This window comes from Tursiops truncatus, chromosome 1 (assembly GCF_011762595.2).
Source record: "Tursiops truncatus isolate mTurTru1 chromosome 1, mTurTru1.mat.Y, whole genome shotgun sequence".
Lineage (NCBI taxonomy): Eukaryota > Metazoa > Chordata > Mammalia > Artiodactyla > Delphinidae > Tursiops > Tursiops truncatus.
The window spans coordinates 57,866,628-58,010,806 of record NC_047034.1 but is presented as its reverse complement, the minus strand read 5'-3'; the positions used below and the strand labels follow the sequence as shown (position 1 = coordinate 58,010,806).

Genomic DNA, 144,179 nt, shown 5'->3' with positions numbered 1-144,179 from the left:
TTTCTCCCATTTACTGTCTCTAGTACAGAGTAACTGACAAAAGGCCAAAGGCAAAGACGACAAATATTTTGCCAGATCACCAGCCTCTTAATTTTGGAGAGTTGACTGAAAACAAAGTGTTTCTTTTGGGAGGAAAAAATATTCTCTTTAGAAATTAAAGAGAAATGCAAAGTATAGTTAGATAACTAAAAAAAAGTTCTGATCTATTTTCTTTTAATATTGCTTTTCTTGGTGCAAAAACAAAGTTGCTTATTGAGCCAAAAAGTGATACCAAAAAAAAAAATCCAAAAATGAGTCTTCAGCAATACTGTTGCTGGAAATGTTCCCTGGGCCTTTGCACAGGCAACCATGGTGAAGAAAGTGGCCATCATTGGAGCTGGCATCAGTGGCTTGGCCTCCATCAGGAGCTGCCTAGAAGAGGGGCTGGAGCCCACCTGCTTTGAGAAGGGCGAAGACGTCGGGGGCCTGTGGAAATTCTCGGTGAGTGGGATGCCACTGCAATAGACTGGGGAGTGAAATGGGAAGTGTGAGAGCACATTGCTTGAACACAGCTTTCCAAACAAGCTGTCGTGGCAGTTACACTCACTCTATGAAACACAACATCAGAAGCAGGTTGGAAAGTAAGTCCCTTACTTACTTCAAAAGTAAATGAGGTAGTGGGCTGGTTACTCTCTGTGTACAGAGCTCAACTCCAATAAATCATTAATAAGTGAGCCACTTGGGGATAAAATACATGGTCAAATATTGGTTAGGTTTATGTAATGGAATTACATGAGTTATTCATTTAAAAAGCAACAGCTCTTTCCATTCTTTTGTTGGGGTTCTGGAACATCCTCTCAGTGATTCAGACCACAGATTTTAAGATTTCAGGTGCTGACTTTGGTCTTGCCAAAAACGCATAATTCATGAGATAGCTACGAGAGGAACCAAGAATAGGACACACTGATTTGAAGTTCTTCAACGACTTTTTACTTCTATGCATTTATATGAAGGACTCCGTCAGCAGACATGCTTGTAAGCTGACGTTAGATCACTTCCTGCGTTGTCTGACAAGCATATCATAGGGTGTGCGGGCTGCCTTGTGCCCCCAACTCCCTCAGTGTCTCCAACCTTAGGAATGCTGTCTGGCTAAGCCTACTCCTGTTTTCTTCTTCTTCTTCTGATAAACCATTAACACGTACGCAAACATAGGAAGATCATTAACCCTTTTTAAGCCACCATTTCCTTCTCAAATGCAAAATTAGTATTAAACTTTATAACTTAATAAAAGGTTGTATTTAAGGAGACAGTGTTTGTGACAGCTCTTTAAATATTATAAAGATACGAGAATTATTCTTATTAATGTAGATATTTTCTAGGTTGTAAAGAACTCTTCAAACTATGCAGTATCTTTTATAACATTGTGGAGCCCAGCGTGTCACTGGAATGTGCTGACAGATCTTCAGATTAGCACACTGATGAATCTTAGGGCTATTTTATTGAGCACTTTCTAAATGCCAAACACCTTTCCCATTTAATTCAGTCTTTATAATAATCCTATAAGCTAGGTATGAGTTTTTCCCTTTTACAAATGAATCTGAAGCTTAAAAAGAAAAGAAAAAATGATAAATGGCTGGTAAATGGTAAAGACAAGACCCCAATTCAATCTGACTTGTCTCTCCAGCCTGAATTCTTAACCTCTTTTTAAACTACTGGGTGACATTTCAACAAGTGGCTTATTGAGCAGGCAAGTCTTCTACACAGTGATCTTAACCAAATCCTCATATTCAAACTTACTTTGCGGACTTCCCTGATGGCTCAGTGGTTAAGAATCTACCTGCCAATGCAGGGGACACAGGTTCCAGCCCTGGTCCGGGAAGATCCCACATGCCGCAGAACAACAAAGCCCATGTGCCACAACTACTGAGCCTGCGCTCTAGAGCCTGCGAGCCACAACTACTGAGCCCATGTGCCACAACTACTGAAGTCCGTGCGTCTAGAGCCCGTGCTCCGCAACAAGAGAAGCCACTGCAATGAGAAGCCTGCGCACCGAAACAAAGAGTAGCCCCCACTTGCTGCAAGTAGAGAAAGCCCATGTGCAACAACGAAGACCCAACACAGCCAAAAATAAATAAATATAAATAAATAAATAAAAACTTCCTTTGCAAAGCATTGCTGAAGAAAGACACTGCTGATATAGCTTTTGAGAGCAGCTGCCTCTCTTGTTATTCAAGGAAGACTTTAAAAATTTGAACCTAGCATCACAGAGTGATAAAACTACGCAGCTGCAAATATGTGCTACTCTTCAAGAAAAAGAAAATTTACCCCAGAGGCTGGAACCTCAAACACAGAAGCTGAAGCCTTGAGACACAAATGCTTATTACCAGGTCTTGAAACCTAATGAAACTTGCCCTGCTGGATTCCAAAATTGCTTGGGACTGGTGACTCCTTTTTTCCTTCCATTTTCTTCATTTTGGAATGGGAACATTTGTAACTCGTACCCTGTGCCTGTCCCATCACTGTATTTTAGAGGAAGACAACATGTTTCCTTGTTTGGCAGGTCCAGAAATGGAGAATTTTATCCCAGGGTGAATCATACTCAATCTCATTCATACCTGATTTAGATGATGAGATTTAGGACTTTTAAGCTGATGATATATAAGTGAGATCTGGGACTTGATTTGATGCTGCAGTGGATTGAGACTGTGGGGATGTTGGGCTGAAGTGAATGTATTTGGCATGTGGGATAAATGTGAATCCTTAGGGGCCTGACAGTGGACTGTGGTAGGCTTTTCAAACAATGGCGCCCTCAAAGATATCAGGTCCTGATTCTAGCACCTGTAAATGTTCCTAATAAAGACAAAGGATATTTACAGACATGACTAAATTAAGAATTTTGAGATGATGAGATTATCCTGGATCATCTGGGTGGGCCCAAGATGCCATAACATAAACCCCTAAAATAGAGAGGCAGAGAGAGATTTGACACACAAAGATAGAAAAGAAAGTGCGACCTCATCAGAAAGAGAGATTTGAAGATGCTATGTTGTGACCTTGAAGATGGAGAAAGGGGACATTAGCCAAGGAATACAGGTGGCCTCAAGATGCTAAAAGAGCCGAGGAACGCTGGCATCCACCAGAAGCTGGAAGAGACAATGATTCTCCCCTAGAGCCTCTGGAATGAACATGGTCCTGCCAGCACTTTGATTTAGGCCCAGTGATACTGGTTTCCAACTCCTGGTCTCTGGGATCATGAGGGAATAAATTCCTGTTGTTTCAAGCTGTCAAGTTTGTGGTAATTTATTACAATAGCCTCACGAAGCTAATAGAAACTAATATACTTGGTTATTCGGAGTTTCCAAACTATTTCACCTCTGTGAGAGGACTTAAAGATTGCAAATGATGTTGTGACTTGCAGTGTTTCTCAAATACCTCTAGGAGTCTGTAGCAGTATACCTAGAATTCACGTCATGGGATTATATTATAAAATCAGGTTAAATTTTGTATTTTCATTATCTTTAGTTTCTAAAGATAGCACTTTACATTCTCTCAACTTTTTTTTCTTTCAGAGAGATCCAAATATTAGCTATGTGTAAAAAGGGTAAAGTGCAGATAATTCACACTTTTGTAGCTGTTTCCTATAGCACTTTCCTATAGCCCTTCTACTTCTTTCTTCTAACCCCGATCTAAAGGCAAGATGATGTATTTCCCTCACCTGCTCTGATCGCTGAGAAGATAAAGTACGTTGTGACTAGGATGCAGGTATAGGGGAAAGGTCTTTCCTTCTCAGGAGTCCCCCAAACAATATGTGAGTAAACTGGATTTTGGCCTGAAGTGTCATGAATAAAGTCTGTTTTTTTCTGGGCATACAACCCATTGTTCACTTCCCCTGACTTTTTTCTAGCCTATGTATCTATTTGATCTTTAATATTTAGTCTCTCCTTGTGTTAATTATAATCACTATCAAGCTTCCTAAACTCACCCAAAGCTATGAATTCCTCCACCTCTGCATCCCAAATGCACACTAGCAGAGTCAACAACCCAAGGGAGCAGCGGAAAACTCACGCCATATTTCAAGATCACATTGCTTTCTGACGCAAACTTGGCAATTAATCTACCACTGAATTACTTGTCAAGAACAAGGCCACAGCCACATTGGCTTTTGATGTGATTGGAATATTCTAGTATTATACTAAAAATTTATATTCTACGGGCCTGAAAACTTTGAGTTATATGAGCCCTAATTCTAAATTTCTAGTGCTCAGTGCTTTTCATTATGAACTGGCAACTCTACATAGAGATCTACAGTTTGATCTTTCATCAGAGGGAAAATCATTTCAGATAGAAAACAATGTTAATTTTTTTAAGGAAAGAAATGTTTTTCTTTGGAGCCCCTTTTGGGTATTTTTTTTTTAACTTTATTTATTTATTATTTTTGGCAGCGTCGGGTCTTCGTCGCAGTGCGTGGGCTTCTCATTGTGGTGGCTTCTCTTGTTGTGGAGCACAGGATTTAGGCACATGGGTTTCAGTAGTTGTGGCATGCAGGCTCAGTAGTTGTGGCTCGTGGGCTCTAGAGCGCAGGCTCAGTAGTTGCGGCGCATGGGCTTATTTGCTCCACGGCACGTGGGATCTTCCCGAACCAGGGCTCAAACCCATGTCCCCTGCATTAGCAGGCAGATTCTTAACCACTGTGCCACCGGGGAAGCCCCTATTTTGGGGGTTTTTTTTTTTGTTTGTTTGTTTGTTTGTTTGCTTTTTGTTTTTTTTTAATTGGCTCTTTAAATTTGAAAGTGCAATCTGAAGAATTAGACTAATGTTTACTTTGTTATTTTATTTTTTAAGGATCATAGTTTTGGTCAAATAGTAGCTTAACAACTATTGCATCTTGCACTTTGGTCTGTCACTAGTTGATATACAACACTATAAAAAAATGAAATATGCCTTATTTTCAAGTGCCCATGGAACATTTCTAAAACTGACTCAACCAAAAAGCCTCAAAATTTTTGAAAAAATGTATAAATAAAATGAAATTCTCTGTTGCCAATACAATAAAATAGAAATGTATACCAAAATGATGGAAAATACTGCCTCCAGGAAATTTTTAAGTTCTCTCTTAAAGATCTATTGATTAATGTTCTTTTAGAAGTTCGAGCCAATTCAATAAGACAAGCGATTGATAATAAAAAAGAGAAACTGGAAAGGAGGAAAAATTATCAGTTACTGTCCATCTGATTTTATACCATGAAGGACATCAATTGGAAAATGGCTGCAAAAAATAAGATAATACAATGAGGTTGGAATTACCAGACAAAAATCAATAGTTTATACATGTTTTAGAGTTAGCAAACTGGCTCTTTTTATACTAAAGCTGTTCTGTTTTATTTGATCTATACATTTTTTAAATTTTTTGATCCATTATTTTAAAATCATGATATTTCACATAAAGATCTAGGGATATATCTTCTTTTGAAAAATTAGAAAATCAGGCAACACTGTATCTCCTCTTACTCTAATACCTGGCCTCTTTTAGGCTAAATTTGAATTCTCTGTTCCACCATATTCATTTTTGACCCATTTCTTGTAACTTCCTCTGTATTTACAGAATTTTTTTGATTGGTGCTATGTACAAACAACAATCCCTTAGAATATTTCAAACAAAAGACACACCCATTTACAAGATTTTCCATCTTCTCTTGTTCATATAGTTATACCATTCGTTTTGTTTAAGTAAACCTTCATGCTTATATTATTATAACCATGTAAATACTGTTCATTGCTATATTTTCTTTCTTAAATAACTTTTTGTTTTCACTGGAGCTAATAACTGCCTTGTGTCCTTTGTTGGTTTAATTTTATAAATGCTATCTCTAATTCAAACCCCAGGCCATCCCACAGAATTCTCTCAGCATGTTTAAACACACAAGGTGTTTCACCAGCTTAATTCTTCTCTCAACTATCTCTTAAAGATACTCTTTCAGATTGTCTTCCTTCTTTTCCCTAGGCTAGCTACACTGCTTTACCCTGGGTAACCCTATTTTCTGGAAACCTTATCTTTCTACTATTTTGTTTATTCTCTCATTTTAGTAGACTATATGAGAGTACATCCTCGGTAGTTTTCTGAAAAATTATATATGTGAAGTAAAAGACTGTAGACTTTGAATGTCTTAGAGTATCATTATTTGATCCAGATTCCCAGTTGATTAGATCTAGTCTTAGCTTTCACCTTTCTTTGGTCTGTTAAGTCAGTTATCACTCATGCATCTATGTTCTACTTTCAAAATATTGTTGTTATTTCTTGTTTGCTTTTACTTTTTTTCTTTTTTTTCCTTGTAGGTTCATACCTCTGATACCTTTACAGTAATTTTAGTGGAAAAAGAGTTAAATGCATCTACATAATCTTTCATGTTTAATCAGAAGTCTGGATTACTTAAGTAATCAAAAATAAATAAATAAAGCTACTTCCATAAATAACCAAGGTTTGGTTCTTTGTTGAACACTTGCCCCACAAAAAATTTATATTTGAAAATGCAATTTATGACTCTATAGTCATTCTCTTATGAACTTCTTATATCATCAACTTAAAAGAATCAGTCTATAAACATGGGCTCTGAGATACACTATAATACCAAATAGGAACAGTAAGATGTTCATGACATATTTTTTTGTTTTTTTTTTTTCTTTTTTAAGCAAGTCACACATGATGTGGTTAGTTGATGCTGCAACTCCTCTCTCATTAATCATGGCCTTTTCGGAATCCAAGAAAAACTGAAGACCAATCAGCTCAGCATTGCTAGGGGGATTTACTGAATATTATCCTGAAGCAACCAAAGTTGCAAAAGCACCTCAAACCTGTCTCAAAGGTTTGCATCATTTTTATTATATGAAACTCCTCCCTTGTTGTTACATTACATAATTTTCCCTGACTTTGGCTTGCTCCAAAACCTTACCTTTGGCCTTGTATTAGTTTTCTATTTCTGCGTAGCAAATTACTGCAAACTTTAGCAGCTCAGAACAACACTTACTTATTACTCTCAGGTGTACAGCATAGTTCAGCTAGGTTCTTTGCTTAGAGTTTCACGAGGTCAAAAATAAGCTGCTAGCTGGGCAGGGCCCTTATCTGGAGGCACAAGGGAAGAATCTGCACCCAAGTTCATATAGGGTGGTGACTGAATTCGGTTCCTTGCTGTGGTAAGATTAAGGTCTTTGTTACCTTGCTGGCTGTAAGTTGGGATTCCTCTCAGCTCCTAAAGGCTGCTAGTATTCCTTGGCATATGGCACCCTCCATCTTCAATGCCAAGAACAACAAGCTGAATCCTCCTCATACCTTGAGTGATATGATATTTACAGGTTTCACCCAGACTCAGAGGGCAAATGACTGTACAAGGCTGAGGAGCACTAAGGGTCACTCTTAAAATTCTGTCTACCAAATGCCTCATGCTGTAAGTTGAGGGAAAGTCATGAAGCATGTCAGCGAACCCTAAAACTCTCACTCTGTCCTGGGAGATCCTCTCCCATTTTCTCCTATGAGTTCTTGATATGTTGCAATGTTTCGTCAGTAAGTAATACTAGACTACTAAGTGTTCAGGTCACTCGTTTATGTCTAGCATAAATAGGACACAGACAAATGTCCAGAATTACATAGAGAGAAGCATAAAAGCATTCTAAGACACAAGGAGTACCCCCAGTTGGCACAGCTTAATCTCTAGGTCTCTTTTGGATCAATGCTCAGTCTTTCAGGTCCCCTCCTTGCCCCTCAGCTCTTTCCAAAATTGTATCTGGGCTTATGGAGAAGGAGAACTTAAATGACCTTGGGGTAAAGGGAAGCCAAAGTTTCCCAGATTCAAACACAGGTCTTGGGACTGTCCTCTGGCCGCTCTGGTCTCCTGATGTTTCTATTCTATTTGGTTACCATTCACACTCATCCTTCAAGAGGATAAGACAGCAGTTGATGAACCTGGAGACTGTCCTCTCTTAACTTAAACAGGAGCCACTGAATCTGCTTGCTGAATAGACCTCACTTGCCAGGTCCAGTTTTCTCACTGAGTCCCTGACTCAAGTGGTCCACTCTGCATCTCTCCTAAAATGTCGCTTAGCTTCCTCCATGGCAACTCTCTGGTAAACTGCGTACTAAGATTCTCAGATCATTTCTGCATCCCTGTTGGGAGCAAGCAGGAACTCCTATGTTTTGTTCAAACTGAATGGGTTCAAGAGAACTAAACTAAACTGAAGTTCTACCTCTTCCTAATCATTGCTACTTGACTTTCCTGTGTCAACCTCCCTCTACCCAGGCTGGTTCAGGGGGAGGTTTTGATATGTATTCTGATATCTTACCAGAATTTCAAATGTGAAAAACAAAAGCCCCTCTTCCCTCAGTGTTCCCCTCAATGTTAATTTCAGAATTCCAGAATAAAGCTTAGAACTTAAGTAATCCACCATTACCCCTTTTTCTGCCTCTATTCCCCTTTCTCCTTACCCAGTTCCTTTAAACCAATGTTTTTCAAACTGGAGACTATGACTCATTAGTGTGTTAGGATATAAATTAATGAATCAATCTGCATGTTTAAATGAAATGTATAGAACGTATGTGTGCAACTCAACTTGTTGAAAATGATTTATTTCATAAAACTTTTGTCCCCACTGTGTGTGTGTTTGTGTGTGTGCACGCACTGGGTTGCAATATAAAATGTATTACTAACTATAGGGTATGGGCAAAAACATTTGAAAAACACTGTTCTAAACATAACCAAACTTCTCTCTGCCCTAGGTACATAAGAAAATATCATGATCTAATCCACCAGAACTACCTCATGACATGCTAAAGGAAATTTTTTTCATTGTGGTAAATAAACCACAATAAAGATTTGCTGTTTAACCATTTTAAAGTGCATATAGTTCTGTGGCATTAAGTTAATTCACATTACTGTGCAATCATACCACCATCCCTCTCCAGAACATTTTTAATCTTCCCAAAGTAAAATAGTACAGAAATTAAACAATAACTCTCGATTCCCTCCTCTCCCTGGTCCCAGGCAACCACTGCTCTTTCAGTCTCTATAAATGTGATCACTCAGGGTACCTCCGCTAAGTGGAATTATACAGTATTTATCTTCTTGTGACTGGCTTATTTCATTTAGCATATATCCTCAAAGTCAATGCCTATCACAGCATATGTCAGAATTTCCTTTCTTTTTAAGGCTGAATAATACTCCATTGTATGTATATATCACATTTTGTTTGTCCATGCTTATGTGTTGACACACTGAAATCATGCATGGGTGAATTTTGGAAAATATCTATTACTGTATTTAATGGCTAAAAGGAATAAAATTATTCCAGTTACATGTTCTTTAAAGGACATGATGAAATTCAGAATTTGTTTCCCTTAGAAAAGCAAAGATGTTAAGCAAGATATATTTTTCCACATTCTAAGTTCCTTTGATTATCATCAAATTGTTTAAGTGAAGTTAATTTATGCCTCATCTTATTTCACTTACTTGTGGGTAAAGGCCGACTGAAAATGAGTGCTAATTATTTGGAACTGGCCCTGACTGTGATAAGTATACTCATTCACAAACTCTCTTCCATTTAAAACCATACTTTCACAGGACCATGCCGAGGAAGGCAGGGCCAGCATTTATCGGTCAGTCTTTACCAACTCTTCCAAAGAGATGACATGTTTTCCGGACTTCCCTTTTCCTGATGACTTTCCCAACTTTATGCATAACAGTAAGCTCCAGGAATACATCACTGCGTTTGCCAAAGAAAAGAACCTCCTGAGATACATTCAACTTAAGGTAAGATGTTATCAAGAAATTAATTCGGGGCATTGCTGTGAGGAATTTTCTTTTTATTAGTAGATTCCCATTAGTTCTTTCAGTGTCTCTTTCTTACTTGTCAACGTTTTTAACAATGTGGCTTCTCTGACCCTAGATTTAGAGAATACACATTCTTCTCAAGAATACGTAGGAAATTTACAAAACTTGACCACATTCCATTAACTTAAGAACTCTTTTTTCCTAAACAATTTATGGGTCAAAAAAGAAAATGCAATGGAAATTTTAAAATATTTAGAGCTGAACCATAATTTAAATTCTACATATCAGTATTTGTGGGAAGCAGAGAGAGCAAAACGTTCATGAAAATTATAAGCTTAAATGCTTATATTAGAAAATAAGCTGGGGCTGGGTCTGCTTTCTCCTTTTAGGCTCTGAAACTCCCCCTCCATCCAGTCTAATTTCTCCGCTGGTGAGGAGCCTTCCCAAGGTGTGGGAACCTTTCCTCCTTCACAGCTCCCTCCCCGGGCTGCAGGCACGATCCTGATTCCTAAGGTTTTTCACGTAATCCTTACACACACTAAAATTTGAGAAGAACTTATGCTCTGAATACAGACAACATCTTTCATTTTAAGACAATAATGTTAAAAATAAAGTGGCTAATGAAATACGTTAGGAAATGTTGTTACTACAAAAATTATTGGCCACCAGATTATTTACTTCATGTGCTACATGCCTCTTGTAAACTATGATTCAATTCACTGTCATAGCTCCGAAAGGAATCACTCTTCTACTGCAGAAAATACTGGTCATACACAAGGAACCATGTGGGGATAAAAAACATATAGACCATTTAATGTTTTGAATTATTTTGAAGGAATTTTGAATTTGTAATATGTACCTTCATAATGAATTAAGTATTTTTCCTAAGACATTATTAAAGATTTTTTTCATCCTGTTTGATCAAGTTGGTGCCAAACCTACCTGTTAGCATAGAAAAAAAGAAGGCTATCTTTCTGTGTTTCTCTTAGACACTTGTATCCAGTGTAAATAAACGTCCTGATTTCTCAGTCACTGGCCAATGGGACGTTATCACTGAAAAGGATGGTAAAAAAGAATCAGCTGTCTTTGATGCTGTAATGATTTGTTCTGGACATCATGTGTACCCCAACCTACCAAAAGAGTCCTTTCAAGGTAAGGCCAAAATTTAGGGTGCCACCTACAAATCTGACATGAATGAATGACCTTGATAATGTCTTTCTTACATATATAAAAGTACAATTTATAAAAGTACACATTAAATTAAAATATGCTTCCACTGTATCTAACATACCTGGTGTGCTAAAATTCCAGATTACTGCAACTATATTCACCCACAAGATCTGTTACAGCAGTTTTTTAAATGGAAATCAAATGATTCATATGTTTCCCACTTTTCACTCAGGTCTACAACTTTTTAAAGGCAAATGCTTCCACAGCTGGGACTATAAAGAACCAGGAATATTCAAGGGGAAGCGAGTCCTGGTGATTGGCCTGGGGAATTCGGGCTGTGATATTGCCTCAGAACTCAGCCACACAGCCGAACAGGTACGCCTCCCAGATACTAAGGGAGTTCTTTAAAGGGACAGACACACCATTTGAAAGGTGTGATAACGAAACGGGAGAAGAGCAGGGTGCTTGATCGGAAGACTAAGCAGTGTTTCATATAGCTCAACTTCCCTGGTAACTTGTGAAATTTTAAATAGCTTGTATGGCAAAGGCAGAACATCAGCAAGGAGAGATGTTGCCATTCAACAATCTTCTTCTTTGGGACATTTAGTGTCTAACATGTGTCCAGTAAATTCCTCCGAAACTAATGGGATCATTTTGGGATCATCAGATAAGCACTAGAAGAAATATGACTAGAATGCAGTTATTCGTCATCAACACCAGAGAAGATTTGATTAAGATACGAAAATTTGCCTGGAGGAGTATAACAGAGTGTTGACCCTAAGATGTCGATTATAAGGCAGGGAGTTTATTTGGGAGAGCTCTCTGGATGAATACCTCTGAGGGAAGGGAAAGAAGTTTTCCTTTACTTACTCTGAAGCTAGGCTAGTCCTTTAGAATTGTCTCTAGTTGAAGTGAGAGGCTGGGCCTTTATATCCTTCCATTAACCAGTCACTGAATGCAGGGAATCCAAAAAGAGTATAAGTTACCAAACTAACTGCCAAAGAGGGTTGACAGCTGAGGGCTGCCTTCTGGCAACACTCCCAGAAGCTGCTATAATAACTCCATTCCTAAAGGCAGATCTGGGGGATATATCACAGTATCCAGTACAAACGGTCACCACTTTAATGGTTGAAATGGTGTTTTTTAAGGTCATCGTCAGCTCCAGAAGTGGCTCCTGGGTGATGAGCCGGGTCTGGCATGGTGGCTATCCATGGGACATGATGTTTATCACTCGATTTGAAACCTTCCTCAACAACAACTTACCAACAGTCATCTCTGACTGGTGGTACGTCAAGCAAATGAATGCAAGATTCAAGCATGAGAACTATGGCTTGATGCCTTTAAATGGGTAAAGTAGACTTAAACATGATATGCCTGCTAATTTTTATTTCAGTGTCAACAACCCTAATGTGTGTTGTAACCCCCAAACAAATCAAAGTGAAGTAATCACCTCTCACTTTTCAGAGGATAAAGAATTGCAAAAGTTAGGGGTATTTTCCTATTCACAATCCTCCTTACCAGATTTGCACAGCTGCGAAGTTATATAATATCAATACCTCAGGAATTAGTCCCTAGAGTTATGATAATAGTAGTCAACATGTTTTAAGCCCTTAATACATGTCAGAGTCTCTGACACGCATTACCTCCCTTTATTCTCACAACAACTATGAGGATGGCTCTGTTATAATCTTCATTTCAGAGATGAGAAAACTGTGGTTCAATGTAGTTAACTTTACCAAAGCCTCACAGCCAGGAAGTTAAAGCCATGTCCAGATTTGCTGACTCTAGAGTCCCTCACTCTTAGCCACCTTGCTCTACTGCCTCTTTCTTAATGACAAAGTTAAGCAAAGCAGAACTTTCCCTGTGCTTCGCTCTCAACACCTGCCCCTTGATGGAGCCCTCGCACTGAACTATGGCCACAATGTTTACATCTTCAGTCTCCTCCTCACTCTCTCCTATAACATCCCCCAAGCCAGTCACATGATAAGAAATTACTTTGATGTGGGTGAAAAACCCAAGTTATAAGCTGTTTACATCAAAGTTAATTCATTAATTCAACAAATATTTATTAAGCATTTATTATGTGCCAGGACCTGTGTTAAATCCTGTGGATATAGCAGTGAACAAACACATAAAATCCCTGTCCCACATTCTAGTAGTGGGAAACAGACAATAAACAAATAGCAGAAAATCATACGATGACATGTATCAGGGAGGAAAAACAAAGCAAGCAAGGGTAACAGGGAGTGCCATCAGGACAATTTTAAACACTCCGTAGGGGAGGTCTCACTGAGAAAACTTTTAAGCAAATTCCTGAAAGAGATGAGAAAATAAGCCATGAGGATATCTGGAGAAGAGTATTCTGAACAATGGGAACAGCTAGGACATCACCTCTTCAGGGGTATGACTGGTATGTTCAACAAACTACAATGAGCTTCTCTTCCTGGAGAAGAGAGCTCAGCAGAGTAGCAGGAAATGAAACCAGAGACATCAAAATAGCCAGTTGATGTTGGGTCCTGTAGGCCACTGTAAGGAGTCTGGCCTTTACTCTGCAATTGCAGTGGGAAGCAATTGCAGGCATCTGAGTAAACTGAAGACAAGATCTAAGTTAATTTGAAGAGATCACTTTGGCTTTTATGGTCATCACTCATTATAGATGGGTGGGTCAAGGAAGGAAATGGAAACACTGGGTAAGAGGCTATTGTCAAAGAGTGTTATTCCTATGTTTTCCTCTAAGAGTTTACATTCTCTGATATAAATCACAACAAGATCTTTTTTGACCCACCTCCTAGAGAAATGGAAATAAAAACAAAAATAAACAAATGGGACCTAATGAAACTTAAAAGCTTTTGCACAGCCAAGGAAACTATAAACAAGATGAAAAGACAACCTTCAGAATGTGAGAAAATATTTGCAAATGAATCAATGGACAAAGGATTAATCTCCAAAATATATAAACAGTTCACGCAGCTCAGTATTAAAAAAGCAAACAACCCAATCAAAAAATAGGCAGAAGACCTAAATAGTCGTTTCTCCAAAGAAGACATACAGATGGCCAAGAGACACATGAAAAGCTGCTCAACATCACTAATTATTAGACAAATGCAAATCAAAACTACAATGAGGTATTACCTCACACCAGTTATAATTGGCATCATCAGAAAATCTACAAACAACAAATGCTGGAGAGGGTGTGGAGAAAAGGGAACCCTCTTACACTGTTGGTGGGAATGTAAATTGATACAGCCACTATGGAGAACAGTATGGAGGTTCCTTAAAAAACTAAAAATAGAACTACCATATGATCCAGCAATCCCACTACCTGGGCATATACCCAGAGAAAACCATAATTCAAGAAGACACATGCATCCCAATGTTCGTTGCAGCACTATTTACAATAGCCAGGTCATGGAAGCAACCTAAATGCCCATCAACAGGCAAATGGATAAAGAAGATGTGGTATATATATACAATGGAATATTACTCAGCCATAAAAAGGAAGGAAACTGGGTCATTTGTAGAGACGTGGATGGACCTAGAGACTGTCATACAGAGTGAAAGTCAGAAAAGAGAAAAACAAATATCGTATATGAACGCATATATGTGGAATCTAGAAAAATGGTACAGATGAACCGGTTTGCAAGGCAGAAATAGAGACACAGATGTAGAGAACAAATGTATGGAAGCAGGGGCGGTGGTGGTGGTGGTGGAAAGAATTGGGAGATTGGGATTGACATGTATACACTAATATGTATAAAACAGATAACTAATAAGAACCTGCTGTATAAAAAAAATATATTTAAAAAAAGAGGCTATTGTCAAACATCCAGATGAGAGGGGTAGGTGGCTTGAACTAGGATCGTCAGTGTTCAGAAGTGGTCAGATTTTGGATACAGTTTGAAGGTAAACCCAAACAGCATTTTCTATTAGATTGAATAACAGATGTGAAAGCAAAAAAGGGGTCAAGGATGTCTTCCAGACTTTTGATCTGAGCAAGAGGGCAAGGATAGAGGTGACATCTATTGAGACGTGGAAAACCATGGGAGGAGCGGAAATTTAGTTTTAAACGTATAAAAGTTGGAATGTCTATTCGACATTCGCACAGAAAAATGTGGAAACGCAGTGGGATACACAAGACAGAAGATACACTCAAACCGTAAGTTTAAAATGTGAACTGAAACAACAACAACAAAAATGTGGACTGGTCAGAATACAGATAGTACTTAAAGAAATGAAAACTAGATGACGTCTCTTGAAGAATGAATGGAGATGGAGAAAACAAAAGGTATGAGGGCTGAGTCCTGGGGCACATCATCATTTAGAGGTCAGGAAGAGGAGAAGAATTCAGCAGGAGACACTGAGAAAGAATAGCGAGGTAGGTAGAAAGGAATCAAGAGTGAGTGATGACCTGAAAGCAAAATAAAGACCGTGTTTCATGGAGGAGGACACCATCAAGCGTGTCAAATGCTGCTAATAAGTTGAGTAAAGTGAGGAGTAAGAGTAGACCATGGGATCTGGCAGCTTGAAGGTCCTGGTGGCCTTGACAAAAGAAGTTTCAACACGGCAGTGGGTTTAAGATAAATGGCAGGTAATTCGAGCAGTTGAATCCAGCCTTTTTCCAATCGGCATTCCAACCAATCTCATTGTCTGGCTCAGTTTCCTCCCCAGTGGAGTCTACCTATGGCTCTCTCACAGCTCTCACTGTCCTATAAGAACAAAGTCTTTTCCTTCAACACTATTCAGTTCACCCCTAACTTCAGATTTATGTGCACTCACTAGAGATGTTACTGAATAAAAAGTAATCAGAAGTTCTCTCTTTCCAGATTTCCAGTGGCCTCTTCCTGCTCCTGGTCTTATTTAAATTCCTAGATGCTCCCTCCCTCACCTGACTTGTGCCTTTGTCTGCACGGGGCTCACACTTCACATTTTATGATAGAACCTGACTGCAGTCTTCCCACCTTTAGCTTCCTTCCACCTATCTGATCTTCTTTACATCACGATGACCACTTTGGAGTATGCTATGTTAAGAATAATGTCTAACATTTCGAGCACTATGTATGTGCTACAAACTATGCCAAATTCTTTATATTACTTAGGTCTCCCAATGACCTGTGGTAGGTATAACTTTATTGCCACTCCAGATGAGAAAGATGAGGCAAGAGAAATTAAGAAAACTTAATTTGATCAAGGTTCACAGTTGATAAGTAGCAAAGAAAAAAATTTAAAGACCCAGGTACTCTGACTTTAAGAGTTTTTCCTGATATAGGTTTTAACAGGGGGAAGGGCCTGAGTGCTTATTCTGGGATTTAGAGAGAGCTCTGTGGAAGAGAAGAGAAAGATCACAGGAAATAGAGAAGGGATCAGCAAAAAAACAATTTCTCTTACTCCACAATGTTGCCTTACATCAGTTTTGTTCTTCAACCATATTGGTGACACTCCATGGCACATTAAAAAATCTTGAGTCGTTTTCTCCTTCCTTACTAATTAACTATTAACAATCATTAATTAATTATTATGGACCAATAAAAGAAACAGGAAATGTTACTGTTCTAATGGTCATCTCTGTTTTCCATACAGCACCCTGAGGAAAGAGCCCGTGTTCAATGATGAGCTCCCGGCTCGCATTCTATGTGGCACTGTGACCGTTAAGCCAAATGTGAAGGAGTTTACAGAGACTTCGGCCATTTTTGAGGATGGGACAGTGTTTGAGGCCATTGACTGTGTCATCTTTGCAACAGGCTATAGTTACGCCTACCCCTTCCTTGATGACTCCATCATTAAGAGCAGAGACAACGAGGTCACCTTATTTAAAGGCATATTCCCACCTTCACTGGAGAAGCCAACCATGGCAGTGATTGGCCTTGTCCAGTCCCTTGGAGCTGTCATCCCCACAACTGACCTGCAGTCTCGCTGGGCAGTACGAGTAATAAAGGGTAAGTAGACAAAGAAGCTCATTGATGGGAAAGATGGAAGCCAATGAGAATGGCTTTGAGTCTTTGTGAAAACAATAATCCTAATAACAAGGGACAAATCCTAGGTCCCATCCAGTTTCCAGAATCTATAATTCTACATTTTTTAGTATTATATTTTATAAACAATTAAAAACATATTACATTGAATTGTCATAAACAATAGTACAAGGTATTATTCAAGGAGTAGTTTGTGATTAATAACTCCTTAGAACTGTTAATTACCCAAGACCTTTCATTAAACTTGAGAACACCAGAGACTCTCATCTTAAATGCATGACAACTTTATAAAATTAAGATTTCAAAACTCAATAGAATGACATTTCTTGAAAGGTTAATAAAAGATGTTTCAAAGTCAATATCCAGCCAACTTTAAACATCCACAGTCATGAAAAAAAAATATCATTGCTAGAGAGGAAGTGGATTTCCTGCTCTATTTTCTTCCCTGCCATGGATCATTAGAAGCAGAAAGCACTTGGTGTGGTAGACAGTCTCTAAGGAATACTAAATCCCTGTATTTTAAAAAGAAAAAGGAAACAACAAACTTGACTGGGGTCAAGCAAAGAAGGCAGGCAGCATCATCCAGCCCTAGGCACTGGGATCAGATTCACACTAAGCTTTAAATGCAGTTGTGGGCCAATTCAGACAATAAGACCAAACAGGGCCATGGTTAAAGAACAAATAGAGATGTCAAAGCTTAGTGTGCAAAGTCTAGTTGGTCTTAAAGGTATGAAAACTATGGATAAGGAATCTTAGCTGGTCTGCTTCCTTTGAAGCCACATCTAAGGCTTCCAGTCCTACCTGACTTGCTGGGGTTTAAATGTTCTTTTATACTGGTGGTTGGAACCTGCAACTACATAGCCTGCATCATCGCCCACCACCAGGCTACTATCCACATCATTACAGTCCTTTATATCAGTGATCTCTCTGAATCTCCTTCCCTCCCCAGTCCCCAAGCAGAGATGTGTTGCAGGATGATGTTACTCCAGTGAGGCAGCAGCCAGGAAGGTGAGGGCATGAAATTCTACTTGGAAAGAGCTAGGCTCAGGGTCCAGGTTCAAAGAGACTGGCATTAAAATGTGGGACACTTACTCTCTGTGTGGACAAGAGTTGTAACCTGGGCTCTGAAGAAAGGAGACAAGGCAGATACCCAATCAACAGAGAACTGATGCACAAGGCAAAGACTCAGTCTTGAGGGAAATGGAAGATAAGGCAAACAATCCAATTTGGGGGAACCAGGGTACCAGGACAGAGGGGTCAGCTACAAGCAGCCCAATGGCAATAGCTGGTGGGCTATAGAATATAGCCTCTTCTCCATCTCTCCTCCTGCCCAAGGACAGAATGAGTTCCAAGGTTTGAAACAAGGCCATGTCTACAGACTGTTCACATGACCCTGTCTATAAGGATTTCAGGAATAGGGAGTTAGGCAAGTCATTGTATGTCTTGAGCAATCAGAGCTAGGCTGGGAATTCTGGTTCCAGGTGATCGCAGAATTGCCAAAGAAACCACATTAATTTGAAGCATCTGGGTACAAAAGTTTGGGTCTAGATTTCAGAGAATTCTGTAAATTGATGCCAGAAAGAGTCTGAAATCTTGGGGCAGCCCCAACTCAGATTTGGTCTCCTGGGACTTCCCTATATCCTTGGTGACTTATGGACAGTACATATCCTCAGTCTCATTCAGGAGCTACTGGCTTTTCAGAAAGAACCCTGCGGCTTCACTAAATTCTCTATCTTATCTGCTGGAAATTCCCTTTCCTGGCAAAGCAAGATAACTTCCTATGAAGATTTTTTTTCTTAAATCTTAAAAAAGAGATGCCTATTTACCTTTGGCTATAATTTATTAGATAACATACTTAAAAATAAAGCTGAGAGATTAGAATATATAATCTAATATTTTGAAACTGATTTTTTAAATCCGATAACTGATTTAAGTGCAAAGATACAAAGATAAAAGATTATTTGGGTAATGGCTTTTAATTATTGTGATGAGTATCATCACTGAGAAGATTGGGAATGACCTGTATGTTTGTCTCAAATTTTTATTTTACTAGACAGTGACAAAAAATTTGGAAATACTAATGTGATTCATAACTCACTATTAAAAAGGAAATATTGCAAGCTGGTCCTGTGCCAGACTTATTTAACTACTATCATGTCTTTCCCTTTTTATAGGAACTTGCACTTTGCCTTCTGTCAAGGACATGATGAATGACATTGATGAAAAAATGGGGAAAAAGCTCAAATGGTAAGAGCAGCTATTGTAAAGGGATGTAGAATTTTCATAGAAAAAGCAGAATTTGTGAATACTTGGGACTGTTTTAGTTTTAAATGGCCCTGAGTGAGTCATTACGTTGACAGCTATGAGCTAAATTTAGCCATTCAACAAATATTTATATCCACGATCTATTTTGCACCTGATACCCCACTAAATCCTGTTTTAACCCTCCATAGCTCCTGCAATATGTCATAGAAAGGAAACCCAGAAAGATTAGAAGTTAGAGGAGTTTGGGAACATGTGGATGTGGACTTCAATTTTCTAGCCCATAAATCCTCTAAGATGTAAAGGATGCCTTCCAACAGATGGCTCTAATAAAATGAGAACTAGTCAGAAGAACCGGGCTCCAGTCCTACCTCTGTCACTAATTAGCTCAGTGGCCAGGAAGTAATAACCTCACTTGAGCAAGAGACAATTTACCTACTTGTAAATGTGAATAAAAATGCCTTTCTCAGCTGCCTTGCCGTGTTGTGGAATGTCCAAATGAGATCAGTATGAAAGTCCTTTAGTAACAACTACAAAGTACAGGATAATGAGCAATAGTCCCCTTACCAACACAAAGGATAGATGCTGATTCCCATGGATAAAAAGGTGTGAGGCATTTTCCCTGTTGTTCCTATACAAAGCGTGGATGACCACAGTCTTGTTTCCTCTCCCGCCCCTAGGTTTGGCAAAAGCAATACCATACAGACGGATTATATCGTTTATATGGATGAACTTGCCTCCTTAATTGGGGCAAAGCCCAACATCCCATGGCTGTTTCTCACAGATCCAAAGTTGGCCTTGGAGGTTTACTTTGGCCCTTGCAGCTCGTATCAGTTTAGGCTGGTGGGCCCGGGGAAGTGGCCAGGAGCCAGAAATGCCATCCTGACCCAGTGGGACCGGACGTTGAAACCCACGACGACAAGAATTGTTGGGAGTCCTCTGAAGCCTTGCTTATTTTGCAGTTGGTTCAGGCCCGTTCTTATTTCTGTTCTGTCAATTGCTGCTTTCCTTGTGTTGTTCTAATCATCATTCCATCTAGGATTCTGAAAGTTACTAACACTACCTGGGAAGAAACTTTGCTATTTAAAAATTAGGAATTGCACACCTCCTACTTTCCTATTTAGCAGGCGTTAGTCAGTAAGACAGTACTATTTCTAGGCCTTTAAATGAGCCCCTGTAAGAATCATGTCATGATCTAAAGAACATTAATCAATTCTCTTCAGGTTCCACTAACATTTCATAATTCCATGACATTTCCATAACATTTCATAATTAGATATATCCTCTTTATCTCTAACCTAAGTCATCTCCTGAAACATTTGACATGATTCCTTTTCTCCTTAAACAATGTTTGAAATATGTATTTCAAATCTAAACAAAGAACAGATTAAGCAGAGTAGCTGCAATATGATAGTCCCAGCCTACTTCTACAAACTATTTGCAGGGAGAATTTGGCTATTATATTCTATTTCTGTCCTCCAGGCGATTCCTCCTGTCCCCTGGCCAAGAAACATAGCATGGAGACCCCATTTATAATGAAAGTTAGCAAGAAGTAACTCATTTTATTTAGATTCTCAATAAGGAACCAACTTTCCAACATGTAGCAGCAAAATAATGACAATAACAATAATAATGAGTAGAGCACCAAATATACCTTTTAACTGAATGGACGGTCTTTTAAAAAATTAAATATTTAGCCAAAGCTATGACCCAAGCCTAATAAAACCTGATACAGATCATATAAAATTATATACCCTTATAGAATGGGGTGCCAGAATAAATCAAAAATTTTATTTTTTAAAGTATTATTACATGTTACAGTTAAATTTTTTTTTTTTTTTTTTTTTTTTTTGGCGATACACGGGCCTCTTACTGTTGTGGCCTCTCCCATTGCGGAGCAACAGGCTCCGGACGCGCAGGCTCAGCGGCCATGGCTCGTGGGCACAGCCGCTCTGCGGCATGTGGGATCTTCCTGGACCGGGGCACGAACCCGCGTCCCCTGCATCGGCAGGAGGACTCTCAACCACTGCACCACCAGGGAAGCCCTACAGTTAAATTTTGATAGCTAAAGATTTTCAAGTTTGACATTATGGAGCAGATAAAATAATCTGTCAGCATCACCAGCCACCAGAGGGCTCTGCATGTTGTTGAACTCCATATTTCTTACTACACCTTCATTTCTTTTTTTTTTTTTTCCAAACAGACTTTATTAAAAAAAAAAAAAATCTTGTGCTATACTTGGTTATAAAGGGACAGTCACAAATTTGGGGGGAAATACCATTTTATCTTTCTTATTCATTATTCCTTTCTTTATTATGCTTCTTTAGACGAAATACTCCTTACAAAATCCTGGAATCCATATTCCTTATGAAATACTCCTTACAAAATTTCTAACTGAAGCCATTAGAGCAACAAGAGAAGGAGGAGATCACATTTTTCTCTAACACTTTCACCTTTTCTTTTTTTTTAAATTCTCTTGATATTTTAATCTTTGGAGCTAAGATTTATTATGGATGTTGTTGCAGACAACTTTAAATCGTTCCCTTTTCCTAATTGTTTAAGGTAGCAAAATAATATTCTGCTTTTAAGGTCTTCTCACAGATGTGAAGTATTCCCAAATATTCCCAAGTGAAACAGAACTTTTCTTGAAACCCTGTGGCCCACATGGAATCAAGTAAACAAATTAAATACAGCACATAAAATTTATTTTGTTTCATGTTATAAATGCTAGTATGCAAAATAAATTGAAGATTAAAATTGATATGATAGTTTCTTTTATTCTTCCTCATATGATTCTTTAAGTTTTTATAAACATTAATTGGCTCATTAATAGTTTTCCTAAACTATTGTAGCCAACATACTCTCTTAATAGTCCTATTAACATCTATCTATTCCCATACTAAACTGAACTATTATCAATGTCTTAATTACTTTGGTACATAACAGTAATTCTCAATCATTCAATTCCACAAGTTACGCTGATAAGACTAAATATGTGTGTGTGTGTGTGTGTGTGTGTGTGTGTGTGTGTGTATTTCAACTGACACACAATTTGAACATATGAAGCACAAAAGATTTTTTTCACTCCCAGTTTCATCTAGAAATTCTTACCAGTTCTTAAAAGTGCATAGTCAGATATTAAAAATAAAAGCAAATAAAATTTTTTTTGTACAGCTGTCATAGCTATGCTGATTAGATATGAAGCTGACCTGCAGGATCACAGGATTATTGGCCACACCCACTTTCCGCAACGGGAGGAAAGACCTTGAAATGGATTTCAGCAATTCAGCCATTCAGAGGTTTCCAGCTTCTGAAGCCAAGTAGCAGTTTTGAGCCAAATACTGAGACCAAAGTCAGTCTTCAGTGTATTTACCTACCAATCTTCTTCACTTCCTCTTTTCCTTCCTGTCTTCTTCCTCTTTATCTTCCTCTTCTTTCTTCTCTGTTACTATTCTTACTTCTTTTTTTCTTTCTCTAACTTCTTCATCTTCCCTCTTCCCCTTCCTTCTTCCTTTTTCCTTTTCCTTCAGCAGAAATGATTGGAGGCAGGAGTATTCACTTTGAAGGACCCTTGGATCTTCTGGGATGGTGTCCCACATGCTAACCCCAAACTGTCTTCCAAGAAGTGAGCATGCTCCCCTAGACACAACCATGCTACATGCTGTGATGAAGATGCTGAGTTAGATATGGTCCCTGTCTTCAGTCAGGTATAGTCTGGTATGTAACAGAGAACTGAAAAAAACAAAAAATCTAACTTTGCCTTGAGCAAGCAAAAACTTCTAATTTTTTGTAGAAATCCAGCCTCTGTGTTCTCAGTTGCCCAAGATTTTCAGAAATTGCTAGCATCTGCTATGTTAGAGTTTAATTAAAGTACTGAAGCTTAATTAATATTCAGAATAACCCTTTAACACAGGTCTTATCACCAGGGCTTCTCAGAAGTCAAGAGAAGCCTGAGACTTTTTTCTATCAGAACAATTTTTTAAATGAAGAAATGTCAAAAATATTATAAAAACTGTAATTTATTTTAAAAGTTTATATAGAACTAAAACTTTAAAGCAAAAGATATGACACAATATTACATATATATTCAGAAGCTAGTTATAGGTTTTATTACAAAAATAGGAATTCATAATACCCTAGCTGTACCCTAAGACACAGCTGCAAATTCAATGTTTTAAGATAGAAAACGTCTTTCAGTTCTATCATTGTGAATCTCATTTGGAGACAACATCAAAAGAATAAATGTGAGGTCCTTTATGAATATGAGTCTTCGGCCAAGTGGTCTCTCTGATGGCCCTTCTGATCAAGATCTTAGAAGTCAATAGTCCTCAACACAATCCAATGCAATGTCCCCCTTTTAACAGTAAGTATTTTACAATGCTCTATTTACAGTCCTGAAGTGAAATTTATAGACAATATAACCTACATACACATATAAAAAATATATCTTAACCACTGTAGCCCCATTGTAATGTTTAGGACCTCTTTGGGTTTTTTACCTACAAATACACAACCACTGGGTTTCAAAAGTTGCTTGAAATATTGGACAAATCATTGTATAGGACTTTACAGGGTATCTAATGTCTAGTACTCCCCAATCATGCAACAACAGAAACTGCCCCTGCAAATTTCAAAAATGTCCTAAATGGAGTGAAATCACCCCTAATAAGAATCATTATAAAATGGTTGAAAAATCTGAGTCTTAGAGATTATAATCCAGGATTACACACTCATCCAGAAAGGGCACAGTTCAAATCCAAAGCCACATCTCATGACATCTAATCCAGTACATTTTTTTCAGACTGTCACAACTGCTCCTAATTTGGAATGGATTTCAAGGTGACATCTGACCTTATTGTGTCTGTCCAAGATCTGTTGATCTTTGAGACCCAGAAATCATGCATCACATAGTTTCCTTCAGTACAAATAATATACAAATCATAGTCCAATTTACCAACATTGATAAATGATATTAGTTCTGTATAACAAGCTCTTTGTGTTGACATCCAAAAGTGATGAGGAATGGTTCTAAATTCCTTTATTTGAACCATTTGTATAACCACTTCTAAATTTTCTAGGTTTACATATACCACTGCCTACTTGATATATTTTCTTGCATGTGGATAGGCATCTCAAACATGTAGTTTTAACTACTAAATTTCACTCTTCATTTTCCCCACCAACAACACACCCATGTATACCCCAAATTGTTTCTTCCTCAGCCTTACTCATCCTGGTAATAAGATGTCTAAATATTGAGTTTCTCAAGCCAAAAACCCAGGCATGATCCTTGATTCCTTTCTTTGTCTCAGGTATTAGTTTGCTAGGGCTGCCTAACATTTCAATTTCTATGTAGCAGCAAAGGTGATCTTTCTCAAACACAAATAGAATCTTGTCACCCCCAAGATTAAATCCCTACAATGGTGAGCCATTGCAATTAGAAGAAAATTAAAGTCCCATCATGACCTACAAGATCCTGCTCTACCTTCAACCCCATCTGATACATTTTTCCACCCTTCTGTATTCCCACCAGACTGGCTTTCTTTCAGACTAAATTCATTCCCAACTGAGAACAGTTACATTTGCTGTCGCTCTGCTTGAAATGCTTTATCTCAAGATCTCTGCATACTGACATTTTCTTATGGTATTCAGATCTCAATTGACATAGGACAATCTCAGGAAAAAAAAAAAAAAACGCCTTTCCTGGCCACCCAATTTACATCAGCATAACCCTCTTTCAAACCATCCTGTTTTATTTCCTCCTTGACGCTTCTTTTTTCTGAAATCATCTTATTCATTTTTTTTTTACTTGTTTCTTATCTATCTTCCTCTTTCTCACTCCCAGCTAAAATATGAACATAAATCCCGCCTGTTTTATTCTCCACTGTATCCTCAGTGCCTTCACTGTGTCTGGTACTCGTGGATACTCTATAAATATTTATTAAATTAGTAAATACATTTGCATGTGTATTCACTACACTTCATAAAAACATGCATTTTAATACATTCTTAATATATATTTATTCAGTAAAATTCTTTAACATGTTCCCTTCAAAGTCATTTTTATTCTGTAAAATAAATAGTATTGTTCATTACTCTCAAGTTGTGATATATTCATTATATAAAATGATACATCCATTGGCATTTGGGTAGTGCAATAAAAATTTACTTTTATAAGTCTTAAATAAGTATTATAGTTACCTTTTATCAAGATGACTAGTATCAAAATTAACCTATCATAACAAATCATATCAATATTAAATGTTAAACTAAATAATATTAAATTAAGAAATATTATGTTTTTTAAGCAATTCTTTCTAATATCCAATCTATTGTTCTTGAAAAGAGGTTTAAAATAGGCCAGGTGATAGATCAGGTTAAGTCAAATTTGTACTCTGTATTTGATACATTCACATTTATAGAAGCAAATGGGAATACTTGAAGGACAAAGGAATCAGATTCTTAAAAACAAACCAGGATATTATTTATTTTGAAGCTGACTATTTGGGGGTTAATAGTCAACTAATGAAAAGAAACCCATGTTACTAATTCATGAGGCTAATCAACTTGCTGCATAAACTCCAGAGGTACATGGTTGCCCTTGTTCATTATTATTACCATTCCTATCCAGATAGCATTACCTTGTATTTTTAGGGCATCACAGTGGTCTCCAAGTGCATTCAGATTTACTTTTATCATCCTCTTTTCATGAACAGCATGTAAGCTTACCAGGACATTCTCCATGCCTATATTGCAGATGGGGAAATAAACATGCAAAGAGGTAGCGGTAGAGCCAGGGGTCTTCCAATCCCCTGGCAGGGTGCAGGTTAATTCTGTGACAAAGCACAAGAGGAAAGCAACTAGAATCTAGAAACCCAGTTCTCAGTTGACTGCTTTCTTGGGTTAAGAGAACACCATTTAACAAAGAAAGTTCTGAGTACCCTTTCTAATCTTGAGATGGTACCTACATTGCTCAAACCTTTTCTTATAGGCTTTTTTGTACCTACTGTATTCACAACTGCTTTTCACAAGTCTCAGCTACCAGGCTTAGCTATGGAGGAAGGCCTGAAAATATACAGCTTACAAACTTAGAAACACAAGTTGGTCAGAATAATTGTCCATTTCTTCTTGCCAGAAGGATTAGTTGTAATACTATACCCCACATGGAAATGTATAGCCTCCTGCTTGTGGTGTAACTGTGTGGATATCTGGCAAATAGAGATTTCAACTCAAGAGAGAAAGTCCAAGGCACTCCCTGACATTGGGGAAAACTGTGGAGGCAATGAGGTTTGCTTTGAAGTACCAGGTTTTCCTTTCTGCTTTTGTGCTCCTTGGAATATTTGCCATGTTATTCAAATACCCACTGCTTTCATATTTCTCCTACTTTCACAGTAATCTCAATAAAGAATCTGTAATTCACTCTCATTAAGGATTACTGGAACCAGCTGAAAATATCACCTCTATTGGGGTGTACATTTCAACACCTCATTTAGATGAGTGGTACTTTAATTCTTGATGTATGGGACGCTAGGACCTCAACTGCAGGCTGGTGTGGAAGGCAACAAAGCCCAAAATCATGTAGGCTACAGGCTTGTGCAATTTACCTGCTCATCCTAGGGCTAGCACCACAGATATGTGGCCAGAGGTAAAAATTCCAGAGTCCAACTTGCCTTAACTAGCTGTTGATATCCAAGAGGAGGACAAGTTGGTGATTTCTTGGTCATAGCAATAATGAAGACAAGGCAGTGAATTTCTAGGTGGTAGCAATAGTCAAAGTCTTACAGATGGTTCCAAAGGACACTGTGATTCTATAGTGTCCACCTATTCAAGTAAGACTTGAGCCAGAAGCAGATGACATGAAAAGATCCAGCTCCTAAATGGAAAGGAGGGAATATTTCTAAGAACCAGACAGGCTATCAGAGGCCCAATAAAGTGGCCTGGAGATCAGAATAGGGCTTCACTTTTGATTTTAAAAACAAAGAGAAAAAGTCCAGTCATACAGAAAGAGTATGTTATTCCAGGGTTCTCAAGAAGCATATGCCAAGACAGGACTAAATGAACACGGATTTTATCAAGAGAAAACTGTGAAAGATAACAGGGAAGAAACTGGAAGACAGGGAGAGCTGTCACACAGGGAAGCAAGTCTGGGCCAAGCAAAGGAAAGAGGGGAAGAGGGTTGGGTGAAGCATCCTAGGCCGTAGATTAGCCTAAGAAAAGTTTGGCAAGGCCAGGCCATAGGACAATTACAGATTCAAAGTTGGGTATCAGAGGAGCCCTGTGTCTACAAGGAATGGACTTGCTGAGTATCCCTGCCACACTCAGTCATTGGCTGGGAGCAGCCCAATAAATATGGCCTCAGTTCCAAGGCAGCAAGCAGTGATCAGCTTGAGTCCTTGATCAGTTATGCTTCCTATAGTTGGAGATCTGTTCATTCTTGTGTCTGCCAGAAGGTGTCAGCCCTGTAGGATTTACAGAAGGTCTTGGTGAGGGACCAGGTAAAGACTTTACCAATATTAGTAAACCAAGACTCATTCTAGACCCTGCAGGTGGCCATGCGCACCTTCCACCTTGGAAGTGAATTGGCCCAGGGATTGGGGGCAGCAAAACCAACAGACTGAAAATTCTCTGTGTAGGTAAACAGGTGCCTCTGTGTAAAGGCGCAACTGGCAATTATTAATCCTCTTTTCCTAAGCTTATGTAAATTGAGGAAAGGCTGACCCAGACCCAGAGACTTCAAATAAGAAAATTATAACTTGAAATTTTTCCAGCAAGATAATGGTAAACTCTTATCTAAACTTCACTGTGTCACTTACATCCTTCCAACACTAATCCTGTCCAGTGTTTTATGTGGTTCTGCCAACCTCTCCTCTTTTTTTTAATTTATTTATTTTATTTATTTATTTTTGGCTGTGTTGGGTCTTCATTGCTGCGTGCAGGCTTTCTCTAGTTGTGGCGAGTGGGGTCTACTTTTCGTTGCGGTGCACGAGCCTCTCATTGTGGTGGCTTCTCTTGTTGCGGAACACAAGCTCTAGGTGCACGGGCTTTAGAGCACAGGCTCAGTAGTTGTGGCACACAGGCTTAGTTGCTCTGCGGCATGTGGGATCTTCCCAGACCAGGGCTTGAATCCGTGTCCACTGCATTGGCAGGCAGATTCTCAACCACTGCACCACCAGGGAAGCCCATCCCCAACCTCTTCTTAATCAGTAGTCTTCTGGAAGAACACTAAATACTATTAGTTGCAACTAATACTAAAACTAATACTACTAGTTGCCCCAACTAATAGTGGAAGCAAAATAATCTGCTTATTTCTCAGACTGTTACTCTACTGTAAATAGTATTCCAATGCCAGTGTTTTCAACTCCAAAATAATTATATTTTCTAGTCCAAAGGTTTTAATAAAAATGATAATAGTAAGGAACAAATAGAATTTATGCTTTCCACCAATAATTATTGAGTACTTATAATGTGCAAGGGCTATACTAAGCCCTGGGGACTCAACAGTAAATTAGATAGAAATTATCTTTACTCTTAAGAAGATTACATTCTACTGGAGGAAAACAGTCAATAAACAAATATACAAAGTAATAAAAATAAAATATCTTGTATCTATATGAGATGATGGATGTTAACTAAACTTATTGTGATAATCATTTCACAATATTTGTAAGTCAAATCATTATGCTGTACATCTTAAACTTATATAGTACTGTATGTCAATTATATCCCAATAAGACTAGGAAGAAATCCAAAACAAATTTCATGTCATAGAATAATAGAAAATAGAGAATAAAGGCCTAAAATGTCATCTAGTCCAGTCCTCTAGCTTCAGACCAAAGTGACCCCCAAATTATGGAAGGTTGGTGGTTACCAACCCCAACCCCATTTGAATCCTAGGTGTGTCTTTTTCTTAGCTACTGCAACTATATTCTTCAAGCATATCCGCCCAAGACCTGATGGATTTCTAGTCAATTCTTTGGTACTCTAAAGTCCCAGTTTCCCCAGTAATATCTCTGTGGAGATTCATTCCAGTGTGGAAACTCAGCTGCAAATACATCTATTTTCTCCCAGTAGAATCACAGTCTGACTCAACAGAATGCACCTTTTTGGGCATCTTCACTGCTTATTCCCACCCCACGTTTGCCTTTACCTACTCATTTTCTCATTTACTCCCTCTCTTATATTCGCCCCTCCCCCTCACCTTGCGCGGACTCACATTCACGCCACCAGTTACATAGACTCAAAATTTCACCTCATTTTCCTCTTCTTCCTAGAATCCCCATCTGCAGTGTAAGAATAGATCTTATAAAGTCCACCTTCTATGTGTCTTTTACCTGCCCCCACCTTTTTAATTGTATCTTTATTGTGGAGCACTTGTAGGCTCACAGCAAAATGGAGAAAAATGCACAGAAATTTCCGATATATTCCCTATCCCCACACATGCATAACCTTCCCATTATCAACATCCCTGACCAGAGTGGTACATTTATTACAATCGATGGACCTACACTGACATATCATCACCCAAGATCCATAATTTACATTATGGTTAATTCTTGGTATTGTACATTCTGTGAGTTTGGGCAAGTGTATAATGACTTGTATCCACCATTATAGTATCATACAGAATAGTTTCACTGCCCTAAAATTCCTCTGTGCTCTGCCTATTCCTCCCACTCTTCCTGTAACCCTTAGCAACCACTGATCTTTTTACTGTCTACATAGTTTTGCCTTTTCCAGAGTGTCATACAGTTGGAATCTTATAGTATGGAACCTTTTCGGACTGGCTTCTTTCATTAAGATTCCTCCACGTCTTTTCATAGCTTGACAGCTCATTTCTTTTGAGCACTGAATAATATTCCATTATCTGGATGTACCATTGTTTATTTATACATTCACCTACTGAAGAACATCTTGGTTGCCTCCAAATTGGGGCAATTATGAATAAAGCTGCTATAAACATCCATTTGCATGTTTATGTGTGGACGTAAGTTTTCAATTCCTTTGGGTAAATACCAAGAAGCACGACTGCTGGATCGTATGTTAAGTATGTTTAGCTTTGGCAGAAACTGCCAAATTGTCTTCCAAAGTAGGTACACCATTTTGCATTCCTCTCCTCACCTTTTAACTCCTACTGCCAACAAGCTAGATCCAACTACTGTTATTTCCTAAACTATTGAAATGGACCTCTAACTGGCCAGCTAGACTAGTTTCCCTGTCACAGTATATACCCTGTACACCACTGCCAGGTTACCTTTCTGGGATGAGCCCCTAAACACATTACTCCTACTCAAAATCCTTCACCACTTCTTCCTTCCTCCATTTTAATCACATGCAGGGTGCCTCCCAATATAGCTCAACCTGCTTTCTTAGTCTTACTTGCAACCACGTTCCAAATTAACTAGATTATTTACAGTTTGATCTCTGAATAGATCCATCTTGATGCCTATAGCTATAGTTATTTTCCTGCTTGGAGTCTAAGCATCTTTCAAACCCGTCTTAAATCTAAACTCTTTCCTCCTGGGTCAGACTTTGTACCTGTTGAGGTTAACTCTGATTATGTGTCTAATGGCAACAAAGAAAGGGTAGATTGGGGTAGAGAATAGAGAATAGTCATCCTGTTGCAAAGTTATTACAGCATCTTTAAGCATCCTCATATATGGGAGGTAGGCTGCTTCCACCATAAGAGAGGCTTAGAGTGACTCAAAAGTTCAAGATTCTCAGGTTTATTGAAAGACTTGATGAGGCTGGGGATTCCACTTATGTTATAATTCTGAAGGCTGCAAAAGTTAAATTTGTTCTGAATTTCAACAAAGTTAGCCCCGAAGAATAAGAGATCCTTTTAAGGTCACCACAGAAGCTCTGCCTCTCTGACCATGCATTGAGCTGAGAGTCTAAAGACCGGAGCCTGTCATTTTCTTTCTTAAGCACTTCAGTGTGCTCAGAGTAGCCATCCCTCCCCGTGACCTTTCAGTCATCTTTGTTGCCACACAGGTAAGTGCCACAGCCACTTGTTCCTCCAAGGCACTTGCTTTAGTACGTACTTCCCCACAATCAAACATAGGTGATAATATGGTTAGTTGTGATACCACCATTTTCCATGGATCACTGCATCCCAATTCACAATTGTCAAGGGGCTCAGCACTGCATTCAAGTTCAGGGAGATGACCAAACCAACTCCCAAATCTCATTTTTGAGTGTCCATTTCCTTGGACCATTCCTGGCACCAACTTTTGTATCAGTCAGTATCCAGTCAGAAAATAGAAACATCACCACTTATTTTAACATAAAGAATATAATATTAAAAATTGTTGGTGAGGGCTTCCCTGGCGGTGCAGTGGTTGAGAGTCCGCCTGCCGATGCAGGGGATGCGGGTTCGTGTCCCAGTCCGGGAAGATCCCACATGCCGCGGAGCAGCTGGGCCCGTGAGCCATGGCCGCTGGGCCTGCGCGTCCGGAGCCTGTGCTCCGCAAACGGGAGAGGCCACAACAGTGAGACGCCCGCGTGCCGCCAAAAAAAAAAAAAAAAAAAAAAATGTTGGTGAGGTATCAGAAACCCTAAAGGACAAAAAGAGAACACAGAATATCATAGAGGTAGCAACTGCCGAAGAAGCTACCACCTCCAGGCCTGAAGAGACAAAGGGGAGAGGCTGGGATTATTGGAATTGAGAAGCTTAGAGGGAACTTGCAGAGCTGAGATGGTACCTCTGAGGAGGCTGCCAGCTGGCTGGCGTTGGTCTCTTTGAAGCAGCATAAATAAATTGGTTCTAGGAGTGTTAGAACAACTGTAACCCGGACCTAGCTATGGCACCAGCATTGCTGCCAGGGGGAAGACATAATGCTGCAGCAGTGCTGACAGGAACAGGAAGCAAACAGAAAGGAGCAAGCCCCTTCTTTTCCAGGTTCTAGACCCCCCCCCAAACAAGGAGCCAGCTGGCAAAGGAGAATGATGTTTGCAGAGTCCCAGGCCCGGCTTCATACAGCAGAGCATGAAAGAACAGGTTTGAGGAAAAGACAACCTACTGAATGGGAAAAAATGTTTGCAAATGATATGACTAGTAGGGGATTAATAGCCAACATATATAAACAGTTCATACAACTCAACATCAAAAAAACAAACAACCTGATTAAAAAATGGGCAGAAGAACTGAACAGACATTTTTCCAAAGGGGAAATGCAGATGGCCAACAGACACATGAAAAGATTCTCAACATTGCTAATCATCAGGGAAATGCAAATCAAAACCACAATGAGATATCACCTCACATCTGTCAGAATGGCTATCATCAAAAAGAACACAAATAGCAAATGTTGACGGGGATACAGAGAAAAGGGAATCCTCACACACTGTTGGTGGGAATGTACATTGTTGCAACCACTGTGAAAAACAGTATGGAGGCTTCTCAAAAAACTAAAAATAGAACTACCATATGACCTAGCAATTCCACTCCTGGATATATAGCCCAAAAAAACAAAAACACTAATTCAAAAAGATACATGCACCCCAATATTCACAGCCAAATTATTTACAATTGCCAAGACATGGAAGCAACCTAAATGTCCATCAACAGATGAATGGATAAAGAAGCTGTGATACATATATAATGGAATACTACTCAGCATAAAAAAGGACAAAATTTTACCATTTGCAGCAACATGGATAGAGGACATTATGCTAAGTGAAACAAGTCATACAGAGAAAGATAATTACTGTATGATATCGCTTATATGTGGAATCTAAAAAGTATAACTACTAGTGAATATAACATAAAAGAAGCAGACTCACAGATATAGGGAATAAACTAGTGGTTACCAGTGAGGGGGAGGGGCAATATAGTGGTGGGGGAGTGAGAGGTACAGACTATTGCATGTAAGATAGGCTCAAGGATGTATTGTACAACATGGGGAATATAGCCAATATTTTTTAATAACTGTAAATGGAAAGTAACATTTAAAAGTTGTACAAAAATTTTAAAAAATAAAATTTTTTTAAAAGAACCTGTTTGAGGTCAAGAGAAAATAATAATCAATCAGCCAGCCTTCTTTAAACCCATCTCAAATACCACTTCCCTCATAAAGGCTCTCTTAATTTACCCCTATATAAATGTGTGTTCTCTCTCATTTGAATCCATATAGTAACTTGGTTTCCTTTTGGTGTCACTTATATTTTTCCCTGCACTAGAGTTATGCCTGCACTTGTCTTAATCTCTCCCCTCTCCACCGTCCTTCTCCTCCATACACAAACACACACATGTTAGAGATCTGTGAATGTTGGAACAATAACCATTTCTCTCCACATCCCCTGTGACTTCTCAATAACTAGCTGTGTTTACTCACTGCTGAATCCCCAGTGCCTACAACTGGACCTGGCACATAGTAGGTATACATATTTTAATGAAAGACTAAGTAAGTTAGTAAATGAATTTAACTGAACTGAATATCAGTCTAGGCAAATCAGGCTTGGATAACACTAGGGGCTTTTGAATATAGGAACACCTTGGTTAAACGGTATGTCACTTGAGGAAATAAAAGAAAATGTCTTCTTTGTGGAGTGATTGGCCTAATTTCAAACTTAGGAAACTTCTCAGCTTCTAATTCACTGCATTCCCCCACTTCTCCCCCTGACCATATCAGAAGGGAGATGTACGCCAAAATCTCATGGACTTAAGTGGATCCAAATCCCGAAGCCAATTTCATATAACAAAATAAATAGAGAGAATGTATTTTGCAACCAGTACAAAAAACAAACAAACAAACGCATCTGGCATAGACTTGTCTGAAAAGTTAAGCATAGGATATTACATTCAAAACCAATTCAAAACCAAAGAAGAACAGCTCCAAGCATTCCTGTGGAAGAGATGAAGTCTGTTCCAAATCCCATGATACCAAAGAGTACTTCTGGCAGATGAATTTAATCACTGTTCTGTGTTACTAATAAGAACACACTTAGAAAGGGGTCATCAAGTTAAATCAACATTTACTTATAGATCTCCTACTGAATACCCAACCCTCTACTGGGTGTTGAGGAAAATAAAATTTAAAGTACACATGATGGTCCATGATAGGAAATATGAAATCTGTCTAACAGAGATAAGAATTAACACTCATGAGACAATGAGCTTCGGGCTTCCCTGCTGGTGCAGTGGTTGAGAGTCCGCCTGCCGATGCAGGGGACATGGGTTTGTGCCCTGGTCCGGGAAGATCCCACATGCCGCGGAGCGGCTGGGCCCGTGAGCCATGGCCGCTGAGCCTGCACGTCCAGAGCCTGGGCTCCACAACGGGAGAGGCCACAACAGTGAGAGGCCCGCGTACCACAATAAAAAGAAGAAAAAATAAATAAATAAATAAAATAAAATAAAATACAGAAACCACAACGAAAAAAAACTAAAAAATTTAATTTCATGACCCCCCCCAAAAAAAAGAAAGATTATAGAACTTTACAACAAGACAGCCCTTGGTGACTGTGAACTAAATAAACAAGTGCCTTGAGATTTAGATGAGGCTGGACTACTAGAATATTAGCAAGTCAAAAGAAACTTCCTACAGGGATAGCACTTAGCTGAGACTTGAAAGATGTTCTCAGACAAGAAAAGTAGAGAACCATTATGTGACACAACTCCAGAGAGTGGCATTCTCAACAGTGCAGAACACAACAGTGTGCCAGTATCAGGTGGGAAAAAGGGGTTGCTGGTCACCCTTCTAGATAGGGGTGACCAGCAATCCATGAAAGGCACAGACGAAGGCAACGAACATGGTGTATCCAGGAATCTGTGAGTCAACCAGTGCAGCCAGATCAGAACATTTATTTGAAGAAGCATTAGATGATAGATCAATAAGATGCAAAGTCAGACTCTGGGTTATCCACAAGAGGGGAATGTCTCTTTTCCATAAAGTCACTGTGCATAAGCAGAATTATACTCAAAAACCCTGTGGGGATGTAAACATATACAAATATTCTAAACTTTAGCCCTCTCCATACACCCCACCCCTTCCTTATTTTCTAAGAAAAGTTGCTTGGTACGCTGCATGATCAGAGAGGAATTTTTGAAAAATGTGTTACATAAGCTTTCATCTTGCAAGTCCTGTTAGGCAGAAGGTAATCCAGAAGAGAGAAACCTGATAATTCTGAACTCTTCACAGTGTGCTTTTTCTGTAAAATGAAAACCAAATGGAGTTTAAATACTAGCACGCTGAATGTGAGCATGTCTTAGGTTTAATGTACTCCAATATAGGACCTCATGACCTCTGAAGATTTTATTGTTGCTGTAATAAGAGGTTGCTCAACAAGCCATGTACAATAGGTCAGTATCACTTGGATTGCAAAGGGGAAAATAATAGAACCAGAACTATCTGCTTTTGTTTCACTCATTCATTCATTTATTCATTCAGAAAATAAATATTTGAGTTCATTATGCATAGGGTACTATGTTAGGCATAGCTGCATATAAGAAGTACAGCAGGCAGACAGTATTCTAAAAGCAGAGAGAAAAGAAGTATTAGAATAATCATAATATAAATGAATAGGACAGAGTATGATTAGGGCAGTAAAGACAATTAGAGCTTGATGGAATGACTTCCAATTGGTGGGAGGGAAGACAAGCAAAGACATGAGAAGGGAGACAGCTTTTAAGCTGGACATTGAGGGTATATCTAGACAAGCAAAAATAGGACTTGATAAGCAGAGATGGAATATCAAAGACCACCAAGGCAGACTGCTAAAATGCATGCACAATAGTCTTGAATTAGCCTCTGACCTTGCCCTCAAGTGCCTTATGTTCTAGTGGGGATGATGGGAGATGGACACAGTTATAACCCAAGACAGACAGTGATAATGTGCCCCAGAGCTGCTTGGCATCTAGGTCTAGGACAAGCTCTCTCATCCAGAGGCAGAGTCTGAGCTTAATTTCCTCCTTACTGGCTCAAACCACCCACATATTGAAATAATGAAAATGTGAGCTCTCTGGAGCAATTGTCTGTTGTTATATAATACTTCTGTTTTCCTTTGTTTGGAGAACATCCTTTTAGGGAAAATTCCAAGGAGCTGTAGGGCACGTACTCTTCTCTCCTCATGTTACAATTGGCTGGAGTCCAGGAACAAAGAGCAGGGATTCATTAAGGATGGAAATATTGTGAGGTCTTATCACCTTTGTTTCCCGGAGCAGAATCTTCCATGTTTTTTAACCAGTCTGCAACCTGCAGCTCAGCCCTCCTTTCAGTGGGCAGCTGAGAAAGCTCCTTCTCACAACCATCAACAGAAGTTACCAGCTACGCGTGAACGGTACAGACTCAAACATGAGAACCTTCCAAGCGTGAGCCTTCACCCTTTTTCTGACCTTAGCAGAAATTTGCAAGTGAGGTTTTAAAAAATTTTAAATCTCTGAGCTTCGCCATTATGAGAAATACAGCAACCATGAGTAGAGGATGCTTTTGTCATGTAAGAGGAAACAGTGAGGCCTGAGGCAGCCCATCAGAGACACAAATCCTTTCATTTGGGGTTGTTGGGCTGGAGGGAAATAGATGTCTTGAATCCAGGAGCAATATAACATTCCATACTTTTCCTTCATTTCATGAAAGTTCCTTCAGAATATGGGGAAAGAGAGGCTGCCAGCTTTTAGATGTACTTTCAAGGCAGCACATTGTGTGAATTTTTATCCTGTTCTTGAAACAGAGAGGAAATGTTTATTTTGAAGTTAGACTTCAACTGCTCCTCAAAAGAAACCACTTTTCAGTTACACAGAGGTTTTGGGGTTCTTTTTAGCATCTTTATTGGAGTATAATTGCTTTACAGTGGTGTGTTAGTTTCTGCTGTATCACAAAGTGAATCAGCTATACATATACATATATCCCCATATCCCCTCCGTCCCACCCTCCCTATCCCACCCCTCTAGGTGGTCACAAAGCACCAAGCTGATCTCCCTGTGCTATGCAGCTGCTTCCCACTAGCTATCTATTGTACATTTGTCCATGCCACTCTTTCACTTCATCCCAGCTTACCCTTCCCCCTCCCTGTGTTCTCAAGTCTATTCTCTACATCTGCGACTGTATTCCTGTCCTGCCCCTAGGTTCTTAAGAATTTTTTTTTTTTTTTAGATTCCATATATGTGCGTTAGCATACCGTATTTGTTTTCCTCTTTCTGACTTACTTTGCTCTCTATGACAGACTCTAGGTCCATCCACCTCACTACAAATAACTCAATTTCATTTCTTTTTATGGCTAATATTCCATTGTACATACATACCAAACCTTCTTTATCCATTCATCTGTCGATGGACATTTAGACTGTGTCCATGTCTTGGCTATTGTAAATAGCACTACAATGAACACTGGGGTGCATGTATCTTTTCAAATTAGCATTTTCATCTTTTCTGGATATATGCCCAGGAGTGGGATTGCTGGATCATATGGTAACTCTGTTTTTAGTTTTTTAAGGAAACTCCATACTGTTTTCCAGAGTGGCTGTACCAATTTATACTCCCAGCAACAGTATAGAAGGATTCCCTTTTCTCCACACCCTCTCCAGCATTTACTATTTATAGAATTTTTTATTGAAGTATAGTTGATTTACAATGTTTCAGGTATACAGCAAAGTGATTCAGTTAAATATATACATATTCTTTTTCAGATTCTTTTATATTATAGGTTATTACAAAATACTGAATATAGTTCCCTGTGCTACACAGTAGGTCTTTATTGTTTATCTATTTTATATATAGTAATATGTATCTGTTAGTCCCAAATTATTATTTGTAGACTTTTTGATGATGGCCATTCTGACTGGTATGAGGGGGTACCTCACTGTAGTTTTGATTTGCATTTCTCTAATAATTAGCAATGCTGAACATCTTTTCATGTGCTTGTTCGCCATCTGTATGTCAGACAGATATTCCTAAGGATTGTTACTAGCAACAGGAAAGGACTTTCCCAAAAGAAGAAAGTTTAGTTGTCTTCATGGTGACGATTAACTGCTTACCCTGAAATCTGTTCAGTGCTATGGACTGTTGCAAATATTTTTTGGAAATGAGGTACTTTAGAGCAAGGGCCTTTTTCTCGTTTCTCCATAGCACCCGGAGGAAAGAGCCTGTGTTCAATGACGAACCACCATCCCACATGCTATGTGGCACTGTGTCCATCAAGCCCAGTGTGAAGGAGTTCACAGAGACCTCAGCCATGTTTGAGGATGGGACAATGTTTGAGGGCATTGACGTTGTCATCTTTGCAACAGGTTATGGGTATGCCTACCCCTTCCTTGATGACTCCATCATCAAAAGCAGAAACAATGAGGTCACCTTGTTTAAAGGCATCTTCCCCTTGCTGATGGAGAAGCCAACCTTGGCTGTGATTGACCTTGTCCGGTCCCTTGGGTCTGCCATCCCTACAGCTGACCTGCAGACCCACTGGACAGTTAAAGTGTTTGCAAGTAAGTGGACCATTCTGTCTTTCATTCATTTAGTCAACAAATATTTACTGAGCACATACTATACACCAAGCACTGTGCTAGGTGCTAGGGATATAAAGGGAATAAGATAGACATGATGCTTGACCTCACAGAGCTTAAAATAAGGTGAGGGGAATGCTGCAATAGGGAAAGTTCTACAGTGTTCTGGTGAGGGGAGTTGGGTAGTGAGTTATTCCACAAAAACGGAACAGCATGAGGAAAGACATAAAGGTAAAGTACAGCATGGAGTGTGTGAGGAACCAGAAATATTTTGGTGTAAGGAAATATAAAGCAGAGGCAGGCAGCAGCAAGAAACAGAGGAAGGAATCAGAGCATGGAGGGCCTTATAACCTGTGTTAAAGAGCTTAGACTTTTCATAGGGGAATTGGTAGGACTTTGCAAGGCTATAAAAGCAAGAGAAGGACAGCAGTGGATCACTGCAATGTCAAGGTACATTGCAAAGGTTGAAAGGACCCTGGTGGGTGTCAGGACATGCTGGAGGCATTACCGATGTCAACTGTGTCAGAATAACAGTGTTGGGCCACTTCTACTCTGTTGATAACCTTCTCCCCCTTCCTCCCCCTGGACCCCATGGGTTTTAGGGACTACAAGTATGTTTGTGTGAGCAAATCAAGGATATGAGGAGAAAGGCAATATCTCAAATATCAATTTAATTTACTCCAATCATATTGATCACCACTATTATTGAAAGTATCCTTTTACTCAAGGGTTTGAGAATCTTGGCCAATATAGGTGTACCTTACCTAACATACCATCCATAAAAACTTAGACTACAAGTAATGAAGAAAAAGTTAAAATCATAGAGTATATGTGTATGTTTTCTTAAAATGTTGTGCATAAGTAAGCTTCTATTTCAAATGTACCATGAAAGATTGTTATTTTAAAAAACCCATTATGCTTTGTTGTAGAGCAGAAACTAACACACCATTGTAAAGTAATTATACCCCAATAAAGATGTTAAAAAATAAATAAATAAATAAAAAACCCATTATGAAATCTTTTGTAAGGGTGCTCACTTATAAAATGATTCTATTGTCTTTTTCTCTTGAAAAGCAAAACAGTGCCAAGCATCTGAGGTTTTATGGAAAAATCAGACATAGTTCATAAACCCAAGAAATGTACATAAAACAATGGGCATCATTTACTCATCCAGCCAATATTTATTGAGCACCTGCTATGTGCCAGGTTCTGTCTTGGCACTCAAGATACAACATCAAACAAAATGACCAAAATTCTGGTCCCTTACTTTCTAGCAGGGGCACAGCAAGTATCTGACCACAGGATACCAGCAGGCTGAGGTGAGATGCTAATAATGACTGGGAAGTATTCATGGGAATGCCATAACTTCTCCTGCCATTATTACAAAGGCAAATGAGCTACAGTTAGCAATTAAAAGAGGCCTCCACTAATATAGTGAAATTTATTAAAAAAATAAAAATTTTCTGCTGCCCCTTAAAACATCTTCCTTGGCTGCAGGCTGATGCTGGAAAACCCAGGTTTCCTTCCATTGTCCAATTTTAATTGCCATAGACCTTAGATTGAATTATTTTACCAGACTATTTCTTGAGAGAATTCTTAGTAAGAGGATGCAGAAAGAAATGATGAAACTGATAAGGTATTATATGCATGAGGCATGTTGAGGATTGACCCTCCATAATGTCATCAGAAATGTAAGATAGGATGACTTGAAGCTAAAAATTTTTCCACTGTCACTATTTCATTGTAGGCCAGCTTTGCCATTCCCAGAGCAGGTTCATTGGCTTCTCAGATCTTTGTTTCCGTGAATTGTTATTCTGCTAAACATACTAAAGAAAGCTCCTCTTGATACAAAATCTTTTAGGAACATAGTTCATAAACACTGAATGAAATTAATCATGTATAATTACATATTTCTGATTTCTTTGTCTTTTTCAATATTTCTGTCTTCATTTGTTTTTTAGACTCATGCACCCTGCCAACTACAAATGAAATGATGGATGATATTAATGAGAAAATGGGGAAGAAACTCAAATGGTAAGAGATGGTACTTGCTAATAAACAAATCCTAAAATTTGCCTATATGTGTAGGAAAACATTAATAGATTCTATAATCTTGTCACTAGTCAAAGTTCACATTTTTTAAACACTTGCTATAATCAAGCAGTATTCGATGGGCAAATAATTGTCATTGCACTTCTCCTGTGTAACTCTAGAGCACAGGTTCTCAGATGGGTGATTTTGTCCCCCAGGGGATATTTGGCAAAATCTGGCAACATTTTTGGTCATTGCAAGTGAAGAGGGCATGCTACTAGCATCTAATGGGTCGAAACCAGGGATGCTGCTAAATATCCTACAGTGCAGAGAACAGTCCACCTAAACAAAGAATTATCCATCTCAAAATGCCAATAGTGCTGAGGATGAGAAATGACTGACTCTTTCCCCAACAGCTCCTTTCCCACCAGCCATGCGTCTGTCAGCAAACTAGCTAGCTGGAAGCTGAGCAGTGGCAGTGATGTACCAAGAAAACCAAATGAAGAATTAAATTGAGTTCACCTGCCCTTGTATTTTCTACTTATTACCCTTTATGTTAGAGGCCAATAGGAATAATGAGGAGGAAAAAGAGCAGCCTCAATGTCAATCTTATTGCTTAAATAAGGGTTTCTAAAAGCAAATGAGATCACACTCCAACTAAACGTATGAAACAATTTATATTAGTAAATTGCAACAGTATTAAAACTATACATAAACCCAATTTTAAACACATTGATATAAAAATCTAACATTAGGGGAGATCCTAAGCAATGTCATATAAAGAATAATCATGTATCAAAGAGTAAACTAAGTTAATCAGTCACCTTGAGACCCTAGGGTCAGTTCACTCAGGCTTCATGGCTAGAGACAAAAGTCCAAAATGACATCACGCTTGAATAGAGGTTAGGAAGGAGAGGGAAAAAAACAGCTCACTTACAGTCAAAGAACAAATGATAAATTCTATGTTGTGGAAAAAGGGAGGAGTGGGGGTATTACTGGAGGTGCTGACTAAAATATTACTTTTCTGAGAGTAAAAAGTAAGAAATTTGTGCTTCTGTTTACAACTGTGGCACTCATTCCAATGTGTTCTTTTCTTTCCCCAGGTTTGGCCAGAGCCAGACTTTGTAGACAGATTACATCACATACATGGATGAGTTGGGCTCCTTCATAGGGGCCAAGCCTAACATACCATGGCTCTTCCTGACTGATCCCCAGCTGGCCCTGAAGGTGCACTTTCGTCCTTGTAGCCCATACCAGCTTCGACTGATGGGACCAGGAAAGTGGGATGGAGCCAGAAATGCCATCCTGACCCAATGGGACAGGACAGTAAAGCCAACCAGAACAAGAGTTGTCAGTGAATCTAAGAGACCCCAACCGTTTTACAATTTGCTTAAAACACTTTTATTCCCAGTGCTTCGTTTGGCTGTTTTACTTGCATTTTATTAATGGGAAAGTTCTTTGGGTTTCAGAGTTCAGCCCAGAAGTTCAATTGCAAATATGCATATACAGATATTAAATTTCATAGCTGCTCTTTCCCTTCCTGCAGACTTAAAATGAATCCTAGCCCATTTGACTAAAGTCTAAATAAAATGGATAATAGCATCTCTCTTTAGATAAGAATCTAAATTGGCAAGTTTGGAGATACTCAAGATAAGGTAAAAGATGGGGCGATAAATGGGAGTGAGCACAGATTTGCTGGCTGAACAAAGTTTAATCAACTTTTTAACGTGTGTTTTGTCATGGGGAGAATTTACATCACAACAATGTTGAGTCTTCTAACCCATGACACAGTATAGTTCTCCATTTATTTTGATCTCCTTTCTCTCAGTAGTGTTTTGTAGTTTTTAGTGTCTTACCCATCTTATGTCAGATTTGTCCTAAGTATTAGATATTTTTGAATATTATAAATAGTAGTTTAATTTTGTTTAATTTCTTATTGTTTATTGCTAACAAGTGCACTTATTTGTTCTAGGAACTTTATGTAGATTCCATATTTTCTATATAGACAATCATGTTGTCTGAAAATACAGTTTACTTCTCCCATTAAATTTGAATGTATGATATTTCTTTTTCTTGCCTTATTGCACTGGCTAGAAACTCCAGTATTTTGGATAGAAATGGGGAGATCAGACATCTCTTCCTGATCTTAGGATTAAGGCATTCAGTCTTTTACCATTAAGTATATTAGCTCTAGATTTTTCATAAATTCCCTTCATTAAGTTGAATAACATTCCTTCTATTCCTAGTTTGCTGACAATTTTCATCAGAATGGATGTTGTCTTTTTTCAGCTGTTTTCTGCATCTATTGAGATGATCTTATGTTTAATTTTTAGTTTATAAATATGGTGAATTCCACTGACTATTAAACCAATCTTGCTTTCCTGAAATAAAACCCACTTGATCATGATATATTATCCATTTTTTATGCAGTAGAATTATATTTGGTAACATTTGTGAGGGATATTAATCTGTCTTTAATTTTTATAATATTTTTGTCTGGTTTTGGTAACAGTGTAAGGATGGCCTCATAGAATGGGTTGGGGAGTATTCTGTCCTCTTTAATTTTCTGGCAGAGTTGTATATAATTGGAATTACTGCTTTCTTAAATATTTGATAGAATTCACCAGTGAAGCCATGTTTAACCTGAAGTTCTTTGTAGGAAAAATTTTAAACTACAAATTTGTGTTCTTTAATAGATGTAGTGTTACTCAGGTTATGTGTTTCTTCTTGAGAGAGCTTTGGCAGTATATGTATTTCAAGCAATTTGTTCATTTTATCTAAGGTAATTCAATAGCTACAAGACAGTCTTTTCAACAAATGGTACTGGAACAATTGGATATTTACACGATATGAAAAAATAGTGATGTGGAAACTGATACAGACACTTGAAGAGAACAAGAAAAGTGATATTTTGAGTGGAGATGTCTATGTTTCAGGAACATGTTTCAGGGTGTAAGAGTCTCCTCCCCATCCAGACCCAGTACTGGAGGGTTGTTTTCCCCAACCAAGATTCTGGTGGAAATGTGGCTAAGTGTAGTGTTGACTCTTCAGACTTAGAATATTTAAGCCGACTGGAAATTTAGTTGGTAAATTGGAGTCGTTGGTATCTTATTCAATCAAAAGGACAAGATTAATTTTCATCAACCTAAATTTGATGGAATGCTACTTACAACCTCTATGTACTTTGTCCTGTGTAGTAAATAGACATAAGCATGTATCTTCCCAACAGCTTTACCAGTTATGCAAAATAAGGTGTGAACAAAGGAACACTGAGGAGCAACAGAGGTCTAGAGAACAAGGTAACTCAAGGGCATTTTATTCTTCTGACTGGGTACTTAGCTGGATTGCCAGTGAAATTTGTGTTTGTGTGTATGTAAATGTGTATATGTAGGCGCGTGGATATGTTTGTGACTGAATCCAGTGTAAGGACTATAGCAGGCAAGCTCATTAACAAATTGAATAAACAAAACCATTTTTATCAGTTCATTAGCAATGATAATCACTGATTTTTTACAACAGATAGGGAGAAAGGCTAACAGTTAAGAGACTGCTTGGTTTTGTGTCATCAGATACAAAACAAACTATTTTTTAATGTTCTCCTTACCCCTAAAATTCTAGCATAAAGTAATAAACTAAATTGAGATAATATATTTAGTGCTTCAATCACAGGAACTTTTTAATGTTGATTCTCTTTCATGTTTGAGAGTACTTCATTAATATTTATGGCATTTCCTCTAACCATCATCATCACCTTGCCCTATTTTACAATGAGGCTGTAAAAACTTTGAGGTAACATGGGGATTGAGGGCAGAACTAAGGAGTTAAGCCTCTTGCTCCCTATTTCAGAGTTCATTCCAAGAGCTATTTGACTAGTTCCTATCATGTTGTCTAAATAGCACATGAGGGCATTGAGAACAAAAAGGACATACTTATATCACCACCCATGTAATATTCTTCATATATGGTAGTACTCTTCAGGAATATGATTAAATGCATTGTGTACATTTTATATATATACATGTATATACATATATGTGTGTGTTTGTTTATACAATACATGTGTACATGTTTGTATCTATAAGCACATATGTATACATATATATACATGTATGTATAGGTGTATGTATAAATATGGCACAATGCATTTAATCAGATTTCTGAAGAATATATGAATATTATGAGAATATATTATACTGTGTGTTTACATATATATTACATAGTAAAAATGTGATCAAGATTAAAAAGGCAATGTGAAGGAAGTAGTGTAGGAAACAGAAATATTTCCTGGGCATCTCTAGAAAAGCTTCCCAAAGGAGGTGCCATTTGATCTGGACTATGAATAATATGCAGGAGAAGATGGAAAAGAGTATTGTAATAAGAAAGAATGGAATCACTGAAGCCATGAATAAAACAAATTCAAGTTAAGTGATAGGAGTAAAGGGTATTAAAAGGCAAGTGATAGAAAATAAGGATGAACAGGAAGGTAGGGCCAAATTAGATACAGTCTTACATTTTGTGCTAAGGAGTTTAGACTTTATGACACTGAAGAGTAGCACATTATGCCACCACAAAATATGCCACTATGGCATAAGGATTATCTTGAGAAGAAGCCAATTGAGAATCAGACACAAGAAAAGCTCTCTACCCTCCTCCTATTTGCCTAAAAGCAGTACATAAATTCACAAAGCCCTCATCCTCTCTCTACCAGGAAGAACAAATGTTAATACCTGGAGACAACTTTAGACCCTATCAGCCTGGAAAAGGCACCAGAGGAATCTACATAACAAACTTTACTAAATAGTGTTTTACCTTCACCCTTGGAAGCATAAATCTGCTTTATTTTGTCCTGTCCTTTCTCCACAAATTTATTATTCTTTGTTGAAAATGCTATATAAACTGGAATTCCACCCCACCTTGGGGAGTTACTCATTTTTCTCTGGGCATTTCCCATGTACACATGAGGTATACATGTTAATAAACTTCTGTTTTTTTCTCTTGTTAATCTGTGTTTTATTACAAGGGTCTTAGCCAGGAACTCAGAAGGATAGAGGGAAAATTAATTTTCCTCCCCTATAATGTCTACTGCAGAGAGCCAATAGAGGAAAAGGCAGATGATACGATCTGAATTTTTTGAGATATTAGGAGGTCAAAATTAACCTCAATTTATTTATTTTTCATGCGTACATTATATCTCTACTTCTGTATACCCTACAGCGTGCCCACCACCGAAAATTGCGTTTCCATGCGTCACCATACAGTTGGTCCCTTTTACCCATTTTGTCCTCCCCTCGCATTCCTCCCCCTCTGATAACCACTGCTCTGTTCTCTGTATCTACATGGTTGGGGGGTTTTTGTTTGGTTTGTTCACTTATTTTGCTATATTTCACATATGAGTGAAATCCTAATCCTGTCTGACTTATTTCACTTAGCATAACACCTTCAAGATCAATCTGTATTGTCACAAATGGCAAGATTTCATCTTTTTATGGCTGAGTAGTATTACATTATATATATATATATACCACATCTTCTTTATCCATCCATCCATTGATGGCCACTTAAGTTGTTTCCATATCTTGGCTATTGCAAATAATGCTGCAATGAATATAGGGGTGGATATATCTTTTCAATTAGTGCTTTTCTATAGTCTTTGGATAAATACCCAAAAGTGGGATACTTGGATCATATGATAGTTCTGTTCTACATACTGTCTGTCAGAGTGGCTGCACCAATTTCCATTCCCACCAACAGTGTATGATTGTTCCCTTTTCTCTAACCCTTGTTATTTCTTGTCTTTTTGATAATAGCCAATCTAACAAGCATGAATATCTCACTGTGCTTTTGATTTGCATTTCCCTAATAATTAGTAATCTTGAACATGTTTTCACATGCCTGTTGACCATCTGTATGTCTTATTTGGAAAAATGCCTCTTCAGCTCCTCTGCCCATTTTTTCTTTTTTTAGGTCTAACATTTAATTAGTTAGTTAGTTAGTTAGTTATTTTAAACATCTTTATTGGAGTATAATTGCTTTACAATGGTGTGTTAGTTTCTGCTGTTTAACAAAGTGAATTAGCTATACATATACATATATCCCCATATCTCTTCCCTCTTGCATCTCCCTCCCTCCCACCCTTCCTATCCCACCCCTCTAGGTGGTCACAAAGCACCGAGCTGATCTCCCTGTGCTATGCGGTTGCTTCCCACTAGCTATCGGTTTTACATTTGTTAGTGTATATATGTCCATGCCACTCTCTCACTTTGTCCCAGCTTACCCTTCCCCCTCCCCATGTCCTCAAGTCCATTCTCTAGTAGGTCTTCGTCTTTATTCCCATCCTCCCCCTAGGTCCCTCATGACCTTTTTTTTTTTTTTAGATTCCATATATATGTGTTAGCATACGGTATTTGTTTTTCTCTTTCTGACTTAATTCACTCTGTATGACAGACTCTGAAACTTAAATGCTTTTGCACAGCAAAGGAAACCATAAACAAGATGAAAAGACAACCCTCAGAATGGGAGAAAATGTTTGCAAATGAAGTAACTGGTACAGGATTAATCTCCAAAATTTACCAGCAGCTCATGCAGCTCAATATCAAAAACACAAACAACCCAATCCAAAAACGGGCAGAAGACCTAAATAGACATTTCTCCAAAGAAGATATATAGATTGCCAACAAACACATGAAAGAATGCTCAACATCATTAATCATTAGAGAAATGCAAATCAAAACTACAATGAGATATCATCTCACACCAGTCAGAATGGCCATCAGCAAAAAATCTACAATAAGTGCTGGAGAGAGTGTGGAGAAAAGGGAACCCTTTTGCACTGTTGGTGGAAATGTAAATTAATACAGCCACTATGGAGAATAATATGGAGGTTCCTTAAAAAACTAAAAATAGAACTACCATACACCCAGCAATCCCATGACTGGGCATATACCCTGAGAAAACCATAATTCAAAAAGAGTCATGTACCACAATGTTCATTGCAGCTCTATTTACAATAGCCAGGACATGGAAGTGACCTAAGTGTCTATTGACAGATGAATGGATACAGAAGATGTGGCATATATACACAATGGAATATTACTCTGCCCATTTTTTAATTGCATTCTTTGTTTGTTTGTTGTTGAATTGTATGAGTTCTTTATATATTATATATATGACAAAGATATAACTCCTTATCAGATATGTTATTAACAAATATCTTCTCCCATTCAGTAGGTTGTCTTTTCACTTTATTAATGGTTTCCTTTGCTGTGCAGAAGCTTTTTAGCTTGATATAATCCCATTTGTTTGTTTTTGCTTTTGTTTCCCTTGCCTGAAGAGACATATCTAGAAAGATATTGCTAAGACCAATGTCAAAGAGTGTACTGCCTATGTTTTCTTCTAAGAGTTTTATGGTTTCAATGACCTGAATTTTTTAGGAAAAGAACATTGGCAGTAGTATGGAGGATGTCCTCACCAAAGAAAATATTGGTAGGAAGGCTCATAGTTAGGAGTCTGTTCAGTTGTCCAAACCAAAGATGGTAATCCCCTAACCTAATACGATGCAGTGGTGGTGATATTGGAGATGAGAGGCTAAATTCAAAGTGGAACTGTTGGAATTAGTGTCTACCTATATGTGTTGAGTAAATGGAAAGCTAGAGTCAGAGATGACATTACAATTTCCATTGGGAACCTAAGGGATATTAACTCTTCCACTTAAACTAAAAAATCCCAAAGGAGCAGATATGGATTAGAAAACAGTGATGATAAGCTAGGGTGAGCTAAATTTGAAATGCTTGTGAAAATGTCCCAGAGGCAATTGGAAGTATGGATCTACAAGGCAAAAGTAAGAGGTTTAAGATTAGCACAGATATGTATACGTATAGCTGATTCACTTTGCTGTACAGTAGAAACTAACGCAACATTGTAAAGCAACTATACTTCAATTAAAAAAAAAAAATTAGCATGGGTAAAAATAGTTGTTGAAGCCAAAGACATGAGTGAAATCAGCCAGGGAAAACATGTAGAATCAAAAGAAAATAAGAAGACAGCCCTAGTTGGCAAAGTAAAAGAAGGAAACTAGAAAGAAATAATTAGAAAGACAGGAGTGGAAACCAGGAACGAATAACATGCTGAAATACAAAGAAAGGAGTTTTGAGATGTTTGTAAACCCAACAAATTGCTCATTAATGTGACAATTCCAAAATCAATCTGAAATAATTCATAAAAAAGAGTAGTCTAGAAAATTTTGATGAAGACAAATCTGGGAAGGAAATTGCTCTGTCAGGTGTTTAAATATAGTATAAAGATACAATATTATATTATTATTTCAAATGAATACACAGATTAATGGATCAGAAAAAATGGACCAGGAAAACATGAATTCTCAGGAGAAAATATTTGTTGGCTACAGCAAGTCTACCTCAAAGTGCCAAGTCCAGACTGGTTTTCAGGCTTATTTTCCTGAATCCCTCAGGGAATAAGATTTATTTTCCAAGGTTTATTAAAGCTCAGGTTGTCACCTCTCCTCCCATGTCTAATTGGCTCTGTAGCTACAAAATGGTAGACCAAGGGACTGAGATCTTAATCACAAGACTCAGATCCAAGACATGGAATTCATGAATATTTCCAACTCCTTGGTGTCCATTCTACAAGTTGAGGCAGAACTGTGTCCTGTTTCAGCAGGATGTAGCCAGAACAGTCAGCACCCCATTCCCTCAAAGACTGAGTGAAGGTTGAAACAGGAGTGGGGACTGAAACCAACTCCCCCTAAAACCTAGCTCCTCTGCTGAGTTTATGATTAACCTCCCTATTCAAAACTTTATCCCCTTTCTTGTCCTGTTACCCAAAAACTGGATTTGCCTCTGGGTGGGTGTCGAACCAAAAGACACAACCATGCCAAAGGTCAGGAGAAGGAATGACTTATTATTACTTACAGCAAGTAAGGAAAACACCAGGGATCTTTCCCAAAGCAGTGTCTCCTCAAACAGCAAAATTGGGGAAGTTTTAAGCTAAGGGTACATGCATATTCATGAAGGGGTTTGAGTAGGGGAGAATTCAGCATAGAATTGGGGAAAAGGCGGAGAGAGTCCAAGCTTTAGTTGACTGAAGTCAGGAGGGTCAACATCATCATTCCATCCTCCACCTGAGTGGGAGCCTTAGTTCCTACAGTACTGAAAGACTGATCAGATTGTCATGAATATCCTTTGAGGAGGAACTAGGACTCTGTTTTACTGCTGAACTATTGTTTCTTGCCTGCTTTTCCTTTGCTCTGCATTCCCTTACTTCCCTTAAGATCATTAAATACTGAGATCTGTTCAAGGGTAAGCATTGTAGCCAGGCTTAGATAACAAAATGTCTTAGGCCAAAATGGCTTCTCTATGTCAAGAAAGCCATTCCTGGTTCTCTTTCTCTGGGGACCCCCTAACCTATCTGCTTACAGTCCCACACCTGTTAATCCTCAAGATTGAAGAGTATCAAAGAAAAGGGGGCATTGAAAGAGCAGGACCCTATGGGGCCCTCATGGTTACAAAATCCTTTGTTTCCCCCATTTCCTGTTTATAGGAAAAACGTTTCAGCCTCCTAAACCATCTCTGAGTTCCAAAAGGCAGATTCAAACTGTCCAATTAGGGAGGTGAGGTGGAGGATGGTAACTTCAGGCTAAACACAAGATTCCTGGAACACCACCCTGTTACCTCACCACCAATCAATCAGAAGAAAGTCATACATCATGCAGCCATCACCCCAAATATTGCCTTTAAAAACTCTTCCCCAAAAACCATCTGGAAATACAAGTCTTTTGAGCATGAACCACCTATTCTCCTTGCTTGACCCTTGCAATAAAACTTCCTCTGCTTCAAACCCCACTTCTGTTTGTTTGGCCCCACTCTGCATTGGGCACATAAGCTTGGGTTTGACAACAAGTCCAACAAGGAGATATAATAACTGTAAATATATATGCACCCAAGATAAGAGCACATAAACACATAAAGCATATATTAACAAACATAAAGGGGAAAATTGACAGCAACACAATAACAGTTGTGGACTTTAACACCTCACTTACATCAATGGGCAGATCATCCAGACAGAAAATCAGTAAGGAATCACTGGCCTGAAATGACGCATAAACCATACAGAGTTAATACATATATGTAGAACGCTGATCCAAAAGCAATAGAATACACATTCTTTTGAAGCACACATTAAACATTCTCTGGGACAGATCACTTGTTAAGCCACAAAACAAGTCTCAAGAAATTTAAGAAGACTGAAACAATATCAAGCATGTTTTCCAACTACACCAGTATGAAATTAGTAATCAACTACAAGAAAAAAACTGCAAAAACCACAAACACACAGAGGTTCAACAATATGCTACTACACAATCAATGAGTCACTGAGGAAATCAAAGAGGAGATCAAAAAATAGCTGAAGACAAATAAAAAAGAAAATACAACAATCCAAAATCTATGTGATGCAGCAAAAACAGTTCTAAGAGGAAAGTTTATAGTGATACAAGTCTGCCTCAGGAAACAAGAAACATCTCAAATAAACACTCTAACCTTACACCTAAAGGAAATAGAAAAAGAAGAACAAACAAAACACAAAGTTAGTATAATAGAAGGAAGGAAATGATAAAGAGCAGATCAGAAATAAATGAAATAGAGACTAAAAAAACAATTTAAAAGATCAGTGAAACTAAGAGTTGGTTCTTTGAAAAGATAAACAAAATTGATAAAACTTTAGCCAGATTCATCAAGAAAAAAAGAGAGAGGGCCCAAATTAAAAAAATGAAAGAGGAGGAGTTACAACTGACACCACAGAAATACAAAAGATCCTTAAGAGAACACTACAAACAATTTAGGCCAATAAAATGGACAACTTAGAAGAAATGAATAAATTCCTAGAAATGTTCAATCTCCCAAGACTAAATCTGGAAGAAATAGAAGATATAAACAGACCAGTAGCCAGTCTTAAAATTGAATCAGTAATTTAAAAATTCCCAACAAACAACAGCCCAGGACCAGGTGGCTTCAGCTGAATTCTACCAAACATTTCAATAAGAGTTAACAACCGAATTCCCTGGTGGTCCAGTGGTTAGGATGGTTAGGACTCGGTACTTTCACTGCCGTGGCCCGGGTTCAATCCCTGATTGGGGAACTGAGATTTCACAAGCTGTATGGCATGGCAAATAAATAAATAAATATAATGAGTTAACACTGATCCTTCTCAATAATTCCAAATTCCAATAAACTGAAGAGGAAAAAATGCAGGCCCAGCACAATCAGATTCTCTAAAATTTTTAGAAAACTTTGTATTGATATCTGTATCTGTTATTTTCTGGATTTTTAATGTTCAGCAACTTTTTTTTTTAAGATTTTTAAGCCTTGGACAGGTCAGATAAAACTTGAGTGAGCACAGTTTTCAGGGACTTCCAGTTTAAGATCTCTTTCTTGCCTTCCTTGAAACAATGGATATTGTCTTCATATAATCACCATTTTAAAGTTCAAAAGGATTTTACAGATCTCCTAATTCAACCCTCGATAGATGTTTGTGTTTTCTCCACAACACCCAGTCTCCTCTTTCACACCTATTTAGACATATAGTTCATTTGTTACCCTCTGGAGCAGACTTCAGATCACTGCCTCTGGCATATATCCAGTGTGACCACTATTCACTCACAGTGGTGGATACTAGCCCTGTGATAAGTCTGTAAGTGCCAGACTCAAATGCAGGAGTCATGTTCTACTTGCTCAACAACCAAAAATGAAGCACTGAATTCATTCCAAACTATGGTTTTAATAACTTAATTGAATATTGAAAAAGGCAGGACTACTTCCCATAATCTGTCCTATACAAATGTTTGTATAAATGCCCAAAGATGGATGAACAAGGACATTCAATGCAGCTTTGTTTATAATCATGAAAAACTAGAAACCACTCAAATACCCACCACAGTGTAAAATAATGTACTGTAAAACATATGAAATCAACTGACATGGAACTCTCTGCAAAACATATTGCTTAATGAAAAGAGCTAGGAACAAAATAATACATGCAATATTTTCTCATTTATGTAAATGCACATGTATATATGTATGTGTTTTCAATGAGAATATGTTCGTATACGGCTTTTATAAAATTTTTTAAGAGGTATCATTTAGCCTAGAAAGCACCTACAAGATGTCTGGTTAACCTCATGAAGACAAGAGGAAATGAAAGATTTTGTACATATGAATTCCAGCCTCAACTGCAAATTAATCTTCCTGCTTTCTCAGTGACACTGCTTTCTCTTTTGTGTCATAATACCATTCCCTGTGTTCAGATGACTGAGTTTTATCCATTATATAACAATGTTTATTGTAATTCTACCTGAGAGGGCTGTAATTAGTGAATTTTGTACTCACTATTGGAATGCACTTCATTGAAGTAAACAGTCATAGATGGGTTAACAAAAGGTTAGGCAAGACTGGGGACAAACTCACAATGCCCAGCCTATGGATAAATACTCTGGGGTCAGAGGATCCCAGGCCAATAGCAGTACACTTTGCCCTGTAAATAAGAAAGAGGTAAGAAAAATGACATTGTTAAAGTCTCCAGGTAACTGATATAAATGATGCTTCATAATAAATCATCCAGACAAATGGTGAGAGCTGAAAAACAACAGGTGTTGATAATGCCCTGGTACTCCAATCCATCCTCCACACTGCAACAAGTATGGCATGGCGAGCCCATCCTCAAAACCCTTCCAAAGTTTCCCATCACATTTTGGGTAATATCCAAGGTTGATAACATACAAGATCCATTATCTGGCCCTAGTCTACCTTGTTCTTACTTCTCCCTGCTTCCCTTGTTATACTCTGGTGATATTGGACTGGTCATATTTCCTAAACTCATGCCATAATAACTCTCACGCCTTTACCTCAGTTCATGCTGTTCCCCTTGCTACCCTCCATGACCCCACACTCATCTCCACCACTGCCCCCTTGGATAGCTCCTGCTCTTTTGTTATTTATTCTTTCTCCATAGTGGCTGTTCCTGCAGGCCATTGTCCTGACCCTTCTTTTGCCCCCAGTTGGCTCTTAGACTTACCTCTCCTCATAAAAATTCTTCTTTCAGTTAAAAAAAAGAAATCTGACAAATTAACTTACACTCAGTTTTCAATGACTGACCATCTGCTAACATTGTTGAGCCCTTCCAGAGAAGGCTGCCAGATTTAGCAAATAAAAATACAGAACACCCCGTTAATTTTAAATTTCAGGTAAACAACAAATAATGTTTTACTGTAAGGGCAGCCTATGCACTATTTGTATTTTACCTAGAAACACTAACCCCAGGGTATCTGAATTTTATCAATTTAGCAACTACTTGGTAAGGTGCTATGCTTATGCTGCGGGAAGCAAACAGAAGTATCAAAGGCTTCCTCTGAATGAAATGGATAAAGACCCAAGAGTGGGACTTCAAGCATCAATCAGCAGATAGAGAGGCACTTAGCTGACCAGAGCCTTCCCACCACTCCTGAATCAAGTCCTGAGAGAAGGGCTGTCTCCTAACTCCAACCTTAGAGTGTTCACATGCTCATTCTTCTGTGAGTTTTCTCCCAACTCTGGTCTTATACCTCCAAGTCTATCTTTAACCCTCACTCTAGCTATTGCTCAGGCCCAGATATTCTGCTACCTCTTAGACATCCTAGCACCACTTCTAAAACTGATTCCAAATAGGCTACACCAGGAAGGCTCTTGTTCCTAATATATGATGGTCTACAAGGCTCAAAATCTTACAAATAATCTTTATTGTCTCTCTCTCCTTTGCTATTTATAGCTAGTAAGTCATCAGGTCCTGAAAATAGAGCCATCCCTGGGAATAGAAAAGGTAAAACCCAACATATCCACATTCTTCCTGTACTCCTCCCTCTACACACACACAAATTGGATTGTGGAGTACACTGTCCTTAAAGTAAATAAATTAATCCTGTTGGCAACCTCTGTTCTTGTTTTCACTATTCCCTTAGATAAATCAAATTCTATGAAATGTTAGCAAACAATTCATATATTTCTGTGGGAAGACAAAGGATACATCTGACACCATAAGGCAAAACTTAATTGAAAAAATCCTTATCAGACGTCTCTGATTTCTCTCAAAGTTTCTCTTTGATATCATGTCATCCCCACAATCTTCTCAACCCTTTCTCCCTACTGCTGCTCCATCCTCCAGTTCCAAATGAACTGCCTCCTCTATCTTCTCCCCACTAATCTTCCACTCCTTTCTTATTACAACAATTCCATTCTCTCTGGCTTCTCCAATCACCTCAGTCAACAAAGGATCCTCCTTTGAAAATGTTGAGAATTATCCATATCAACTACATTTCTGCTTTTTCCCATGTGTCATAATTGTTTGTCCAGTCACAGAAAAATCAAGGCCAGCCTTGAAAGCTTAAAGAAGACACAAAGAAGCATCCTACACTAGAGGAATAGCATAGAAAGAAGAAAAATGGTAGTGACTTTGCTTTGTCGGGAGTTTAGAGCCAAGACTATGATTATGGATTTTGTTCTAAAATTGGGGGATTTTCTCCACATCTCTTTCTGACTAACAGGTTTGTGCATTTTTTAAAATACTGGCTGTGACAGAGTTCGGTGTTGATTACATTCATCATTTCATTCATATATATTGCAATTTTTTGTTTTGTACATTTGTTACACACAACAAAATGTAACTGGTCTAAAATATTTATAACATACACTAAGACTCAAAAATTTTTTAAATGGGAAACCAAATGAGGTTTTAAGCAGAGAAGTAGCATAAATTAAATTAACAATATAAAGAAATTTATCTGGCTTCAGGGTGGAAAATGTAAGTGGGCAAGGGTAGAAACAAGAAGACTGGTTAGAAGCCCACTGTAATAATCCAGGATTTATTTCAATAATTCAGAAGATGTGATAATTTCAATAATGATGTGGCTAAAGTACCCCTTTATTTAATCTACGAAAGGGAAGTTTCATGAACAGTTAATACTATAAACAAAATTGTAAGAGAAAACTTAAACTATTACAGAGTACAAAATATTTTAAATACATTGGAAGCTATCATGTCCTCATGACTAATGTGCTAGTTTTAAATGATTATTTATTTTTGAAAGTATGTTCCTGAAAGACTTTGACTGGGCAACAATTTGTGCAGTAGTTCAAGTATGTGCAATATTTGGCAAATACTATGTACTCAATAAATATTTACTACATAAATACACATATTCATTATCTCTTTAAAAATATCCCCTTGAACTGCTGAACAATCATCAATAGGAAGACACTGGAACTAACCAAAAATATACCTCACATCCAAAGACAAAGGTGAAGCCACAATGAGATGGTAGGAGAGGCACAATCACAATAAAATCAAATCCCGTAACTGCTGGGTGGATGACTCACAAACTGGAGAACACTTATACCACAGGAGTCCACCCACTGGAGTGAAGGTTCTGAGCCCCCACATCAGGCTTCCCAACCTGGGGGTCCAGCAACGGAAAGAGGTATTCCCAGAGAATCAGACTTTGAAGGCTAGTGAGACTTGATTGCAGGAGTTTGACAGGACTATGGGAAACAGAGACTCCACTCTTGGAGGGAACACACACAAACTAGGGTGTGCACCAGGACACTAGCTCCTTCCAGGGGGAAGGAGCAGTGACCCCACAGGAGACTGAACCAGACCTACCTGCTAGTGTTGGAGGGTCTCCTGCAGAGGTGGAGGGTGGCTGTGGCTCATAGTGGGGACAAGGGCACTGGCAGCAGAAGTTCTGGGAAGTTCTCCTTGGCAAGAGCCTTCCCAGAGTCTGCCATTAGTCCCACCAAAGAACCTGTAGGCTTCAGTGCTGGGTCTCCTCAGGCAAACAACCAACAAGGAGGGAACTCAGTCCCAACCATCAGCAGACAACTGGATTAAAGTTTTACTGAGCTCTGCCCACCAGAGCAACACCCAGGTCAATCCACCACCAGTCCCTCCCATCAGGAAGCTTGCACAAGCCTCTTAGACAGCTTAACAGAGGGCAGACAGCAGAAGCAAGAACTACCATCCTGCAGCCAGTGGAACGAAAACCACATTCACAGAAAGATAGACAAAATGAAAAGGCAGAAGACTGTGTACCAGATGAAGGAACAAGATAAAACTCCCAAAAGACAAATAAATGAAGTGGAGACTGGCAACCTTCCAGAGAAAGAACTCAGAATAATGATAGTGAAGATGATCCAGGACCTCAGGAAAAGAATGGATGCAAAGATTGAGAAGATGCAAGAGATGTTTAACAAAGACCTAGAAGAATTAAAGAACCTAGAAGACTTAAAGAACAAACTAACAGAGATGAACAATACAATAACTGAAATGAAAACTACACTAGGAGGAATCAATAGCAGAATAACTGAGGCAGAAGAACAGATCAGTGACCTGGAAGACAGAATGGTGGAATTAACCACTGCAGAACAGAATAAAGAGAAAAGAATGAAAAGAAAAGAAGACAGCCTAAGAGACCTCTGGGACAACATTAAATGCACCAACATACGCATTATACCAGTCCCAGAAAGAGAAGAGAGAAAGGAACGACCAGAGAAAATATTTGAAGGGATTATAGTCAAAAACTTCCCTAACATGGGAAACGAAATAACCACCCAAGTCCAGGAAGTGCAGAGAGTCCCAGGCAGGATAAACCCAAGGAGAAACACGCCAAGACACATAGTAATCAAATTGACAAAAATTAAAGACTAAGAAAAATTACTAAAAGCAACAAGGGAAAAACAACAAATAACATACAATGGAACTCCCATAAGGTTAACAGCTGATTTCTCAGCAGAAACTCTACAAGCCAGAAGGGAATGGCACAATATATTAAAAGTGATGAAAGAGACGAACCTACAACCAAGATTATTCTACCTGGCAAGGATCTCATTCAGACTTCACAGAGAAATCAAAGTTTTACAGACAAGCAAAAGCTAAGTGAATTCAGCACCACCAAACCAGCTCTACCAAAGATAGTAAAGGAGTTTCTCTAAGTGGGAAACACAAGAGAAGAAAACGACCTACAAAAACAAATCCAAAACAATTAAGAAAATGGTAATAGGAAATACATATGGATAATTCCCTTAAAGGTGACTGGAGTAAATGCTCCAACCAAAAGACACAGGCTTGTTAAATGAATACAAAAACAAGACCCATATATATGCTGTCTAAAAGAGACCCACTTCAGACCTAGAGACACTTACAGACTGAAAGGGAGGAGATGGATAAAAGATATTCCATGTAAATGGAAATCAAAAGAAAGCTGGAGTAGCAATTCTCATATCAGACAAAATAGACTTTAAAGACTATTGCAAGAGACAAAGAAGGACACTACATAATGATCAAGGGATCAATCCAAGAAGAAGATATAACAATTGTAAATATTTATGCACCCAACATAGGAGCACCTCAATACATAAGGTAAATGCTAACAGCCTTAAAAGGGGAAAACGACAGTAACACAATCATAGTAGGGGACTTTAACACCCAATATTCACCAATGGACAGATCATCCAAAATGAAAATAAATAAGGAAACACAAGCTTTAAATGATACATTAAACAAAATGGACTTAATTGATATTTATAGGATATTCCATCCAAAAACAACAGAATACACTTCCTTCTCAAGTGTTCATGGAATATTCTCCAAGACAGATCATATCTTGGGTCGTAAATCAAGCCTTGGTAAATCTGAAATTTGAAATCGTATCAACTATCTTTTCTGACCACAACACTATGAGATTAGATATCAATTACAGGAAATATCTGTAAAAAAATACAAACACATGGAGGCTAAACAATACACTGTTAAATTACCAAGGGGTCACTGAAGAAATCAAAGATGAAATAAAAAAAAATACCTACAAACAAATGACAATGAAAACATGATTATCCAAAACCCATGGGAGGCAGCAAAAGCAGTTCTAGGAGAGAAGTTTATAGCAGTACAATCCAACCTCAAGAAACAAGAACTGTCTCCAATAAACAACCTAACCTTACACCTAAAGCAATTAGAGAAAGAAGAACAAAAAACCCCCAAAGTTAGCAGAAGGAAAGAAATCATAAAGACCAGATCAAAAATAAACAAAAAAGAAATGAAGGAAACAATGGCAAAGATCAATAAAACTAAAAGCTGGTTCTTTGAGAAGATAAACAAAATTGATAAACCATTACCCAGACTCATCAGGAGAAAACGGGAGAAGATTCAAATCAATACAATTAGAAATGAAAAAGAAGAACTAACAACTGATACTGCAGAAATACAAAGGATCATGAGAGATTACTACAATCAACTATATGCCAATAAAATGGACAACCTGGAAGAAATGGACAATTTCTTAGAAATGCACAACCTTCCAAGACTGAATGAGGAAGAAATAGAAAGTATAAACAGACCAATCACAAGCACTGAAATTCAGACTGAGATTAAAAATCTTCCAACAAATAAAAGCCCAGGACCAGAAGGTTTCACAGGCAAATTCAAAGAAACATTTAGAGAAGAGCTAACACCTATTCTTTTCAAACTCTTCCAAATATAGCAGAGGGACGAACACTTCCAAACTCATTCTACAAGGCCACCATCACCCTGATACCAAAACCAGACAAAGATGTCACAAAAAAAGAAAACTACAGGCCAATATCACTGACGAACATACATGCAAAAATCCTTAACAAAATACTAGCAAACAGAATCCAACAACACATTAAAAGGATCATAAACGATGATCAACTGGGGTTTATCCCAGGAATGCAAGGATTCTTCAACACACAAAAATCAATCAATGTGATAAACCATATTAACAAACTGAAGGAGAAAAACCATATGATCATCTCAATAGATACAGCTTTTGACAAAATTCAACACCCATTTATGATAAAAACCCTCCAGAAAGTATGCATAGAGGGATGTTTCCTCAACATAATAAAGGCCATATATGACAAGCCCACAGCCAACATCGGTCTCAATGGTGAAAAACTGAAACCATTTCCACTAAGATCAGGAAGAAGACAAGGTTTCCCACTCTTACTCTCTTATTCAGCATAGTTTTGGAAGTTTTAGCCACAGCAATCAGAGAAGAAAAAGAAGTAAAAGGAATCTAAATTAGAAAAGAAGAAGTAAAAGTGTGACTGTTTTCAGATGACATGATACTATACATAGAGAATCCTAAAGATGCTACCAGAAAACTACAAGACCTAATCAATGAATTTGGCAAAGTAGCAGCATACAAAATTAATGCACAGGAATCTCTTGCATTCCTATACACTAATGATGAAAAATCTGCAAGAGAAATTAAGGAAACACTCCCATTTACCACTGCAACAAAAAGAATAAAATACCTAGGAATATACCTACCTAGGGAGACAAAAAGACCTGTATGTAGAAAACTATAAGACACTGATGAAAGAAATTAAAGATGATACAGACAGATGGAGAGATATGCCATGTTCTTGGATTGGAAGAATCAGCATTGTGAAAATGACTATAGTACCCAAAACAATCTACAGATTCAATGCAATCCCTATCAAACTACCAATGGTATTTTTCACAGAACTAGAATAAAAAATTTCACAATTTGTATGGAAACACCAAAGATCCTGAATAGCCAAAGTAGTCTTGAGAAAGAAAAATGGAGCTGGAGGAATGAGGCCCCCTGACTTCAGACTATACTACAAAGCTACAGTAGTCAAGGCAGTATGGTACTGGCACAAAAACAGAAAGATAGATCAATGGAACAAGTTAGAAAACCCAGAGATAAGCCCACGCACATATGTTCACCTTACCTTTCATAAAGGAGGCAAGAATATACAATGGAGAAAAGACAGCCTCTTCAATAAGTGGTGCTGGGAAAACTGGACAGCTACACATAAAAGAATGAAATTAGAACACTCCCTAACACCATACACAAAAATAAGCTCAAAATGGATTAAAGACCTAAACGGAAGTCCAGACACTATAAAACTGTTAGAGGAAAACATAGGCAGAACACTCCATGACATAAATCACAGCAAGATCCTTTTTGACCCACCTCCTAGAGAAATGGAAATAAAACCAAAAATAAACAAATGGAACCTAATGAAACTTCAAAGCTTTTGCACAGCAAAGGAAACCATAAACAAGACCAAAAGACAACCCTCAGAATGGGAGAAAATATTTGCAAATGAAGCAACTGACAAAGGATTAATCCCAAAATATACAAGCAGCTCATGCAGCTCAATATCAAAAAAATAAACAACCCAATCCAAAAATGCACAGAAGACCTAAATAGACATTATTCCAAAGAAGATATACAGATGGCAACAAACACAGGAAAGGATGCTCAACATCACTAATTATTAGAGAAATGCAAATCAAAACTACAATGAGTTATCACCTCACACCAGTCAGAATGGCTATCATCAAAAAATCTACAAACAATACATGCTGGAGAGGGTGAGTAGAAAAGGGAACCCTCTTGCACTGTTGGTGGAAATGTAAATTGATTCAGCCGCTATGGAGAACAGTATGGAGGTTCCTTAAAAAACTAAAAATAGAACTACCATATGACCCAGCAATCCCACTACTGGGCATATTCCCTTAGAAAACCATAATTCAAAAAGCGTCATGTAGCACAATGTTCATTGCAGCTCTATTTACAATAGCCAGGACACTGAAGCAACCTAAGTGTCCATTGACAGATGAATGCATAAAGAAGATGTGGCACATATATTCAATGGAATATTACTCAGCCATAAAAGAAATGAAATTGAGTTATTTTTAGTGAGGTGGATGGACCTAGAGACTGTCATACAGAATGAAGTAAGTCAGAAAGAGAAAAACAAATACCATATGCTAACACATATATATGGAATCTAAGAAAAAAAAAAAGAAAAAAATGCTTCTGAAGAACCTAGGGGCAGGAGACAGGAATAAAGACCCAGACGCAGAGAATGGACTTGAGGACAGGGGGAGGAGGAACGGTAAGCTGGGATGAAGTGAGAGAGTGGCATGGACATATATACACTAACAAATATAAAATAGATAGCTAGTGGGAAGCAGCCACATAGCACAGGGAGATTAGCTAGGTGCTTTGTGTCCACCTAGAGGGGTGGGATAAGGAGGGTAGGGGGGAGATGCAAGAGGGAAGAGATAAGGGGATACATGTATATGTATAGCTGTTTCACTTTGTTATAAAGCAGAAACTAGCACGCCATTGTAAAGCAATTATACGCCAATAAAGATGTTAAAAAAAACCTAATATTAAAAATAATAATATAAATAAACAAGAAATAATGGCTGAAAACTATCCTAACCTGGGGAAGGATACAGACTTCTGTCAGAATGTTTATCATTAAACACACACAGACACAGACACACACGCACACACACGCACAAATAACAAATGTTAGCAAGGATGTGGAGAAAAGGGAACCCTCGTACACTGTTAGAGGGAATGTAAATTGGTGCAGCCACTATGAAAAACAGTAGGAATGTTTCTCAAGAAACTAAAACTAGAACTACCATATAACCCAGCAATTCCATTCCCGGATATTTATCTGAAAAAAATCAAAAACACTAATTCAATAAAGATACATGCACCCCAATGTTCATAGCAGCATTATTTACAATTGCCAAGATATGGAAGCAACCTAAGTATCCACCAACAGATGAATGGATAAAAAAGAAGTGGTATATGTATACAATGGAATACTATTCAGCCATAAAAATAGAATGAAGTTTTGCCATTTGCAAAAATATGGATGACTTGGCGAGTATTGTGCTAAGTGAAATTAGTCAGAGAGAGAAAAACAAATACTGTATTATATCACTTATACATGGAATCTAAAAAACAAAACAAACTAGTGGATATAACAAAAAAGAAATAAGACTCACAGATTTAGAGAACAAACTAGTGGTTACCAGTTCTCTAGCACCCCCTAGTGGCCGCTTTGGAACATGGGAAGGGTGGATAATTAACATATATTTTAGCACTTTCTCCAGCAATGGGAAGCACTTGCCATGCTTCATCTCATTTTTCTTCACAATAATTCTAGGACGTAGGTGTTATGATTATCCTCACTTACATATGAAGACAAAACTAACGTTTGGGATAAACAACTTGCACAAGGGAACATAGGTAGTGGAAAAAGAATAAAAGTGAAGGTCTGTAGGATTCCTGAGCCCTCACAATTAATAACCTTACTGAGGTACTGAGAGAGGAAAGCATGTTCTTCCTTCAGCCTCTAACCTGCTCTGCCTCCTTTACTGTTCCTGATACCTATGCTCATACAGAACTTACCGATATACATTGTTTTTTCTTTCCTTTTTACATTTGAATATAAATATGTCTTTATCCAAGCTACATATATTCAATTATTTTAATTACTCCTCGTGTAATAGTCTCTAAACGTCTCTTCATCTTGGTTTCCTTCCTCTAGATTCAATCTAAAATATCACTTTCTCTCTTAAAATGTGACTCCCCCAAGATCCAATGTTCCAAGCCAGTTTATCTCCACAACATATACTTTTTTCAGAACCAAAGAGGTGTTTAGCAGTGCTTTAGACAATGGAGAGTGAATCAGACATAATCACTGCTCTCAAAAACTTTATAATCAATTCGTTTGACACATTCCCACTATAGCTTATGCTTCCCTTGGTTTGAATGCTACACCTCTACTAAAACAGTTTACTGTTGCACCAGCTTTTTCAGAATCCGCAAAATTAAAGCTATCATTTATATAATTATTTTCATATGAATTATCTCATTCTATACTCACAATACTCTCCTACATTAGTTATTATTAATTCCAACTGAAAAGTGAGAAAGCCAAGGGTAAGTGGTTTGCCTATAGTGACTAATAAGTGGTAGATGGTAGGTCTTAGAACCAGCCAAAATAGTGAGATTAAACTTATGTTGGTTTACCATCACGCTTTGTCTCACATAATTCTAATGATTTATACTAAGCTTGGGATCATTTAAAACCCCTCGGTGTTTTTCATTTGAATCACTGATGACTTGGGTCACTATCTTTTTGAAACTAATTCTTTAATCCTATTTGTAGGAATTCACATTTGTGCATGTTAAACATTATTTAGTTGGTTTTATCTTTAGTCAAAGAGTGTTTATTTGAAGTTTCAATCTTCTGTCAAGTTTGCTATGTAAAAGAATATTAGAACTTCCCTACACCATATACAAAAACTCAAAATGGATGTAAGACCTGAAACCATAAAAGTCCTAGAAAAAGAACATAAGGCAGAACACTCTTTGACATGAATCACAGCAATATTTTTTTTGGATCTGCCCCCTAAAGCAAAAGAAACAAAAGCAAAAATAAACAAATGGGATCTAATAAAATGTAAAAGCTTTTGCACAGCAAAGGAAACCATCAACAAAACAAAAAGACACCTACTGAATGGGAGAAAATACTTGCAAATGATATGACTGATAAGGGATTAATATCCAAAATATATAAACAGCTCATACAACTCAATAAAACCCAATTAAAAAATGGGCAGAAGACCTGAATAAATATTTTTCCAAAGGAGACACACAGATGGTCAACAGGCACATGAAAAGATGCTTAACACTGCTCATCTACAGAGAAGTGCAAATTAAAACCACAGTGAGATATTACCTCACACCAGTCAGAATGGCTATTATCAAAAAGAACACAAATAACAAATGTTGGCAAGGATGCGGAAAAAAGGGATCCCTTGTATAGTGCTGGTGGGAATGTATACTAGTACAGTCACTGTGGAAAACAGTATGGAGGTTCCTCAAAAAATTAAAAATAAAACTACCATATGACTGAGCAATTACACTCCTGGGTATATATTCAAAAAAGCCAAAACCACTAATTCAAAAAGATACATGTACCCCAATGTCTATAGCAGCATTATTTACAATAGCCAAAATATGGAAGCAACCAAAGTGCCCATCAAGAGATGAATGGATAAAGATGCAGTATATATATATATAATGGAATACTATTTGGCCATTAAAAAGAATGAAATTCTGGCATTTGCAACAACCTGGATGGACGTGGGTAGTATTATGCTTAGTGAAATAAATCAGAGAAAGACAAATACTCTGTTATCACTTATATGTGGATTCTGAAAAATAAAACAGACAAATGTATATAACAAAACAGAAACAGACTCACAGATGTAGAGAACAAACTAGTTGTTACCAGTGGGGAGAGGAAGCAGGGAAGGACAGGATACGGGTATGGGACTAAGAGACACAAACTACCATGTATAAAGTAAATAAGCAACAGGATATACTGTACAGAACAGGGAAACATAGCCATTATTTTGTAATAACTTTAAATGGAGTATAATCTATAAAAATATTCAATCACTATGTGGTACACCAGAAAGTAATATAATATTGCAAATCAACTATACTTCATTTTAAGCGTTTATTTGAAGTTTCAATCCTGTGTCACGTTTCTATGCCTCCATGCTTTGGGTATATACAAATTTGATCACCTGTATTTGTCTCCATCAAAGTCATTGATTTAAATGTTGATAATAGAAAGATAAGACTGTGAAGCAGACACATGGGATATCACCAAATAGAATTTCCCATATGGTGCCATTTCCACACTGACTTAACATATAGTTCATCTATTTTTTTCTATGCCTCACAGCCTTTCTTCTGTTTCAACTGGCATGTTCAGTTTAACATCATATAGAACTAGCTTAGAACAAAGAGCCATTTCCTTCCCGGAAAAGATAACCACCTTACCCTTGTTTTACTTTCAGAAGTTCCCTTAGATAAATTTATCCGAAGAATCTATCACAGCATAATTCAATATAAGTTTTTGTACACTGCTACCCATTTAACAGAGCTAAATTTAACATGTTAGATATTTATAACTCTCCAGACAATCAAATATAAAATACCATGGTTCTTAAGCCTCTTCTCCAGCTGTTTAAGATATACTTTGGTCAGTTTTCCCTAGTATTTTTAAAGATGTAATGTTTGCATGAACGCAATAAAGTTTACAGCATAATATTAGCAAAATCATAACATTTTCATGCATAAAACAAAACAAAGTTTATAGCATACTATCAGCAAAACCATTTACTTATTCCCATTACACTATTAAACGTCCATTTTAGTATCATTAAGTCCTGTTTGCAATGAGGGAAAAAAGCTTCCGATTAACATTACTTCTTTCACTCATTCAACAAACATATTACCTGATTGCATACTACGCACCAGGCATGTACTAGGTACTAAAAAGACCCAAATGCACCATCCCTGCCGTCAAAGGGCTCATTTTTCAGTGGGGTGTCGGTGGGGGGCTGGTGGGGTGGAACTAAAGCAAATCTACAGAGTGCAATTGTATAAGGGCTGATACACTAAATGTTATGGAAAGCACGGAATCCCACTCAGCAGAGAATAGGGCAAGCTTCCTAAAGGATGTGATGCTTTTATTTGTCTTGACAATGTTCAGAGATCAGGTACATGAATATAGAGAAAGTGTTCTAGGCAGAGCAAATGGTATGTGCAAAGGTATGGAAGCTTGTGAAACCTGATACACTTACAGAATAGAAAGTCGTGTGATGTGGCTGGAAAGAAGGATGAAAGTGGCTGAGTGATAACTGATGAGGCTGGAGAGAATAGCCAGGGTCTCATTGTAAGGACCTTGTGTCCCATGCCAACGAGTGTACTGTTTACCCTGAAGTCAGTGAAGAAAGTGGGCAATATCTGAGTCAGGGAGTTTAATTAGGAGGCTCTGTCAGTGATCAAGGCCAGAGATCAGGGAAGTACCAGCCTAATGGAGAGATGGCAGAATGCAGTGATGCTCTAATAAAGATGGTGTTTTCCAATGTTCACTATGCATAAGAATCAGCTGGGCAGCACTTGTAAAATACAGATGTCTGGGCCCAAACCAGACCTACTCACACTTTATATTTTTCAAATCTCCCCTGAATTCTTCTAATGCAACTAGTCCATGGACTAGCATGTGGGAATGACAATTTTGCCTCTAACTGTAGGACAAGGAAGTAAAAAGAGTTTCAGTTACTCTTATTACAAACAATGGAGCAGATAGTTATAAAGTCCACCTGAAAGAGTGAAAATATGGAATGATAGAATATTTTCAAAGAAATAAATTTTATTTCCAAACTGGTTAGAGTAACTAGCCATGAGAACAAACTATTGATTGGTAGAGGTCAATATAATTATGTTTCATAATGAAAAAGACTAGTTTATAAGATTTTGTATTTACATTTATAATAAGTGAATATACTTTTGCTTTGTAAGTTGCTCCCTCTAGTAGATTAAATATTAGCCTTATAGTCTTTCTTAAACTTAATTTAGTTTTTACAGCTTTTTATTTTTATAGCGTCAAAGATAAACTTCAGTCCAGCCTATAATCAAAAGATCATAAATTCCAAATCAGTACTGTCTAAACTAACTTGGTTTTGCTATATAGTCTTCTGACCTTCAGAAAAATTTATATTAAGAAAATGCTTATCATATGACCATTTATCTTAAACAAGCAAATTGTAGCAAATTCTATTTGCTAGGAAATTCAGGCTATTTATCTGTATTTGTGCTTAACTGTCATTTTTAGGCAGTGCTTGTATTTTAAGTAAATATGAGTTAAATTTATTTGTTTTGAAAACTGTCTCCTGTCCTTGACTTGGTTGAGCAAAGCCTCTCATCTTATTCTGTCTCCACTTTCCATCTTCAAAGTCCAAATTGATTTTAATTCAATATAACAGTAAGCTCCATAAAGATAGAAGCTGTGTGTCCTGGTTACATCTTATCCCTAACTCCAAGCTCAGGGCCTGAACAGGAGATATAGTTGATATACATTTGTTTATTAATAAGAATCATCTTCCCTTTATAACCCTGGGCAAACTCAATTTTACCCAGATTTGTCTAAACATATAGACATCTACTTCAGCCAACACAGGAAGAAGCACACATGAGCACAAAGTTTTTTTTTTTCACAGCTATATACCAATCAACCCAATGATAAAGATTATTACTTGATCTTCAGAAAAAGAATTGTGATGTCATCATCAATTGTGTCAAATTACACAAGTAAAATCCCCAAAGGAAAGCCTTGCCCTGGCTCTGAAATTACCGTAGGGGCTGAGATATCAAACCAGTTCTCTCCACTCGAAATCCCCTTAAGATTGACCTGACAGAGGAGCCAACCACATTTTAAAGCCAATTTAAAGCACTTGAAAAAACTAACATGTTGGCTCTCGTGTAACAGTCGATCTTAGTTTAGCTGTTTTAAAACGATGACAGGTTTAGTAAGACTAACTCTAGTGACCGGTAATAATGGCAACAGAGGCAAACATGGATGGAGCAGTTATTTAGGGTCAGGCATTGTGCTAAGCACTTTAATCTCATCAAAGCCTCATAATGATTGTTTAATGTTGGAACAACTGAAGAACCCCATTTTACAGGAGAAAATGAGGATTCTCCCTTACATAACTTGCATAGGTTCTGTGCAAGTGCTATACCATTTTATATAATAGACTTGAGCATCCATGCATGTGGGTATCCACAAGGGGTCCTGGAACTAACCCCCTGTGAATATTAAGGGACAACCGTATTATGCAATTTGAAGCTAGTGTTTGAAAATAAAAATACCATGATTTTATTCATCCAGAGTTCAGATCACTGTATCCTTGTGTATGAGACAGACAGCACTTCAGGTTCGAATACAAACTCCCTTTGCCTTCGAATATGTACATACAGTTAATAATAACACCACACCAAATTAATCACCCAGAAAGCTGGCGTACCCTAATCTAAGTTTTACCGAGCCACTTAAAACTGTAACAAAGTTATCATCTAAGCCTTGATTCTGGACTAGGAAGGTTAAACACTTTGCTCATGGAAAAAAGGCATCTGACTCCTGGCCTACGGTAGACACGAGGGAATGAATGGATGAATGAATGAGGAAGAAAGAGAGAGTGTGAAATGTATGAGGAAGGATCTTTACGAACTTGGACTTTTTATTGCTCTTAAATGGCATGATCTGAGAGTAAGCATCATCTCAGCTGTGGTAACTCATGTTAGTACGGATAATCTCTGAAATTTGGACACAGTGAAGCCCAATACATATAAAGAGCTTTGTTGATAACAGAGGCAAGATTCCACAGTTTAATCTTTTTTAACTCTTTGAAACTGAGTACAGCCTCTGGTAAAGGAAATATCAGAAAACTCAGATGTGATAGTGAGTGTGCTTATATCACTTCCTTTGGTGTCAGAGCAGCGGCCTGGTTGCCTTTCTCCTACTGTGGTGAACCGTGAGGTGTAACTGACAGCTCTGCTGAAGCGTACCGCTTCCTCAGTAACAATAAACAATACTCGAGCACCTAGCACCTCCCTAGTTTACAGATGAGAGGACTGAAGCTCAGGGGTACTGACGGGTCCAGGCTCACACAGTCTGCAAGAGATGAACTCAAACCTGTGTCTTACTTCAAAGACCAGGCTCCTTCTGCTAGTCCAGGCTGCCTCGTTCAAGTGTTGCAAAAATGTAAGGAGTCTTGATCTAAAGATTTGGCAGGAAAGTAATGATTTTCTGTGAATAATGATGAGAAAGCAACATATACAACTGATTTATTGCAGTGGTGGGATTAGAGTTGAATATTTACTATCCTTTACTTACTACTCTGTGAAAGAGGCCATAATGCCATTTATATAAGATTAAGGAACTTATTTCAGTTAATTTATGAGTTCCTACAGCCTTTCCATTTCTTTATATCCTACCCCAGTACTGAGTCATAACAGCAACTACTGTGTGCCTGGAGTATGCCTAGTCTCTGCATATGCAGAAGCATCTATTGAGGAGTTCTTGGGCGACATTATGTAGATTTCTTATAAAACTTTCTTTGATAACATGCTGATTTCACAGACACTGAATCACCATACTTGGCTCTTGTATGATTTAACATTAAATCATTACGCAGAGCACTTTCGCAGAGGGAATTATAAACTCAACCACGGCATATGCTGCCTCCTGATTTACCAAAGCATACTCGATAACATTTAGAATCAAGTTTAAGATTTGATTGGCATTAATACTACTTACCTGTGTCACTTGAGGAAGGTTGATTCACATAAAGCATAAAATAAAGGCAGGGGAGGATTCAAATTAAGATGCAAAAACTTCCTACCCCCAAAAGTACTCATTTTAATTGAAATTCTCCATTGTAGTCTCTGACCAGTGTCCCAGGGTGTATTGGTTCCTAACGAGGTGGAGGATGGGTACGGCCTCCCCAGGGGGAATTTCAGAAGAGGGCTGGTTGTCACAATGATTGACATTAAACAGGTAGAGATCTGGGATGCTAAATATCCTGCAATGTGTCAGAAGAAGGACTGCCCCCACTCCCGATCCCACCAATGGCAATAGCCCCTCCAGTGAGCAACACTGGAAGGCCCCAGCCAGGTCATATCACATAGGATGATGAAGCACATATGCTGCACCTCATCAGGCAGACATTTGAGTCACACTACAGCAATGAAAGAGGTTCATGTCACGCAGGGGTTAGATTTGGAAGAAGAGTAGGAAACCAAGGGATTTTTTTTTTAATACAAGATTATCGCTCTTTTATTTCAATAGGAAAATAATGAAGATGGCCTAGCGAGTATCTATCAATCTGCCATCACCAACACCAGCAAAGAAATGTCCTGTTTCAGTGACCTTCCAATGCCTTAAGATTTTCCAAACTTCCTGCACAATTCTAAATTCCTGGAATACTTCAGGATTTTTGTCAAAAAGTTTGATCTACTAAAATATATTCAGTTCCAGGTATTGTATTTTGGGGAAAGAATGGTTTTCTCTACATTAGCTCACATTTAAATAGAGAAGTTACTCTGATAATGAAAGAAATTGGGAATAAAACAAAACATTCTAATTCAATTATTTTCTGAAAAACAACAGCACAGTAGAAAACCCAAAAAGTAGTGTCATTACCGCTGATATTATAGATTATACACATTAACAGAAGAAAAAAATCTGTTAAAATTAATGACTTGAATGATTATATTGATGGTGAAACTGCATTTAATACCTATAACCACTGAGGACTCCTAGCCTCATTTCCTTTGAAAGGATATATGAAAAAAAATACCACATTGTTATTTCATTTTCTTACCGTCTCCATAAAAATGAAATTTCTTAAAAAAATGTACTAAATAAGCTCACAGCTCTCCATTCATCTCAGAAGCCTGTAGAAACCATTTTGGCTAATTTTTTGATGCATTCTTTAGCAACAAAAGAATAACCAGACCATTTTGAAATACAATTATAACTACCTTTCCTGTGTTTCCTTGAAAACAAATAATGAGATAAAAAAACAATATTCTCATTAAACATCCTGAATTTTTATCAGTAACATACACTCTGAAAACTAGTAAGTGTGCCTAGGAAATAAAATTTAAATTATAGCCTTGAATAAATAACTGTTAGTGGAACTTATTTTTTTTAACACAGCTCATTTTCTCAGTAACTTTAGTTTTGTTCCAGATTTGTAGCACATTAGTTTGTAATCATTGATTTGATAGACATCAATATATGTAAATACCATTAAAATATCACATTCTATCTAATGTAGTTTTTCCCCAGCTTCCGTTTCTCTTGTTTATGATTTTACTGAGGTTGTTTTCTGGAGGTTGGAGAGGGCTTAGGAAAACTCACTTCTGTTTATTGGCCTCTGAGTTAGTACAGCCAAAAGATGATGGAACTAACTCAAACTATAAAAGGAGGTGTCCTCACTGAGTTCTGTATTAATATGGTGACCTCCCAGGAGGGGAAAACCACCAGGTTGCCTGAGGAGGGGTGAACTGGCTCAGGTCAGTCACATTTCTAGTAACTTCCTCAGTGATACTGAAGGTTGGTCCTCAAACCACATTTTAAATAGCAAGAATCCACAGTACTTTAGAGAATATACTACCCGGAACTTCAAATCTGAATCTTTCAACTGAAAATGCCCAGACATTTTATAGCCTTTTCATAAGCTTTATACTAATAGTCCATATACATTTTTTAATTGGAACAGCTTCAAACATTGCCAACCCAGCATTTTGAAAAATATATGAAAATTTGAAATGCATGTATAAGGGACTCAAACACTTGCCAACAAGAGGAGAAGCATGCCATTCCTCTAGAAGCGAGAAAAGCTTTGTTTCCTGCTTCTTAAATACAGCAGACACACATTTATGTACACTTTTAGAAATTCATAAACCTCCAGAGAGCAAAATGGTATTCTAAAAAATCATGAACTGATAAATTATTTCATCCAAATGAGATCATGAAGTGTATTGCTAGCATGATGTTTTAAAAATAATAAATATGAACTTACCATTCATGGAGTGATGTCACTGTGCCAGGCGCTATGCAAACTGCTTCACATGGAATATCTTCTCTAATAGAGAGTCTACACGGAGGTCAACACTTTTAAAGCTTCTTGATAAATACTGATTGTGTAATCACCTGAATGATGAACATGTATTTTGTATCTTGCCCAGACACTGTCTTGCTTTCTCTGGGTCTCTCTCAAGTCCTTATTCAGTCCTTAACACTGGTAACCGCTGCTGAGTCAGGCTCCTCGCACAACGCACATCCTTGGTTGCACCTGCCGAGGAAGAAGCAGCAGGGCGCACTTAGCAGTCTTTGCCTTAAGTGGCTTGAAATGGATTCAGACGGGACCTAAATGGAATCAGACATTGCACTCTACCCATCTCCACTCCCAGGGCACTGGACAAGGCCCCTGTTATGCCAGAGTAATGCTCAATGATGCCTTCTCTGTGTTCGGTTCAAGACAACCGTCCTCAGTGTGAAAAAACGCCCGGATTTCTCAACCACTGGCCAATGGGTGGTTGTTACCGAGAGCAACGGCAAGGAGCAAAGTGCTGTCTTTGACACAGTCATGGTCTGCAGTGGTCATCACATACTCCCTCACCTCCCACTGGAGTCATTTCCAGGTGAGGCCTGTGGGGATCCCCAGCTTTTGGGAGTAGGTGTCCAGGTACTTTATATTCAGGTTGGATTGTCAGGCAAAATTACCTAGCTACTGCAACAAGGCATAATATTAAGATCAGGATAGAGCTAGAAAGATGAGAGACTCCAAACACCATCTCTGATTCTGTTGAGCTCTTTGAGTCTTCATTATCAGCCAGCCTCCCTCAAAGTCACTAAATATTACTCAGTATTTCAGAGAATTCTCACCCAAATTGGTTCTCTGTTGGAGAGGTCCTTTCAGCCATGTGCTCACCTTGTCCTTTTTCTATCCTGCCAAACACCTGCGACTTTGCTACATCTTTGGAGACTTCCGCAGAGCCATGCCCACAGCCAGGGTTACTGGGGAGAGTTTCTGGAAATAAGTGCTGCTACAGGGCAGTGATGTTTCAGGGAGCACAGGGGAAGATGGTACCTCCCAGGCCCTTCCCTCAGAGAGTGTATCTCCTTCCCACGGCCTTCACGAAAACATCTGATACGATGGTTCAGTCCAAACCCCACATTATTCAAACCACCTGAGGAGCTTTTAAAGTTCTAACGACCTTCAAAGATTCAATTGGTCTAGGGTAGGCCTCAGTCAATTAAGGGCTACTCAGGTGATTTCAATATTCAGCTGGGATTGAGGCTTACTGACCTAATGCAGTGGCAATCTCAATCAGAATCACCTGGAGGGCTTTTAAAACCACAACTTGCTAGTCTCCACCCCTAGCATTTCCAACTCTTTAGGTCTAGTATGAGGCTGAGAATTTGCCTAACAAGTTCCCAGGTGATGCTGAAACTTCTGGCCAAGGGACCACACTTTGAGAACTAATGATCTAAAGGCTCTTTCAAGCAACCCACCATCAAACACAAATACTTTAACAAAGTCATGTTTCCTGGGAAAAGACAAAGAGATGCTTATCTTCAAAAAGGCTTGTCCAGTAAGTTGCTGATTGACGGCAAAGTGGAAACTATCCTTCACCTTATAATGTGCCTTGTTTTTAGCTTATTTTGGTTTTTGTTTGCTTTTGCAAAATAAGAATGATGAATGTTATTCTAATTATTACACAACTGCGATAATAGTACTTCATAATATGCTTAAGAAACATTTAAAAGAATATATGCTAGGGCTTCCCTGGTGGCGCAGTGGTTGAGAGTCCGCCTGCCGATGCACGGGACACAGCTTCGTGCCCCGGTCCGGGAAGATCCCACATGCCGCAGAGCAGCTGGGCCCGTGAGCCATGGCCGCTGAGCCTGCGCGTCCGGAGCCTGTGCTCCGCAATGGGAGAGGCCACAACAATGAGAGGCCCGCATACGGCAAAAAAAAAAAAAAAAAAAAAGAATATATGCTATGTGATAATAAAATATCATTGTACAGTCCAAAATAGGATAATGGGTAGCTGGAAACAAACACCTGACTCTGCTCTATTTATCAAAACCAATAGTTTTGGGACGAAGGGAAGATGGTGGAGGAGTAAGCCGCGGGGATCACCTTCCTCCCCACAGATACACCAGAAATACATCTACACGTGGAACAACTCCTACAGAACACCTACTGAACGCTGGCAGAAGACCTCAGACCTCCCAAAAGGCAAGAAACTCCCCACGTACCTGGGTGGGACAAAAGAACAAAGAATAAACAGAGACAAAAGAATAGGGACGGGACCTGCACGTCTGGGAGGGAGCTGTGGAGGAGTAACGGTTTCCACACACTAGGAAGCCCTTTCACGGTTGGAGACTGCGGGTGGCGGAGGGGGGAAGCTTCGGAGCCGCGGAGGAGAGCGCAGCAACAGGGGTGCGGAGGGAAAAGCGGAGAGATTCCCGCACAGAGGATCGGTGCCGAGCGGCACTCACCAGACCGAGAGGCTTGTCTGCTCACTCACCGGGCGGGCGGGGCTGGGAGCTGAGGCTCGGGCTTCGGTCGGAGCGCCGGGAGAGGACTGGGGTTGGCGGCGTGAACACAGCCTGCAGAGGGCTAGTGCGCCACGGCTAGCCGGGAGGGAGTCCGGGGAAAAGTCTGGACCTGCCGAAGAGGCAAGAGACTTTTTCTTCCCTCTTTGTTTCCTGCTGCGCGAGGAGAGGGGATTAAGAGCGCTGCTTAAAGGAGCTCCAGAGATGGGCGCGAGCCGCGGCTAAAAGCGCGGACCCCAGAGACGGCCATGAGACGCTAAGGCTGCTGCTGCCGCCACCAAGAAGCCTGTGTGCCAGCACAGGTCACTATCCACAGCCCCCTTCCGGGGAGCCTGTGCAGCCCGCCACTGCCCGGGTCTCGGGATCTAGGGACAACTTCCCCGGAAGGACGCACAGCGCACCTCAGGCTGCTGCAACGTCATGGCGGCCTCTGCCGCCGCAGGCCCGCCCCGCACTCCGTGCCCCGCCCTCCTCCCCTCCCCCACTCCCGGCCTGAGTGAGCCAAAGCCAAGAACAGACGCCCTCTGGCGACTTACACACAGAGGCGCAGCCAAATCCAAAGCTGAGCCCCGGCAGCTGTGCGAACAAACAGGAGAAAGGGAAATCTCTCCCAGCAGCCTCAAAAGCAGCGGATTAAAGCTCCACAATCAACTTGATATACCCTGCATCTGTGGAATACATGAATAGACAACGAGTCATCCCAAATTGAGGAGGTGGGCTTCGAGAGCAAGATATATGATTTTTTTCCCCTTTTCCTCTTTTTGTGAGTGTGTATGTCTATGCTTCTGTGTGAGATTTTGTCTGTATAGCTTTGCTTCCACCATTGGTCTAGGGATCTATCCGTTTTTTCTTTTTATTTTTTTGTAATAATAATTTTTTATTTTAATAACTTTATTATATTTTATCTTATTTTATTTTACTTTATCTTCTTTCTTTTCTTCCTTCCTTCCCTCCTTCCTTCCTTCCTCCCTCCCTCCTTTCTTTCCTTACTTCTTCCTTTCTTTCTTTCTTTTTCTTTCTTTCTTTCTAGTTCTAATAATTCTTTCTTTCTACTTTTTCTGCCTTGTATTCTGAGCCGTGTGGATGAAAGGCTCTTGGTGCTGCAGCCAGGAGTCAGTGCTGTGCCTCCGAGGTGGGAGAGCCAACTTCAGGACACTGGTCCGCAAGAGACCTCCAAGCTCCACATAATATCAAACGGCGAAAATCTCCCAGAGATCTCCATCTCAACACCAGCACCCAGCTTCACTCAACGACCAGCAAGCTACAGTGCTGGACACCCTGTGCCAAACAACTAGCAAGACAGGAACGCAACCCCACCCGTTAGCAGAGAGGCTGCCTGAAACCATAATAAGTCCACAGACACCCCAAAAGACACCACCAGACATGGACCTGCCCACCAGAAAGACAAGATCCAGCCTCATCCACCAGAACACAGGCACTAGTCCCCTCCACCAGGAAGCCTACACAACCCACTGAAACAACCTTAGCCACTGGGGACAGACACCAAAAACAACGGGAACTACGAACCTGCAGCCTACAAAAAGGAGACCCCAAGCACAGTAAGATAAGCAAAATGAGAAGACAGAAAAACACACAGCAGATGAAGGAGCAAGATAAAAACCCACCACACCTAACAAATGAAGAGGAAATAGGCAGTCTACCTGAAAAAGATTTCAGAATGATGATAGTAAAGTTGATCCAAAATCTTGGAAATAGAATAGAGAAACTGCAAGGAACATTTAACAAGGACCTAGAAGAACTAAAGATGAAACAAACACGATGAACAACACAATAAATGAAATTAAAAATACTCTAAATGGGATCAATAGCAGAATAACTGAGGCAGAAGAACGGATAACTGACCTGGATTTAAAATAGTGGAAATAACTACTGCAGAGCAGAATAAAGAAAAAAGAATGAAAAGAACTGAGGACAGTCTCAGAGACCTCTGGGGCAACATTAAACGCACCAACATTCAAATTATAGGGGTTCCAGAAGAAGAAGAGAAAAAGAAAGGGATGGAGAAAATATTTGAAGAGATTATAGTTGAAAACTTCCCTAATATGGGAAAGGAAATAGTTAATCAAGTCCAGGAAGCACAGAGGGTCCCATACAGGATAAATCCAAGGAGAAATACACCAAGACACATATTAATCAAACTGTCAAAAATTAAATACAAAGAAAACATATTAAAAGCAGCAAGGGAAAAACAACAAATAACACATAAGGGAATCCCCATAAGGTTAACAGCTGATCTTTCAGCAGAAACCCTGCAAGCCAGAAGGGACTGGCAGGACATATTTAAAGTGATGAAGGAGAAAAACCTGCCACCAAGATTACTCTACCCAGCAAGGACTTCATTCAGATTTTGGAGAAATTAAAACCTTTACAGACAAGCAAAAGCTGAGAGAGTTCAGCACCACCAAATCAGCTTTACAACAAATGCTAAAGGAATTTCTCTAGGCAAGAAACACAAGAGAAGGAAAAGACCTACAATAACAAACACAAAACAATTGAGAAAATGGGAATAGGAACATACATATCGATAATTACCTTAAATGTAAATGGACTAAATGCTCCCACCAAAAGACACAGATTAGCTGAATGGATACAAAAACAAGACCCATATATATGCTGTCTACAAGAGACCCACTTCAGATCTAGAGACACATACTGACTGAAAGTGAGGGGATGGAAAAAGATATTCCATGCAAATGGAAATCAAAAGAAAGCTGAAGTAGCAATTCTCATATCAGACAAAATAAACTTTAAAATAAAGACTATTAGAAGAGACAAAGAAGGACACTACATAATGATCAAGGGATCAACCCAAGAAGAAGACATAACAATTGTAAATATTTATGCACCCAACATAGGAGCACCTCAATACATAAAGCAAAGACTAACAGCCATAAAAGGGGAAATTGACAGTAACACATTCATAGTAGGGGACTTTAACACCCCACGTTCACCAATGGACAGATCATCCAAAATGAAAATAAATAAGGAAACACAAGCTTTAAATGATACATTAAACAATATGGACTTAATTGATATTTATAGGACATTCCATCCAAAAACAACAGAATACACATTTTTCTCAAGTGCTCATGGAACATTCTCCAGGATAGATCATATCTTGGGTCACAAATCAAGCCTTGGTAAATTTAAGAAAATTGAAATTGTATCAAGTATCTTTTCTGACCACAACGCTATGAGACTAGATATCAATTACAGGACAAAATCTGTAAAAAATACAAACACATGGAGGCTAAACAATACACTACTTAATAACGAAGTGATCACTGAAGAAATCAAAGAGGAAATCAAAAAATACCTAGAAACAAATGACAATGAAAACACGACGACCTAAAACCTATGGGATGCAGCAAAAGCAGTTCTAAGAGGGAAGTTTATAGCAATACAATCCTACCTTAAAAAACAGGAAACATCTCGAATAAACAACCTAAACTTCCACCTCAAGCAATTAGAGAAAGAAGAACAAAAAAAACCCAAAGTTAGCAGAAGGAAAGAAATCATAAAAATCAGATCACAAATAAATGAAAAAGAAATGAAGAAAACAATAGCAAAGATCAATAAAACTAAAAGCTGGTTCTTTGAGAAGATAAAAAAATTGATAAACCATTAGCCAGACTCATCAAGAAAAAAAGGGAGAAGACTCAAATCAATAGAATTAGAAATGAAAAAGGGGAAGTAACAACTGACACTGCAGAAATACAAAAGATCATGAGAGATTACTACAAGCAACTCTATGCCAATGAAATGGACAACCTGGAAGAAATGGACAAATTCTTAGAAATGCACAACTTGCCAAGACTGAATCAGGAAGAAATAGGAAATATGAACAGACCAATCACAAGCACTGAAATTCAGACTGAGATTAAAAATCTTCCAACAAACAAAAGCCCAGGACCAGATGGCTTCACTGGCGAATTCTATCAAACATTTAGAGAAGAGCTAACACCTATCCTTCTCAAACTCTTCCAAAATATAGCAGAGGGAGGAACACTCCCAAATTCATTCCACGAGGCCACCATCACCTTGATACCAAAACCAGACAAGGATGTCACAAAGAAAGAAAACTACAGGCCAATATCACTGATGAACATAGATGCAAAAATCCTCAACAAAATACTAGCAAACAGAATCCAACAGCACATTAAAAGGATCATACACCACGATCAAGTGGGGTTTATTCCAGGAATGCAAGGATTCTTCAATATACACAAATATATCAACGTGATACACCATATTAACAAATTGAAGGAGAAAAACCATATGATCATCTCAATAGATGCAGAGAAAGCTTTCGACAAAATTCAACACCCATTTATGATAAAAACCCTGCAGAAAGTAGGCATAGGGGGAACTTTCCTAAACATAATAAAGGCCATATATGACAAGCCCACAGCAAACATCATCCTCAATGGTGAAAAACTGAAAGCATTTCCACTAAGATCAGGAACAAGACAAGGTTGCCCACTCTCACCACTCTTATTCAACATAGTTTTGGAAGTTTTAGCCACAGCAATCAGAGAAGAAAAGGAAATAAAAGGAATCCAAATCGGAAAAGAAGAAGTAAAGCTGTCACTGTTTGCAGATGACATGATACTCTACATAGAGAATCCTAAAGATGCTACCAGAAAACTACTAGAGCTAATCAATGAATTTGGTAAAGTAGCAGGATACAAAATTAATGCACAGAAATCTCTGGCATTCCTATATACTAATGATGAAAAATCTGAAAGTGAAATCAAGAAAATACTCCCATTTACCACTGCAACAAAAAGAATAAAATATCTAGGAATAAACCTACCTAAGGAGACAAAAGACCTGTATGCAGAAAATTGTAAGACACTGATGAAAGAAATTAAAGATGATACAAGCAGATGGAGAGATATACCATGTTCTTGGATTAGAAGAATCAACATTGTGAAAATGACTCTACTACCCAAAGCAATCTACAGATTCAATGCAATCCCTATCAAACTACCACCGGCATTTTTCACAGAACTAGAACAAAAAATTTCGCAATTTGTATGGAAACACAAAAGACCCCGAATAGCCAAAGCAATCTTGAGAACGGAAAAAAGGAACTGGAGGAATCAGGCTCCCTGACTTCAGACTATACTACAAAGGTACAGTAGTCAAGGCAGTATGGTACTGGCACAAAAACAGAAAGATAGATCAATGGAACAGGATAGAAAGCCCAGAGATAAACCCACGCACATACGGTCACCTTATCTTTGATAAAGGAGGCAGGGATGTATAGTGGAGAAAGAACAGCCTCTTCAATAAGTGGTGCTGGGAAAACTGGACAGGTACATGTAAAAGTATGAGATTAGAACACTCCCTAACACCATACACAAAATAAGCTCAAAATGGATTAAAGACCTAAATGTAAGGCCAGAAACTACCAAACTCTTAGAGGAAAACATAGGCAGAACACTCCATGACATAAATCACAGCAAGATCCTTTTTGACCCACCTCCTAGAGAAATGGAAATAAAAACAAAAATAAACAAATGGGACCTAATGAAACTTCAAAGCTTTTGCACAGCAAAGGAAACCATAAACAAGACCAAAAGACAACCCCAGAATGGGAGAAAATATTTGCAAATGAAGCAACTGACAAAGGATTAATCTCCAAAATTTATAAGCAGCTCATGCAGCTCAATAACAAAAAAAGAAACAACCCAATCCAAAAATGGGCAGAAGACCTAAATAGACATTTCTTCAAAGAAGATATACACACTGCCAACAAACACATGAAAGAATGCTCAACATTATTAATCATTAGAGAAATGCAAATCAAAACTACAACGAGAAATCATCTCACAGCAGTCAGAATGGCCATCTTCAAAAAATCTACAAACAATAATTGCTGTAGAGGGTGTGGAGAAAAGGGAACACTCTTGCACTGCTCGTGGGAATGTAAATTGGTACAGCCACTATGGACAAGAGTATGGAAGTTCCTTAAAAAACTACAAATAGAACTACCATATGACCCAGCAATCCCACTACTGGGCATATACCCTGAGAAAACCATAATTCAAAAACAGTCATGTACCAAAATGTTCATTGCAGCTCTATTTACAATAGCCTGGAGATGGAAACAACCTAAGTGTCCATCATCAGATGAATGGATAAAGAAGATGTGGCACATATATACAATGGAATATTACTCAGCCATAAAAAGAAACGAAATTGAGCTATTTGTAATGAGGTGGATACACCTAGAGTCTGTCATACAGAATGAAGTAAGTCAGAAAGAGTAAGACAAATACTGTATGCTAACACGTATATATGGAATTTAAGAAAAAAAAAAGTCATGAGGAACCTAGGGCCAAGACAGAAATAAAGACACAGACCTACTAGAGAATGGACTTGAGGCTATGGGGAGGTGGAAGGGTAAGCTGTGACAAAGTGAGAGAGAGGCATGGACATATATACACTATCAAATGTAAGGTAGATAGCAAGTGGGAAGCAGGCGCATAGCACAGGGAGATCAGCTCGGTGCTTTGTGACCGCCTGGAGGGGTGGGATAGGGAGGGTGGGAGGGAGGGAGACGCAAGAGGGAAGAGATATGGGAACATATGTATATGTATAACTGATTCACTTTGTTATAAAGCAGAAACTAACACACCATTGTAAAGCAATTATACTCTAATAAATATAAAAAAAACAAACTATAAAGATGTCTTTGCTGCTAAAATAAAAAAAAAATTGTTTGTTCTCTAATAAATATCTAAGCTGCAGCCTCTGAAATCAACTCTTTTGGTCCTGTACCATATGCTTAACCTAACATTTCTTATGTGGTTCATACTTTGAGTTTGCCAGTTGGCCTTGATAATGTAACATACCTAAGAGGGGAAGAGACAAAACAAATGATTTTCCACAGAAAGGAAAAGCTGATGGTGCAGTTTTATTGAACTTAACTTGACATAGTTCATGGATTTCTCTTTTCTTCCCCCTAAAGGTATTCAGAAGTTCAAAGGCCAGTATCCCCATAGCCACCAATACAAGCACCCAGAGGGATTTGAAAGAAAACGCATTTTGGTGATTGGAATAGGAAACTCAGCCTCAGATATTGCAGTTGAGTTGAGTAAGAAGGCTGCTCAGGTAAGATGTTCCCTGATTACCTTGTACGGTGGAGGAGAGGAAAATCCCAGCCATGTAACTAAGGCTCCATTACTCATTAATTGATTTGTTGTTTGGTTGCCCAGTGTGGTATCATAGAAAATCTGGAAACCAAGAAGCCAGAGTTTATCTCCCACCTTTGCCACTAATCAGGCTTGTAACCTAGAGGCAGTCATTTTACTTCTGTGGGCTATGGTTCCCTCACTTAAGTTTGCATCAGATGACTTTCAGCACAGGAGGCCTTGTTTCTACCCAGGGGGCTTTATGAGTTGACCTGTTCATCTTTGGAGGAGTGCCTTTTAGAAATTTAGTGCATATTTGAATTCTATTTGAAATGTAAATAATCCTTAGCTTCCAAGAATCATTAAGGGAAAGATTAAACAGACAGACTCCCAACCATAATCACAAATATTTAGGTGCTCCCTGAGGCCTTCCAACCACTGTTATCTTTGCACCTGCTCAGGAATGACACAGCTTAGCTTCCAGAGTCAAACATTACAAGGTACAGATAATGCTGACAGAGATGGTTGGGAATAGCAGAAAATAAAACCCTTTTACAAGGACAGAGCTAGGCAAAGATGGAAAAATAGCTAAGTTTCCTCTCCCCAAAGCATCCCCTCTCAACAGGGCCCTATCACTCTGATGTAGCCCAGCATCTTCTGGCTACACAGGAGTTGCAGTAGCCATGTCTACAACCAGCAAAACTGTCCAGTCCTGAGACTCACACTGTCAGGGCTCAAGATGCCCAGTAGTAAATGTGATAAAAGAACATAGTGCCTCCCCAGCAGGTTGATGAAGGGGTTCCACTGGGACCTGTCAGAATTACCACCCTGGGGATGAGCAGGTCACTAACACCAGAAAGAGATTTACTAGACCCAGGAGGTCCTCACCTTTTTTGTGAAAAGAAACCACTTTTCACTTTTCAAAGCTTTTAAGACCTCAGTGTGAGGTGGCTGGACCTAGAGTTGTCATACAGAGTAAAGTAAGTCAGAAAGAGAAAAACAAATACCGTATGCTAACACATATATATAGAATCTAAAAAAAAAAAAAAAAACTGGTTCTGAAGAACCTAGGGGCAGGAGACAGGAATAAAAGATGCAGACGTAGAGAATGGACTTGAGGACACGGGGAGTGGGAAGGGTAAGCTGGGACAAAGTGAGAGAGTGGCATGGACATATATACACTACCAAATATAAAACAGACAGCTAGTGGGAAGCAGCTGCATAGCACAGGGAGATCAGCTCAGTGCTTTGTGACCACCTAGAGGGGTGGGTTAGGGAGGGTGAGAGGGAGACACAAGAGGGAGAAGATACAGGGATATATGTATAGCTGATTCACTTTGTTATACAGCAGAAACTAACGCAACATTGTAAAGCAATTATACTCCAATAAAGATGTTAAAAAAAAAAAAAAGACCTCAGTGTGAAGAACAAGTGAGGAGGCAGTAACTGTAAAGTCTTGGAGAAGAGCCAACTCAGGTAGAGAGGCAAAAGGTCCAGTCTCTTTCCTGTTGGGAATGCCTGCCAAGCTTGAGGAAGGGAGTATGATAAAAGGAGCTGACTTAGCTGTCAACCAAGGAAAGCTCCGTACTAGACCACTACATGTTACAAGTCAGTGATTTGGACTTAGAACAGATGATCCAAAGATATCAAATCTTAGATTGCAAGAGTCTATTTCCTTATATGGGCCTTGCCATGTAAAAGCCTGTCAGTCATGCCAGATTCAATATTAAGAAACCACCTTTGCTATATTTGTGTGCCTTTCACCTCATTCATCTTTAAATAGGATGTCTCTTCAGTATTTATTGGATTAATAACATAACTGATAATTATGATAAAATGTCTTACACAGATTAATGCACTCTCAACCCTTCTGTGAGAAGAGATACATAGGAGCTATGTATGTAAGGGATAGAACCAGGTGCATCTGCAAAGCTTAAAATTATAGCCTAAACTCACCTTAGTCCTGAGTGTGCCCTGCTTCTGTTAAAGGAGGTTCATGTTCACAAGTATACGGCATGCTCTACCACAGTCCAAAAGCACCACTCAAAATACTATGGGATGGTGCTGAGCCATCCACACACTTTCTCACCAAAAACCAGATCTCTGACCCTTGGCCTGAAGTATGCATCTCAGGGAAAGAAGCCTGATCCTAAATCCTGAGACATATCACACTGTTGCAGCTAGTACAGCTAGCCAGATTAGACTCCCCGCTGTAAAGATGGTGACAGCAGAAAGAGAATAAATAAAATAGGCAGAGCTTTCAATATGAAACGTGGATTAATCCTAAGGAAGAAAGGCAGACAATAAGTAATGGAAAGAGACATTCATGGAAATATTTGAAGTATATTATCTAATACCTAACCAAAGTAGTGCCAAGTCAACAAAAGGGAAACAGCAGGAGAAAATCAGGATATAAGGGTATTACCACTCACAGACCAACAATTCAACACCATTATACCATTTTATGTAAGTGCTACTTCACAAGCTAAGGAGTTGTGGTCCCAGCAAAACTTGTCTCCAAATTCTGGCTCACTCCAGATATGTGGCACTATATGAAACTCCTCTCCTCCAGGCTAACTTTACAAAATAATAATACCTAGCAGTACTTATCACTTGCCAGGCAATATTTTCAGTACTTTACATATATTATCTCATTTAATCTGCACAATTCTATGAAGCAGGTACTATTTTAAAGAGAGAGAGAAACGGAGGCACAGAGAGGTTGAAGTAACTAACCAAGGCAACACAGCTTGTAAGTAGTGGGGCTGAGAGTCAAACCCAGGCAGTCTGGATCCAGAGTCCTAGATCTAGAATCCATGATCTTAAACTCCTAAGTGAATCAGTTTCCTTGTAAGTGAATCTTATGTGTTTATCAAGGACAGCCTTGTACAGCAGAACTCATAGAGTTCTGGCATGTAAAAGTATTGGCATATAAAATTTTAAGACGCAAGTCAAATATGTATTTGGTCAATGGCGGAGTAACAGTAAACAAAGTAAAATATACATTTGAAAAGAGATATAAATGCACACCTTGAAAACTAGGGAAATATAAGTATACAAGGTAAAGAATACATCTGACATATACACACTACTATATATAAAATAGGTAATCAACAAGGAACTACTGTATAGCACAGGAAACTAACTCCACTCAATACTCTGTAATAACCTATATGGAAAAAGACTCTGATAAAGAATATATATATATATATATATATATATATATATATGTATAACTGATTACCTCCTATATTAACTTCCATGTAAAGTAATATCTATGAATAGTAAATGTTAGATTTTTAAACTCTGAATTTTTAAAATAAATTCAAAGTTAAAAATCTGGTAACTCAATCAAGATCTAGAAACTGATGGAAAGAATCATAACATATATGCTTTTAGAATTTATGCAGTAGTTAATAAAATAATGCTACATTTTTTTTAAAAAAAGAGTACATATGAGAGGGGATTCAGAAGTGCACTTGAAGAGAATGGAAATCACAGTATAAGTTCAGAATTTTTAACTTTTAAAATACATAACAATGTTCTTTCAAGTACGGGAAGAAGCTGATTTCCCTTGTTATTCCCTCTCTGGGGATATACAGATCCATATATTTGTGCCTATCTAGACATTAGGCTGTAATCATACATTTCCTAGGATTATAATTGTATACCTTCCCTATAAAAACAACTTGTGGTGGATGGACAAGGTAAGAGGAGGGAAGGAGCATTGAACCACAACTTCAAGCATGGCAAAAATTTGTGGGTTTTATGATTGGTTTAGCCCAAAGATTTTCTCATATTTCCATGAAGTTCTCAAGACTATGGTAGTCTTCCTGTATCAGCATAAGTACTACTGGTTCCCACTTGTATGATAAAGCTGCCCCAGAGCAGTGAAAACTGGAAGGTACTTCACTTTGAGGTCAATCATCTTTAAAACAAAGCATTTCAGCAAATTCTGGGGCCATACATGTGATGTATTATCTACACAGTGGGTTCCTCCCAAAAGAGATGATGCCCTAGTTTGAACTGCATCCTTTTTTGCTCACCAGGTGTTTGTCAGCACCAGACACGGTTCCTGGGTCATGGGCCGTATCTCTGAAGATGGCTATCCCTGGGACATGGTGTTCCACACCCATTTTAGCTCCATGCTCCGAAATGTCCTGCCACGAAGAGTTGTAAAATGGGTGATGGAACAACAGATGAATCAGTGATTCAACCATGAAAATTATGGCCTTATGCCTCAAAACAAGTAGAGTTACTTTGCTTTTTTATGGTATACTCATTGGTAATCAAGGATGTCAGAGGGGTTTCTTTTTGCAAAGAGCTAAATTGCTAACATGGTAGTTCAAACTACAACCTAACAATATGGGTATCATGTAGCTCCTGGATTTTGAATTCCAAATTTGTTCTGTATGCCTTTTAAAAAGTAAATATTTAAGAAGATGAAGTATAAATATTATGAGCTGCTCCAGAAAGTAGAACTAGGATCATGGGAAGCACTTCCTAATACCCAGAGCTGTCCAACATTGGAAAAGGCTGCTTTAAGAGACTGTGACCTTCCTTTCAGAGGGGGGGTGGGAAAACTGATCCAAATTCTACATCTGTTAATTCATACTTTGCTAACTCTGTACACCACAAGGGTTCTTCCTGTGGGTAGCTTTTGAGAACATACTCACTGCCTGTTAATCTGTTATACATCACTGATCTTATAAACACAAGCAAAAAATATGGATGTTTATTTTTCTTTATTTGATAACAGGCTCCTTCCCTTAAAAAAAAAAAAAACAGAAGAGGTTTGCAATCTTTCAACAAATGCAACGTGGCTGCTATCTTCTGAGATCTGATACATGTACCATGTATCCTTATTTTTTTAACAAAATGGTTCTCAAATCTACAAAAAAGGAAATTCCAGAAATACAGCCAGACTTTGCTCCACTATTCATGCTATCACATACATACAGAGACTCCACGTATATTTGGGATCAAGAAATATCCCCAAACTTGATTCTATGCATTAATTTTCACACTAATCTCTTAATAAGTTTCAAAACTAATGGGAATTTAACAAAGTTTTCCTTACTTACTTATGATCAGATAAAAATTAAATGGAACATCAAGATAATTAAAGGTAGATAACATAAAACAACAGAAATTATCAATGGGATAATAACAATTGGAATGCTCAGGAATTGACCACAGGCACTGGCATTTTGTCTAAGCCCTTAGGAATGCCTCCTTTTTTGAAATGTGTTTTGCCCACATCATCTACATGTTTTTCCTTATTTGTTGAGGGAAGAGATATGCGACATGAGAATAAAGTCAGAGAGTAAGGCTTGGGGTAGCCCAACTAGTCAAGTTAGAAAGTTTTATGGATATTTGAAAAACCTCTTTATTCCCAGAGCCAAGCCCATAAAATATCAAGAGAGTTCAAAACCCCTCATTAAATACTCTTTCTGGGGCTTCCCTGGTGGCACAGTGGTTAAGAATCCGCCTGCCAATGCAAGGGGCACGGGTTCGAGCCCTGGCCCGGGAAGATCCCACATGCCGTGGAGCAACTCAGCCCATGTGCCACAACTACTGAAGCCTGTGCGCCTAGAGCCCGTGCTCTGCAACAAGAGAAGCCACACCAATGAGAAGCCCGCACACTGCAACGAAGAGAAGCCCCGGCTCACCGCAACTAGAGAAGGCCCACGCACAGCAACGGAGACCCAACACAGCCAAAAATTAAAATAAAATAAATAAAAAATTAAGAAAAAAGAAAAGAAATACTCTTTCTGAGTGTTTTCTTCTGCATGTTTCAGATACCTTATGAAATAGCCAATACTAAGTGATGATCTTCCAAGTCATATACTCTGTGGAGCCACCAAGGTGAAATCAAGAGTGAAAGAGCTCACAGAAACTTCTGCCATCTTTGAGGATGGAACAGTGGAGGAGGACATTGACGTCATTGTCTTTGCAATAGGATATACTTTCTCTTTTCCCTTCCTTGAAGCTCCACTTGTTAAAGTAGAGAATAATATGGTCTTGCTGTACAAATACATGTTCCCTCCTCACCTGGAGAAGTCAACCCTTGCATGCATTGGTCTTATCCAGCCTCTAGTTTCAATTTCCCAACTGTTGAACTTCAAGCTCGTTGGGTAACAAGAGTTTTCAAAGGTAAGTGAGTGGGCAAGTGAATGGCTGAGTGTTTCACACCTGGTGGATTTTGCTAAATAACAAGTTTAGAAAAGGAGGTTGCCAACAAGAAGGTTGCCAACCTTGGCTGCTCTCACAAAACTGACATCCTAAAAAGTTAGAAAATTCACAAAATAACCAATACTGGGATACGATAATAATAAATATCTGCAATCATTCCTTTAAAATATTAGAAAATTCAGAGAATTTCAGTTGACATGATGTTAAGTAAATATTATTTTTTCTTGGACTAATGAGAGAACAGAAGGAAGGAAGACATCTATGACTCCTAGTTTTACCTATAATATGTTTATAAATTCCTCAGAATATGTGCAAATCAAGAGACCTAGGGCCTACTCCATACTTAACTCCAAATTAACTCTTAATACCGAAGCAGCTCAACCTCACAGATCCCTACAAAGCTATAAAATTATTAGAATATTTCTCTCTGACCATTGTGTAGCACTTTGTACTTCTCAGAAGGCTGTTACTATCTCCCTGATCCAGGGCTCAATTCAGCTCAACAAAATCTTATTGAATACTTAGCCCTGTGCTGGAACTTGGTAGGATACAGAGAAATTTAAATGGGTCATTTTAAGATAATAAGACATGTGCTTTGTCAGAGGACTGCATGGAGTGTCTGGAAAAAGAGAAAGGGTGCTTAGCGACAGCAGAGTTTGGATAAAGGAAGGGCATGTGGTCAAGGAAAACTCCCTAGATAACTGGGTTTCCCAGGTGCAGAAAAGGGAATCAGAGCACAGAGGTGTGATGCAGATGAGGAATTATTACAAGATACTTGACATTCCTAGAACATGAGGTGTGAGGCAGAGAGGGGTGAGAGATTATTCTTAGAGAGGAAGGGACCAAGACACAGGATCCTTTTAAGACATGCTAAGGAGCTTGAACATAAAATGTATAACAGCTCTTCCCAAATTTAGCTACACATAAAAACCATCTGAGGGACTCTTAGGGACCCTGATTACGTCTGGCCTGAGGACCTAGTGTCTCCATTTAAGAAAGCTCTTCTGCCGGAAGACCCAATGAAAGGTTAAGCAAGGACCAGACATTATCAGATTTTCACTTTTGATAGATTATTTCAACATTAGTGTGAAAGACAGATTTGAAAGGCGAAAGGAATAGAGTCTCAGAGACCAGTGAGAAGGCTACTGTAATCGTCTATACTAAAATGTGATACAACCTCAGCCAGGTAAAGAGACAAAGTGGAGAAGAGAGCTAGTTAAGAATCAAACCAGCAGGACGTAATGCTTGGCTCCATGTAGAAAAATTCGAGGAAAAGAGTAGAATCAAGGGTGACTTGATCAAGGCAGACCTCAGGTGGTGGAAACTGGGTGGGGAGCAGTGCTGGGGCTAGAGGGAGCGTGTGGAAGAGGATGCAAGTCTGAGCAGTAGGACTTCAGTGATGAGCTCAGTTTTGGACTCATTGAATCTGAGATGTCTGATGACTAGCCATATCCAGGGAAACTCACCGTTCTTCAGCATGTCTGAATTTCTAGGGACACCTGTGACAGGGGACGGAATCACAAGCACACAGTGATAACTGACATCAATCTTTCTCTCTCCCCACTGCCCTACCTCAGTTTGTGCCACCCCTTCCCTCACCTGGTTTTCTTCAACAGCCTCTTAACTTGTCTTGCTGCCTTTAAACTGACCTGCCGGGAGCCCATTTCCCAAAATTCAGCACCTCAAAGAATCTTTCCAAAAGGCGAATCTCATCTTGTCCCCCACGGCTTCCCACCACTTTCAGAATGGAGCTCAAGCCATCTGGCACGGCTTCCCAACTTCTCAGGCTCACCTTCCCTCTCCACCTTCTTCTCTAACCCCCGACTCCCACCCCAGAGTCCACGCTGCAGCCTGGTGATCCCTGGGCAACATTACATAGAACTCAATGCAGGTGGCGCACCCTGGAGTTCAACAACACAGCAGTGCTGACTGGTATCTCATGGGTAAATGGCCAAAATTTAATTGTAGGAATCAACTGATTGTAGGAATCAGTTGATTGTAGAAATCAATCATCTAGATAAAGCAATGAAATTGAATCAAACCCACTACTCAACCAACCTTTTATTTTCTAGGCTTGTGTACTTTGCCCTCGGAGAGAACTATGATGGCAGACATTATCAAGAGGAATAAAAAAAGAATTGACTTGTAAGAATTTTTTTAAATTCTTTACATGGAACAGTCTTTCTCCAAGTATAGTGATCTAACTACTCACAAGAACCACCTAGCTGCTTCTAAAAAAGCAAATTCTACTACTTTAAGATCCAACTATTTAAAAATAGTAATTTCACCAAACAAGAACATTTATCCTTGACCTAAATTTATTTGTTTTATATATTGCCCATGTTAGATTCTGTATCCTCTCACACTCTGTGGTAAAGAGGAAGTGGGATGGGGGCAGTGGTGGTGACAGTAGCCTAAGTATCTCTGGAAAGTCAGCTGGAGGACTCCCATCAAAGCAAATTAGAAAGGAGTTGGTGTGAAGTGAAGGTCAAGGATTTACATTTTGTGATGAAGTGGAATGGAGTTCAATAGAGATCAAGTACATTGGAAAGTAGACTTGGGGGCCTTATAGTGTAGAGGTTATCTCACATTCAAATTCTAATTCATCTACTATATGCCAGTCAGAGTGCAAGGTACTTTAATAATTTAACAAGCAAATATTGTGTCTCTTCTGGGCAAAACACTGAGCTATGCTTTCATCTGTGTTATCTTGTGAATCTTTGCAGCAATCCTGATTAGTTTTACTTGCCAGGAGACTTGGAGAGTTATTCAAAACTCATTTATTCATTCATTCATTACTTCATTCTTTCAATAGCTAATGAATACCTAATGTTCTTATATAACTTAGAACATTTTGTGAATCTGTCCTTTATTCTTTCTTCATTAAGGTTTGGAGAGAGCAACAACCAGATACTGCAGACCAGTTACATCGACTACTTGGACGAGCTCGCCTTAGAGATAGGTGCAAAGCCAGACCTCCTCTCTCTCTTGCTAAAAGAGCCTAAACTGGCTATGAAACTTTATTTTGGGCCCTGCAACTCCTATCAGTATCGCCTGGTTGGACCTGGGCAATGGAATGGAACCAGGAGTGCCATCTTCACCCAGAAACAAAGGATATTGAAGCCTTTAAAGACACGGACTCTAAAAACTTCATCTAATTTCCCAGTTTCCTTCCTGTTGAAAATCCTCGGGCTTCTTGCTCTTGTGGTGGCCTTTTTTTTCCCAACTTCAGTGGTTCTAATATGTCAGCATAATGCTTTTGGCTTTCATGTCAGTCAGTACCTCTTAAACAGAAAAAAAAAGACTAAGAGAAAAAATATTAAATCTAAAGTCTAAATTTTAGAGTTGAGGAAAACAGAGTGAGAGAGGTAATTGTGGACAGTTAGCAGACTTAGGTCTATGTGTAAAACTGAAGTTGTGTCATGAAATTTCTTTGCCATTTCTACCCTTCCCTCAAGTTCACTAGACTCTCAAAAAAAGACAATAAAATAACACTGGCTAAACAGTGCTGCCAAGCCCTGGTAAAGGAGAGTCATGTGGAAAAATAGTAGAATTACACAGAACGAAAAGCACCCATGGTTTAAATCACTGGAAAATTTTAAGTGTGGGAAAATATTAAAATTCCTGTGTGTTGTTTTTGATAGTCTTCTTAGCCAGACTCTATATGGTAACAAAGTTCTCAGATGTTAGGTCATGCGCCATTTGCTTCATGGGGAATCACTCAAAAATACTGGAGAAAAAAATGAGAGGATAGACTTAGAACATGGCAATGCTCAGACAGACTTTTAGGGCCTCACATCGAAAGCTGAGCAAGTAGCCACATTTCTTATATTTGTCTTATATTTTGACAGAAACACTGCTGTGAAAATAAAAATAAACATGCCATAAGAGATAGATATATGTATTTATAATATATAGAGAGAGTACTTATCATAGACCAGACAATTTGCACATTACATGTATTATTTCATTTATTTCTCATGACAATTCTGTGAGATGGGTGCAGCTCTTATACCCATTTTACAGATGATGAAACTGAGACTCAGAGAGTTAGGTAACATGCCCAGGACCAGACAGCTGATCTTGCAATGGAGCTGGAATTGGAGCTCAGGTTTGCTTGACTTTAGAAATGAAGACTTGCCCCATAATATACATTTTTACAAAACCCTCCATTATTAATCAAGTACTTAATAAGAGTTTATTTATGATCACATATATGTTACTTTTGGAGGACGTTTACATAGAATACATCACTCTTCTTACAAATAAGATCTGATTAGTTTTATTTATAATATTTGGGTTATATTTCAGCTAGATCTAAAATTCGTTTGAAGGAATTTACAATAAAAACACCTATATAATAGCATTTAAGATAATCATTGACATTTTCAAAAAACAAGTGTCGAGGAAGAAAAGTATATCTCCCAAGTAGATGAAAAGTATTGTAATGACTGGACCTTGTATTTAGCTCTAACCATACAAATAACCAAGGCAAAAAGCAAAACAATATTTAATCTTGGTCATCTGATAAAAGAAGGCATGCTGGCTTGTTAGGAGAGACAAACATTTGCTTAAAACTGAACTTTAAAAATGTCACAAGCAATTCAATGTCAATAGACATTGAGCAACATAATAAACACCTGGTTATAAAGCAATCGCTACAGCCATTCTTTGCACAAATTGTGCTTTGGGAGATTAAACTGTGCCATAAGCCCAGAACAACACCTTCAAAGAGAGGGAAAATCTCAGAGACTCAAGATTTAGACAAATTTCTCCTCTTATTCCTCCAAAGCCTTTTGTGGTCATCACTCTTCACATTGGCCTGGATTTCTCTCTCAAGTGCCTAGAACAATGTGATGGCAATCCCTATCAGTGAAAACTCTTTAAAGGCCGTTGAAATGACACCAGCATTTAAATACAAGATTTTTTTTTTTCATTGCTCCTATAAGCAGATTCCTTTGAAAAAAATTGCAGAGGGTATATATACTTAGCTATTGGTTAAAAACTGATTACTTTTCTAATTATTAAAGATTATTTGCAAGCCATTATATTATTAATAATAATAATAGAGTTTATCAAGACTTTATAGCAAAAGTAGGCAACTACTGCCTATAGGTCAAAACCAGCCCACTACCTATATCTGTAAATAAAGTTTTACTGGAACACATCCACACCTATTCTTTCATTGTCTGTGGCTTCTTTCAAGCTACAATGGCAGCACTGAGTAGTTGCAAAAGAAACAGTATGGCTCAACAAAGCCTAAAATTTTTACTATCTGGCCCTTTACGGAAAGTTTGCCAATCCCTGCTTTCTAATGTGCAAAGCATTGTCCTAGTTGTTTTTTCATAACTCATTCATCATTACCACTACCTGGTGAAATAACTATGGTTGTTATCCTATTTCTACAGTGGAAGATTGACAATCAATTGTCAGGTTGAGGCTGAATCAATGGGGAAAAAACTAGCACCATTAGGACAAAATGGTTACTAAATTTATATCCTTGAAAAGTTTTAGAAAGATGATCCCTTGAAATCATTCCAAGTATTCTGATATCTTTTTAAAACATAAATAGTTCATTTCCAGAGCCTGAGATTGACTAAGGAAGACTCATTCAAGTCTATTCCTTTGCCTCCATACATCCTGAAACATGAAACTATCCTAGACTAACCATCTAGGATAGCTTGTTCCAAACTGTGATCCACAGAGATATTCTCTGCATCAGAATATCTCAGGGAGTTCACAGAAGTGCAGATTCCTGAATAAGATGTAATGATAATTCAGACCTGCTGAATCAGAACCTCTGCTGGAATCTATAGTCTTGATAAGTTCCCTGGAGGATTCTTGTGCACATTAAATTTAGGAACCATTGGTTTGAGGTTTCTGGAAAAAAAAAAAAACCTGCTGCTTTCAGAGATTAGTCCATCACTTTTTCCACACCTCAGGGCCAAATTCCTCCTTAGGTTCAGCCTTAGTGTTTCTTGCTGTACAATGTTTGTTCTTCTCCTGTCAAGGCTCTTAGCTAGCTACCATCTTCTTGCAAAATTTCTCCCTGTGATGGTTCCCTTTCACTAAATTTTATTTTAACTATCCTTTTCTAGATGATAGCTCCTTGATTTTCTATTCCCAAAGCCAAATGTTTCACATTTGTTCTTTGCAGAGAGATAAAGATTTTTTTTAATAAAACTCTTGGACCATGATATGTAACAAAATTTCAAGTAATAAAGATTTTAAAAGCTTAACTGAGGTAGAATCCAGCATTCACATTATAATGAGGATGGCAAAGGAAGATTCTTCCTTATAACTAGTCTTTCATCCTGGAAGATGGTGCTACTGACCTGCAACCCCCAGTAAAGAGCGTTTGGCTATTTCCTGGGAGGGAGAATGTGTTTACACAGAACATACCTCACTTTCTTGTCCAGTCTGCCTTATGACCAGATCATGGATCAAAGAAGCTAAAACAAAGGCTCCTGAGATTAGATTCTACTTAATTCAGGTTGGATGCCAGAATGAGATTAAACATGCAAGGGTTTTATTAAGGAAAATAACTGTATGAGGGAAAAGAGGGAGAGTGCAGGAAAAGGCTGAAACAGCTATCAAACTACAGTGCAAGTCTGACCCTGAGTGAAGGAGAGAGGGAAGAAGGGTGGATAGAAACATAGAAACATCATAGACTGTTGTGCAGTCTACAGAAGATTCGGCAGAGCCACTGGGGAGTCCTCAAGCCATCAGAGAAGCCCTAACTCTCCTGTGAATGATCTGCTTCAGTCTCTCCGCCGTGTCATCACTGACTGAAAGCAGCTCATGGGAAAAGGGGCCTGAGCACAAGCATAGCAATGCATCTCAAGTACAGCCGCTAAGATCCTTGGTTAATTATACCCCCTATAGTTAGAGATCCATAAAGCACATTCTCAAGGTTACCAGAGGCTCATAACATCATTTTTATATTCTTTAATTAATTGAATCATAGTTTTTAAATTAGTTTACCTAGCTCATCATCAGTTGCTTCCATAGCCATCTCTTCCACGCGCCCTCACCTTGCTCCAAAACTTCCAGTCCCTAGAAGCCAGACTTGAAGGAGTTTATGACAGCACCAACAGAGAGAAGCTACGGAATCCTTTCCTGCTGACACTTGACTCCTTTTCTCAAGAACCTTCAGTGGCTTCCCATCACTTCCTTTGTTGTTCAAGATCCTCCATACTGGCTGTAACCTACCTTCCCAGCCTTCCTCCCACTGTGATGCCCTCACACCTGCTCTCCAGCACACTCCACACTGCCTCACTAGCTGCCCTTATTTCATGCTATCTGCTCTTGCTTCCCCAGCCTCTCGTAGTTAAGATCCCATCCTTCCTGCAATGCTAGGTCAAATACTATTCTCCATCAAGCTTTCCTCAGTCCCTCCAGCCAAAATACATCTCCTTCACCTCTGTATTACCAAACCACTTTGTTTTAATCCTGCAATAGTGTTTACACTCTTGCCTTCTATTAGGTTACTTTTGTAGTCCCTAAAGAAGTCACTTCCGCTTTCTGGGATTTAGTTTTCTTATCTGAGCATAAAAGAGGGGGTCAGATAATCACTAATGCCCATCAGATATAATATTCTATGACTTTATCATAATTCCTTAACTGTCAATTTCTTAATAATGGTTAAATAGGATGTCTTTTGTATCACGTTCACTGGCAAAGGTGACAATTTTGTGCCTAGGAGCCACAAAATCCAGCTCCCAGAAAATACAGAGATTAGGATAATTTGGCACTCTTCAGAGTGAAGCAACAATAGGAATTTTACTTTGGAACCAAAAGATCACTGCAAGACACTAGGTCATTTTAGGGGTGGGAGAGACTAAAAAGAATGCTCTCAGATAAGAAAACAGAGGTTCAAAGAAGTCGGGTTACCATCCAGGGCCACATGGCTAGTCATGTCTCCTGAATACCAGCTGGTATTGCTTCCACTATCAGTTCAAACAAACTGCAGTAAGGATTGGCTGCTTTACCTGGTGGATGAGAAGTGTCTAAAACTTGTATTTTTACACCTAGATGTCCATCTACATCTGCTACATATTCTGGGAGAGGAATTTCAATTATAACCATTAAACAGAGTTTTATTGTTAGACATTTCTATACTTTGGGCTACTGGCCAGTAGAAAGTAACTGATTCTCTAAGGTCATCAATATCTCTTAATGTTGAATTATTTCAAGTCTAGCAACCTAAGGAAACTGGATAAAATAGTAAAAAGTCATTATTTACTGATCGTCTATTATGTTCTAGATATTATAAAGAATTTGATTTTATTTCATCACATTTAATCTTCATAACCCATTTTATGCATCAGGAAATTGAGACAGAGTGGTAAAATGGCTTTCCCAAGTTATGTGGCTTATAAGTAAGCCCAGCTGGGTTTTACTGCCAGAACTGTCTGACTCTGCAGCCTGTGCTAAATGATGGTGTGCAGGATGATGAATCAATTTTTTTAAAAATCATTTATTATTTCTTCATTTTCCAATGTCTGTCTTATATCCAAGGTAAAATATCATGTTAATCAATTTTATTCCCTCTCTACACACCAAAAATGGAGCTAATCACCAGGAGAACTAAGAAGGTGATGAAATACAAGTTGTCAAAGAAGGTTCAAAAATGGTTTTAATATGTTTGTGTCTAATACAATAATAAAAAGTTGTATGAATGACTACATTACTAAATATATTAATTTAGGTATTAAGGTATCTAAATAAGAATGGGAACCACATTTGTTTGAAAAAAATATTCTCACAAGTGCCAAGGGGGAAAAAAAGAGAGACTTGAGTTTGGGGCAGAATAGGGTTCTTCAAGAGAAAAGGTTCAAGTTATTTAAAAGAGGATGGAAGGAAAGAAAATAAGAACAAAAACAAAGAATAGAGCCAGCAGAATCGCAGAATGCTGGGTAGGGTGCAATGCAAACTCTCCTTGTGATTCCTCAGTAAAGTTACTGAACACAAAAAACACTGAGTTGAAGGTGGACATTTTGTGGAATAGAGAAGGAGCCAAGCCCCGCACTTATATTGCATTGAGACAAAACAACAGCACAGAGGCCAATGCAGATATAGAGAAGACCATGCTATTTCTAGGAATACCAACATGAGCAAGAAAAAACAGATGCAAACTTTTAAGATTTAGATTGAGTTCTGTAGTATTTACAAAGCACTTCCACAATTATTATCTCACCTAATCCTCACCACAACCTCGTGTTTTAGGCAAAACAAGGATGATTATCCCACTCTGCAGAGACAAATACTAAGGAAACCTGACTTCTTGCTAGTGTTTTTCCTGCTTCACCCCACCACTGTTATTCTAGATATGTCACCATGTAAGTATTGCCCATTAATTACAAACTCCTTAGGTGGTTACAAAATAGCACCTTAGGGCTTCCCTGGTGGTGCAGTGGTTGAGAGTCCGCCTGCCGATGCAGGGGACGCGGGTTTGTGCCCCAGTCCGGGAGGATCCCACATGTCGCGGAGTGGCTGGGCCCGTGAGCCATGACCGCTGAGCCTGCGCGTCCGGAGCCTGTGCTCCGCAACGGGAGAGGCCACAACAGTGAGAGGCCCGCGTACCGAAAAAAAAAAAAAAATAGCACCTTAAGTAATATGACAGTTTCTAAGTCACTGTTGCAGATTTTCCCACAAAATTCTCATCAAGCTACAAAGACATTTAAGGGAACTTAAAGTCGCTGCTATTTGCTCTAGTCCTTAGATGGTAGAGGTTTGAGTCACTGATTCACCACTGTTGACAGAGAAAAGACCCATTTCAAGCAAAATGATTGGCCTTAAGTAGGCATGGTACTATTTCTACCTCTCCTTTCAGTGCTACTATTCTGCAGGTGTATTCTCACAAAAAGAAAAAGAACAACCTCAACATGCAAGAGACTTAGGGAATTAACCCACTTTAGAAGACGTATATTTTTTTAAAAATCTATTGAGAATGGCATAGGGAGCTTCTTGATACTCTGGGTGGACGGGGGCGGTGTTGAAGGGTAAGGAGTTGTGGTTGTTTTAACTTTTTTTAGAGGGAGAAAGAAAAAAATTGCACTGGGTAGGTCCAGTTTACAACTGTGACTAAAACGAAGTAAATTCTATGCTCTCTTTCAATTTTAAGATTCTATGGCTGTAAATATGAATCAGAGCAGGGGAAGAAAGGAAGAGAGGTAAGACTTCAGAAGATGATTTAAAGGGACTTCCCTGGTGGCACAGTGGTTAAGAATCCACCTGCCAATGCACGGGACACAGGTTCGAGCCCTGGTCAGGGAAGATCCCACACGCCACGGAGCAACTAAGCCCATGCGCCACAACTACTGAGCCTGCACTCTAGACCCTGAAAGCCACAGCTACTGAAGTCCATATGCCTAGAGCCCGTGCTCCGCAACAAGAGAAGCCACCGCAATGAGAAGCCTGCGCACTACAACAGAGTAGCCGCTGCTCACCGCAACTAGAGAAAGCCCGTGTGCAGCAACGAAGACCCAATGCAGCCAAAAATAAATAATAAATAAATTTATTTTTTAAAAAAGGAACTCAACCCAGTAAAATTTAAAAAATAAATAAAAATAAACAATTTCATTAAAAATAAAAAGATGATTTAGAAATACAATGAAGGAACAAGAAACACCCCTCTAGTGCAACAGTCATTACAAGATAGGTATGATGCATTAACAACTAATTCTCAAATCTCAAGACCTTGAAATAAGACAAAAATTATTTCTCTTTCATGCTATGCATCCATTGGCAGGTAGGCTCTGCTCATCATAGTTACTCAGGCATCCAGGCTAATGGAACAGCCATGCTGAAAGTTGCTGGTTAACACACTGAAGGAAAAGCAAGTGCTATGGGATCTCACACTGGCAATTAACTCCTCTGAGCCCAGAAAAGACACTTGTTACTTTGGCTCACAGTTCAGTGACCAGAACTAGTCACGTGTTCCCAACAAACCACTAAGGGACCCTGTGCTCAAAGGACAGAAAGTCCAAATTACTCCCTAAAGGGCATCATTGTCTATCAATTTTATTTCTCAGGGTCTAGGTTCACTTCAAAAAGGGGCCTGGAGAGCTTTCCCCATTCCAGGGCCTCAAGTACAATTGACAATAAACCCTAAAAACAGCAGAAAGTGAAGGTGCCATTGAAGGCCAGTCTTCTCATTTTTAATTACTATAAGTTTCTTGCTAATTATAGAAAATGAGATGCTATGATACATGATCATGTTTATGCTCATCAAACACTATACAGTTTTTGTTTCCACTTATGTTAGCAGCATGCCTGGCAAGGCCCTGGGACCTCCTTGGTGTGCTCCAAGGGTGCATGTACAAATCAGTGTAAGTGCCTAAGTACTGCGGTTTGGGACACTAATTGTGGCCCTGGCCATCAAGGTATCCATGACTCAATGTCAAACATATTTTGATTTTTAAAAACACACTTGAACTAATAGTAGTCTTGAAGGCTTAATTTCTGGGTAAAAATTAAGCTTTGAAATCATCCAAATACTATCATCTTCATAGCTACAGGAAGGCAGCTGAGCTCAACAGAACAAACAATGCTGTCTCTGTGCCAAGTCTTTAATAAACCGGAAATAAGGCAAAGGGTGAGCCTAATGAGCAAGCAACAGACACAGTGATACAGAAGGCCCTCTGCATGTAGGGCCAAAGAGTGTAGTGATACTATGTCCAAATTCAGGAAAAAAAAAAAAAGATTTATCCTTCCAGAACCTTTCCCCTGCTTGGGTCTTACCAATCTGTCTTGGAGTTTACCCTCTGTACCTGTGGGAGTCATTTCAGTATTATGAATCAATAATCAAGACAGCTTATCTGTTCTGGCAATGGCATCACCATCATCGTCCTCATCATCGTCATCACCATAACCATCATCGCCATCGCAGCCACTTGCAGAGTGTGTACCATGTACAAGACGCTCTACATAGATTATCTCATCTAGTCCCTACCACAATCATCTGAGGCAAGTATTCTTATGCTTATCTTAAATTGAGGAAATTAAAGCTTAAAAAAGTTACATAATTTTCCCAAGATTAAAAGTAACTGGCGAAAACATTACTTAAACCCAGGTCTTGTGACTCCAAAGGCTATGCTCCTCCCATATATTTGTCGTATTTCCCAAGTGCCTGGGCAATCATCTGTGCTCAGGAAGGCTTTAAAAATTGGGAGACTGGGATTGATATGTATATGCTACTATATGTAAAATAGATAACTAATGGGGATCTACTGTATAGCACAAGGAACTCTACTGAATACTCTGTAATGACCTATATGGGAAAAGAATCTTAAAAGGAGTTGATATATGTATATGTATAACTGATTCACTTTGCTGTACAGCAGAAACTAACACAACGTTGTAAATCAACTATACTCCAATAAAAATTAATTTTAAAAAACAATAAGAATAAAAATAAACAGAAAAAATTGAATTTAATAATGTAGGCGATGTATGATTTTAAAATAATAATGATTGTCTCTAAATGAGAAATGGATCAAAACACTTAAAAGTGCATCTTTGGTGTAGCAGTTGTTGTCATGATTGCTTTATTGTATTTATTCCCTCCCCTTTGAAGAATGAAATCTATGAATAATGAAGATGCTGCTGTGACTCCTTAAAATAATTTCTGTTTTGCAGGGAGAAGAGTAAGTCTAAAGTACATACCACCAGTGTTTCTCTTAGCATGTCACTGTTGCAATTAATCAAGTTAAAACATAAACAATGGCTAACCTTAGGTTCCAAATTCTGCATAACATTCCTTATCTCCTAGACAGGGTTCATCCGGTATACTGGGGACTCCTAGGCCAACACTGGCTCAGGATTATCCATTTAGATTTCTGCAAGCTCGAGTCCTAACTGTGGCCAGGACTTGGCACCAGGAATTTCAAGTACATAAAGTAAATAACAAGATATAATCTCTGATTCCTTTGGATTAGGGAGGTGGGGGCCAGATTTTTCCTGTTTTGTTATTATGCTTCAGGACAGAATCACCTCACCAGAGTGCCACTCTCTCAGTCTGTGGAGGAGCTATAAAGCCACTCCCTGCCCCAAAGTACAAAGAGAGCGGTAAATGCTTGAGTACTTGTAACGGGACAGTAAAGTCAGATATTATCAAGTCTTCTGTGTACACTGGTAAGTACATTGCTGGTCAGACTACTAAGTGGTTAATCAAAAGGGAAACTTAGATTCCTAATGCAAAGGGAAATCAGTCATTTTTCTTAAGTGCTTCCACTAATAGCTTCTGACATGGTGTCTGACAATGCTTTGGGGGTTTGTCTACCAAATGATGGCATTTGACACAAGCTGGGAGAGAGAGGCAATCCACACTTTCAGATCTGACTACTTTGTGTTGGCATGTTGTCTTCTTTCCTGTTGTTAAAAGTGCTCCATTCTACGCATTATGACAAAATGTCTTGATTCTCGTACTGTTGTCAGTTCTTTTTGCTAATTCTGCTCACAGCTGAATTCACAAGATTATAAACTTTAAGGGTTTCAAAAATCTCTTGTAGATACCCAGTTGAATGCCATCTGATTTACAGATGAAGAAACTAAGTCTGTCCTTTGTTATTTCCTAGTTTCCCCTCCAGCCTAGGGAATATCTATGGCCTTGTAACTGGTACGGTGAATTCAGAGCCGGGCAGAATTTTTCTTATCAGGTGGTGTGTTTAGGAATAGGCTTGAGGAGGTGGGGAACGGCTGCTGGAGGATTGAAATCCCAGAGCATGGCCCTGCTCTAACCCGAGTTTCTTACCAGTTTGTGCTCGTTTGTTCCCAAGGGCTAAGTGGGCACCCTCATTCACCCCTAACTGCATTCAACTAAATCTACTATCTCTGATCACTCCTGAAATGCACAGCCCACTTCAGGATATTGTATCATTGTGCAGTCCGTGCCAGTATCCGTGTGCTAAGAAAGTGTGTGGGGGGGGGTGGGGGGAGAGACAGAGAAAGGGAGACACAGAGAACATAGGACAGAGAGACAGAGAGAGAAAGAAAAAGGAAGAGAGAAGGGTGGGTAATGTACAAATAAAGGACTGGATACAAGCCTGACAGCACATCAGTGAAGATGGTTTCCTTTGAAATACATAGATGAGTCACACTAGAAACAGTCAGGAAGCACTGGTTAATCGATACACTGCTGGACTAGATATAGGATAATTTGCATTTCCTGACACCAATAGATAAGGTGTCCTGATCAATTAAAAATATACTCAGAAGGAAACGCTATAACCCAGAGGTTCCCAAACTTCCCAGGTTCAAGGGAATCTTTAGAGTGTGAGTAATTTTTTCTCGGGGCCTCCAAGCTGTATTTCCTTTTATTAAGTAGTCAGGTCCAAACAACTTACGTATTTCTGTTCTCTGTATTTGTATTTTTGCTCTTTTTCAAATAACCTTGTAGTTGTTTGAAAAAATAATACACAAATTGAAAGGAAAATAGTATTTTTATTTCATTCTTGAATAACCACAATTACTTAATAATGAGGTGTATATGCCTGCTATGCACTGCACTGCTCAACTCTTAGAATCAGATCGCACATCGTCACTTCATTTCCTGTTCTACCTCAACCAATTTTTGTGCACTACTCGCTTTTTAACACTGAAATGGTCAAAAACCCAGCTTTGCAAACATGTAGCATCATCAAATAGAACACAGCCTTATCTGATATAAAAACTGTGAACTACGTCCAGTGAATGCTTTGTTTGGTGTTCAACAGACATGGAGTATTATTGTGCTTTCCTCAAATTTTTAAAATAACTCAGTTCCTCTACACACAATTTTGGGAATGACAGCCCTAGCCTCATGTTCTAACCCCCTATATTATCCTAATAAACCAAAGTGGGCACTCAGTCTGACTTCAGTACAGTATATTTGCATCTTACTTCTTTGAAGTAGAGGCAGCAATATAAAATGCCCAGGAAAAGAACAGTAGTTTGTAACCCCATGGTTAAAAATCGGTAACGTGATGCAACTGACAGTGATTTCTCAACTCATTTAGTAATTCTGTGTTGCTTAAGTTATTTTGCTTGATGTTTTTTATAAACTCACTTTCATCCAGTGACACTTTACCAATTTAGTCATATTTTTTATTTTTATTACTTATTTCTTTCATATTTAGTCAGCTTTGAGGAGGCTTTCTTCATTGAAATAATGATGATGATGGTGATGATGATGATGTTACACTGCTTGTAAAACCTCCAACAAAGGAATGGCCAAATTTTTTTTTGAATATTCACATAAGGAGCAATAGCATTTTTAATATTAGTTTTGCATTAGCATGTGAAATAGCACTCCAATAATCAGTGGCATTAGTGTACTTTTCACCCTAATAAAAGTTCCTACTGTGTTTTCAATCACTCTGTCTGAAGTACAGCAGTCACTGACTGGAAATGATTTTTAGTTAAAGGAAATAATAAAAGCAGACAATACTTTTTCTAAAAAGCACTTATTAATTTTTTAATCATTTTTGGTTTCATATAATTATCAATACTTGAATGAGTGATTGGAAGCATTAATTTTTATCAGCATTGAAGGCAGTATTTGAGTATATATGTGCTCATGTATTCTAATGTTTGCTTTTCCAAACACGGGAACAATTCAAATGAGACTATGGTGACACACCAAATAGATCTGAAGCAAAAACTTAAAGAAATAAAGAAAAAGTCCTTAAGCGTGACTTTGAAACGTATTTTTCTCCTTTTTTCTTTTTCTCTCTTTCCCTTTCACCATCATTCTTACATTTCCCTACTCATTTCCTTCACTTGCTAGAAGACAACCTTTAGCTATACATGTCTAGTTGCCCCGATGACTCTGAGTCCAAGTAAACAAACCCAAAATTGTCAAGGCAGATAGCCACAAAAATATCAGATTAAAGAAAAATCTCATGAAGATGTAAAAATAACATAGCAACATCTATTTGGAGATGAGAATGTCCCAAGCACTGTGTTAAATGCTTTTTATACATTAGTTGATTCTTATAACAGGTTCTACTGCTAGCTTCATTTTAGAGAGAAGGAAACTGAGACACAGAAACAAATTACTTGTGTAACATCATACTTCTGGCAATTAGCCAACACTGAACTTCAAACTCAGGTCTCTGACTCGCAGCCACCCCACTGTCCCATGAAAAGCCTCAGGGATGTTTACTTCTCAGAGAAGGCTGGCTGCATCCGGCCCACACTGAGTAACAGTGGTGACCTGGGGAGAGAATTTCTATTTGTTGTACATTTGATAGAAAGTCATTTTGAGGAAGGACTCTCTGACCCAGGATATTAGCTCCCAGAAGATATTTGCTCAATTATTTTTTTTAATTAAAAAGACATAAGGTGATTAATTAATTCATTTTACCTAACAGGAGATCAATCCTCTGCCAAATATTTATGCAATTGCTAGTACAGTCCAAGCATGAAGCTAGGAGCTATGAGAAAATGAGAGACAATTCAAAGAAAATGACCTATTGTGGGGAAACATGTAGGTCATACGATCCAGTGAATCAACACTGTAATGCAGTCCCCTCGTGTGGGGAACATGCTATTTTCTGTAGGAGGCAAAAGAATAGCAAGCCCTCTGGGGAGTCAAGCTGTCATGATGCCTCTACGGACCATCTCTGGCCCTTATAAGGGCCCTCTCAGTTTCCTCCCTTTCCAGTGCACTTCCACCGCTCCTCTGCCCACTGGAGTTCTTTACATCCTTCAAAACCTGGAGCAAAGGACTTCCCTGGTGGTGCAGTGGTTAAGAATCTGCCTGGCCAGAACACTCTATGACATAAATCACAGCAGGATCCTTTTTGACCCATCTCCTAGAGAAATGGAAATAAAAACAAAAATAAACAAATGGAACCTAATGAAACTTCAAAGCTTTCGCACAGCAAAGGAAACCATAAACAAGATGAAAGACAATCTCAGAATGGGAGAAAATATTTGCAAATGAAGCAACTGACAAAGGATTAATCTCCAAAATTTACAAGCAGTTCATGCAGCTCAATATCAAAAAAACAAACAACCCAATCCAAAAATGGGCAGAAGACCTAAATAGACATTTCTCCAAAGAAGATATATAGATTGCCAACAAACACATGAAAGAATGCTCAACATCATTAATCATTAGAGAAATGCAAATCAAAACTACAATGAGATATGATCTAACACCGGTCAGAATGGCCATCATCAAAAAATCTACAAACAATAAATGCTGTAGAGGGTGTGGAGAAAAGGGAACCCTCTTGCACTGTTGGTGGGGATGTAAATTGATACAGCCACTATGGAGAACAGTATGGAGGTTCCTTAAAAAACTAAAAATAGAACTACCATACGACCCAGCAATCCCACTACTGGGCATATACCCTGAGAAAACCATAATTCAAAAAGAGTCATGTACCACAATGTTCAGTGCAGCTCTGTTTACAATAACCAGGACATGGAAACAACCTAAGTGTCCCTCGACAGATGAATGGATAAAGAAGATGTGGCATATACATACAAATGGAATATTACTCAGCCATAAAAAGAAACAAAATTGAGTTATTTGCAGTGAGGTGGATGAACCTAGAGTCTGTCATACAGAGTGAAGTAAGTCAGGAAGAGAAAAACAAATACCGTATACTAACACATATATATGGAATCTATAAAAAAAAAAAAAAGTGGTCATGAAGAACCTAGGGGCAGGACGGATATAAAGACACAGACCTACTAGAGAATGGACTTGAGTATACGGGGAGGGGGAAGGGTAAGCTGGGACAAAGTGAGACAGTGGCATGGACATATATACACTACCAAACGTAAAATAGATAGCTAGTGGGAAGCAGCTGCACAGCACAGGGAGATCAGCTCGGTGCTTTGTGACCACCTAGAGGGGTGGGATAGGGAGGGTGGGAGGGAGGGAGACGCAAGAGGGAAGAGATATGGGGATATGTGTATATGTATAACTGATTCACTTTGTTATACAGCAGAAACTAACACACCATTGTAAGCAATTATACTCCAATAAAGATGTTTTAAAAAAAAAAAAAAAGAGCAGCCACCTCTCGCCACAACTAGAGAAAGCCCACACGCAGCAACAAAGACCCAATGCAGCCAAAAATAAAATAATTAATTAATTAATTTAAAATAAATAAATAAATAAAATGAGTGATTTAAAAAAAAAAAAAAACCTGGAGCAAACAGTATACCTCTGTGTTGCCTTCCTACCATCCCAATGTCAGAATTAGCACCTCTTTCTTCATACTCTTACTGCAAAGTGTACATGAGACATATCTCTGTGTTAGCACTTGACACAGAATATTGTTATCTATTTTCAAATCTTACTTCTCCACTCAAATGATAGCTACCATAAAGAAGGCATCATGCCTAATTCATCTTTTGTTCCCTTGATACCTTGCCTAGGGCTTAGCAACATAGAAGCCCCTCATTAGGTGTTTGAAGGCTAATTAACCAGAAGATGAATCATTGAATATGGCTTGATAAGACCCTATAGGGCATTTGATTCCCCTTTCTATATAACCTGTTAATTTCCTACTTACAAAATCTCCAAAAAAATCATCATACAGACTCTGCCTGTAAATATCAGAACTTGAAATGCTGGAAAGTGCTTAAATTGACCTAAAATTTTCCTGAATATAACATCTTCGATTCCATGATTGGCCATAATTCTAATCTTTCTGTCCATGATGATTCTTCAAATGTTTAAAGGCAAATATATACGGTACTGCATCAGGCCTTTGGAGTTAAGACTCAGTACAGATATCCTCTTTTACAAAGGAGCCCAAGGCAATTCTACCAGGATCCAGAGCATGACTTCTTGCAAAGGGAGGCTACTAGCTTTTCCCTAGTAAGTAAGATCCAGTTGCCACAGGGAAGCACCTGACTCTATAACACCTTTACATGACACCTGAAAAAAATGGACCTTTTCATTTCATTCAAGAAATATTTATGGGTGTTGAGCATCAGTTACTGGGGCCATCAGACACTGGGGCCACAGCAGAGAACAAAGCAGATGAAGTCTCTATAGTCGAACTACTTCTCTGTTTCCCAATCCTGAAAATCAAAAGATGTATATTCAGTTTTGTGGAGACAGCTCATCTGTGAAACAAGAAAATGCAAATGTTCAGGGAAAAAATGTCTTTGGGGTAGCTTTTGCATCTACTCTGTGACCCATGTGGTTTAAAAACTTACTAACTTGGGGAGAGAAAATTTTTCACAAAAAAATATTTGAGAACAACACCTAAAATCACATGGTATAGTGTTAAAGGTGTACATATTGACCTAAGTGCTACAGGAATTAAAAGATCAGAGGCTCATTGATGGGAAAGGCAGAAGAGGAGGCCAATTTGGGGAAATGTTTTTATAGTTAACAATAGCTTCTATTTATTGAGCATTTTCTAAGTGCCAGGAGCACTGCTAAGCCAACTGTCATGTGTTGATTCACTTGATTCTCACAAAACACTGCAAGGAAACTCCTACTATTTTCTCCATTTTTATAATGCACAGAGGAGTTAAATAACTTGCCCAAGATCACAGAGAGGTAACTGACAGAACTGAGCTTTAACCTAGGGAATCTGGTCCAGAGTCTGGTCGCTTAACCAATACACTCTATTGACTCTCAGCATTCTCACAAATTCATGTTAACTCATGGCCAGGAGCAGACAATCCTCCACGTGTGCCAATGATGACACAATGGCTTCCTAGAAGTGAATCAGGATCCGATGGAGAGAGGAGGGATGATTCTCCATGCCTACGTTTCCACCACACACCCTCTCTCTTCCACTGGTGACCAAGCACTGGCAGCAGGTAGAAGGATGGACAGCACAGCCAGAGCCCTGGCAGGATGCTAGGGGCTGGGACTGGCCCGGGCAGTGCTGCAGCAGCACCTGTGGTGGTCGTGGTGTCTTCGTTCCTCATCCCAACTCCGCTCCACCAGCTGCTGTGAGGCCTTGTGTCACAACGCTACACCAATCTGAGCTTCAGCTTCATATGTTTATGAAACACCATGTTTGACAAGGTGATCATTTCCTGGTCTGCTGCTCTGTTCCACTCTACGGGGAGTGGAGGGAGGCTAGAAGTAGCAGCACAGTCCCGAATGCAAAACTCCATCCACTAAAGGATCCGATTTCAGCCACTCTGCCAAAAGCTACAGTCTTGACAACAGTCGTACTATAATTTAGAACCAGCTCCGAGTGAGGGGGTGGGAACATACCAAGCACAGGGTTAAACCAGTGACCTGAACACTTCTCTTCTCACATTCACAACACCAGAAACCAGCTACAGAGGATTCGAATGAAGCAAATCCCTTAATCTTTCAAATTCTTTTTCCTGATTTGCTAGAGGAGCCAAGGATGGGGTGGGGCTTTCACTTGTGAATAAAAGGTTCTGCTTCATTGTCCCCACACGGGAGAGCATGGCCAAGCGAGTTGCAACTGTGGGAGCTGGGGTCAGTGGCCTGGCCTCCATCAAGCGCTGTCCGGAAGAAGGACTAGAGCCCACCTGCTTCGAGAGGAGCGACGACCTTGGGGGGCTGTGGAGATTCACCGTAAGTGGGGCTTCGACAGCTTTGTTGTGTGTCCATTGGAAAAGGGCTGGACTGTCGCAAAAAGAGATTGAATTTCTTCCACAAGGGCTGGCGCCCATAGGCGCCAGAAACATCTGCTGAACAGGGGGACAGAAAGGGCCATTGAAAATGATTTAAAAAAAGAAGCAGGGAATAGCCTGAATTTGGGTAGGAGGTGCATCAGCCACCTTGCAAACTTCATCCGGGGCCAAGAGGAATAAAGATGCCTACGAAGGGTAGAAGAGGATGGAGTGGCTGGGACAAGCCAGGAAAACTCAGGACAAGCAGGGCAGGAGCAGAACCTGGGGGTCAGAAGCAAGAGACTCGAGTATTGGGGGCAATGGTATAAACACAGCACAGGAATTTCTGCCTCTGCCTGAAAGACTGAGCTGCTTATACATGCTTCTTTTTCCAGCTCTGCTCTATCTGAAGTAAAGCGACACAAGGCTCAGTGTAGGATGAGTCCTACACTCAAGGTCTTGTTGTCCAGGCAATTCCAATCCATGTCAAGAACAATCAGAAGCGAAGGATGTGAGGAGTCTGGAGACTTTTTTGTTGCCTGAGCAAAAAAAATAATAATATTCTCAGGACTACAGTATGCATTGGAGAGGGAAAAGGGGTGAGGTAGGAGGAAAGGCAACTATAAAGACCACCCTTGACTGGCCTGGGGTCCAGGGAAACCACAGGGGCCCTGCTGGAGGCCACTGAAACCCTTTGAGCTCCACGGCTCAGCCAGGGAGTCATTTGCATCAGATCTCCCCAAACCTCCTATTTTCCCTTCTTCTCAGGAGAGCAGGAACATATCCCGTGAGCTTTAAATGTGCTAAGGAGAAAGCAGTCAGGAAGAATGAAAAGGAGCAAGGTGTCAGATATCCTGGCCTCAGAGTCCTAAGAGACTGAGAGAAAGCAACACTTAGCATTCCCTTATTATAGAAGGGTAGAACTTGGAACAGGAATAAAGTAATTATTTTCTAATTCAGTGAGCAAAGCTCCAGAGAGGCCAAGGTTCCTAGTTTAGTCCCAGCATAGACCAGCTTGGCTCAAATAAAGAAGAACTGCATATCTTGAAATGTGTCCAACCACCAAATGTGACCGTCAATGCACAGAGACCTCCCCAAGGGGCCTAGGGAAAAGAGAACATCTGTTCCCATGATTCAAACCACATACATTCCGAAAGGGGAGCAGAAACCTGACACAAATGCCATAACTCTAGCCTCTCATGCCCATTGAAAACATTGCTAATCAAACACTATACCCTTCCCCTAATGAGCCTCAGACTCCTTCTTAACACAGTATTCCAGATAAGTACTACTACTCCATTGGGGTTGAGGGTTAGCTTCCAGGATACAACTGCCAGAGTAGAGTTACTTGGTTAAAGTAATCTCAATCAAAGCAAAAAGTAAGCCCAGAGACCTTGGCATACCAGACAAAAATGCTCCTAATATAAATCACAGATACCCAATTATTAACACACACACAAAAAAATACTATTAATGTAAGAATCAAGAGAAATGAGTTCTAGATACAGCTGTGCCCAACTGGCTGTGTGACTGGGCAGGTCAAACACCTATGCACAAAGAGCTGTGACGGACACAAAAATGAGAAACAGTCATCCTGCCTCAGGGAGCTGTCAGTCTGATGGGAAAAGGGCAGGATCTTGTAAGTCAGAAACGATGCTATGGGTATTTAACTGAGGTCAGGGTTACATTCACTTGAGGGAAGCCAAGAAAGGCTTCATGGAGGAGGTGGTGTGTGGTGGACTTTGAAGGATTTCAACAGGCAAATGAGATTGAGTGGGAGATGCCAGGGAGGAAACCGTAAAGAAAAAGTACTGGGCATGCTTGGAAAATAAAAAGAGCTTATTGGTGTGTGTGGTACTTGTAAGAGAAATAATGAAAGGGGAGGACAGTGGCTGAATGTTTGGGCAAGGGATTCATACTCAATTTAGAAAGCAATGGATGATGAGCAGAGTTAAGATGTCTTTCTGTTGTTGTGTTTGTTTTGTTTGCATGATAGGAAGACCCATATATGTTTACAGGTAAAGAGAAAATATCTGGATGATAGGAAATGATTGAATATGTAAGCCCAAATTGAGAAAAGATCCTGGCAAAAAAAGGAAGAAGTGGAATTGCAGGCCCAAGTGGAAGGATTTGCCTCGGAAAAGTGGAGAGGCACACTTTTCTCAGAGACAGAAGGGGAAGGAAAAAGAAAAATAGAGGCCCTTGTGAGGCACATGATAGGACATCAAAAGGATGAGAAAGAGGGTGACCCAGCAGTAGCCTAAGTAAAATGGTACTCAGTTAACAACTCGTTTCAGTCCCCATTACCTCATCTGTAAAGTAAGAACGCAGAGTCAGTTTAAAAAATAGATAAGAGCTAAATTACTAGGTCCTGGGAGGCAGGAAAAACCATCGCCACCTTCATTCAGCAGCCCTCTCTTGACACAGCAGCCTCTTTAAGGCACCTCTGTACTACCTTGAGATTCCTCTAAAGCCTGATTGAAAATCTCTAAACTAAGTGACCTTAAAGGGGACTTCCAGATCTAAAATGCTATGACTCTCCTGGGTCTTTCTAGAGACATCCCTTCCCCCTTCTACCCCAGCAGATACACACACACAAACACACACACATGCACGCATGCACACACACACCATGAAAGACTGTTAGAGGTGTCTTTGCAATCAAAGCAAGTGGCCCATTCAAAACCTTCAGAATTACAGAGTCTGCTCGGGCAAGGGCTGTGCTTACCAGAAAATGTACAAGGGGGATCCTTAGTGCCTGTTCTGGGTGAAAGGGGCCATAATGCAAAAATAGACAGGCAAACTGCAGAAACCCAATAAAACACATACGGAGAAGGTTTCCATTTACAAATAGAGAGGTTCCCCCAACATTACAGAGATTATAAACTACTGCGCGTAATTCGATACTCACACGGGCATAACTCTGGCCTCTTCCAGACCACAGTCTTAAAATGAGAGGAAGCAGACAAAGGTTGCAATGGAAAAGAAAGTCCATCCTTCATTGGGGCGGGGGAGGGGTTGGCATCGTTTAAAAAGAAAAGGGATACGTTGATAAAGAACCCACCCGTGACCACCAACTCAAGTGGCAGCAGGAGGTTAAGTGTGGAACATCTGTTCCACAACCAACTCTCTCAGGCTCTTGAGAGGAAAGGGAGGCTTAGAACAAACAGTAATGATATTGGCTGATTTTCTCGATTGTAGAGGAATACTTGAAGAAATAAAATGTCAGGAATTGTTCTGTCACTCATAACTAATATTACTCTTAGAGAATTTTAGTATAGGAAGGAGCCTTGAGAAATAGCCTTAATGTAGAGCCACACTGACATCCTCTAGAAGAAATTATACTACGCTGATAGAAACACATTCTGCTTCACCCATCACATCTCTGTAACAATAATTCTCCCTGGAATGACGTGCTTCCTTACGCGCATCGAGGTCTTTTCTTCTGCACATGTAACCTTTCACTTATTCCACATTCATTGAGCACCTACTATGCGCCTTATGCACCACATATGTTTAGATTCAGTGAGGGCAACGATGAAGTGTAATACTTCACCCCCTTAAATCACTAAGGAATTCTTCTTCAGCTATTTCTTCTTTAGGCACGTTAAGCCTGATTCTTACAGGGGCTGAAATGATTTGTTAATTGGGTACCATTTTACTTCTTCTTAAAAGCCTTATTTCTAAAAGTTCAGTAATCTTAGTAGGTTTCCTTTTATTCATATATTAAACAAACATTTATTGAATTCATATTATCTTGGAGGGGATACACCTGACAGGCCCCTAACCTCTTGGGGGTTCCTCAATCTCCTCTGAGGTTTCCACAGTTCCCCTGTGCTGTAGATCTGAAAATAGATCTACAGACTCTGGACAGATTGTAGACAGTCTGACTCTCCATTGGGAGAGGAAGTGACAAAGTAAAATGTGTTCCGGCTGTTCAAAGGAGAAGAAAAGAAGGAAGTAATTGTTCTTAAGAACAAGAGCTGAACTTCCCTGGTGGCACAGTGGTTAAGAATCCACCTGCCAATGCAGGGGACATGGGTTCGAGCCCTGGTCCAGGAAGATCCCACATGCCACGGAGCAACAAAGCCCGTGCGCCACAACTACTAAGCCCTGCGTGCTGCAACTACTGAAGCCCACGTGCCTAGAGCCCGGGCTCCACAACAAGGGAAGCCACCACAATGAGAAGCCCGTGCACCACGATGAAAAGTAGCCCCCACTCGCCACAACTAGAGAAAGCCTGCACACAGCAACGAAGACCCAACGCAGCCAAAAAAAAAAAAAACAAGAGCTGTGAATGTCGTGCATTGAGAGAATGTCTCTATGTATCTATATAGGAGTGACTTTTATTATCATTTTATATCTATTTTTTAAAGGAGAAAGGAGAAACCTCTGACCTGACAAAGGTTTCTTCCTGTTGCCTATAATCCTCTCTGGAGGACACAAAGCTTAAGAAAGTAAATTTCCACGGTAATTTTAGAAGAAGAATATTACAAATAACAGTTAACATTTTTTGAGAGCTTGCCAGGCACTATTCTAAATGCATTAGAACTATCATTTCATTTTATCCTAGGGGTTATGTAGTATTGTTATTCCTATTTATAGAAGAGGGAACTGAGACACAGAGAGGTTAAGAAAATTCCCAAGGTCACCCAGCTAAAAATGTAGAGCTTGAATATGAACCCAGGCTGTCTGACTCCATGGTCTGTGCTGACAAGAACTATACTCCATGCATTTCCAGAGTCTGTGCCACAGCTCAGGAATAAGGGCAGGCAAATCCTGGACTGTCCATGGAATCCCATGAAGTATTCTAGTGAATATGACGTCTTTCCCATGGTATTGCAGGACCAAGTGGACCAGGAAGCCAGAAACCCCTCCATTCTTGCCTTTTTTATTTTTCCCCTCTGTACAATCCATCTCCCTTCTCCTCTCATTCACTTTTACCTTCAAGACAAAAATCCTTCCCCTAAGTGCCCCCATCAATTCTCAGGAAAAATGTGCTTCCACATGCAGAGTGCCACACAGAGGGTAACTGGCACACACATAGAGACAATGCCAAGAGTGCCTGCAGCCGGGGGTCCCAGCAGGGCCTGAGAATCACTGGGGCAGTTTGTTCACTGAGGCAAACACTGGAGGGGAGGGCTTAGGACCTGCAAACCCCATTCAGAAGTGGCACGGACTCGTACTCTCTGTATATGTCTGAAACACTCCAGACCTTGTATTTTACCAGGAGAAACAATCAGTGGGAGGAAGGAGAGACAGAGCAAAGTGGTGTTGGATTCCATCCTAAAGGCCAGGTTTCCATACTAAGCTACAGTTTCTCCTCAGCTGGCATCTGTGATACATTACTTCACATTAGGCTTCAGTGTTTCCTGGAAGGTTTTCTTCTTCCTGCCTTTACAATTATTTTCCAAAATTTTGCGCAGCAGAGTTGTTGTTTTTTCTCTTTTCTATTTTTGTTTGTGGGTTCATTTGTTTTAAGGTCCCCATGGTTCCCTGACTTGTCCAATTCCAATGAGTCTCTACTACGCTTTGATTTTTAAACATGCCATTATAAAATGTTTTAAATTTTTTTGAACTACTTTTATGGAAATCTTTACAAAATTATATTATGCACATCTCTACCCCCCTTTTAACAGTATGTATTCCAAATTTAGCCTTTTATTGTTGTTAACTAGAAATTGGCGATTTTAACAAAGTATTATTTACAATGTGGTGCTCTCAGATGCCAGAGAAAAGTGAGGGAGCTTTGGTCATACACAAACTGACCCCAGAATGTTTATAACTGATATTTTTCTCCTTTTACTATAGTTTCTTCCCCTTCTGTTTGCTCTCAACTTCTCAATATTACAGCTCTTTAGAGCTATTCCCATTCTCTTTTTCCTATAACCCAGAGGAAACTTGATCGCTTTTAACTACACCAAACCAGCACTAAATTTAGTTCTAATACCTGGCTTCAAGTTTAAGGATGTTCTAAATCTGTGTTGTCCAATAAGGTAGCCACCAGCCACATGTAACTGTGGAATGCAGTTGATACGACTAAGGAACTGAATTTTTTATTTAATTTAGTTTAAATTCATTTTAATTTTAAAACCAATACTCAGTTCAGTTATTGGAGAATTTTTAAGTGTATTTGTTAACAATTTGGGTATGTAAATCCACTTTTTCAAGTGAAAATTTAGCATTTGGATTCAGATGTGTAAAATATATACTAAATTCAGAAGACTTAATATGAGAAAAAAGTTTTAATACTTCATTAATAATTTTTATATTGATTACACATTGAAATTATAAAATTTTGGACATATTGAGTAAAATAAAATATACCATTAAAATTAATTCCATCTGTTCCTTTTTACCTTTTTTAATGTGGCTATTGGAAATTTTTAAAGAGCATGTGTGGCCTGCATCACATTCCTATTGGGCAAGACAGCTCAAAAGTCTTGTTATTCAAAGCGTGGTCCGTGACCCAGCAGCATCTGCATGGGTGCTTGTGAGAAATACAGAATCTCAGGCTCACCCAGACCTACTAAGTCAGCATCTACATGTTAATAAGATTCCCTGAGCAATTCTTAACAAGATTTAGAAGCACAAATCTAGAGAGCTGTGCTTCTCAAACTGTGGAGAAGAATCAGATTTATTTTAATTTCCAAGAAATTATAGACAATCATATTTGTAAAATATAATAAAATGAACTATTAGAAAGGTGAAAATGAAACAGAAAAATTTCAAAACATAAATTCAAACTTCTTTGAAAGTGTGCACGAGGCAACTACTATAGAGAATCACTATTACACTTGTAACTTTTTGCTAAACAAAACCATATGTGTGAAATATCAGTTCTCCATATTAAACACCTGTAGGCACACTTTCACTACACATTGTACATATTAATACTTAAGGTTTATAATGTGATAATTAAGCTTGCTTCTTGTCTGTCATTTTATCTAATCTGGGCTGGATGGATGAGAGCACTCCTCCCAAGAGATAACATATATCTAAACTGTTTCTAAATTTTGCTTAACAACACACATAGTAGAGAAATGAGGCTCACAGAATATGAGAATGAACTGGAAGAAAAGATTTTAAAGAAACCTCAGCAAGCTCAGGATATTCATTTTTTTAACTGCTATCCAAAATGAAGCAAGTAGTGCTGTATTTTTAAAATTTAACTTCAGTCCTTTATCAATAGTCAGTTCTGATCATTTATTCTGTAAAATTATAAGCGAATATCAATTATCTTTCAATGAAATAAAATAATTATAGCTTTTATGCACTTTTGGAAAACAGTTTTCAAACTAACCTTAAAATGTTACACATTGGGGACTTCCCTGGTGGCGCAGTGGTTAAGAATCCGCCTGCCAATGCAGGGGACACGGGTTCGAGCCCTGGCCCGGGAAGATCCCACATGCCACGGAGCAACTAAGCCCGTGCATCACAACTGCTGACCCTGTGCTCTAGAGCCCACGAGCCACAACTACTGAGCCCGTTTGCCACAACTACTGAAGCCCACGCACCTAGAGCCCATGCTCCGCAACAAGAGAAACCACCACAATGAGAAGCCCGCTCACCACAAATAGAGAAAGGCCACACACAGCAACGAAGACCCACACAGCCAAAAATAAATAAATAAATAAAATTTTTTTAATTAATTTTTTAAAAATGTCATACACTGTAATGTAGTCTTACCCGCATTACTAGTACTCAGTTCAAATCCCACACAACTCATCACGTGACTTAGCCAAAACCAAGACTGATCTACGTCCCGTTCATCACGAAGGAGTCCACATGCCTGGATACTGAGCAATGTCAAATTATAGCTATAAAAGTTTCTAGATGCTTACTCTCACCTTCTGTATTTATATTGTCATAGACTGGTAGTAAAAAGATCATACTGGTCTGGCTCTGCTGACTACATCTTTGCTTCTTTTTTTTTTTAATTTTTTTTTTTAATTTGGTTGTGTCGGGTCTTAGTTGAGACATCCGAACTCTTAGTTGTAGTTGTGGCATGCATGTGGGATCTAGTTCCCTGACCAGGGGTCAAACAGGGGCCCCCTGCATGGGGAGCTCAGAGTCTTAACCACTGTGCCACCAGGGAAGTCCCTACATCTTTGAGTAGCACTGCTTTAGATCTTCCTACAGAATGAAAGATCAGGATTTAAATAGTCATCTTTCTCAGAAGCCATTTAGATTCCAGTTTTCTAGATTTATTCTGGATAAATGGGACTGTCAGATGTGGAGTCACAAATAAGCAAGATAAGGTGAACTCATCAGTTGATGAGATCGGTATCAATTCAAACTACAAAGGTATGTTTATAATTTTATTTTCTGTTATCACTACATATTTCATGCAGATCTAGACTCAAACCTTTTGAGGGAACAAAGTACGTCCTCTCCATATGTGAGGTTTAAGTTCACGTTTCTACTTGTTCACACAAATAAAATAATTTTTGTTCCACAGGAAAAAAGAACTATACATATACAAGATGGTAAACAATATTAAAATACTAAGGACTTTCCCACTGAAATTAGAACAATTCTTTATGATACATCTAAAAGACAGAGGCAATGTACATACCTAAATGAATAATTAAAACTGCCCACTATTCAACCTTGTAGTAGTTGTCTGAGATGTTGCTATTTGCTAGTTACCCAAGTCAAAACTGGAGTGGGAAATTGTTTAGTGTTTTGCCATGCTCACAGTTGTCCAATCTGGAAACATTTGACCTGCTTCCTCTCCCAAACCTTAAATCCAAACAATTTCACAATCCTATGCATTCTACCTTTCTGCTACCTAACAAATCCCATCTCTCTCAGTTTCAACTGCCACTGCCTTTGCTCAGGCCCTCATTGGCAATCGCATGGATTTGTGTTTCAGGTTCTTAACTAGCCTCATTTCCTTCCTTTCCAGATCCCTCTAAGTTATCTCTTGTAGAACCAGAATTATCTTTTCAAAATTTAACATGAATCACTTCCATGAATTTCTATGAAATTCAAATTCCTTAACTTCAGATACAAAATCCTTCATAATCTGAACCCCCTTTCTCCATAATCCTTTCAACAATACCTCATGAAACCAAAGCAATCGTTCATCATCTAGATACTACTTCCTGGCTCTGGTATATTTCCATATTCTCCTGTATTTTGCAGTGATGCTGTGTGAATCTGGACAGGTGAGTTTATCCCAGGTTTGTTAGCATGTAATAAATGAAATTGTAATTCTGATTATGATATTCATAGTGGGGTCCAATATTCATCATCTTTCAAGTAAGGATAGCAAATTCCATTAGAAAGTAGCAGGTAGCATACGTAAATTGTATGGTTCAATGTCTAAAAATTAACATCCATTTCATGTGTGTGCATGCACATGCACACATGCATACACACTCATGTGCATGCACTGTTTGTACAGGAACATGTTGAAGAAGGCAGAGCCAGCCTCTACAAGTCTGTGGTTTCCAACAGCTGCAAGGAGATGTCTTGTTACCCAGACTTTCCATTCCCAGAAGATTATCCAAACTATGTGCCAAATTCTGTAATCCTGGAATATCTCAAAATGTATGCAAACCAGTTCAACCTTCTGAAATGCATTCAATTCAAGGTAAGAAAGGCACAAAACATCAGTTAGTAGTCAGGAAGTGTTTCCTACCTATTTTCTATTATCTCTCTCTACCCTAGGTTCTGTAGATCAGATAGTGAACTGGCAAGATTGCTGACACCAGGCTGGATTCCTTTTCCCCTTTTACTTACAATCACCCTAAGTAAATCTGGAGATACTTTGTCTAAGGATTCGTATGTATAAACTTTTAGTTTGCAATGCTTACAACCAAGTATCCAAATGGACCTTAAAATTGTCAAACCAGATTTTCAGTTTGGGCCAAATGCCTATACACAGGGCCATTGAGAACTTCCTGTCAGCTCCTGGGTACTCTCTTTTTACTATCCCTTTATATGAATGGATGGGTGCACTGGCCTATACACAAGAGAATGTCACTATTTGAAGGAAATCTTTTCTAGTATCTTAGGGAATAGAAAAATCTTTGATATTTTCTCATTGGCCATACCCACCTCCCTTCCCATTTCAGAGGACAGAGACAGGAGGTAGGTAGAAGGACAAAGGCAAAAAAATATATCCTCTTTCTCCTCTTTCTTTCTTCCTTTTTTCCTTCCTCTGCAAGAAACACATGAAAATCCATGTGTTTCCCTTCTATTACCCTCCCTATCAGAGATGGGGATAGTAAGGAATTCTTGGAGAATTACACAGAGAAAGTAACATGAATGGAAAGATTGATCAAAACAAGTACCATATAAGATTCACATTCACAACCTTAAAAGTACTCCTGATCAAAATGAAGTCACTATCTCGAAGAGATATCTGCACCTCCATGTTTATTACAGCATTATTTACAATGGCCAAGCCATGGAAACAACTGATGGATAAATGGATAAAGAAAATGTGATAGATGATGGATAGATAGATAGATAGGACAATGGAATATTATTCAGCCATGGTAAATAAAGAAGAAAATCCTGTCTCTTGCAAACACATGGATGAACCTTGAGGGCATTATGCTAAGTGGAATAAGTCAGACAGAGAAAGACAAATTCTGTATGATCTCACTTATATGTAGAATCAAAAAAAAAACAAACAAACAAACTCATAGAAACAGAGAACAGATTGATGGCTGCCCGAAGTAGATGGGGGATGGGGAAGGGAAATGGGTGAAGGTAGTCAAAAGTAATAGACTTCCAGTTATAAGATAAATGAATTCTGGGGATGTAATATACACTATAATAACTATAGCTAACAGTACAGTATTGTATATTTGAAAGTTTCTAAGAGAGTAGATCTTAAACGTTCTTATCACAAAAAATAAAATTATAACTATGTGGGGTGATGAATGTTAACTAAACTTATTGTGGTAATCATTTTACAATATACACATATGTCAAATCATTAGGTTGTACACTTTAAACTTATATGGTGTTATATGTCAGTTATATCTCAATAAAACTGGAGAAAAATAAAAGTACTCCAGTTGTCCAAAGAATATTTCACCCCACTTCCTTATTTTCCAAGGGACAGAATAAAAATAAAACACTACCATAGTCAATGGATATAGTCCACAAAAAATATATTTAATGCATCAGAATTTCTGAATCTGAAGCATTTCCTTTACTACCTGTTTCCCAAGCCTGTTTTAAAATAACTTTAAAAAACTAGATGTTCACCAAAGTCTTAAGAAAGTACACACAAGCAGCTGTCTGTAAGAGGTTCTGTTTTTCCTTCCTCTTTATACATTCCAAATTTTCAATGATGAACACATTATTTTCAAGATAAAAATAAATTTATTTTGAAAGTTTTTTTTAATTAACTGAAAGTTTATATTTTAAAAAGACAATTGCTAATACAAATGTAGAACCCAAGAAGCACTTCAAATATTATAAACCAGACAGTGAACCGTTAGGAGGGACTTGAGAAGTCTGTCTTCTTTGAAAACTGAAGAGGAAAGCAAGGCAGCAAAGTCTCTTGGTCAGTGGCTCATTTATGCTTTTAAACTTGACTTGTAAATTTCTTTTATATATTTTCTGAATCAGAATCTAGTACCCATGGATATACATGTACTCCATGAGAACAAAAATAGACCACAGTTGACCCTGGAGCAACACAGGGGTTTAGAGGTGCCAACTCTGTACAGTGGAAAATTCCCATTTCCTCCATTTCCCAGGTGCCTCTGTATCCACAGTTCCACATCCACAGATTCAACCAATTACAAATCCTGTTGTATTGTAATATTTACTATTTTTAAAAATCCACATATAAGTGGACCTCCGCAGTTCAAACCCATATTGTTCAAGAATCAACTGTATTTGAAATTTAGACAACCCCCAACAAATTCAGCCATAAAGTTAGCACTTTTCAGTAGTTCTCTAGATCTGGGAAAACTTCAACATCATAGTCTATAAGACCTTTCATAAACTAAGGTACTTGGGACCAAATTTATATTTTCAATTATATATTCAATATTATCCGTGTTTCTATTAAAGGAGCTGTTATAAAGGAACTGTTGTGTATGAGAACTATACATAACAGAAAAATAATTTTTAAAACATAGAAAGACCTAAGTCATAGTCTTGGTTCTATCACTCACTGTGAGAATTTGAGGAAATCACTTAAAAATTCTGGACCACACCACCTCTCTTAAATACCCCTCTACAACTCGAAGCTTAGAATACTTCCATCCGGGAAATTATGATCAATCTGATAGTCCAATTTGATTTCTAGGGTTATGCTTATTAATTATGTTTCATCTGTTCTCTAGAACACTTGAAATGCAATTAGCACGTCAGCCAGCAGGCCCTTACTGGAACCTTGAAAACTATTAACCATGTCTATGATTCTTTTTTCAGACTAAAGTCTTCAGTGTAACAAAACGCCCAGATTTTTCTGTTACCGGCCAATGGGAGGTAGTCACTCTGCATGAAGGGAAGCAAGAGTCAGCCATCTTTGACGCTGTCATGGTCTGCACTAGTTTTCTTACTAACCCATATTTGCCACTGGACTCCTTTCCAGGTACAGGCTTTTCTGCAACTGACCTTAGTTTGTCTCATGGGAGCCATCCTTACACTGGATTGGTCTGGAAATAAATTCCTATTGATTCCTCCATTAAACAGTTAAGCTGTGAGGTAAGAGGGTTTTTTCCCTAACCAGCACTATCCGGCCAGTTTTTGGCTTTCATCTGTTTCAAACAACTTATGAGTACCAAAGAGCAGAATGAATAATTACTAAGCAGTTTTATGCTTCACTAAAGTTCAATGTCCCTCCCTAAGTGACTGGTAGCACTCAGAAAGTCTTCTAAGACTTGGGAGGCCTAGACAAGTTGTGAGCCTCAGCAGTGGTGCATTGAGAAAGATGAGTATAGAGGCCGCAGAGATCAATCAGTGAATAAAGGAAAAAGTAACTTGATTTTTGTTTGTTTCTATGAGTCATAGCAATTACCTAGATCAGAGGTTTATGGCACTGGATTAATAGTCAGTAGGGGCATGAGCCTTAGAAGGCAAGTTAAGACATCTTTATGTCTCAGTTTCTTTATCTGGCTTTTGTAATATGATTCATGGTAATCTGTGTCAAATTTCAGTTAGATTACAACTCAGAGGGAATAGAAAATTCAATGGTTTGGTTTATTTCATCTGCAGTAAAGGATTCAAAAAGTTAAAACTTTAGGAAATTTTTCTCTGAATCATCTAAATATGACTTGTAGTGACCCCAAGGCTTGGTTCACAGTTAACCCACGTACCTCTGATGATCCTTTGTCTGCCCCCAGAGGTTACTCAAGTCAGGTCAAGTTAAGATAAAACATGTCCTGAAAACTGCCATAGACTATAATCATTGAATTGGAATGCAGTTCAGTCTTCTTCCTGGTGCAGAAAACTCTTCACCGTCCCTGAGAAAGACTCAACAGCCTCTGCTTGAACACATTCAACAATGAACTCTTACCACCCGACCCTTTTCTTGCCTACAGACAAAAATCCCTGAGCAGGCAAGGTACTCCAGACTCCCAGGAAGGAGTACCTGGTACAGGATCACTCCAAGAATCCGGAAAATTTCATGACATAGAGAGTACACTGCATTCATTCGGCACCTACAGTATATTGCACAAGATGCTAAGAATACAGAGGTGGATAAGACAACACATAGCCTGCATGAAAAGACTGAAAAGAGTTTTATAGGAGTCCAGTGAAGGAATCACATCTACATATGACCTGGAGTGATAGCAATACTCATTTTACAACAAACTCATGTACCTCCAATGATCCTGGATCTGTCCCCCAGATGTTACTCAAGTCAGGTCAGATTAGGATAAAACATACCTTGAAAGCAATGGAGTCAATGTACTCAGTTTAAATAGGATGAGCTTGGGACCCTGGAGGTATACATTCTAGGCTATACAATTAACAAGCTATATAAGCTTGGGCTTTCCACTTAACCTTTCTAAGCCTCGGTTTTCTTTCCTAGAAACTGAGGGGTTTGGACCACCTTACCCAATAGCATACATCACAAATCAAGCAAAAAGAACTCTACAGTACTTGCCGTCCTTCTCGATATCCATCTTACCAGCCACTACCAATTGCTCACTTAAAATCCGTGGCTAAATTATTGTTAAGCAGCCTTTGAGCACTAAAATTTCATGACTTTAGACTTGAAATGGAGTCCTCCAAATCTCTATCTCCCTCTCTGCCCCACAGCAGACTTGCTTGGTCTGTACATACTCCCTAGGGTAGTTGTTAACCATTACAAAAATTAAATTCATTGAAGTTATTCAAAAGTACATGTCATGAGTTCTGGAGGCAATTCCATAAAAGGTGTTCCAAAATGTCTTAGTAAAAATAATAGGTATTACAGCTGGAATAAATATATAACTTCCCAAGGTAACTAATTTTATTAATTCAGATACCATATACATTCAGCTGTGTTTACTAACACAACCACTTCACCTAATAAAAGTTCTTGCTCTGTTCTCCTGTAATATAAGTGGGGAAAGTATTAGCCTGGTAGAAGACTCAGCTACAGAGTCTCATTTTTGTCCATTTGTGGTCCCAAACAGCTGATCCAGTGAGAATCTAAGATAATCTAAGATTCAGGGATAATTCTATTATTCTCATTAAACTTGTCCGGCTCTCCCTTCCTGGCAGTTCTTGGATCCAGATTGGGTCCCTGTGCTGAGTTAATATTTAAACTTGGTTGCATCATTGTTAAATTCTAAATGATCTAGATTGTGGTTGGGTTATAACTGAGATTCATGTTAGAGTTCTAATGATTTAAGATGAAGTAAAGAGCTACTGGGCCTTGGTGAGGCTATGTGCACAGCATCCATACTCATCCCCTGAGAATCTAGATGTCTTATCACGTTTTCTTAAAAAAAAAAAAAAAAAAAAAGTTTCTTTGTACAAGACGTATTACTTTTGATTGTGTTACACAACCTTGAGTATTTTCCAAAACTTGCCAAACATCTGACATTTCAATGAGATTTGGCGTCAACTGTTTGAGATATCTAGCTGGAACAGCAGCTCTAATCCCAGTGTAACTAACAGAATCCCTTTTTCTCTGAGCCAACTCTGGCTGACTCAGCAAACCCAGCTTGAGTTACTGTCAGTCACCAAGATGAACCCACAAGGATCTTTTCAAATAGGGACCATATTTCTATTTATTTCCCATGTCATCTAGCGCAGTGACAGGTATCCAAGAAAGCTTGCTGAATAGAGTGGAAGCACTGACTCATAGTTCCCTTTAACTTCTCTGCTCTTGCTCCTTGCTTGTGAAAAGTTCTATATAGATCAAATATTAGTAAATAGAATATTTCTGTCCCATTGATTTCTGTCAAACTTTGAAAGGTAATGACTTCTTACACTTTAGCTTAATAAGTCTTTATGCCATGATTTTTTTTTTTTAATTAGAGAAAGGTTTATTGCAGGGCAAAGCAAGGATAATGGGTGGCTTATGCTCCAAAACCTTGAACTCCACAATGGTTTGGGGGGAAAATTTTTTATAGTGCCATGATATTTTAACTTAGTAATCATCTAGTAAGTAAAACTAGAGGCCTATCTAGTGAGATGGAGTAAGTACTTCCATTAAATAAATAATCACCCATTAATTTCTGTACCTTGTATAATTATGTATTCATGTTTCAGATTTTCTTAAAATTGAGTATGCTATGAAAACAACCTAAATCATCTGTCAAAAGGATGTTATTAACTGAATAACATGTATGTTTCATTCACTAGTCTTATAAATTTTCTATTTGACTTCTTTTTTTTTCTATAGGTATAAATACTGTTAAAGGCCAGTATTTTCATAGCTGAGAGTATAAACATCCAGATATATTTAGAGACAAGAGAGTTCTTGTGATTGGAATGGGGAATTCTGGCACAGACATTGCTATGGAGGCCAGCCACGTGGCAAAGAAGGTATCATTCTTGATGTTACCTAATGAGGAGCTTTATCTTAAGACACATGCCTCAGGCAAAGAGTATTTGACACCATGATAACTGATGAAAGGAAAAAAAAATCCTAAAACACACACACATACACTGAACAGATTTTTTTCGGTATTTTTTTCTTGAATGTTCATAAGTGTTATTGTGAATTCCAGGTGTCATTTTTCTTCCAAATCCAACTTCTCTGACTTCCTATTTTTGTCATTTTCCCAGTCAAAAAGAGCTACAGGGGACATCTGTTTCTTACTCAGTCCCATAGGTCAGAAAATTCTGGCAATTTTTCTTGCTAAGATCTCCCATTTGCTCCTTCCTTTCCTTATTGATTGCCACCACCCTCATCAGGTCCATACCACCTCCCACTGAGTCTATTGCGTTGTCCTCCTAATAATAATTATGGAAATAGTCAATATTTATTGGGCTTTCTTACTCTGTGCCAAAAATGGCACTAAATGCTTCACTGCATTACCTCTACCAATTATCAAAACAAGCCACAAAGTAGGTACTAGTATCCTTGACTACAGATGAAGAAACTGAGACTGAGAGAAGTTAAATAACCCGCCTAAAGGCATACCAACAGCAGGTGGTAGAGCCAGTCCTCAAATCCTAGTCTCTTCCATTCAAAGCCCCAGCTCCTAATTCTACCCTGAGTCCCTGCACTCCTACCCCAGTCCATCCCCCCACACACGACAATCCATCCAGACCCCCAAGCACCAACAAGCAAATCCTCTGAAAAGACTGCTCTCATTATGACACTCATGTTAAAAAAAACTAACTCCCCCTTACCTAAAAAAATAAAAATTACAATTTGCAGATGTATCAGCCCTGCATTATAGGGGTCTCCATAATGTGGTCCAAATCTTCCATTTTAACTTTATCCCACACTATTTTCCCACATGATCATCAATTGCACGCTGACAGGTCTACTCTGTGCCCTTTCCAGTTCCCAAGTCTCTAATTTCCTCTTTGTTCACACCATAACCCTCCCTTCTGCAGTGCCCTTTTCTCTTTTATTACAATTTAATTTACATTCCCAGATACTTCAACCCAAGACAAAATGATCTCTCGCTAGTATGAATTTATGTAATAATTGTAATTTACACTCCTCGGTCGGCACTTTTAATTCTTAGTATTGCTAATTACCTTTTATGGTATGTATTTTCTTTCCAACTATGCTACAAACTCATTGAGAGCCATTCAGCCAACAAATCAATATTAGTTGTTGAATTCCACTATACCGAATGTTATGCCAGGCATGGGGGATACACTGGAAAACAGAACAATCAAACAAGATTCCCTCTATCACAGAGCATATACTCATGGGGAAAACAGATGTCAAATAAATAAATATAAATCATTAGATCAATAATTGCAAGAGTAGAAATAGCTCTGAAGAAAAAGAACTGGGAGTGTGTTCCCTTCTGGAATTTTCAAAAAGGAACTCGATTGATTGATTGACTAATTGATTGACTTGGAAAGACAGCAATTTGGTGGAGTTATCCTAAAGGAAGGGAAAGGAGGTTCTGAAGCAAAAATTAACACAGGCCTATCCATGATGACCACCACATGTGGGTAACATATTACTATTTCTATTTCTCTAACCACTGGAAATTTCTTCAATCTGAAAACATGCTTCGGCACACATCATTTTTATATCGACAAAGAAACTCCCCTTGCTTCAGGATATAATTCGTATCTACCGAAATGCCATATCCGATTCTGCATCATGACAAAGAGAGGCAGGTGCAAATATGTCTAATGTCAGAATCACTGATGTGCTCATAGTTCTTGCCACCATACTGCTCCATCATGTTATAAGGTCAAACAGATGTATAATAAAAACACTAACACTGGGGCTTCCCTGGTGGCGCAGTGGTTGAGAATCCGCCTGCCGATGCAGGGGACACGGGTTCGTGCCCCGGTCCGGGAAGATCCCATATGCCGCGGAGTGGCTAGGCCTGTGAGCCATGGCCGCTGAGACTGCACGTCCGGAGCCTGTGCTCTGCAACGGGAGAGGCCACAACAGTGAGAGGCCCGCGTACCACAAAAAAAAAACAAAACAAAACACTAACACTGCAGCTGTGGTCACCCCACAGCTGTGGATGCCCCAGTTTGTTGGGAGAAAACCCACGTATTAAATCAATTGTTTTGTATCTGCAAAGCAACAGATTTTTTACTAATTTTTTTTTATTTTTAAACAGTTATACAGACAACTCCTTATTGTATAGGTACCAGAACAACTGTTAGCTTAGTGAACTCAGTCAGCAGGTAAACTCAAGTAGCCAGATAATCTGTCAAAAGAACAAAAACAAACAAACCCACCGAAACTAGTTGTATTACTGAATTTTACTGTAAGTTCTAACAATGGTTTGTGTCAAAACCCTTTGCAGACAACTTTCAATTGCATCCATGCCCTGTTCTCGTTTACAATTATTAGCATACAAAGTTGTTATCACCTGTTCACTGTCTTCTCACATGAGATTCTAAGCTCACTACAGCCAGCCTCAATACATAATTCATCATGGTGTCTAGCACTGAGCCTGACAGATAAAAAGTGCTCAATAATATGTTCTAAGGCATTTGAATACTCTAGATATTCAAACCATTATCTCAAAAGAATAACTTTAAAGTGGGGGTTAGAGGAGCAAAAAATGTCTTGTCAGGGATGTATTTTGAGGGTGGCCGACTTTTTGGTGCCTTTCAATTCACAAAACTTCTCGAATCTCTGACAGAGCCAGCCCTGTTCACTGTGTCAAACCGGGTGACCTGTTTGATTGCTTCCAGGTGTTCCTCAGCACCAGGGACCAGTCAGCCAGCCCTCCCTCCTCCTTCCCTTCCTTTCATTCTGGGACTCTCCCCTCCATTAGACAGGAGGTGCCAGTCTTGGGAGAAGTTACCTCTGTGGGATCATGAATGACCAAGAAGGATGATGGGATATGCTTACCATTTACTAGAGTTACTGAACACCCCTGGGCCTGGGTGATCAGCCAGGTCTTTGACTCAGGCTACCCATGGGACATGGTGCTCGTGATGCGATTTCAGACCATGTTCAGAAATTCTCTCCCAACTCCCAACTGTGAATTGGTTGATAGCAAGAAGGATGAACAGCTGGTTCAATCGTGAAAATTATGGCTTAATACCAGAAGACAGGTAAATATGGAGTGTCTGCTGAGAGCTATTAGGGAGAAAGGGGCCTCGATCTTTCCAGTGGCGTATCCAAACCAGGCAATAATGTGACAACATGACTGAAGGTGAAGGAAAATTTCATACAAATTACTTAATCATAATAGCTAACTGTTTTTGACTGCTTGGTAAGTGAAATTATGTAATACATAATTGTCAACAGCCCTTTAGAGTAAGTAGTATAATCTCCCTTTCATGGTGGGTGTGCTAAGGCTTAGGGAAGTTCAGTCACTTGCCGGAGCTCATCTAGTACTAAGTGGGCTCTGTGACCTTGGCAAGTTACATAAACCTCAGCGGCAGCAATCAAAAGGGAACAATCTGTCTATGACTCTTCTGACAAAAGCAACACACTTGCCTGTGTCACTGTGTTGGAAAAATTGAATCCTTCCCCATGTCTCTCTAAGGGCAGTGCCTTCTCCTTGTCAAGATGACCTTGGTTTCAGTCTTGTCCTTTCAGTTACAACCCATGACTTATCCCATTAACAAGAACCAACGGTTTTACTTTCTCATTCATTGCGTCTGTACAATGACATTCCATTACCAGGGTGGCACCACAGCCTGGAGATCCTGTCTGATCTTCCTCCAGATGCCACTCTGCACCAGCAGGGATCAGGTGGTACCCAAGCCACAAGTGATATGCAGGCAGCCCCCTTCCTACTACATGTACTTCATTCCTCTGGTTCTCTTCATCCTTCTCTCGTATACCTTGCTCTCTCCCTGCATTTTTTCCTTCCTTTTTTATTCCTACCCTCTTCTATTTCTTAACTCCAGGCCTCTTAGGGGTTTAACTCTTTTCACCAGAGCTTTTTCTACCATAAGTTTTAGAATGACAGCCTGAATGGCAGCTATAAAGAATTTTATTTAATCCCATAAACCCTAGAATATATAAAAGGAGCCTGAGGAATTGTAATCTCTTCTCTCTCAGATTTAGCTAATCCTTTATCATTTCCAAAGTTCTTAAATATATACTATTTCATATGTTCTTCGTCCTACCCAATGAACTAAGGATGGCAAATGTTAGTGTCCCTATCTTACAGTTGCATAAAAGAAAGCCTACAGGGACCCAATGACTTTCCCAAGCTCTAAGTATAAACATTTGGACACAAGGCCACACTTACTACCTCCTGCTCCAAAGCTCCTTCATTTTATCATATTGTCTCTTTCTGTGCATTCACCATAAGCCAAAAATGACTCGCTTACTTAAAATCATCTTGCTAAGTGTTTGTTTTGTGATTCCAAAGGCATAGGCAGAAAAAGGTAATTCTGCCCTTATTCCTTTTAAACACATGCATGTTTCCCTTGTATAGCTGCTTCCTAGGAGGAGAGAGTTTCCGGCAGTTCTCAGCAGATATAGAAGTCCCCAGTCTCCCTTGTGGTCCTTCAGCATTCAGCTCTCTCTAAAGTGACAGTGATAGCTGAATGCTGAAATTCAACAAGAGAAGCAGGAGCTAGAGGAAGCTCTGGTCGCTTTCTCCTCAGGCTTCTAAACTCTAGTAAATGGTAAGCATATCCCATCATCCTTCTTGGTCATTCATGATCCCACAGAGGTAACTTCTCCCAAGACTGGCACCTCCTGCCTAATGGAGGGGTGAGTCCCGGAATGAGAAGAAGGGAAGGAGGAGAGAGGGCTGGCTGACTGGTCCCTGGCAGGTCTCTTCCCCATCCGTGTTTATGTCTAGGACACAACTAAGAGAGCCTGTGCTAAGTAATGAGCTCCCAGGCCGTATCATCACTGGGAAAGTGCTCATCAAGCCAAGCGTAAAGGAGGTGAAGGAAAACTCTGTTGTATTTAACAACAACCCAAAGGAAGAGCCCATTGATATCATTGTCTTTGCCACTGGATACACCTTTGCTTTCCCCTTCCTCCATGAGACTGTGGTGAAAGTTGAAGATGGCCAAGCATCACTGTACAAGTACATCTTCCCTGCACATCTGCAAAAGCCAACCCTGGCTGTTATTGGCCTCATCAAACCCTTGGGTTCCATGATAACCACAGGGGAAATGCAAACTCGATGGGCTGTTCAGGTCCTGAAAGGCAAGTGCATGAGCAATAGCAGGACGTATATGTTCAGTTTGCCATATTATTTTGGATACTGGAAATTTCGAGGCCTTCCCCAGGTTCTATCTAAAACAACTCAAAGTCATCTATTGTTCACCAAATTACACTATCACAGTGAATTTGTGTCATGACCAGCACAAAAGATAAATCATGGATCAAAAAGTATCAGCTGTGTCTACCTGTTATTTTTGCCTGAATCAACTGGTTCAATTAAAACTTAAAAGTTCAATCAATTGAATGACAAAATCCAGTCAAGCCAGTTGTGAGGGTCTGTCACATCAAATGAGTAGTGAGATGTTCTGACACTTAGGCTGCTAGTATTTCTGCCAGAAGAACAGATGACTAGCTGGGTACTAAAAATAAAATATGATCCGTGGTAAAGTATCTTTACCTGCTAAGTAACCATTGAAACCTAAAGTTAAATTGCACTTTTTACTTGTTTTGCTTTACAGGTGTTAATAAATTACCACCATCGAGCGTCATGATAGAGGAAGTTAATGCAAGAAAAAAAACAAGCCCAGTGGGTAAGTTAAGTACTATGCATTCTTTTTGAATCATAACTAAAACTGGTAAAGCAATAGCAAAGAAAGGTGAGAGTTACATTGGAGAAAAGAGAAGCACCTGAGATTTAGAGAAGAAAAAAAAAAAAACTAGGCCTGTTTAAGGAGAGAGAAGAGAAAGGGAAATTGAGGTTTTAATGTCCCAGACTATCGCTTTAGACCATGGTCATCTAGCACCACATGGAGTTTAGATTCTAAACCAAAATATAATTAATCCTCATCTACCAGATACTATTCTATACCTTTATCCATAATCAGCAGGCAACCTGTTGTGTTTATCCGCTCTGACACCAGAAAGTTCTGCTCATTCATTCATTTCAAAAAATCTGTGTTCAGCTCTATTGTTTTTATTCCGATGACTACTCTAGTGCAGGAGTCAAAATAGGGCTATAGGCCAAATCTACCGACCATCTATTTTTCTCGTTTACAATTTTAAATCATTGGAAAGAAGATTTTTTGATATGTGGAAATTATATGAAATTCAAATCACGGTGACATAAGTAAAGTATTATTAGAACACAGCCACACTCATTAATTTACAAACTGTCTAAGGCTGCTTTCTCATTACAACAGCAGAGTTGAATAGCTGAGGTAGAGACCCTAATATGGCCCTCAAAGCCTTAAGTATTTATCATCTAGAACCTTTTGCATAATAAGCTTGTTGACACCTTCTCTAGAGGAGAGGTCTCCACTTGTGCTCTGCTCTTTGGCTACCACCAAGGGCCAGGGATAATGGAAGGGAGATGGCCAGCGAAGAGGGAGACTTGCCCCTTCCCGACTCCTAATCCTAAAACATCTCTGGTTTTATCTGTTTTACCGTTTATCTGTTTCAGACTTTGATATAAATTTTCACTTAAAAAAAAAAGGGTCTCTGCGGCAGAATAAAAAAGTTTTAAAATCACTGCATTTAAGAAACATCACTTTTCTCATTCATATGTATTTCCAAATTTCAGTGTTGTTCTACCCTTGTCAAAGTGCTAAATACCAAAAGCACTTTAGGGGTCTCTTCTTCATCCTCAACCTGGGATACGACCTGATATCCATTATGGAATTCCAGTATAACATAAATCATTAATTAGAACTATGTGATCTAAAAGCTTCTGTCACATAGGTCAGTCAATGGTATTAGGGATTAATACCAGCATTACGGGGAATTCCACCCTATGATTTTTGTGGGTTTTCACATTATACAAATCAAGCAATAATTGAGTTCTAGAAAGATTTAGGAATAGTAAAATCATACAAAATCTTTTTTTCTAGAAATTGCTAATCATTTGACAACAGAACTAAAGTAATATGAGATCCATTATCAGCATTTGGAGCACCATATGTACAGAGTATATTTTCAAGGAATCCACCTTGTATTTAAATAATACTGTAAGAGCATTAGACAGCTATGGGCATGGAGGGAAGAATATAGAAGCCAGTCCAAATTTTGTACCATCATTGTTTACTTCTGGTACTTTTACTTGCTCTAAGGTTATCATTATTTAATCTTTTTGTCTTCCCCTTTATCCCAATCTTCCTTTTATAAAGGTTTGGCTTGTGTTACTGCAAAGCTTTACAATCCCATTATATCCCATGCATAGATGAACTCCTGACCTATATCGATGCAAAGCCCAACCTGTTCTCTCTGCTCCTGACAGATCCACACCTGGCTTTGACCATCTTCTTCGGCCCATGCACACCATACCAGTTCCGTTTGACCGGCCCAGGGAAATGGGAAGGAGCCAGAAATGCTATCATGACCCTGTGGGACCAAACATTCAAGGTCACAAAAACTAGAGATGTACAAGAATCCCCTTCTCCCTTTGCAAACTTACTTAAACTCTTCAGCTTTCTAGCTTTGCTTGTGGCCATTTTCCTGATTTTCCTATAAATAAAAGATTACCTAAATGGATTGTCAAATGCACCGCGTAGATGGACAGTGCTTTGGTTCCCCCATTGCAACAGCATTGCCTTCACGGCTATAAACCATATCTGAGTAGTGAAGGCCACCCCCTGCCTTTCCCTGGCTGGCTGGAGGGCCACCACTGGTATTCCTGAGTGTCTCCCAACTCCACCTGCTTCTAATGCTAGAGGAAGATAACCAAGGTTTCTGTGCATTTGAAGGCTGCTGGAAGGTTCAAGTTTCATTTTAGAAGACAGAGTTGTCCCAGACAGCACTCTGAGCATTTAGACCTCTTTTCTATTTTCACAGATCTCAACTAAAACTCCCTATTTCACAAAAGATTTGGTTGTACTAAAATGGTGCTCTTATGATATCAGCTGATTAAAAATAAGAAAGAAACAGCCTAGAATTATTTCAAGTGGTCTTGTATTCTCTTTTTAAGAATTGGGGGAAAGAGAGAAGGGGATAAGGAGCATATTAATAAGGGCCATAAAAGGATGGGAGGGTTCGATGACTTCGTTGGAGTGTTTGTAAAGGAATGTACTTGCCTGGGAGTACTCATTCCACTAGAATGCACTCTGCAACAAAACAGGGCCTCCAGCTGGCGTAATAACAACCACAGTCAGATCTACTCCACAGAAAACACCCATCTCCACCTGCTCTTGGAGCCGGCCTCCAGCACCCAAAGGAAAAACACCTCCTGCTCACATACACCTTTACAACTTTGCTTAAAGAGGCAAACAGCTGCCTCTTCTAAGAGTCAATGAAATCCAACTGGAATTCATTACAGAAAAGACACAGCTAAGAAGTCTTTAATAGAGAGATAATAAGAAAGAAAAGACAGAAAATGAAGAGCAAAAGCAAACATCATGTCAGAAGCAGTTTTTGACCAAACTACACCAACCCTGGATTCTCTCTCACAGTTGCACATGTGAGGATGTGACTCAGCCAGAAAAGGTTTTGCCTTCACTTCACCTCACTGCTGGGCTTTGATGGGAAACTTCACCTCACAAAGAGGTCCATGATTTGCATAATGGAGGGGATTCAAAAACTATGGAATCAGGAGAGAGTGAGCTCTATAGGTAAGTAGAGATGCAGGTAACGACTCATCCACTCAGGTCTGTTGAATCAATCACCAATGGCCAATGATTTAATCAATCATGTCTATGTAATGAAACTTCTGTAAAAACAGAAGGAAAGGATGGGGTTCAGAGAGCTTCCCAGTTGGTGAACACATAAAGGCTCAGGAAGAATGGTGCCCTTGGAAAGGACATGGAAACTCCACTCCCTTCCCACCTACCTTGCCCTGTGCATCTCTTCCATCTGGCTCTTCCTGAGTGATATCATCCTTTTATAATAAACTAGAAATCTAGTAAATAAAATGCTTCTCTGAGTTCTGTGAGCCAAATTAGTTCACAAAGCTACTGATTATTTTTAGCAAATTAATTGAACCCAAGGAGGGGGAACATTAGAACTTCTGGTCTATAGCTGGTTCTCAGAAGCACAGGTGACAAACTGGGCTCACAATTGACAACTGAATTGAGAGGGAAGGCAGTCTTGTAGGACCGAGCCCTTAACTTGTGGAATCTGATGCCATCTCTGGGTAGTTAGTATCAGAATTGAGTTCAACTGTAGGACACCCTGCTGGCCTCCAAGAACTGCTCGACAGTGTGGGGGGAAAGCCCACACACACGCTGGAATTGGGAGAACACTTAACGTAGGAACTCATAAGGAAAAACTGCTCCACTGAATATAACCTGAATGACTTCTTGAAATGCTTTTCTCTCCCGTGAAGCAGAGTTGACACTTTAGCGTTCCTCATGAAGCTGGCTGGGGAGGTTCAGTGCCCAGCGTGAAACATGGCAAGGTAAACTACCCAGGCAGCCACAGGGGCAAACCACGAGGACTCAAGCTGGAGCCTGAACCTAATCTCAAGTACTGAATACATTGTGCCAAGAGACTAAATATACAGACTATGGCCAAACCATCTACAACAATAGAACTCTGACCCGTAACTTCTGCAGCAATCAGATTAGAACACTCAGGACCAGCACGTGGTCAATGAGTGCCAGCTTCTCTAACTGTGGTCCCCACTCCAACCCAGGACCAACAAAGAAAATCAAATATACTCCCCAAACCAGTCACATGTGATGACTTGCTTCTCGTTAGCCCGCCTCCACCTTCCCCACGCCAACAACCTCCAATAAGAGTGAATCATTCCCCTTTTTTCACTCTTAAAAAAAACTCCTCTGCCTGCCTTTAAATCTCTCAAATGCTAGTGATGGTAGCTGAGTTTCTTGCTATAGCATGCTGTGTCTTCATGGGGAAGGCTGTACTACAAATTTAACAAATAAGAAACAGGCAAGGAAACATCAATTGATTAGTCCAAGGTAAAAGAGCTCATAAGTGGCCGAGTCAGGACATAGATCTGCAGAACATACATCCGGGGCTCTTAACTTCACCATTTAAGCCTGTGGTTTCCAATGTTCAAATAAATGGCTTCAGAAGTCTTAACAGTGATATCGTGAAAGTCATATTGCAAGGATTTGCTCCATGAAAGCATCCGTGTGTCTCCCTTTCTCACCCTATGAGTGTGTATGGACCTGCCTCTCTATCCACACACATCTTTCCTGCTTTGTCTGGGATTTTGAAACTCTTTTCCATCATGTAGACCACTAGTTTCTGAATCTCCACATGCATCTTTTTCCGTGTTTATCCCTCCCTCTTCTCTGACCGTGACTATTCCAGATGTACTCTGTGGCCATAGTGTAGAACAGATTCAATAGAAAAAAGGGGCTCTCATTCCTCACCTTGGAATTATTCCATAAATCATACTGGGAGACAGTTTTATCCCATTCATAAAGATAAATGAATTTAGTTATGTCCCAGAAACCTAGCAAAAGAGAAAACTTATTACACACTTTGGCCTCTTGCTCATCCTTTAAATCAGAAGGACTTCTAAGGCATTTCAACTTAAGAGTAATTTTACATTTTCAGAAATTCTTTTTAGTGTATACAAATAGTACCACCTACTGGGCCTAGCTTTTTTTACAGTCCAACACTCCAGGTCTTTCAACATGCCCCCCTGGGGGGGTTGCATAGAGAACTGAAACCAGTGCAGAAGTTCTGCCACTTACTAGCTCTGTGAACTTCAGCAAGTTATGTACTTTTCCAAAGCTAAAGTTTTCTTTTCTACTGCAGAGAAATTATAACACATCCTACCTCGTAGGGTGTTATAAGGATTAAATAGTGTAATCCACGTAAAGTACTTAGCGTAATTCCTAGTAAGTATTTAATAACTGACAGCTATTATTACTATTATTACCTAAGCAGGATGCACATTTTATTGCTTGCCTTATTTTTTCTGAGCCACAGACCTAGTGCCTCAATGGACATTTCAAACAGAATATGCCATGAGCTTCTCAAATGCAATATGTACAAAGTTAACCTCATTATCTTCCCCAAAAGCTCCCTTACTCAGTCCCTGATATCATCCTCCTTATCCTCTGCAGGGAAAAAATGTGCTTCAATAAGTAATTATGTAACATTGCACAGTTTAAAAATAAATGGTACTTAATAAGTATTTGTTTCCTTCTTTCACAGTCAAATAAATAAATAAACAAGCATTGTTCAGAGCACTCCTTTCGGGGTTATCTTATTTTGATTCTGAGAGCTATTTTGAAACTGTAAATTATAGACAATTAATAGCAATGCAAAATAATTCTTGTCTATAGACATGTAAATTATATCCAATAGAGGTTTAAGTGGCATTCCCCACTGTGAAAAACATTAGTTTTGCCTTCATTCCCATGTTCATTTTAATATTCCTGATCTGTAAATGTGAGCTTCTTTTGAACTAGTGGTAACATCTTACCAATTCCCTCTTTAACAGCAAGTTAAATAAAATCTTTAAACTGTGTTCACTTTATATTTGTATAAGAGGCATGATTTTGCCTCCTTTGAAAATTATCTTTTAATACCTCTCTCAAGGAATAACAATACTATTCATCCACAGTCTTCCACTGAAACACAAAAGTCACCTTGACGCTCTGACCCTCACACCCGACATCTAACAGTCAACAATTCGATCAAGTGTGTCTCTAGTTCAGAGAAGGGATCACGGGGAACTGCCTGTAAAGCATTTAGCCCAGTACCTAGTGTACAGTAAATACTCACCTAAAGGTAACTATTATTAAATCTCACAGACTTGTCTGTCTCTTACCCTCCCCCCTTCCTCACTGGCTAGTTCAGGCCCATTTCATTTCCTGTCTAGGTCACTGATTCCTGTTCCACTTGTCCCCCTGGCCCCATCTCCCCTCAGTTCTCCATCCTCCCCTAAAGAATAATGTGAGGGTCTTCCCATTCCCTGTAGTGGTCATTGTAAGAGGAGATAAGCTTAAGAGCTTCTATATTCTCCCAGTCCTAGGGCTCACTCCCAATCACTGCTTCCCAGTTTAGAAAGTTTCACATGTAAGCTGTAGACAACCGAGAAAAACAACACCCTTTACGGTTGTCCTGTCCTTGATAAGATACATTATTATTTTCAAACAGTCTCTAACTTCAGAACATTTTGATTTTTTTTTAAGTCTACACTTAGTTTGTTCTCTTAAGAAAAATTTGATTAGTGATTTTAAAATAGACCTAAAAACTCTAAGCCAAAAGGAAAAATATAATGAGACAATTAGCTTGTATCAATAGGCTAAGACTATTGAGCACATTTTCCTACAGAGTAAAAGTTATACTATTTAACTATGCAACGTTTTTATTTCTGACATCTGTTTTCATGGAAGTGCCAGCAGCTTTTATAGAGTGTGACTGTGATTAGTTATGGCCAGGTTAGTAAACAGAGAAGGAGCAAGGGCAACATGTGGATGGAGAAAGAAACTAAGCCTCAACGTCAGCAGAGGAGAACACATGTCACCAACACGCTATTCTACAAAATCAAGACATAAAAGGAGTCAAAGGGAGACATTCCAGAACATTAGAGAAGGAGGGTGGTGATTGTAGAAGGAAAATGTTACTAAACGCAGATTGGGGCAATTTGGTGGTGTTCACCAAAACGTTAAATGCACATATCCTCTGGCACAGCAGGGATACATCTTAGACTCTATCCTATAGACATAGTTATGTGTACAAAGTTGTTTATTGCACTGCTTACAACAACAACAAAGCGAAATAGTGTTAGTAGTGGAATGGTTAAATAATTTGTGAAACATCCTAACTTTAAGAAACAGAGACTCAACTAACTGGCATAACAAGGAAACATTGTGGCTCATATAATTGGGAGTCCAGTGGTAAGATGGGCTTCGGGGTTGCCTAATCCAGTGGCTTCAGTGCCATTTCTCCACAGTTCCCTTGGATTTGCCCTTCTGCTGGGACCAACATCATCCTCAGCTTGTGAAGAGAACAGTTGTTGCAATTCTAGGCTACAACGTGTAGACAAAGAATCACTTCCAGAATTCTTCCAGAAGCAGATTATGGCAGACAGCAACCTGTATTTAAAAAGTCTGTTTACCCCTTCTTCCTGGTCACATGGCCACCTAGCTAGGGACAACCTTTCCCAGTCTTTCCTGCAGCTGGTGTGGCCACGTGATCACTTTCTTGCGAATGGAAAGTGAATGGAAATAATATGTGTAATTCCTCCTTCATTTACTTAAAAGGAAATTGCTTACTCTGGATTTCCTCACTTTCTCCTTTCTGCAAGTTGTATCGTGTTCATGGCAGCAACCCAGCTTCAACCATGCAAAGGACAAAGTCCTCAGAGATAACAGAGTAACAAGATAGAAGCAACAAGGTTCTATGAGTGACCCAGGCAAGAAAGCTTCCTTACCAGCCTAGAGTGGTCAAATTGTTGCACGACAGAGAAATAAAATTTTGTCTTATTTATTCCACTGCATTTAGGCATCTCTGTCACATCAGCTTCCCTTTTACGCTAATAGAAATATCTTAAAATCTCCAGTGAATCTCCCCTCGTGTCTCAAGTCCTCATATATAAATTGAATCAAAGCCTGCTTCTAAGGCAATCATGTGCTAGGGGGTTGGGATTCTCCTTTGACCAAAAGACCCACACATGGAGCTGGGGTTGGGGTCAGCTGTCTCTGAGAGGCTCAGAGCTGCATGGAGAAGGCATGAATCGACCTCTAACTCAATTTCTCTCTCTTCCCCATTACTCCTGTCATAATTCTCAGTGGTTTCTTTTTTTTTTAAGATAGATTTTACTTATTTTTTAATTTTATTTATTTATTTTTGGCTGCATTGGGTCTTCGTTGCTGCACACAGGCTTTCTCTAGTTGAGGCGAGCGGGGGCTACTCTTCGTTGCGGTGCACCGGCTTCTCATTGTGGTGGCTTCTCTTGTTGTGGAGCACAGGCTCTAGGTATGCAGGCTTCAGTAGTTGTGGCTCGCAGGCTCTCAGTAGTGGCGGCGCAGGGTTTAGTTGCTCCACAGCATGTGGGATCTTCCCGGACCAGGGCTCGAACCTGTGTCCGCTGCATTGGCAGGCAGATTCTTAACCACTGCGTCACCAGGGAAACCCAATTCTCAGTGATTTCAAAATCAACAATACAATCCTTCCATGCCATGTCCTCTCAGCTCCTTAGCCCTCTCTCTCTCTAACAATCTTATCCTCCACCTGTCTCATCCACCTACTACTACGTTCATATGCTAGACCAGTGCTGCCCCATAGAACCTTCTGCCATCATGGAAACATCCGATCTTCAGTCTCCAATGCAGTAGTCACTAGCCACGTGTGGCTGTCAAGCACTTGAAATGTGGCTAGTGCCAAAGAAGAAATGAATTTTTAACTTTATTTAACATTAAGTAATTTAAATCTAATTTTAAAAAGCTACATATGGCTAGTGGCTATTGCATTAGACAGTGCAGATCTTGACTGTGTTATTCTCAACAAGTGTAATTCTCCACGATCTGAATTACAAACATCCTACTCTCCACCAACATCATCATATTCTTCCAGATAACTCTTCCAATGCAATATTCTCTTCAAACTCCTGGGACTTGCAATCCAAACACTCTATCATCTTTCACTGTCCCACCTTCCTTTATTTCTCATCTCCCTCATTGCCCAGCTTAGAGTTCATGATCTTATAACATCACATTTGCATACACTCTCAACTCCATTCATTCACACTTGGAAGGCAGGACTCCAACTCTAGCCAAAATCCAACTCTCCACCTACTTCAAACTCCACCTGAGCACTTAACCTTAAGTAGAGGAAAAATGCTCAGCACCCTAACTGATCACTCTTCAACTCATGCTTACCCTACTGCCCCCCAAATCCTGCTAGATTTTTCTACTTCCTTCACACCTCAATCTCATCTCCAAGATGACTATTCTATATCATCCCTTCTCACTACAAACCTCTACCATTTCCTTCTCACCTCTCTCTCAGATGAGAAAATAGTAGCAATTAGCAGATAACTTTGACAGATTTCCACCAACTTCTCTCCCAAATTGTTGAGTTTTCCCTTTCTACTGGGTCATTCTCCACAGTACATAAAAATGCCTTACTATTCCTGTTTTTTAAAAACCCTCCCAAACCACACATCTCTTTCAGCAAACGCTTTTATACATCAGAGTAACATGATCTGATTTATGATTTAGAAAGATAGTTCTGGAGAATGGATTATAGGGGAGAAAATGCAAGTAAGAAACCTAATTAAAAGGCTATTTCAGGACACTAGTTCCAGCAGTAGTAAACTCAATAATGTTGATCATTCTTAAAACAGGACCCTTTGGAGGCTGGAAAACTATCACAGAATAGGACAAGCTAGAGAGACCTAACAGCTAAATGCAATTTATAAACTTTGATTGGCTATTTTTTTAATGTTTATTTATTTATTTAGTTAGTTAGTTAGTTGCTCTGGGTCTTAGTTGCAGCAGGCGGGCTCCTAGGTTGAGGCTTGCGGGCTCCTTAGTTGTGGTTCACCAGCTCCTTAGTTGCAGCATGAGGGCTCCTTAGTTGTGACATGTGGGCTTCTTAGTTGTGGTCCACTGACTCCTTAGTTGAGGCATGCGAACTTTTAGTTGCAGCATTCATGTGGGATCTAGTTCCCTGACCAGGGATCGAACTCAGACCCCCTGCATTGGAAGCGCAGAGTCTTAACCACTGCACCACCAGGGAAGTCCCTCAATTGGCTCTTTAATCAGGAGAAATATAACCATAAAAAGTGGCGTGTGGTTCAATGTATGCAAATCAATTAATGTGATACACCACACTAACAAAATAAAGGATAAAAATCACATGATCATCTCAATAGATGCAGAAAAATCATCTGACAAAATTCAACAGTTTCATGATTAAAACTCTCAACAAACTAGAAGTAGATGGAATTTACTTCAACATAATAAAGGTTATATATGGCAAGCCCACAGCTAACATCATACTCAATTGTGAAAAACTGAAAGTTTTTCCTCTAGGATGAGGAAGAAGACAAGAATGTTCACTCTTGCTACTTATATTCAATATAGTACTAAAAGTTCTACCCAGAGTAATTAGGCTACAAAAAGAAATGAAAGTATTAAAATAAGAAAGGAAGAAGTAAAATTATCTGTTTGCAAATGACATGAATTACATATAGAAAACCTAAAAGATGCCACACACAAAACAAAGTTAGAACGAATAAACAGCTATGGTGTTTAGAACAGTATGGTACTGGCATAAAGACAGACATAGAGACCAATGTAACAGAATAGACAGCCCAGAAATAAACGCACACATATACAGTCAGTTGATATTTGACAAAACTGCCAAGATCACAAGAGGGTAAAGAGAGTCTCTTCAACAAATGGTGTTGGGAAAATCAGATATCCACATGCAAAGTAATAAAACTGGACCCTTTTCTTATACCATGCCAAAAAATCAACTCAAAATATATTAAAGTCTTAAATTTAAGAACTGCAACTATAAAACTCCCAAGAAATAACATATTGGAGAAGCTTTTTGACATTGTTCTTTTTTTTTTTTTCACCTGCTTTTAATGCTAAACTTGTTAAATTAGGGAAGAAAATAATGTTTAAAATGCCCTGTTAGGAGAATGCAACTTGAAATCGGTTCCTTAAAATCAGCTTAATTTTTTTAACATCTTTATTAGAGTATAATTGCTTTACAATGGTGTGTTAGTTTCTGCTTTATAACAAAGTGAATCACCTGTACCTATACATATGTCCCCATATCTCTTCCCTATTACACCTCCCTCCCTCCCACCCTCCCTATCCCACCCTTCTAGGTGGTCACAAAGCACCAAGCTGATCTCCCTGTGCTATGCGGCTGCTTCCTACTAGCTATCTATTTTACATTTGGTAGTGTATATATGTCCATGCCACTCTCTCACTTCGTCCCACCTTACCCTTCCCCCTCCCTGTGTCCTCAAGTCCATTCTCTATGTCTGTGTCTTTATTCTTGTCCTGCCCCTAGGTTCTTCAGAACCTTTTTTTTTTTTTAGATTCCATATATTTGTGTTAGCATAAGGTATTTGTTTTTCTCTTTCTGACTTACTTCTCTCTGTATGACAGACTCTAGGTTCATCCACCTCACTACAAATAACTCAATTTCATTTCTTTCTATGGCTGAGTAATATTCCATTGTATATATGTGCCACATCTTGTTTATCCATTCATCTGTCGAGGGACACTTAGGTTGCTTCCATGTCCTGGCTATTGTAAATAGAGCTGTAATGAACATTGTGGTACATGACTCTTTTTGAATTATGGTTTTCTCAGAGTATATGCCCAGTCGTGGGATTGCTGGGTCGTATGGTAGTTCTATTTTTAGTTTTTTAAGCAGCTCATGCAGCTCAATATCAAAAAAACAAACAACCCAATCCAAAAATGGGCAGAAGACCTAAATAGACATTTCTCCAAAGAAGATATACAGATTGCCAACAAACACATGAAAGGATGCTCAACATCACTTATCATTAGAGAAATGCAAATCAAAACTACAATGAGATATCACCTCACACCAGTCTGAATGGTCATCATCAAAAAATCTACAAACAATAAATGCTGGAGAGGGTGTGGAGAAAAGGGAACCCTCTTGCACTGTTGGTGGGAATGTAAATTGATACAGCCACTATGGAGAACAGTATGGAGGTTCCTTGACATTGTTCTTAGCAATGATTTCTTGAATATGACACCAAAGGCACAGGCAACATAAACAAAAATAGACAAGTGGGATTTCATCAAACTAAAAGGCTTCTGCACAGCAAAGGAAACAACAGAATGAAAAGGCAACCTACAGAAAGGGAAAATGTTTGCAAACCATACATCTGATTAGGGGTTAACAACCAAAATACAAAAGGGACTCCTACAACTCAATAGCAAAAAACAAATAACCCAATTTAAAAATGCACAAAGAACTTGAATGGACATTTCTCTAAAGAAGACATACAAATGGCCAACAGGTATACTAAAAAGTACTCAGTTTCACTAATTATGAAGGAAATGTGAATCAAGACCACAATGAGATTATCACCTCACACCTATTAAGATGGCTATTATCAAAAGCAAAATAAAAGATATTAGAGAGGATATGAAGAAATTAGAACCCTTCTACTCTGTTGGTGGGAATGTAAAATAGTACAGCTGCTGTAGAAAATAGTATGGAGGTTCCTCAAAAAATTAAAACTAATATGATATCGCTTATATGTGGAATCTAAAAAAAGGGTACAAATGAACTTACTTACAAAACAGAAGTAGAGTCACGGATGTAGAAAATAAACCTATGGTTACCAGGGGATGGGGGGGAGTGATAAATTGGGAGATTGGGACTGACATATACACACTACTATATATATAATAAGAACCTGCTGTATATAGCACAGAGAACTCTACTCAATACTCTGTAATGGCCTATATGGAAAAGAAACTTTTAAAAAAAAGAGTGGATATATGTATATATATAACTGATTCACTTTGCTGTACACCTGAAACTAACACAACATTGTAAATCAACTATACTGCAAATAAAATTTTTTTTTCAATTAAAACTAGAACTACCATATCATCCAGCAATCCTAATTCTGGGTATTTGTACAAAAGAATTGAATCAGGATCTCAAGAAGATATTTGCACTACCAGGTTCATCACAGCATTATTGACAATAGCCAAGATATGGAAACAACCTAAATGTCCATGATGAATGAATAAAGAAAATGTGTTATATACATACAATGAAATATCATTCAGCCTTAAAAAAAAAAGGAAATCCTGCCATGGGTGACAACATTGATGAACCTAGAGACATTACTGTAAGTGAAATAAGACAGTCACAAAAATACAAATCTGTATTATTCTATTTATATGAGGTATTCAAAATTGTTAAACTCATAGAAGCAGACAGTAGAATGGTGGTTGCCAGAGACTGGGGGGAGAGGGAAAGGGAGAGTCCTTGTTCAATGGATATAAAGTTTCAGTTATTCAAGATGAATAAATTCTAGAGATCTGCGGTTCAACGTAGTACCAGTAGTTAACAATATCTTGTGCATTTTAAAAATTTATTAAGAGGGTATATCTCATGTCAAGTATTCTTACCAAAAACAAAGGGGCATGAGGAAACTTTTGGAGGTAATGAATGTGTCTATTACCTTGAGGGGTGATGGTTTCACAGATGTATGAATATGTCCTAGCTCATTAGATTATATACATTAAATATATGCAGATTTTTTGTATATCAATTATACCTCAATAAAGCCATTGAACCTAAAATGACTGGTATACAGATAAATGTTTTAAAAATGGGTGGGGAGGGCTTCCCTGGTGGCACAGTGGTTGAGAGTCCGCCTGCCGATGCAGGGGACACGGGTTCGTGCCCCAGTCCGGGAAGATCCCACATGCTGCAGAGCGGCTGGGCCCGTGAGCCATGGCCGCTGAGCCTGCGCGTCCGGAGCCTGTGCTCTGCAATGGGAGAGGCCACAACAGTGAGAGGCCCGCGTACCACAAAAAAAAAAAAAAAAATGGCTGGGGGTGTGGGGAGATCACAGATTTGTAGT

The 144,179-nt window shown here is 38.9% G+C and overlaps 3 protein-coding genes and 1 long non-coding RNA gene across 6 annotated transcripts in view; all 4 read left to right on the top strand.

Annotated features, from left to right (window-relative positions):
* Nucleotides 1-21,956, top strand: part of FMO3 (flavin containing dimethylaniline monoxygenase 3) — a 22,679-nt gene extending 723 nt beyond the window's left edge. Inside the window, exons 2-9 of one of the 3 annotated variants that reach the window (XM_019952113.3) lie at nucleotides 246-480; nucleotides 9,585-9,773; nucleotides 10,784-10,946; nucleotides 11,197-11,339; nucleotides 12,113-12,312; nucleotides 16,542-16,897; nucleotides 19,108-19,180; nucleotides 19,876-21,956. In XM_019952113.3, coding sequence (XP_019807672.2) covers nucleotides 349-480; nucleotides 9,585-9,773; nucleotides 10,784-10,946; nucleotides 11,197-11,339; nucleotides 12,113-12,312; nucleotides 16,542-16,897; nucleotides 19,108-19,180; nucleotides 19,876-20,218 — 1,599 coding nt within the window. In that variant the 5' untranslated portion in view covers nucleotides 246-348 and the 3' untranslated portion in view covers nucleotides 20,219-21,956. Of the gene's footprint in view, nucleotides 1-245; nucleotides 481-6,707; nucleotides 6,840-9,584; nucleotides 9,774-10,783; nucleotides 10,947-11,196; nucleotides 11,340-12,112; nucleotides 12,313-16,541; nucleotides 16,898-19,107; nucleotides 19,181-19,875 lie in introns of those variants that run through there. The other 2 variants (XM_073804525.1, XM_073804527.1) reach the window with 2 other exon arrangements.
* A 14,394-nt stretch (nucleotides 21,957-36,350) lies between these two features.
* LOC109552895 (uncharacterized) lies at nucleotides 36,351-40,663 on the top strand. The gene is made up of 3 exons (XR_012331628.1): nucleotides 36,351-36,469; nucleotides 38,415-38,609; nucleotides 40,589-40,663. It is a non-coding gene; the product is annotated as an uncharacterized lncRNA (long non-coding RNA).
* Nucleotides 40,664-70,285: 29,622 nt separating this feature from the next.
* Nucleotides 70,286-91,165, top strand: FMO2 (flavin containing dimethylaniline monoxygenase 2). Its single transcript, XM_033847853.1, is given in 9 exon segments — nucleotides 70,286-70,468; nucleotides 72,480-72,642; nucleotides 81,567-81,709; nucleotides 85,779-85,978; nucleotides 87,531-87,832; nucleotides 87,835-87,885; nucleotides 89,997-90,069; nucleotides 90,813-91,146; nucleotides 91,148-91,165. Coding segments are annotated over 9 exon segments (1,410 nt in total). The 5' UTR covers nucleotides 70,286-70,342.
* Nucleotides 91,166-108,313: 17,148 nt separating this feature from the next.
* Nucleotides 108,314-132,160, top strand: FMO1 (flavin containing dimethylaniline monoxygenase 1). The gene is given in 9 exon segments (XM_019952143.2): nucleotides 108,314-108,448; nucleotides 117,899-118,087; nucleotides 120,898-121,060; nucleotides 124,310-124,466; nucleotides 127,434-127,548; nucleotides 127,550-127,629; nucleotides 129,342-129,697; nucleotides 130,174-130,249; nucleotides 131,818-132,160. Coding segments are annotated over 9 exon segments (1,611 nt in total). The 5' UTR covers nucleotides 108,314-108,316.
* Nucleotides 132,161-144,179: the final 12,019 nt, after the last annotated feature.